Here is a 144,179-nt window from a genome sequence, read left to right as displayed (position 1 = left end):
CAAGACCTCAGCATAGATTTTTGCCTGCAATGGACAAGCCTTCTCCACAGGTTTATGTATTGTTGCCAAAATCCCTGGACTGACTGGTTTGGTGGAAGGAGCATACACATTTCCTGGCTATCAAAACCCCATCTCAAGCTGTGGACACCAGAAGACTGTCCACCTCCAGATGTAACCAGGTCAAAGCACCCACTGTCCATTCAAATCCTCTCTGTTGCCAGACTCACTTTAAAGAGAAAGGAAATTACTTGCAGTCCAGAGAAATGTATTTTCTCTCCATCAAAATGTATGTTGAGGTGATCACAAAATTGGAAACAAGGTCACAAAATAGAAAAATAATGAAGAGTATTTATAGGTTTGGCTTTTCAGAGCAGAGCTCTTCTCTTAACATCCTCTGTCTAGGTGTATAATGGAAAAGCCATGTCATCTTGGGATCAGTGTAGAGAAACTATCAAAGTATCTTCTTAAGAAACACAGTATGATGTTATATAATACAATATTATAATAGAAGAAGACTAATATAGGAACATATATGATTATAGTTTAGTTTAAACTGCCTTCCCTGACTGGTGATTGCTCTAGTGACTGGCACAACATCAAATTCTTTCAGTTTATGCCATGATATGAAAGAGAAACAAGTGTCAGCACCTCAAAATACCACGGAGCCATTGATTTTTGCACTGGTTCATGTGGATCCAGCAGGAGCACATCTGCCTGTTCTGTGTGGTGTTTGGCAGCACTCTGGTAACTGAGGTGTTAGAATTCTTGCAGGAGGGCTCCAGTTCTGCTGTACAAACACCTGGAGCTTGTCCTGGTGACCTGGGAAACTGGTGACACCCCTGCCATGGGACTTCTTCATTCCCTTTCTTGACCCCACTGACACTGACTCCATGCCAGCAGACTGGTCTACTTTGATGAGCTCCTGGGTAGAAGGATGAGTGTGGCCAGCTGGAGGAAGACAATTATTCTGTCCATTCATTTTTATCCTCTCTGTCAAAACAGAAATGTCACAGAGATATGATTGCCCCAGCTCTGTGGAGAGAGATTGATGAAGGCCTGGACAAAAACCCCAGAACTGCAAATACTGATATAATATCAGCACTCAACAGCCTTTGATACTGCACACAGAAGCATGATGTTACTGATCAATCACGATATCATGATGAGTCGTGCTATCAGTACCTCACCTCCATGTTACTCTCCATTCCAATGGCTCATGTGAGGCAAAAAACCACTGAATGCAGGGTTCATTTGATGCATCAAGAGGCCACCTAGAACAGAGGTTGGACAGTATTAAAGGAATAAAGTAGGTATTTATTAAAAAGATCTTTAGAGGATACACCTTAGACAGTACAAGAGCCCGGCAGTGGCTCCATCCAAGCTGGAGGATGGATCACATATTTTCACACTTTTATAAGTCTTGGTTCATTTACATATTGGGGTTAATTGTCCAATTACAGCTTCAGGTTATGAAGTCCCATCCTCCCAGATTGTTCTCATCAATTTGCTGTTACTTATACCTTTTGGGCCTGAAGTCGCAATGGTGTCCTTGGTTGTCAGGCTGGAAAAGAATTGTTTTGTCTAATTACTCTGTGAAGAGAACTTGCTAACACTTTCTATGAAGTTCAGAGTTATATACTGATGCAGTACAGACTGGAAAATATGAAAGCTAAAACTTAAGGCATCACACTCAAGTGGATTTTTTGGCTCACCTGCAAGGTCTTAGAGGAATCAATTGAGGGCCTAGAGGTCAGTGCCTTCACAGGGCTGAAGCAACCTTTCCATCTCAGTGAACAGTCTTCTCCTAACTCTTAGCCTGCCTAAATTTATGTTCTGGGCTTGAAATAATGTCATTGTGCATGAGAGCTTTCAGGCAGTCTGAACGATGAAATCAGCCCCCTGTTGATATATGTGTGGTGAAGGAACTCCTTGATATTTGTTCGTTCCTTCTGTGTCTCAAAGCAGACAGTTCATAATGCCCAGAGTTAAATGTAACTAGATAACTGAATGGCTTACACTGCTCTTCCAATCCCATTGCTAAGAAACATCTAGAAGCCCATCAAAGGAGGTGGCTGCCTGTCTAAGCATGGGAAGAGAGTTTCAGATTAGTAAAATCAGAACCTAGAAAGCCAAAGTGGAAAAACTGTTACAGAAGAAGAACCATTCCAGAAACCTTCCAAGTCTGGACTTGTGTCCCCTTCCTAAAGAGCTGTGGCACCTCCACTGGCAATCTCAAATGTACACCATGGCTATCTTCACATAAGTAAGATGTTGCTTCTTATTAAGGAGCTTACTTAGCTAAGTGAGCCCCTCAGGTACTGAGATCTGCATCAGTAAAAACCAGAATAGTGATCCTAGCTGAAGACTGACTGCTTAGACCCTAGCTGAAGACTGACAGCTCAATGAACACATGGTTTAAGACCCCTGCTACTCTGCACTGATTTGAACTTTCTTTGTAAATTCAAATACCATGTATTCCAAAAGTGTCAAATACATGAACAATTGTGCCATGTCAGGAAGGAAAAGTTGTATGCACTGTATTTGCCAGATACAAATGAAACCATTATTCTTGATCACAGCCACTACCTTGTGAGTTAGGTCTAGCCTAGAATTTAGCAGGGTGTTAAGGAAGCCCTAGATCTGCAGCTGAAAAAAGTTTTACCAGTTCTTCTCCCTTATCTGAGCATTTGGTTTTATGTAATTAAATATGCCAACAGAAAAAAATAGTCTTTTGTCAGATTGACAGCTAAGCTGACTTGAGACCTTAACCTCAAGTGCGTTCAAAGCTGAAAATCCAATCTGGCTGACATTTTGTCCTTTAACACATGTTGTTGTAATCCCAAATTAAAGGCTGCCCTTATACTGTACCAAACTAAATCACACATATTTCAGAAACTTTGGCATGTAAAGGAAGCACAGTGCTACATAAAGATGGTGTCAGACCAAATTTTCAGCCTTCTTTGTTGGTGTTTTGGATTTTTCTCAGACCTTCAAGGTTATATACATTTCATGGTTTAATTTCTGTTATTCCCTAAGGCACTGGTGCATATTTACCCACTAACAAAAATAATTTCTTTGAAACATAGCAATTTATAATAGGCATATTATGATCCTTTCAGCTTTACTGTGATCTAATCACCAGGCACATATTTAGGAAATATAAAATCCTTTCAAGACTTTTACCTTGAGACATACTAAGAATGCACAATGCACAAACACACATTCATAACAGTTCCCAGTTTGGTAAGATGATCCATTCTCCAAAGCCATATACATATTAAAAAAAAAGTTAACTGAACATTAACTACCTTTCAAACCTTAATTGCACAACTTGCTTAAAACAGAAGATTTTGCAAAATTTTTTTTTGTAAATTAAAGGCATGTTTAAATTGCAGACGTAGAGAGAAATGGAAAAAGTCACTTTTGGCTGGATTGTCACTTTAGTATGATTTTATCTTTATGGATTAATGTCAGAATCTAAATACAACTCAAATAATGGTGTTTTCTATCCACTGATGGCCGAACTTCAAGAGTTTTACCTCGAATTAAGAAGAATGCCCTACCACCATATCCTGTATCAAAACTCCTTTTTAGTGGTTTGGTTGTTTTTCCTGCAAGTGCGGTGAACTCTCAAGCAGCTCCCAACCCCTGTGCAGTGGAGCTGCATCAGCAGAACAAAGTCCTGGCACGCCACACCGTTTTTGCTGGCAGGAGACTTTCTCTAGTAGTGTTACTCCAGCCTGAATGTTCCCTGTTCCTGCTAAGGGATTAACAATGATAAATAACTAACTAGAGTAGGGCAAGGAGGTGACAAGAGTTGGAAAATTTGGTAAAATGATAATATATCAGTTTGATATGATGGATGGCTTTATTCAGTTATTTCACGTCATGGGATACAAACTTGATTCTTCAGTGGATGAACTTGAGCTGTGACTAGCATGAGGCAGAGAAACTTTGTGACTGCAATGAGTATACTTATAAAATGAGTATGCTAATAAAATATGTGCTCCCAACATTTCCTTAGTAAAAGAACCTCTTTCACCAACATCTCATAATTAACCAATACTCATATTTTGTCACTACCTTTTTTTCAACTTCCAATTGCAAATATCTACCAGGATGTCTGGCAGACATGTTATTTTTTGAACATAAATTTCTAATTGTAATGTCTACAAGCTAAAGCTTGAACGCATGAACACTTAAGATTATGATACCTGCAGATAAGTAAAATAAATTCAAATCTTTGCAATTTAAAAAACAGTTCTGTAATCTCTTCCTTATCATCTTAATTCAAATCCTTCTTTTAAAAGTATTCATCTCTGTAAACAGACTTACACAGTCCATTAGTTTTGTTTGATACTCACCAGACAAGAAAGCCCCTAACCTGACAGGCTACAAAGTAGGTATTTCTTATGAAACCAGACAATTCTTCTGCTGATATTGCCCTTATGTAGTGAAGGTTAAACAAGAGGGATGGGTAAAATACCAAAAAATACATCCTATCCCATAGTTTGGTTTTCTAGGTATTTATACTTTTTTTTTAAATTTAATTTAGTTTTAATTTAATAATTTGCTTTCCATTTAATCCATTTAGAATAAAATCCTGAAGCAAAATTCCATTCTGAAAATATCCCATCAATCTCACCATCCTATTACTTCCTTATGGTTTGAGCTGCCCTTGGTGGCTTCATGCCATGCTCAGCAAGGAGAGCAAAGCAGCTTAGGGAGGGACTTGATAAGTTTTGGGGCAAAACAAAAGTTTCAGAGTTCTCCAGTGCTCTTTAGGGCTGTAGTTACACTAAGTGTTGGGGGCTAGGAGGGCTGTGAGCAAAACAGGGGAAGAAGAAAAGGCAGAGAACAACAAGCCACTGAATTAGATGGAAGGAAAATTGGAGAAGGACGGACTGCTCTACAACCCTCAGCCATGGCTCCAACTCAGGTTACCTAGATTTCAGTTGTAGATATGGGTTATGGCTACCTCAGCTGTGTGTCTCCATTTTGAGCTACTTAGAGTCCTTATAAATAAACTCTAGGTAAAAGCTCTTTCTGTAGTGTTATCAGATTGTCAGCCTAAAGAAAAGAACATTACTCCTCTTGGTACCCATGAGAGTTTTTCCAATTGTTTTGTTTTTTCTGTGGGCAGTAATAGGAACCTCATTAAACTTTAATCAAAATCCATGGAAACTTAGATGGACTTCAGGTAAAAGCTTCATGACAAAAATAAATATAGATAGATAGATAGATAGATAGATATATAGATAGATAGATAGATAGATAGATATATGAATGATAGATTGACAGACAGTTATAGACAAAACAGGGTTTTTATCTGTGATTTGAACTTTCATTGTAGATGGGTACTTCCAGGTGAAACACATTCACAGACATCCACCCCTCCTTCTTCTGCTGTGCAACCCTGTGGGATAGGGCATAGCCTAACCTTACTCCAGTTTCTCTGTTTTCATCTGCTGAGGGACAGTGAACAGATCAGGAAGCCTGTTGTTCCAAATCTGAAATTCCAAGAGCATTACTTGTTCAAATTAAGCCATGTGATACTGTTTTAGTTCATTGATTTGACAACTGTGACATTTAAAACAATGTTTCTGATACAGAAACTACTTGAAAAGCAAATGAAAAATGTCCCAGAAGCAAACTGTTGTGGAAAGTAAGCACAGCTGGACCCCAATTCTTTAATAAATTGGAATGAATATTCCCAGAACAAATTTTCAGTATTTTGCTGTGTTTTTAAATTGGAAGACTTCTGAACTTGAATGACACCTGGAAAACATACCATCCTCCCTCTCTCCACAAATGAGTATTTCAGGAAATTTTCTTGCCTGTACAAGGAAAAGCCTCTAAGTTCAAGCATAATAATTTTTAGGCATAAAGTTTAAAGCTACAATACACCAAATTTCAAAACAATTTAAGCATCTAATGGTACAAATACTTGTTTACTGAGATGCTCAAAACTACCAAAGCTGCTTAAAACACCCCAAAAGTATATGGATGTGTCACTTGGGAACATAGTTTAGTAGTGAACATGGTGATGCTGGGTTAGAGATTTATCACACTGATCTTAGAGGTCTTTTCCAACCTTAGCAATTTCACTATTGTATGAAAGTGGCTTAAAAAATATTATCTGCTTGTACTCCTGCTTTCTGCCTTTCCATATCCTGTTTTCTGGTTTTGTCCCATTGTCTTCATTGCCAGCCTCTTTTCCCTTATTTTCCTCCAAATGCCAGACTAAAAATACTTCCCTCTGCTTTCTCCAGCTAGGTCTCAGCATGCTGACCATGCCTTTGCCTTGATTCCCAAGGCCATTAAAAACAGTCTGTGAGGGATATTGCTGCACAGCTTGATCATGTAAGCAACAATGCTGTGGTGTACCTATAAGATGCAAAGGCACTGTAAAAATAGAGAGGGGAGAAAAAAAAAAAGTGGTGTTCTCATTCTTCCCAAATGAAGAAAGAGGTTTTCATGGAAGCTGTTTCCACACTCTCTCCCTACCAATTTTTTGGCCAGTCTGCTCTTCCTTCCCCACTCATCTATGAAGAGTTGAAAAGGGCAGAACCAAAAGCAGCATGAAATGGGAGTGAGACTTGTAAAGACAATGAAACAAAATGAATAGACATAAGTAAAATAATCCTAAAACAATGACAGCTCTCTTTATTTTAAAAACCGAGATGATAAAATGGATAGTAAAACTTTTAATCGCCTCTTTACCGCAGTGCAAGACTGCTGCTGTCAGAGTCCTGCAGTCAAGCCGTGGTGAGACTGAGCAGGTTTTTTAGAGTTTCATTCTTCATCTGCAGATTTCAGGAATGAAAGGATTGTTCCTAAGAGAGGAAGTTAAAATTTAAATTGCCCAATTTCTTCCTTAGGCTGGCATATATCAAAGGTATCAATTGAGTTACGCTGGTTGGGAAGAGATGAAAATCTGGTCTGCAATCTTTAAAAGAAAATGCATTTCTACTGCACATTATTAGAAAATTAATTTTTGTTGCCTCTATAAGGCAGCAATAAGAAAGGAGGGGAAAATAAAAAGTACTGTACTATGTCCCATGGACTCTTTTTGGAGTACCAGTCAGTCATCCATCCCAAAATAAGGTTTTCCAAGGCACCAAGGGATTCCAGGTATGAAGGAATACAACACTTGTGGCCAGAAGCCCAGGGTCCCAACAACTGACCAGAAAAAAAGGCAGACTTCCACCACAAATCTGTCAAACTTGAAACATTTCCATGAAGCATTTCAAGTGAAACTAATCATACCTTTTTGAGTTTTGTCCTGGCTCTACTCAGGGGGCCTATAGTTGTGCCAGGTTTCTGTAAGAGAAGAACAGGAAAGCCCAAATCAAACCCATTCAATTTTAGATAAAGGTGATTTGAAAAGTTTTGTTCTGAGTCTGTCCTGAGGGGTGTTCCAGCTCTTTCTTTACAGTTTATAATTTTTCCCCTACATTTATTTTAAAACCACAGTCTTCTCTTTTAGTCTTGGACTCATTTAATGAACTGAAGGCCATCTGCCATTCCTGATGACTGACTGATGAAGTCTGCCTCTATTTCTAAAATAAAGCCAGGAGCAGACTAAAGCATGCCTGAGCCAGGCTAGGATGAGAGGGATGCTTGAATGAGCAGGATCATTGCAGTAATGAAGGGACAAGTCATTTAGGCTCTGTGTGTCTTCTTGGGCTGGTGATTTAGGACAGACCACTTTGCCCTTTACCAATAAAATAGGAACAAAACTACCACTGTCCCTGCCATTCTGCTGCTTTATGGCACGAGCAGGGGGGAAAGAGAAGAATGTATTTGTTTGGAGCATCCATCCACCATTCAGATCCTGGAACCCACAGTCCAGTGTTATGACCTGGCCACACTGCTACATCCCAGGAACAGCCCTCCTGGGAGAACAGGGCTCTCCTGGCTGCTGCTGTATGTCTGACAGGGGTGGTAGGCAAACTAAGATGGATTTGAAACTTCTCCTCCTAGAACAGGAGGGGAAAAAATTTAAACAAATGGGCAACAGGATGTCTAATGGTGCTAGTACAGTCGGTGGCAATAGCAGCTGTAATAGAGTCAGCCTTGAAGCAAGCTGCAGAGTGGTGATGTTACTTTATTCTTTGTAATGATCATTGTTAACTAATATTTGTCTGCTGAATGCCCACAGGTCTTTATCAAGGATCAGGCCCCCATTATGGCTGGCCCTGAATACAACCTAATAAAAAGCTGCCATCCTCCAGAGCTTGAAATTGAAGCACAAGTCAAAAGACAATAAGTGAATTCTGCAAAGAAACAGGTGGACCCCAGGGTAACAATGAGACAAATGTGTCATGACATGGCCTGAAAGTGGCCAAACAGTTACATGCAAGAGAATGAGAAATGCTGCTATTTCTGTTAATTTGAAGAGTCTCTCGGACAGTCTATCTAAGTTAAAGTTGCCAGGTCTTTTGATGCCTTTTCAGAGTTGAAGTCCGCCTCCTGGTAAGCAGCTGTCAGCAAGGCAGGGAAGAGGTAGCCTCTCTCTCAAGGTGACATGAAGTGAACGTGGGAGCAGCAATGTTGATACCTAAGGCTAATTCTCTGCACACAGTCCATTTGAACTGCATCTTCCAGGAGCCAAACCGGACTTCCCAGGCAGCTAATAAAAGGGATTTGTCTTCTGTACAAACTGGCTGCTTCCAAACGGCCACTGCAGAGTGAGCAGCCAGTCCTTCCCCAGGCTCACACTCTTCAGATAATAATGATGGCTTTGCTGTCTCTGCTGACCAGCTCTGTACCGAAATGGGAAAGGTTCCATACGTGTAATAGGAGCTCAGAGACCATGGTAATGAGTATGGTGTAAAAAATGATAGATACGTGGATGGACAGATACCTCTTTATCATTTTTCTGAGCCATCCAATTTCCCCAGGCACAGAGTACACCCCGGAGATTTGGGTTTAAGGCAGAGAAAGCTTTACACGATGGATTGAGTGTTGTGTAAATATGTAAATAAAGAATAGCTCTTTAATTTTTTATGAGGAGTGCATTTTAAAGCCCTGCTTTGGTCTTCTTACTCGGGAAAAATTGCCACCTAACAAAATGGCAGTCATACCTGAACAAACATAACTATGTTCTGCACATAAAACACCTATATTAAAAATTAACTAATGAAAAAATATTTGGATAATATTGAGAAAAGCAAAAGGCTTGTGCATCAGACAAAAGCTTCCTGGGGTATAAAGTGCATTTGGCTATCAAGATGCTCTCTGTAGGCCACATGCTGCTTGCTGACATGTTTGAATCCTAAATAAACAGACTTTATACAAGGCAGCTAACAGGGTTCAGGGGCAAGTGGAATGTCACAGCCACCCTACTGCCATGTGTGACGTGTCTGGAGGCAGTCTGTGCACAGCAGCATGTAGTGGTGGCACCGTACAGGACTGAGCTGTTCAGCAGCAAGACTGACACCTGAGCACCCAGAAGATGCCAGGCCCTCAATATGACTCCTGCAGGACTGTCAAGAAAGACTGCAATGGGATTTAAGCACACCAGCTCCCAAACTGGAAGCTGGCAGAGGGAAGTACAGGGCTAATCAGTGCTTCCTGGCACTGTCTGAGCTAGCTATGGGTTGCTGGGTCCCAGGCAGGCACATCTGCACTCCGTGCCTCAAACATACAGCCTGTGCCTCAGCTCAGGGGCCCATGATGTGACCCCAGTGTTTGTGGTTTCCTTTGTCCCCACACAATCCCTCTGTCGGTGCTGCAGTAAGGAGACCTGCATGGCTCAGTTCCCAGCTGTACAGAGGAACTGGCCTGCTCCTGCCTGCCTGCCTTTCCCTGTCCTGGTCTGCCCTTACACACTGAACCAGGAAGAGAGAGGAAGCCAGCCCCCAAAGCAATGCATTGCAATTGGTTTACATGGAGAATGGCTAAGGCAAAGCAATGTGTGCATCTGGGAACAGTCCTGAGCTGGTAGGAGCACAGACAGCACAGTCCAATTGCTCTATTCCCCCTCTAGGATCTTCATCAAGATGAGAAAGGCTTCAGCAATTGATCACCATCATTCAAAGGGAAAAAATAATTTTCATTGCTTTGGTTCTGCTTGCATGTAAGAAAAAAATCTTAGAACTGTTTTACTGCTAGAAGTCCAAGTGTAAATATCATCCACGAGAACAGACTCTGCCATTAAAACCATCCTTGCTTTGTTCATACCACCAAAGACACAGTGTTCTGCCTAACTAAAGGTCACAAAACAGCAGAAATTTGAATGCTTCTATCAATGCTTCTAGCAATCCAGGAGATTTCACATAAAGCCTGTAATCCATCCAGTAAACATATCTACATACATACATATATACAAACAGACATTTATATACACACACATGCACACAATGAAGGAGGAAATACTCCTTTTAATAGCATGACCTTGTTGTTTTGTACCACTGCTTAAGAAAGGGATTATTAATGAAGCCAGCAGAAGTGCAGCAGTGTTTGTTAAGGCATCAAAAACACCCATTCCTCCTTTTTTCAGCAGAACTGAAACCCTCACATACATCCAGACTCTTGCAGTGTTTAGGTGTAAATAACACCCGGTGTGTACAAAGCTCCCCCTTTCATATTCATTACTGTCATAGCTTTGAAAGGAAAAAAGCAGAGGTCATTTATTAGAGGTTACTTTTCATGCAAAACACCCTGTGGTTGCTGTCATTCAGAACTACTTAGTCTACGCCCTCAGTCATCTATTAGCAGGGCTTCAGGTCATAACCTTTAGTGGCATTTGGAATCCCAGAACCTCTGATTAGTGCAGGATTTACATATCCTTCAGTAAAAAATGCTCAGCTATAGAAATGCATGAAGTGTTGTAAATTTGTTTGGCCTTTTGTCTGGAATACATATGAACTCTGCATTCAAAGTAGGGTGCATTAAACTATATTTGTTTATCGTGTTGTAGCTCCTCTGTTAATGTGGCGTCCATTAACCCATTAAAGACAAACTGTCCTTTCAAAATGGGCTCATAATTGAGCACAAAGAGGAGGTAGACGCCAATGCAATTAATAGGTTCAGATCCCACAAGCCAAATGTTGGTGCTTCTTTAGGCCTGTTCTGTTTTTCTCAGAGAAGTAGCCATGCCTGTACGAAGTTTGATATAATGGTCTCTGCTGGGATCCGTACCATGAAATTTTACTGGAAGGTGTGAAAGTACTACCGAGTTGCTGCCTTGGCAAGGTGTAACCAATCACACATTTTTGAGTTTCAGTAGCATAGAAACATCATTCATTTGCAATATACAATCAATACATGTTGGGGCTTCTTGTTGCTAGACTTTAGAAATAGAGCCAAATTACACTGTTCCTCTAACAGAAATGCCATTAACAAGCATTAGCATGACTAATTGGCTGATTTAGCTCAGCAGAGAGGATTTGTCAAACAATACTAAAGCCAGTTTCCCAGATATTTGAATACTTGGGGTGCTCTTCAACATTCTGATGTATCTCAAAGAAGACCTTTAAGGGTATAACATTCACGGCACACGGCTGGAATCTGTCATCTGTGCATTTGAGAAGACCTCACCTGAACTGAAGTTCTCTAAGTCATACACAGTGAGAGACCATCTATCTTTTATTTAGGTTGGTTATAACTCTCTTGCCTGGATGTGAATGCTAATAGTGATAACAGAAGTGTGCAGTGGGGGCTTCTCTATACCACCACAGAGCTTCACCTGGACATTCAAGACTTTGAGTCAAATGAAATTTCTGCCAGAAGTTGATTTAGCCTGTGGTCTTCCTCCTTAGAAAGTTAATTCAGATGTCAGTGAGCACCAGTGAGAGCACAGCAACCAGAATACTTGCCAGGAGTATTTTTTATATATACATTATAAGTTTGTGTGGTTATGTGTCTCCTCTACGTAAAGCTGGAGATATTTTCACCATACATTTACCAAAATAAATATTATTTATAAGTATTATTAATACCTCCGCATATCAAATGAATATATGACCTTGCATACAGGCTGGTGGACTTCTCTGGCTCCCAGTTTTTTTCCATTTACAATCCATCTGAGAGGTGAAACAAGTCAGTCACAAAATTCTTTGTTGAAAGAGCAACCTCAGTGGCCTCTGCCAAATCCATCCTTATTTTTGTATGTCTTGGTGTCTCATACACTCAGATGTGAGAGGAACTGCCTCATGCCCTGCAAATATCAGTCTGAAGGGATGCTCCCTGCATGGATGGAATTTTGGCAGACTGATCCATGGCCAGCAAAGAGGATATCACCTTTGCATATCTATCACATGTCAACATCCAAATGACTGTCCAGTTCTGTCGCTGCTCTTTGCTTTGCCTGCAAGTCGAGAATGTCAGAATGGCCTGGCCTCTGAGTATGAAACTTGATTTTTGAGGTCACATCTGTGCATTGCTTCATTCAAAGGCTGTATTTCTGGAGGAGTGAGGTCAGGTATTTAAATGTATCTCCTGGTTTAAATTAAACTCAGTGATAAGAAGCAGAGGGACCCCACTTTTGGGTGATTTGCTTCACTGGCTTGGAAACAACCATCCTCCATGGGAGCAGAAGGACACAAGCTCACCTTGAAATTGGCAACAATGGGGAAAGACTGAACCTGTGAGCTGCATCTCAGGTGATTATAGTAAACTTGACTTTTTCAATTCACAAAAGTATTTCAGTGCATACAGGCTGAAACTGAGAGCACAGATCCAGACACAGCCCAAGAAAAAAGACCTGGCTCTTTGTCTCTTTCTTACCACAGAGAAGCAATACCTTTTCAATTATAAGAGACATCAAAAGGTCTATCTGTGACAGAAGACTAAAATACTTACCTAGAAAATGTCATTTTCCTGCAACATCAGGTTCTGGCATGGGTATCTTCACTGATCAGGCTTTCTAACTCCTCAAGGTTACCAAACTCTTCAGGGTGGAATCATGTGTGCCCAATCTTACTTTACCTTTCATATTTCCAGACAGAACGAGATGAAAGGCAAAGTGCCATTTTCCATTCTGCAGGATCAGAAAAGAGAATGACACAGAGCCTACAATTGCGTGAGCTTATGAGCAAAGCTGAGGACATTTCCTGTGGGAATGTGCGGTGGAGAATGATCAGCCCCAAGACACCCTGAAAATAATATCAAGGGCCAGCCATGTCTTCCATTCATTTTTTGGAAGCCTGAAATGCTAGCGGTTCTCCAATGTTGTAGTCAGAAGTTGTAAGAGGCAGGATACTGCCGGGGGGACATGCCATCTGATACACCTGATCCACACAGAGAGAGCCTGAAATGCACAGGAAAAGTTCTCTGCCACTCTTACCTAGATGTGTTACTGCCCCAGTGCACATTAATACCTAGAGTAAACAACACGTTAAAAAAGTTCATTGGTAGGTGTCAAGGTTGTTCTTACAGGGACACACAGAAGAAATGGTTTTCTGAGCTTTCATGGGATTTCAGAAAAAAACTCATCAGTCAGCCCCCGATGACAAAAGGAGCTTCATGCATAGGACCTTGCTCACCACCCACAGAATAAGAGCCCTGGGGGACATATCAAGGGTAAGGAAGGATTAATAACGGGAAACAATGAAAAGTAATAGAGAATGGAAAGTAAGAGGCAGTAAAAGAGGTGGAGGAATGGGATCAAAGCAGTAAAATCACTTTGAAAGCAAACTTTCTCACATGGTCAGTTGAAAAGAACAGATGGCACATGGACTTATTACAGCTGCTTGTCAGCACAAGTAAGAAGGCAAAGCTACAGATACCTCTGAGCCCAACGACTTCAGCCTGCCTGTGGCATGCGCATTTATTCCAAGTTAAAACTGTTACAGTAGCACTCTAAAACAGAGATTGTTCTGGTAACATGAAGAAAGAAAACTGAAAATCTCTGTTCCACAGTGATAGAAAAGGTAACCAGCTCCAGCAATTTTTAAGAGAATTTGCCTTCTTCTACTATTTAAGCAGTTAATTCATCAAAGCTTTTACACCAACTTTTAGGCTGTTTAACAACAGGACTCTAGCCCACCTTTGGTTAAGATGGAACACAAATGTTTTGCTAAAATGAGATGCAAGGAAACCACAGTTTTTGTAGAAGTCAGGGAATACTTTGTGGCTACCTTCAGTAAAAGAAGACTGAATTCCATATTGCATGGCTACAAATCGTGTTTTGAAAAATGAGTTTAATTTAGAAATAATTTCAATAAGATAAATACCATTTTTACTCAAAAAAATCCTCTATCCTTTGTTTTCCTCTAAATCTGGTTATAAGAAAGTACAATAGTCAGGAAAATATTTGAAATACTGCTATTGTTTAAACTGAAGATGATAAATAAATTCAAGCATCAATCTGTCCCTGCTACTGAACAGGAGGAGCTGCTGTTGAGGTCAGCATTGGGAAGAGCTGTCACCAGATCCCTGCCATGTCCCATCAGTTACTCATGCACTTTTGATGTACCAGACACCCACTGTGGTTTAGTTAAATTAAAAGGGTTTAGCTTCTGTTGGGCCTTGAATGTGAATCACATATTCTCAACTAAATAAGGAAATAAAATTAAATACAATTTTGGTCAACTCTCTACCACAGGTGAAAGTTTTGTGTTTGTATATACAGATGCTTAAATCTCCATACATGCAGACAATTTTTAGTGGATTATTCTGATTGTCTGCCTTTACAGAGGCATCACATTTGCTGTGTTTAATAACACTGTGACCTTCCCCTGCACAGGAGACTGTGACTGCAAGAGAAGACACATCCATATGTTCTCCCCTCTGCTTCTCCCTCCTCTGCTTCCATACTCCCCCACATCCTGACACTTGCTCAGACAAGAAGGTCTGATAATTTTCCCACTTCACAGGTTAACTCATTTCATTACTCCATCATTCTTCAAAATTCTCCACCGCTGCCCATGTTTGCAGTGCCTGTGCACTGCAGCACCTCCAAATATAACTCTCCTCTGTCTCAGGGGCTTGTGCACTGACCTTATCAACTTCTCTTGGAACAATAGCCATAAACAGCACTTTAAACACCAGATTTATTTAAAAGAGAAGTGATCAGGAGAGCACAGCACAACCAGAGCTCAGGGAACATGTTTTTTCCCTCTGGCTCTCCCACTGACTGGCTATTAAGACTTCAGGCAAGTTACTGAGTTCCTCTGTGCTTAAGTTCAGTGCTCAGACACGTTTCTTTCTAAACTTCATGGTCTCAGAGACAAGGCCTGTCTTTTGCTCCAGGTTTGTAAAATGGATGGCACAGTAAGGCCTTGTTAGTAGCTGAGGTCTGTGGCTATCATGGCAATACCACAGATGCTGTTAACATTTCATAACCCAGTACTGCACTGCAAGTGCATTTAGCACCCAGCAGTCAAAAAATGTAATAGGTCCCTGCCATAATCAAGGTTAGGTTTCACTTAAAACAATAACACTAAAGAAGTCATCTGAGTGTGGAAACTGCAGCAGACTTGAGATGCAGCCTCTGTGACATTTCCCTGGTTTACACAAGCATTTTCTGCCTTCCATCTGAGCTGCCAAGGCCTGACTTGTTTGCTCTTACAAGAGAAGGGGTGGTGGGCTTAGGGTCACAGTGGCCACAGGGCTTTTTGTCAGCCAAGCATGTGGGCAGCATGGGTGCTTCTGCCTGGAAAAGGTGTTGTGTCAAAATATCCTTACTCAGCAGATGCTCAGCAGAACACAAGGTGAACAAATGGAAATGGAGGGGGAAGGAAATCACCATCTCCTAAAGGACCCTGCAACACCCTGTGCCCAGCCAGGACTCTGCTGTCCCCTCCTGCAAAGAGGAGGTTGCAGTAGCTATGCAAACATCTACTGACCTCACTGAAACACGTGGCAGAGATGAAGTAGGTGACAAACAGCAAAGGCATGATTTCCTAGACAGCCATATTTATAATTTGTAGGCATACACACACACACTGTAGAGCAAAACTGGGACCTAAACAATTTGTGTGCATTGATTTTTGTACTAGACTCAAGCTGTTCAGTTCACCTCTGACATCTCTTAACAGATTTTTTTTTTTAAACTAGCATGTGACACAAAGTGAAAAATCCCTGTTGAGCTGTCTCCATCACAAGTGTCTTCACCTCACTGAACTTTGCCAGTAAAGCATCCAGGAAACACAATGATGCCACTTTTAGTCATTGTCTCATTTTCCAGCTGTTGGTAATGGACACACTGTGCCTTAGACTGTAATGACAAAACTGAAACCACACTCTGTGTTTTATAGGCCCCTGCTCTTTTGAATTTGTGACATCTATGCTAAAAGAGGTCTTTTTTGACTACAACTGGAAAAAGGCAGCAATAAGCTGAAACACATTTTATTGCAAAGAGGTGAGAAGGATTATTTTTAACAAATTTCATAAACAAAATGGTGTATTTTTTGATTTTTAAATACTAAAGATTTATAAAGAAAAACAAAATAACAGTTCTCTATGGGTTTTGTCTTTCTGTATCATAGGGAAAAATCCTTTGAAATGTTTTAGATTATGCTGCTCAACGAAATGTCTCCTAAAGTGGTTGGGTTGAGGATTTTTTGGAGAGGAGAGGTGCGAAGCCAGCAAATCCAGCCAGAACAATGTATTTATATACTGTGTGAGGAAACCACAGTGAGCTGGGACTTGAGACTGCCTGGTGAAAATGAAGGAAAAAGCTGTAGCTTGGAATAGGGAGGTTCTCTTTTTCTGTTCCTGGGAGTCTTGTGCATTGCCATAAAGGACCATCTGAAGGCTTTTCCAGAAAGACAAACAGACTGCTGAGGTAGCGGGTGGCATTTTAAAATCAGGCTGCAGCACAGTCCCAGCTTGAGGGACTCCAGCAACATGGGGCTGATGAGAGAACTCCCTGGGTGAGTGGGTCACACCTGTGACTACATTAAATTATAGCAGTAATGAACTCTCACAGTGGGCTAAGATTTGGGGGACCTCAAAAATATAATGAAGTGGCCAGTGCTGTGCAGCCCCCTGCGCCAGGCTGTGAAATGGCCCTCGGGCTGGAATTCCCCAGCCAGCCAGGATCGTTTTCAAGGTGTGCTATGCACCAGAATTACCCCCCATAAACACTGTCCTACATTTATCCCTCCTTCTTCCGCTACCCACAGGAGCAAGTGCAATGCATGCAAAGGAAAACTTCCAGCTTCTAATCAGCAGTTACCAGGAATAATATCTAGGAATTACTCCTTTTGTTTTCCCATTATTATAAAGGGGAAAACCAGGGAGAAGAGAGACCACCAGCTGTTTCCAAAACTCCCAGCTGATCTATCTGGAAGATGTTTCACACCTGGGAGGGAAATGGCTGGTGTGTGAATGGTGGTAGTTAATTAATCCCTACACCCCCGGAGAACTGGAGGAGGGCATAAAGGCTGAGGCAGTTCTGCTTGCTCCTCTTGCCAGCCCCTGTTTTAGCAGCCCAGCACCATTTCCTCCTGACCTTGCCCCTCTCTCCACTCTCTCACCCCCAGTTTAAACTGGAAACCAGTCAAATGTTTTCCTTAGGCCTGCGAGTCTGGTTCTTGGTAGGTTTGAGTTGTTGGTTTGTGTTGGAGTTTTTTTCAAATGAAAATGCCTTGTTATGTGTAACATATGGGTTTTATAAAGGTGGCTATGTATTAAAGGTAAAACAGAAGAAGAAGGAACAAAGTTTATTATTTTACACAGTGGAGTAGACACCTCGTATGGCTAATTCGTGAGTTAAATGAGTTTTCCAAGAAAATGTTTAGTCTTTCATTGAACAATTATTTTAAATACTCTGCCACCAAGAAGTAAAGCAGTGTAAGTTTTATGAACATATATTTTTTTTTCCTTTCACGGAAACATTTGCTTGACTGATCCCTTATAGTTCCAGAAACAAATACGAGTGCATTTGATTAAAATAACAAAACCACACACAATACTTAACTCATTAGGATGATTTAGCAGCGGTTCAGTATTTCTTTTGGCTGAGTGCTCTGGATGAAATCCCATGTACACAGCCTTGTATTTTACGCTAATACTTTTACTTCAGGTTATACAGTAATCTCTGTCAGGCGCTGTGCCCCAAGTACAGTATTAAAAGCTATCTTCTGGTGGAATGTCTCTGTCAAAAGGGCATGTGCAAAATAGATTCTAAAAATTAAACTTGTTTAATGCATTACACTTCATGGGTGTTAGAGCGGAGAATTAACTGAGATAGCAAACCCATACTCCCCACCACTTAAAAGATAAACACAGTCACTGAGCAAGGGATATATTTGTAACTATGAGAAAAAAAATTGCTTCAGTTCTAGAAAAACTGTCTCAAACTGTCCTCTTTCCTTTTCATGCCTGACACATGTAGAAATTAAACCTGTTAAGTTGTAAATTTAATTAAAAGAAACCTCATAAAATATATTAATACAATCTCTAGGAGCACTCCTCTGTACAAAACTTTTATTGGCTTCTCTTTTTATATGCCAGAATAATCCTTTGTGAAATTTCTCCTTAAATATATTTAATTTATGTCTCTCTGGCTGGTGACACTCATACTTAACATCCCTGCAGTATGGAGGCAGCTGGCTGTACCCTACATACTGTGTTTCGAGTGTGTGGCACAAGCTTTTCCAGCTGAAACTTGCCAAATGCTGTCCTGTGACCCCACAATCCTCTGCCTGCTGCTCGTGACCATTTAGGTACCAAAAAGTTACTTTGAGGAAGGGTGACAGAGTCTTGACTTGAAGAAGACCATGTATTTACAGGCACCACTCTGCCATCCTTCCACAGGTTTTTAATGTTTCTATTTTCCTACTGGCTTCATTAGAGCTTCAGGGGAGCTTCTAATTTTTCTCGTCACACTTTATTATCTTCTGATTACTAATCATTAGTCTTCAGCTTTCTCTAGGGCTTGGGTTTTTTGGATTTTTTTGGGGGGGTGGGGGGTCGTGCTTTAGGGTTTATTTGCTTTTTTTTTTTTTTAATGGCCAGGAATAAGATATATATTGAAAATCAATTTCCTCTTGTCAAAGTAATTGCAAGCTGGGCATGATAATTTCTTTGTTCAGAGCAGATATAGAACTATTGTCTTGGCCTCCTAAATTGGTACGCCATACCCCATGCTGTCTGCAAGCATGAGTGTGGAGCCATGCACAGTAGATGCTGAATATCCAATATAACGGTGGTGTCCCTGTCTAACAAAAACTAACTCCTTCTCCTTTTTTTTTTCCTTTTTTTTTTTAATGGAAGAGAAATAATGAGACAACCGCACAGTATTTTAGTCCACATTTCTCTATTTCCTTCTCATAAAAGGTCTCAAAGAAATGCAAAGCACCATTGAAGAGTTCAAAGACATACCTCAGAATGTGACTGCACATTCAAGGCACACTGACATATTCAAGACTGGATAGCTCTATTGGAGGGAAAAAAAAAAAAGGAAAGAAAGAGAGAGAGAGAAAAGAAAGAAAAAGGCTCAGCATACAAAACACAATACACAATATCTACTTCTACTGTGTGAAACTCACTGCATTCATTTTGCTCACTGAGCAAACTAGGTCCCAGAGTATAACACGCACAATAAATCGAGCCCTTTTTTTTCCATAGGACCTGATTTCAAGAGAAGCTAAAAATTACCCAGTGTAAATGATGCAGAGGCTGATGCAGCTGAATTTATAAATTGGGTTGAAAAGTTTGACATGCTGAATTAGATTATACCATATAATGCATCACTAAGTAATTGATATGTACATTACGTGCAAAGAAAGCCCCGCTAACTCATGTGTAACTTTCTTTTTTTTTTTCCACATTATTGTGTAACTTGGCCGTTGGCTCATTGTCAGTTGAACAAATTTTCGAAAGGAGATTTAGTCCCTTATGAGCTGAATAAAAATTTTGTTACATTCTGGTATTCTAAAAGTAGAATACAGGACAAAGATACACTTTTTAGAAAGTAGAAAATATATAGGAACGCATCAGAGCATTTAAAGCCTCTTTTGTGGCCTTTTTTCCATTTTTAGGGAAGTTTTCCTTGCATTTGCTCAAGAAATGTAAAAGTCCAGATGAAAGATGTGCTGTACCAGCACCAACTGGAGAGGTCATCAGAAATTTAAGGGAATGGGGAATATACCATTTCCTCAGCTAAACCAAACAATGTAACACAGATTTCTGCCTTCTGGGAGTACGCTAGAAATCTTTTTTTCAAATGATACCAGAAAGAAATTTCAGTTTGATACTGGCTGTTCAGTATATTTACAGTCTTCTACTGATGATCTGCATTTATTTCAAGAAGATGAGAGCATTTCCCTCTGCAATTACTAGCATATCTGCTCTGATCCAGTGCTGATTGCAGCACAGGGCCTTAAATCTCTGTAATCTGTCTGAAATGTTATTAAATATTAGATTTCACTGTGATTTGTTTTCTTATCATTTTACTTGTAACTTTACTGCCATTCACCGCCAAGAGACCTTGAACTGGAGGCTATGGCTTTAATCTCAATTTGTTATACTAAAATGCAAAATTAAAGAAGAATGAAAAAAGTTGAATATTACCAAGGAATATAATTGATAACACTGTGTCAGTTTTGAGTTTTAATATTATAAACTGAATTTTATGATACACTACCCTAATAGTGACATATTTAACATTTTAAGACTGGATATAATAATTTTATGGGACAAAATGAGTATTGTTAGAAGGTTATGCAGTAGTACTTTATCAAGTCCTTGTATATTAAATACCAAAACACTATGATAAAATAATAGTAAGTCTCACTTCTCCTTGGAGAAGAAAATCTGTTTTTAATGTCTCATCTCTGGTTCAAGACCTCCTGGAGGTCGCTGGTCAGGAAGCAGTGCAGTGAAGTACGTGCCCCCAAAGCTCTGTGCACAGAGGTGTGGACAGACAGCATTTGCAGAGTTCTGGCAGCTTTCTTTTGCAAATGCAAAGCAGGGACATTTTTATATCCTGACAAATTCTGCTTTGCTTCCAGGAACTCCTAGCTGGTAGGTGCCCAAAGGACATATACCAAAGGGAACAGGCATGAACATGCTTTCAAATAGTACAGGAGCAGCCAGGAATGGATGATTTTGCTTTTCCTCCCCTGTTTGACCACTCCCCAAAACAGAGGTTCTCTCTTCCATATCACCAGCCAGACTCAAACTTCCATACATCCAAATCCTTCTAGTGCACCTCTGGCATGCTGCTGGTTATAATGCTTGTTGATTTGCATCACATTTTCCTTCTAAACTTCTCTTCCCCTGACCTCCATCTACCTCCCTCTCAGCCCATCCTTAAACTGTGGAGAACTTGGGATATATATATATATAAAAAAGGAAACGTAGAAATCCAAATCCATGTTTCAAGTGAGCTACCTTGCCAGAATGTGGCAGGATGTCATCATTTGTAACACTGGTACAACTCTGTCATGATGAAGAAAGGCAAATTTCTGGACTGGGAAAAAGGAATAATTCTCTCTTGCCAGAAGTCTGAAATTCAGATAATATCCAAATGCCACCCCCACCCCCATCCAAATCCACCCCCCCCCCCCCCCCCCCCAAAAAAAAAAAAAAAAAATCAACAAGAAAAAGGGTAGAAATATTACATGTTAAGGCTGCAGTATGGCAGCAGCTCTGGAGATGAGGTATAATATGTGAGAGTACAGATGTACAAAGAAGGAGGATAGCACAGGACTTTCAGCCATGGAAATATCCAGATCAGGGTACTAACCCAGCAGTTCCATTCTTCTTTGTCTGTCTGAACCACCCCAGCAATGTTCCTCCTTACAGTCTATCCTTAAAGTGCATATAATAAAACGAGGCCACTGAGACTCGTACAGGGCTGGCTCTCTCCACTGACTTTAATTCACTAACTAGAAATGCTGCACAAGGTCAGTTTATGTGGAAAAATCTGTATCAGCAGAGGCTGACATTGACCATTCTTTCAGAAGAAAAGGACAGGATTTGAAACTGGGGTTTTGTACAGATTGGGAAAAGTGTCCACAGAAAAGAAGGGTGGCTGCAGTTTTATACAGACAGATACAAAGGTTTTGAAGAGCTGTGCCGTGCTTTTGTTAGTTATATAGGGCTCTTTCATGATGCACAAAGATCAAAACAATTGAAAACTGTCAAATAAAAGAGGTTTTTAGTTTATACTTTGGATATTATGAAATATTAAAAGACAATCTAGCTACATTTGATGTTCATGAATGGGTTAATATTAGAGCTGGCTGCTCTAGAAAGTTCTGTCCAACAAGCTCAGGTGTCCCTGATGTAAAGTGCCAAGCATAACACTTTATTGCTTATATTTGCCATCTCTTTCTGTGACTGCAATTTAGGGACAGATTTAGGGTGAGATTTAGGGACAGTTTTTTTTCCCCAATTCATCCCCACAAAATCCAGGTCACCAAAGGTCTTGTTAGCTGCTGTATTTTCCTGGTTTGCTTTCAAATTCACATCACGGATGAATACCCTAACCCTTGCACTGTCTTTGTCTCTCTCCTTCTTTGTGTGCATTTACACACAACATGAAACATTCTTCATTTTAGTCCATCAGAGACATGTATTATTTTCAATTTTATTTTTTAATTCTAGCATATCACAGGATTAGAAAAATGTTAAGAGTAAAATAGGGATGGTTATCTATAGCAAGAGAAAGCCTACTAACACTTTCAAAAACACAAAGGAAAACATTCACCCAAAACAGGATTCAACTAGATTCTGACTCCATCCATGGACAGTCCTGGAAAGAAAGGCCATCTTGGAAGAGGATCACAAAATAATTTCTGAGATGTGAGTTTCAAACAGACATCAATCACTCTGCCTGCAACATTATCCCAGGGCTCAACACAGAAGAGAAACATTTATTTAAACATGCCAGCTGTGTTCAAAGTGAAAGAAAAGTCCCCTAAAAATAAAAAAGTCCCCCTTTCAAAACAGAAATTAACATCAATTTTTAAAAAAAATAAATAAAAATCAGCCCATATTTACAAAACAAGAAGACCACAAGAAAAGAAATATAACCTGTCTGATCACCCTGCAGAAGTATGTGCATATTTTGTACTACAAAGAAAGGAAGTGAAGCTATAGCTGATTTTCTCTGAGTTTTGCTTCTTTTTTTCTCAGAAAAGAAAGCCACAAAAAAAGTAAATAAAAAGTGAGTTCAAAAATGCACAGGGAAAAGGAAACCTTTGTTTTTTCTAATTTCCACCTTTGGAGATGTTAGCAAACATAAAAAGCTGTGCCGGCAGCGGGACAAGTCATTAAAAATATGAGGAGCCACATTTTGCACCAGGCTGAAGTCCCAGGGGAACTGTGGCACCCAGGCAGGAGCAGCTGGCAACTCCCCCAAGGCTTTTGTGCCCGGAGCCAGGAGGGCAGAGCTGGCTCTGGAAGGGGCTGGGGCCAGCAGCGGGCTGGATTGACTGCCCCAGCATCAGGGCACTGCAGCAAAAAGAAGGGCACTCTGTGTGCTTGCACGCTGTGGGGTGCTGTTCTAAAAATGACTCTTCCTGACATATGATTGCTGGGATCTGGCTCACTGCTCTATCAGAATAAAAAAACAAAATAAGCCCCCAAAACCCAATAAATAAAGAAACAAACAAAACATTTTAAAAATTCCATCCATTTTCAAAATAAAAAAAAAAAAAAAAAAAGCCCCCAAAACCCAATAAATAAACAAACAAACCATTTTTTTTTTAATTATATCAATCTTCTAGAAAAATTCTGTTAACGTTAAACTTGGAGACAAAAGCTGAAACACCCAAGAGGCCGACCCCAGAGCCACAGCACCCCAGCAATAATTAAAGGGAACATTTTTGTTTTATGGCACAATATAGTCATGGTGTTTGGACTTGTCAAAACAAACAAACCATATTCAGGGAAATCTGTGGTACAAAAGAGCTAAACAAATTATGGGGTAGAGGCAAACATGGCCACACCATCAGCATTCAAGACCTGAAGAAAAGAGTGGAAACTTTCAAGGTCTGAATGCGGGAGTGGAAAAGCTAATTGAGCACAAATGAAAGGATCTATTACGGCTGAAAGAATAAGTGAGAGTACAGGCAGGACAATACTCTCATTTATGATTCAAATATCCATGGATAGTGCAGTACAGCTTTAAATACAATTTACAGCCTTGATTACAAATGACTATGTGCATCAACTTGGAAGCAATGCAAAGACTGTGAGTGGGAGAAAGAGCCTGCCTTGTCAGAAAGGAAGGAGAAGGGGATAAGTGACGGCAGAGCTGGGCTGGACACTCAGAAGCAATTGGAATGTGCAGAATTATGAAATAGGGCTTTTAAAAACCTGAAGATGAACTGATTAGTGGGCAAGAAGGCTCACATTTAGAATAACCGAATTGCCCAGTGATAAGATTATAAAGGGAGATTTATGTTAGATAATCACAGTGAGATCAGGGGCAAAGGAGTATCATTCTGTCCCTGTGTCTTCCAAAAGCAAAATATAAATATATGAATGTGGTAAAAATAATAAGTACTGGAAATGAAGAGCAAGGGCAGGCTCTTATTTTTATGGAAAGCAGCAGCAGCTTCTTTTCTCAGCCTGCATGAGACCCAAAACTGACCTGAAACCACCCAAGTTGTGAATTACTTTCTACCCAGAAACTGCCTGTATCCTGACTGCCTTTTTTTTTTAAGCTGTATTATATTTTATGAACCAAACATTACTTCTGTTAAATTTTCAAGAGTTGGAAAATTCTAAAAATCTAACGAAAAGCATAAAATTATTTGGGCTGTGTAGCAGCAAAATTAGCACTGGGTGGACATTGGCACCAAAGACAGTACACCCTGAGGTTCCACAGGCTGTATATTTTTCTGTATATTTCTTATACTCCACATCCATTCTGAGCTCCAGCCATGGAGTACCCCAACAGCTAACAAAAGTCAGGAAAATGCCATCAACCCTCCATAGGTCCCACTTTCCCAATTCTCTCAGAGCCTGTCTGAAACCAGAAATTCACTAAAAAGCCAATGGTGGGAGTAGACCTCAGTGACAAGGAGACAAGCACAAGCAGAGGCAAACAGCTGATGAAGGTGTGGCCTTCACACCTGCAGGAGGACATCAGTACCTGAGAAAGCCCTGCCACACTTTTCACTAGGATTGGCTAAACAACACAGATAATTACTTTGCATTTACCTCTTCCCCCGAGACCTCATTTTCTTCCAAGTGGAAATTGCTCACTCAAAGTGATCTGTGCATCCAGGAGTGTCAGTCTCTGTCACAGGCAGTGCACCACGTTCTCAGGAGTGAAACCCAAATTTAAAAAGCCTCCATGCCTCATGCAATATGCAGCAGTCCCTTGACTAAACCAAATTAAGGGCTGGCTAAATGAAATTAAGAAGAATTATACATATATCCCTGCAACATCCCTACCCATTCCCACTGAACACTTGTCAGAATCAGTTTTCAAAATTTAAAAGTAGTGAGAACAACCAAACATCAGGAATTACCCCTCCTTTCATAACCCAAAGCCACAAACTCCATAATTATGTGCATGGGAGACTGGAACTGTGTATTGAGGAGGAGGAAAATGAGAGGCTTCTGATGGCTGATTCAAGACAACAGAGCCCTCATCTCTGAGCCCAAAGAGTAATCACACAAAGGACAAACCCAAAGTCTCTTCTGTTTCCCTCATCACAACCATTCACTGCAGAGCACAATAATGCTGGGGCAACTGTGTGTTATTTTACTTCTTTTGTAAGGGGTCGGGTAGCACCTTTCTTAAGCAAGGCAGTTAGCAGGAGTAGCCCAACACAGCACCCTTTCTCCGCAGTTATTCATTTTTTAGGGACACTGTTTTTGAAACGAAAAGAGAATGAAACTACACGGCATGCACTCCCAGCCTCAGATCAGGAGTGGAAGAAAATAATGGCCACATGCTGCTGTACAATTAGGTCTGTCTTGGAAAGAAATTATACTGATGTTTTTCTAAGCAATGCCAGGTGGTTTATTCACCAAATAATGAGATACTAAATGTATCTAAAGATTCTTGGCTACTGGTAAATGCTTACCTTGGACTCCCTTTTCCTCTCTTCAAGAAATGGTTTGCTTTTCCCAAGAGTTTTCTTAAGTAGCTCCTCAGCTGTGATTAAAAGTAAATAACAGTGGTCTGAAGGTTGGTTAACTTACACTTGTTTCATGATACAGCTCAGGGAACTGCAAGTGCACCTCAAATGCCTCATTGATTTAGTAAACAGCTTCAGCCATCAGAAGACCTTGTTTTTAAAGTCCATAATTCCCTTCCAGAAACAAAAAAAATTCCAAAACTGTTGTAGTTTACTTTTCTCTACTTGATGACTGCCCAAAATCCTATTAGGAAAAAAAAAATTAAATCTTAGCTTAAATCTTAGTTTCATTATTTGCAAAAGCAACAAAAACATGGAATCTTTTAATCTTTTCCCTGACACTGTGGAAGGAGGGAACACAAGCTCTGGGAGCAGGAGGTGGCCAGCAGCAGTACAGCAAGGACTGGTGGTGTGTCCACAGCCAAGGAGGGAACACAAGCTCTGGGAGCAGGAGGTGGCCAGCAGCAGTACAGTACAGCAAGGACTGGTGGTGTCCACAGCTCAGCACAGAGGACCAAAGGAGCCAGGCTGCCTCCAGAGCAGAGCAAAGGAGGAGACCCTATGTCAACAGGCTTCTGCAGCCTCTGGGCTCCACATCTGCTGCGGAGCAAATCTGCGGACAAAGAAGGAGCTGAGTGGACCTGGCTCCAACACTTGCCCAAGTAAAGGCTGGTGGGATGGCCAAGGACCTCAGAGCCAGCATGGCAGCAACTCCCAGGGTCATCCCGTGCCCCTGGGGCCAGAGAAAAGACCAGATGAATGATCCCACTGGTCACTGGGAAACTCGATGTTCCAAAGGCTCTGTCCTGTGATACAATCCCTCCCTGTGCTGCTCCATCTTCGAGGACTAGAGAGGGCTCCAGCTCCAAACTAAACTGACCAGAGGACAGAGCCCCTCCTGTACAGGTACAAAGCAATTTAAATAAACCTGGGGCTGCTAAGGGCAGCCTTAGGTGCAGGCTAACTTTTCCCCCAGCTGCACTGGCAGGGGTGGACACAGCCTGGTGGGCTGGGGTGGACATCAAGGTCAGCAGAAGCACCAGCACCCAGCAGGTGACAGCCCTGGGATGTCACTCGGGAAAAAGGCTTTAAGGGAACAAGCCGTTTCGGAACTATCAGCAGACAGCAAATAGAGCAGCCGATGGATTTTGCTTCCCTTTCTTTTTGTCAATTTAGGGAGAGAAGCACATTATAAAAATATTAATAATGAAAAAAAATGCTGTGAATAATTCTTCGCTTATGGTTTCTCCTCCAAATATTCAGAATTAGTATTGCTTTGACCATCTTTGTCCGAAGATCGCTCCCATTTCAAAAGATGACTGTTCACAGCCAGAGATTCAGAATTTCGTTTATGTGAATACAAATTGATATTTATGAGAAATCCTACATCTAAAGTACATCTGCTAGAGTAATTTTCTAGAATATTCCACAAAACTCTAAACATACTGAACATTGCAAGGCTTCCCAAGAAGAACTAATTACAATGCCCAAATTAATATTTGAAGAAAATCTTGAAGCAATGGCTCTGTTCTCATTTAAATATGTGACTACTCTCTTTATAATGTGCAAAGCATTATAATCATTTATATATGTTCCAAGTGATATATTACTGAGTTGAACCTAGATTCCCCTTCTTTTGTTCTGGGTTCATAACCTTGCTGTATTATCTTCCATAACTCTATAGCTTGCTAATGCATAATTCAAGCCTCTCTTATTGACAAAAGGCAGCAGAAAGAAAGAATATTTCAATGCCACTTTCCCACGTAGATAGTATTGCTTTCACTTCAGCTGGTATCATTTCCATACTAAAGCCAAATCTTTTAAAGTACATTAAGTATCATTTTCATAGTTTATTCGCAATTGATTCACTGGGACAACTACATCTGTTTACCTCCATCTTCTGAGACTACTTTATTGCAAGTTTTTTGTTGGGTTTTATTGGGGTTTTTTTTTTGAAGTGGGTTTCTTGCCAAAAGAAGAAACTTTAGTTAAAATATTATGCGCTAATGCATGACATCATCTTCACACTAATCTCTTGATTTAACTAGAGCTTTGCTTTAGGACTGGTGTCACAGCTTCCCCAGATACAAGTGTGGAGCAGAACCATTTTGCCATCATCCTGCAAACCCTGTTCTAATCCCCTCCCCGTGTAAAGTAACTGTAAACAGGCAAGTATCATGTTCCTATGCATCTCTGAGTGGACGTCAAATTTGCCCTTACACTCAGCCATACATCCATGCAAAAATCCCACTGATGTTAGTGCAGTTCCTCCAAATACACAGAGGTGGGAAGGATAGTCCCATTTTTTATGCCCATTTTCAATGTGGGTGATGGATACAGAGAACTCCAGTGGTTTTCAGTCTTCTCTGAGAAACAGACTGCCTTCCAATAGTACAAAAGTGATACAGGCCCACAAATAGAGACAGAATAATTAAAAACAATTAAAGGCTCCTAGAAACAGCCAAGTTTCAACCTTTCCTCATCATTACCTGGGTGGATTAAGACTGTCATGTTCTTGTGTCTCCACAGGCACTCAATTCAATGTCCTCTCATTAGAGCATTCTTTGGAAGCCTAAAAAAGGACACATCTTCCTTTACAGATGGCTGTAGGGCAACGAGCAGCTACTCTCAGCAAAGGGATTGTCACACACCCTTCACACAGTCCCTGCTGTGTGTGGCTCAGCACACTGCACTGTGCACAGAGCTGTGCAAGGTGAGGCTCCTCTGCAGCCTTCCTCCCTACCTGTGCATTCATCTGAGCTGTGAAACCCTGCTCTCACCTCAGCTAACCTGCCCTGGGCTCAGTCTGCAGCTACACTGCCTGCACAAGCAGCATCCACCACCCAGCCATCATTATTTGTGCCATCTCCTGGCTGCAGGAAGGGCAGTTTCAGGCAGGTCGGCTGAATCCAGGAGAGCCCATCCCCACAGCAGGCAGCACTGTGCACTGCACATCACTTCTCCAAGCTGCAACTCCTTTGCCTCACAGGCAGCTTAAAGGCATTCAAGCAGGTAAGTGCAGTGGTCAGAGGGGGAATTTGCCCCCGAGGCTGGTGCAGCATCACTTCTGCATGGCTGCCCATGGCAGCTTTAGCATCAGGAAATGTCTCTTACCATACAGCACCCAGCAGAGATGGACACCTACCTAAGAAGCCCTTTATATAATGAAGGAAACTGTAATCTTACAAATCATTATGCCAAAAGTGGAATGAAAAATTATCAGAGGAGACCCTACAAGGCACCTGGACTCCCTGGAATCACATTTGCCAAACCAGCCTCAGGAATAACACCACCTAGCAAGGTTTACAGCTCTGGTGCTTCTCTCTCTGCCACCTTAGCCACTCACCTGTTTCTTGCAAATTCAGCTTCCTGAAGCATTCTGGCTACAGTCAAATTGATTTCTCTAAATTTAGGAGCTTGTTTATTTTTTTCTAAAAACTCTCAAAGACTCATTTTCTGCAGAATACTCAGAAAACACAGCTTGAGAAGCAAAATTCAGGTGGGTTTAATGGTGCCTCCAGCTGTGCCTCATTTTAAAGTCACTGTTTATTCAACAGAATCAATGCAAAGCAGAATTAACTCAAGTTACCAAATACTTTAAATGTCATGGTCTGAAAAAGTAGCAGTTTAAGAGAATAACACTGCTGCCACTTGGACTATTCCCCTTCTACTTGCCTCACCTTAAAAGCCGTGGGATTTCTCATATCATATGCTGTCAGACAAGACAAAATGAAAGTAATTTATGCAACTTTGTGGGGAATTCCGTATGTTTCTAACCCTGAAAGCACTACTGCTTTAGGGCTAGTGTAGGAAATGGTGCTGTGACATAAACCAGCAGCAAGAAAAAGGCTCATGTAATTTGTGACACTTGATCACTGCCTGTTCTTCCCCCTGGAATTTTGCTTGGGTCTGCCTGGATTTAATTCTAGCACTTGCTCAGCCTAGCTCAGGAAGTTCCAGCAGTTCTCACTGAGATGTGAGAGAGCAGAGCAGAGAGCAGAGCTTCCCCATTTGTGGCTGTGAGCTGGGAAGCAAGCAGGAAGCCCAAGAAGAGCCACGCACGTGTGGCACTGCTGGGCAAACAGCACGCACGGGTCCCCTTCACCACCCCAGTGCCAGCCCAGGCCAGTGGCAGCAGGCAGCTCTGCCCTCTCAGGGCACAGGGATGGTAAGTGGTAGGCAACCAGAGACTGAGGACCTGAGCAAATGTCCAATAATTCCACCGTCTTGTTAGCAAATTTCCAAACATCTTTGTAAAGAGCCCCTAGAATCTACCACTACACCTACAGTTTCCACAGATAAAAAATGTGCTTCATGTCACACCTTCACGTGCACTAAGCTTCCTCCTGTCCCTCTAACAGTGCAGTCCAACACTCCCTAACAAGGATACTCTCTACTCTTGTCAATATTTAAAAAAAAATCATCTTGGGAAAAGCCAGTCATTCCCATATCCGTAGCCGGCTTTTGCACATTATCAGGAGCACGACCACACAACTGATTTGTCAGGACAAGCAGATAGGAGATCCCAGCAGAGGGGACAGGACTAGGCAAGCTCCTGATGTGGACTTCTTGTAAACAGAGAACTCTGTCCCCACCACTGCTTTGGAGATGTCACCTCCTGTCTGGAGCAAGCAACCACCCACATCTGTGTGCTCTGAAGGAGGAGAGGAGCAAGAGGAAGAAAAAACTGGGAAAGCAGTAGCCAGTAAACTGAGTACCACTTTACATCCATGGTCTTCTGTGGGTGAGGTGACTTCAGTGACCTCCCACTGCTGGTTCCAAAGGGGAAGAACAGATCCAGTGTCCCTGCAGCAGCAGCATGACTCTTGTGAAAACTCATGGTAAAAGCAAGAAATGGTTTGGTTTGTGACCCACCTGCACTAAGGGAAGTCCCTCACAGAAGTACCATGTTTATTGGAGCACTGCTCCAGCACTCTGTAACAACTTGTAAACATCAGAAACCACCACTGGCTCGTGAATTGTCCCAGGCAAAGCACAACACTGCCCTGTCCCAGAAAAATAAGCTGAATTCTGGGAGTAAGATGAACTGGAGGGTCAGTGTCCCTTTCATTTTATGTCATATCATAACAATGAATATTTAGAAGATAAATAAATCATTTTTCTCTGCTTAGAAAAACCTTCTGATGTTCCTGTGGTATTTTGGGTTGATGATGATGAAAGATGACATGCACAGCTTTTCACTTACAGAAAGGGAACACGGGCAACTCACATTTTCTAAATTCCTCACAAGTAACTCACCTGATGACACGGAAACAAACAAATCAAGTACCATCTGTACCAATCTCACCTGAGCAACTTGAATTTGAGATACAAATGATTCCACAAAGGAAAGAGCCAAGTGTCTGAAGCCATTTTAGTATTGGACATTTTTTTCTTAACAGCTTTAAGCATCTTCAGCTCTTTTATCCAACATACTACAAGGCATCTTAAAACATTCTGTATTACAGAATGCTATCTGAATGTACCCTCCAGCATCCTCAAAGGATTGCTCTGGTTCAGCATCTGCTTAAAACACTGAGCCTTCTTGCCTGCCTTTTTATTTTCCCCTTCCTGCTTGGGGCTAATCAGTCTACTTGTTTCTCTAGAAGAGCAATGTGCTTCTCAGAATGCCTTAGGTACTGGAGAGACCCTTCAGTCCACCCTCAACTACTCATAATTATACTTCTACCTCTGATTCACTCATCAGTCAAGAAAGCAGAGATCAAAAAAGGCATTCCCTTATTTTCTGTCAGAACATCATTCAGCCTAAGAACATTTTTCCAGAATAAGATGATTCACTGAGATTAAATTATGTGCTTATTTTCAGAAGTTTTCAATCCATCTTCCCAGAAGCTGTCTGCACATTCCTCCTCTCTTTCATTTCAACAGAAGCCCTTTGCAATACGCACACAACTCGTCTGGTTAGGTTTGAGAGTTTCTGCTCTATCTCCAAATTCTTTTGATCTCTCAAATTGTTGACTTTGCCCTTTTTGGTAATATTTTCACTCAATGGTGATTCCCCTCTGAACATCTCACTCCACTTCTGGCCTCTCCTTGGTCCTGTTCTCAGCCTCAGCCTTCCTCAGAAACTGCTTTCCATCTACTTCAATTTCAGATAGTCAAAACTGAGCCCCTTACTGATCTTTCATGGGTTTCTTCCTCTTTCTTATGGCCCTGTGATCAACATTCCAACCCACAGAGCTGGGAACCAAATCAACCCCTGGACTGTGCCTGCTTCCTACTCACAACATACCCCTTCCTCTCTCACTAGCAAAATCATCCCTTACTTTGACCAGTAACTGGTGGTCAGTTTGGAAATACTTGCTTATAGCAAACATTCATGGATTTTTTTACCATGTACTATTCACTTTGTGACTACCAGCCTCAAACAAAAGGGTTTTTCTTTCTGGTGTTTTGGGGTGGTTATGGTTTTCTTCCTCCCAAATGCAGTACTAATAAACCCATGGAAAACAAAACAAAACAAAACCAAGCAAAAGTATCTTTGCAACAGCTCCTGTATACTTGGAGATAGCTAATGATATCATCACATGGGTACAGTCCCTCTTGAAAATGCCAGCATTCCCAGAGTCTGATGGAAAGCAACTAATAGGGGACCATGTCTATGCTTTCAATTGTCTTCAACTGCTTTACACCACTTGCTGCTCCAGAAACAATGATTTCATAATAAAAAACTAAAGTGGAAGTTTTTCTTACGTATCAACACACTCCATTTCATTTGTGTTACCCTCTGAAGAGTGGGACAGGCTGGTGTTCCTTACCTGCGAGCCCTCAGTGAATCCATCTGTACTCTGTCTCTGAACACTGGACTGCCCTGAAGTGTGGGGTCCTCAAACACAGCAGAAGAGAAAAGAGAGAGCACAGGTAGAGAAGACTCTGCAATTTGGTGCTTTGCACAGCACTGCTGGCTTGAAAATAGTGGCGTGCAGGGAGGCTGGGAAATTTGACTTGTCATAAAATGCAACCTTTCCCTCAGGAATCAAACATATTTTATGTATTTAGACTCTAATGAAGAAGTTACCTCTTGCTTTGTTCCAGGTCTTGTGACAATCGGTTTTTCAAGGACAAATTCCCACCTATGTCAATGAATTCCAGCACTCCTGCTGGAGCTGCTGAGATACACTTGAGATAGTCCAGCATGGGAATACGTCAAGGAAGAACAAAACCAAGCACAGGCCTGGTCAGAAACTCTTTAGGCATGAGAAGGAATGAACAGGAGGGATGCACTCCAACTAGAATAACAGCATTTTGTTGTTTTTGTTGGCTCTAAACATCACACACGCTCTGATGCCACCAGTAGGATAAATGAAGACACCACAAAGTTTCCCAAAGCATGAGAATGCAGCAACACAGTTCCAGGCATTACTGTGAAACCTGCAGGATATCAGTTCCTGGAAATCCTCCTAGTGAAAAATTTGTATGAACAGTCAACAGCAAACCACTTTTTGCACCTTTGCAGATGCTGTTTGCTAAAAGATAATACTCAGTTGTTTTCATTAAAGCTCAGTCTTTGATAGGACAGAGGCAGCAATTTATGCTAAGGTTTATCACTAAAGACTTTTAGGAGGCTTTAAAATACAAACCTAAAAACTCTCATGGCTTTCCAAGTGGCTTAACTTCTTGTAGAATGCACCCATTTATACTCAGCAATTCTGACAGAAGGAATTTCAACAATGCAGCATGGTGGCAATGTTGCTGATTAGCCCTGTGGAGAAAGCTTCTTCAAGTTGGACTTTTGGTCAGTGTACAACATTCAGGATACAGAAACACTCTGGTGGTGTTTCACTTCAGCCATAATAAAAGAGATCTCCTACACTTTAGCTAAAATAAACCACACACAAACCAGAGAGAGAGGGGGAGAGAGAGAGAGAGAGAGATGGCAGATACACTGAGAATCTGCAGTGTAGATAATCAAACCCTTTATTGTCTAAGTTACATTAGACTTGCAACACCATAAAAACCTGTTAAGAAGAAGAAACAGTAGATTGGTAGAGGTAGTAGAAAGTCCCTGTAACAGTCATAAAAGGGCTTTACAGGAGTGTGTCATGCCAAAAAAACTTATCACGTTGCTTAAAAGAGCTGATCAAAGCCCATTTGACTAAATAAATAAGAACACAACTCATTTTAAATACTATGGTCTAACTAAAATAACAAATCAATACAATACAATGCTAAAGAAAAAACCCAGAAATCGTGGGATTCACTTTCAAAAACAGATGGTCCTTAAGGTTGGTTTTCCCCCACCCACTCTTATTTCTTGTTTAATTAAGTGAAAATCTCACTTCTGTGCTATACACAGCATATAATTATTTAAACTGATTTCCCCTACTGTTGTTCTTCATGAAGCTAAATTATGATTGTAAACTTTGCTGATTAGTACCCTGGCAATGGCAGTGACAGCACTAGCTTCTCTGGCAAGAATTTGGGAAGAAAATTCCAGAAAGAAGATTTTGCCTCTAAAGATTAACTCAGATTTTCTAGTTCAGCTTGCCCAAAAAGTGTAATTAAAAAAGAGAAAATTTACAAATGTACACTACACTTTTGTGCCATTTTGGGTATAGAAGAGTTTTTAATAACTAAACCACAAACAAACAGGTTAAGCAACTAGCTTTTTTGCATTCCTGAACTGTCACCATAACTTTCTCTCATGAAAAATATGACTCAGAAAAGCAACAAAAGAAATAAATTTAAAAAAAAAAATCAAAAACAAAGAGAAAGCTAGTGCAAACCCAAAATGATAATCATTAAGCAACACAGCAAAATATTTAATTTTTTCTTTTCTTTTTTTTTTTCCTTTTTCTTTTTTTGGTGTACAATGGAATGTGTCTATGCAACCTCCCTCAAAATAACTTCACAGAACAGTTAATTACAGTCACCTTTAAGTACTTGCACAGACATTCCTAACTACGCCGAGACTTACAGAGAATTCTGGTTTACATCTCGTGTAATAGCACAAGGAAGATCTAGTTTAAAAAAAATGAGTAAGAAAGTTAATTTGCATTGTTGCAAGTGTTGCAAAGTAACAAAACCTGTCAAGTAATTCAAAACAAGTAACAAGTAGTATCCAGCCCAAATTACTGACTAGATTTTTTTTTTAAAAGCAACCCCCCCCCCCCGCCCGTTAGAACAGAACTGTTAGAACAGAAAGATCAAGTTTTAAGGTTTTTTTCTTCTTTTTTTTTTTTTTTAAACAAATCTTTTGTCAGAAGCCCATTTCTACAAAAACAGCACTATTCCATTACTGTATTAAGTAAACTGTGGTCTCAACCTGTATTAAAGGTTAGCATCATTTCTGTACATGTAAAATTATTGCTTTTTTGAAAAATATATTTAGCATGCTAGTTGTTTTTTAACTCCATTTCCTGCCTTTACAAAATGTTACAATTTAAAAAAAACAAACAAACTAGTAAAGCTTTTGCAAAAATTTTCACAGAACATTTTCTTTCAAGGCAGCAGTAACTTTTGATAATGCATAAAATTATATGTGCAAAATCTGAAACTTTCAGAAATATTACCATCACACATAGTGTCACAGCAATAAGAAAAGAAAATATTTATATCTGTGGAATACATTTTTAATTGCTTACACTGCATGGTTTAACAACCTGTTATGTGCCACAACCCCACCTTGAAAACTTGCAGTTAAAGAGTTACTGTAGAAGAGGTATATAAAGCTTTTTTTTTCTTTTTCTTTTTTTTTCCTAACACCACCAGTGATCACCAAGTACAAGACATGACACATTTATATGAACATTAACCTGCCACCACAAAAGAAGTTCCTCGTCTTTCCAGAACATCAGTGGGCCCAAGGAGGAGCAGCAGCTGGTCTGCTGAACCAAAGGCAGGAGCAGAGAGCACCTCATGGCCCCAGGGCTGCCTGAATCCATTCAGTGACACCTTTTCTCTTCTAAACAGACAGATCAGCGGTGTTAGACAGCTGAATGTTTTATTTTCTCCTTTTTATTTTTCATTAAGTGAAGACTTCCTTTGTGATCAGGTTGAAGAAAGTAGCCCTGTTACAAAAAAAGGTCCTGAGAGTAAAACACAGAAGCCTGTTTTTTTTTTTTCCTTAGTGTTCAACTAGCTTTTCTTTTCCAAAGCAGAACAGAAGCTTTTCTCGGGAAGTGTTTCAATTTCCATATTCACATACTATTAATGGTGCGCAGTCAAGAGCAAGAGCACTAGAAATGCAAGTGGTCCCCAAACTGTAATGAAACAAACCATTGCAGAATGACGGTCTTTCTCTTTAGTCCCTTTAATCCTTCATCAAGCATTGCTTTCTCAGCACCGAATGCCACCTTTTCCCTGCACCCCCCATTCTTCCTCTCATTGTTTTTGTTTTTTTTTTTAATTTGCTTTTCAGCTTGACAGGCAGTGGCAGTTTCATTAATTAATACTTCTCCAGCCCTCGAATCCACTGCTGTTTTTCAAATGTATCAAATAGTCATTGTGAGCATCAGGGAGGTTTTTGTTACAGTGCTTAACTTCTTCATGCTGTCCAAATCACATAAAGTTTAATTTTTCCAGTGTCTCAAACTTCTCTTGATTAATATAGATGCCTCGTGCCGCCACAGCGCTTGCCAACTCCACTGTTTATTACAAAGGAAATAAGGAACCATGGGACTGATTAGTACGTCAATTTATATATATCTCGTGTAGCATCTTCATTTATTTTAAGATGATTAACAGCGCGGAGGCACCCCCCTCCTGGCAGAGCGCTGCTCCCAGCCTCGCGCAGCAGCTCCGCGTGCGGCGGCGCCTGGCAGGGGGATGCTCTGGAGCACGGGGGGCTGCCGGGGCTCCTCCGCCCGGGATCTAGGTTCCCTTCCGGAGATGCAGCATGTGGGTGACCTCTGCGCTGCCGTGGTCTCTCCCCTGCAAGAAGGACAACAAGGGGAAAAGCTCATTCTCGCCCCTGCTCCCAGGCGCGACCCTCCAGCAAGTTCTGCCGGCATTCGTTACCCTTTATTAGCATCATGCACATTCATCTCGGCCCACCACGCGAGAACACTTCAGGGTTGTTTTTTAAGCATCTCCACCAAGAGCAAAACGTGTCAGGCCCATATAAAGTCCCATATAAAGATGGACTAGAACAAGAAGTAACAGGATGTGGCGGAGCAGCTCAGAGAAGGCTGAGAACAAGAAGGGAAAGAAGAGGCCTCCAAAAAGAGGAAATTAGGTGCTAGCTAAAAGGGATTCACAACTAGATCAGTGTTTTAAAAGGGCTGAAGTTTGAGGTCACAGAGGCAGCTAAATGAAGAAAAACTGAATTCTTGTGCAGGTCTGTCAAATGCTAAGGCAGCTTTTTTCCCCCCTTGTCATCTTCCTTTTATTTTCTTAGACAATTTTCATGAATAATTACCACTTTGAAAAAAAAAATAGCAGGGATATTCTAAAATCAAGTGAAATTAAAGATAACATCCTGAATAAGTGGGAGCCTGCAGCTCCCAAGAAAAGCTTTAAAATGACATTTAGAACATCACTGTCGGAACAATGCAGTTTACAATCCTGATCCTAAAACAACATGGCAAGATTAATCTTACATAAATGCATTATCCTTAAGCTAAAGTCTTGATGAAGTGAAACAGACCATTTTAAATTAATGCAACATAAAATACAGCACCCATGTAAAATCCAAGCAAGTTTCAAGCTGTGCCTATGGCAGCCCTCGAAATAGCTAAAGAAAGCCCAGCTCTGGTTGACATAATGTATTAAGTGCATCTCTTTTGTTAATAGATTTAGAAAATTCCTAATTAAACCTGGCCCGAGATTCATGACATTTACCAGTCAAAGTTTGGTTTTAAGTCGGAAAGATTTGCAACAAAATTAAAGAAAAAAAAAGCTGCTGTACAGACTGCAGTATATTTGAAATGTAGGAAACAGTAACTGAATGAGAGATGTGATAAAACTTCCTTAGTTGGATGCTGAATTTCCCGCAGTAAACTAAGAAAGATGCTTTACATTTTTGCGCGGCTGCATCATGCCTGAGAGACACAGCCACAATTCCAGGAGGAGGCATTCATCACTGGAACGCCTCGTATCGAACCGACTCCGCGTACACGGGGGAGCGCGGCAGAGCTTCACGGGGCTGGGGAGGAGGGAAGGAAGGGGAAGGCAGGCCCCTTGCCCCACTTTCCCTGGGCAGAAACTGGAAAAAGGGATGTAATTAGGAGCCCTCTTCTGGGATGGATGGCCTGTGAGGTGGTGAAGGCGTGCCCTGCGTGTCATGGAGCACACTGCACAAGGGATCCAGGAGAAGGCCAATCCATTCTCCCCATCCCTGCAAGAACAGCGCAGAGGGGCTGGAGATGCTGTGTGGCTGGGCCCCTCTCAGGCACAGCTGTGCTCCCAGTTTCACTGACAGAGCCTGAGCTTCACGTGTGCCAAAACCCACCCAGGGGCAAACCCGCCTGTGCTCATACCATCCCAAGGTATGGTCACATTTTGAACCAGCTGATGCAGAGTTGGATTGAGTTCTTCCTGAAATAAAAAGGTTTTCCCTTTTAAAAAGCAGGCTTTCTTTCAGTGAAAAGCAGCAGATCTTTACGTGAAACCTACAGCTTCCATGCCAAAAGCTGCTCTCATAGCAACTTCCAGGGCTTTTCCCCAGTTAACAGGAAAATCCCAGTTTGTGTGCATGTTAATGTGCTGGAGACAGATCATTGCATGACACTGAAGTAAACTGCAAGGAGCACAGATACCACTGCAGTTTGCTAGCAAGGGACAAGTGCTGGGACAAGAACCACAGCTCCAAATCCTGTCTCTAATGCTCATAAAGTAACAGACGTACAGCACATGCATATTACTCAGATGCCAGTACAGCAGCCTCCATGGTTCCTTGATTGTTTGCATTATAATCTCCATATGTATGAACGAGACAAATTAGGTTGCCATTTATTTGTTCATTATCTATTATTTTGATTAATGGAATTCTTGTTCTCAGAATAACTATTTAAAAATAACATTTGCAATAATGAGGACTGAACTATTAATCATGATCTTTGGAAGAAACTCTGCAAGGAACTGGGGCAAGACATTTCATATGAACAAATGTCATAAATAGGACTTCTAACAGACAGTACTAGAATTTTGAGTGCAATAAAACCCAAACTCAGAAACCAATAGTTTAAATAACTTTTTAATCTGGGTTATGTTTTTTTGCCTCCTTGCTTTCTCTGTGAAGTTGCTTTAGGACAAGCAGAGCCATAGTGTGGCTGGACTATAAAAACATTACAGGTAACAGATGTCCCCAGCTTTTCCCCCAGGCTCCTTTACAACACACATACAGACATGTATATAGTGTTTTCTTGATGGTTCTTTCCAATCTTTCTATCCCCCAAGTTCGGGCTATTCATATTTATGTGATTTCAAGTATTGAATGCTGCAAGAAATATTTTTAAATACTTATAGTGGAGAAAATAAAGGTTTATGGACCCCTTAATGAAGGGTCACACAGTACCCTTGTCACACAGTAGGTACAGGACCTCCTGCACACCTGTCTTTTCAGTGAATGATGCCCAAAAACTGTGGTGTCCAGAGCTGTTTCCCAAAAAAGGCTGATCACAGCCTTCTGGCATGGGGAAAGTTTCAGCCAAAGAATTCAGGATACCAACAGTTCAGGTTTTTTCCCTGGGCTGCAGCTTCTAACTGATTTTTTGTAAATAAAAGACTGTTCTTCTGGGGAGGACAAAGGCTGGAGTTTTGGGGATTTTCCTCCTTTCACTCACACAGAAGATGGAGAACTTAGTGTCTCTGCCTCCAGTGCTGCAAATATGGTTCACATACATGTACAGTCAATTAGACAGAGCTCTCTCTCATTGCTAAATGGGAAATCAGGCTTTTTGAAAACCTGTTTTGTTATCCCTTAAAATTTTTAGAGCTTATTGACTGACACTGATAGAGCATAAACTACATTCCTAAAGCAGGATGAGTTTTTATACGGCTTTAAAAACGCAGAAGGAGTCAAAACGCATGGCGTGCGCATTGGAAACTGCCCCTGCTGCTGTCACCAGGGTGAAAAAGCAGGCTCCAGACTGACTCCTGTACCGCTGGGAATTGGGCTGCTGGCTGCAGCATCAGGCAGTGCCTCTGGAATGACCCCATGCTTTAGGAGAGCCTTGCTTTGAGACACACTCACACACACACACACGGTTGCAGGGCCCCTTCTGAAGGGGAGCCAGCTTTTGTCTTGCCATGTACGTGCAATTGGAGTGCACTCCCCGAATTCATGCCTGCTAAACCGTGTCTCTGGATGTTGCTTAAGAGTATTCCAAATAAAGATACATATTCATTGTGGATAAGCAAGTTTAATTATGTATATACTGGGATATTTAGCATTTATAAAAATATTCAGAATATTCAATATGTTTAATATGGCAGCTTTTCAAGAGAATCTATGTGACTTAGCACAGATTGTATTGACTTGGGGTACGTAATGAGCATTTTTTGTCCTTTAGATAAAGAAGAGTAGGAAATATTCCAAAGTTCGTGGGAAATTAATTTTATATAAAAATGTCATTTGGTTGGGTTTTTTGTTTAAAGCATTCAGGTAGAAATAAGAAACCACAATAAATAATGTTATGAATGAACATCTTATTTCCTACATTTCATTTATATTTCATTGGTGCTGATAACAAAGCATGAAACACAGCCCAGTGCTAACAGAAACAAAACTGTGTGTGTTTGATCTTTTTTTACACACTCCTATAGGTAACCTCCTTCTCACAGATGCTGAACACCTGCACCTCCTGTTGGTGGTTCACTACTCTAAAACAGGGTTCTTATTTAGACACCTAAATATAGATTTAACTGGTTCATTTTTGAAAAAGCCTGGCTGCAGAACCTATTTTTAACATGCAGAATTAGAATTATTCTGTGATAGAACTGCTATCAATGTAGCACTGCTGTAAGCTACCATGCTGGGGGTTTTTAAAAGCCCTACCTAACACTGTTTCCTGAAGGAAACCTTTAGAGATGATCTGGCTGACTAGAGAAGGGAATGGCGGAACCGTGAAATACTAATGTTAATATTTTTACTCTTTAGCAGACTACTCAGGGGAAGCTATTTTACCTGTGAGGTGGAAACATTATGTAAAGTGAATCATTTCCACTTGACATCAAAAACTCCCCCCTTCCCTCCTCAAACTACCATATAGGTAACTATTGTTTCTTGCTCAGAGCATGTGCATGGCACTTCTGTAACTTGAACTGACTTTACACCCTAAACTCTCATGAACAGATCTGTCCCCAATTAAGAAATGAAATGAAGACATGGAGTGACAACGTCTGAAGTGGGAAATGGTAATGTTAATGGAATGCTGCAGGCACCGTTCTCACTGAGAGCTCATTTCTGCGCTTCTAAAGGCCCCTACAGCTGCCTGTGGAAATGAGAGCATTCCCTCTGTAACGCCCAGGGACTGTGCAGGTGGAGTCTGCTGGGGCAGCACAATGCCTGCCTGCAACAAGAACCAGCGAAACAGCAGACAACTGAAAAATTCCCCCCACGCAGACTCAGACAAATTGAGACAAAGGTTGGTACTGAGGAGCAAACAAGACAAAAGAAAGGGAACGATCTCCTGCAGGAGTGATCACACCTCATCTTCTGAGGAAGAAACACTGGCTGGCACGAGATGAAGCCATTGAGGAAGCTAATCCCTACTTGATGTTCTGCTGTACTGAAAGATGCTGTAATTTCATCAAATGCTTCAAAGGCAGACTGGCAGATAGAAAGAGCAAGCTACCTTCGCCATGGAAGAAGTTAGTCAATAAATTCTGGCATGAAAATAGTTTACAAAAACACAAGTATGAGTCAATTTATTGTGCGGTAATACAACCGGTAATTGTGCGGTAATCCAGATGTGGTCCAAGCTGCCACATTTCTTTTTGGATATATATGGCCATTCCAGAATTTTCTGGAAATGTATTTCCAACTTTGACCTTATATTGTCTTCTAGAAGAAAGCCCAGGTGCCTTCAGAATGTGACCTCAACTAAACATGGGAGAAAACCATGAGCATGAAAAGATGAAAGAGCGTTTTTACAAGATGCTTAGGTTTACTGAATGTATGTTACTAAACTGATGAGAACCAAAGACTAGCTGAGCAAGTTGGCAGAGCTGCCATGTTTTTTCACTGTTACATTGACTGAATGTGTGTCTCTGTTACTCAGAGATGTGTCCTTGCACAGTTTTATCAGATAAGCATCATAAGGCGGACACTGCAACCTAACTTTACAGCTACCGTCCCACAAAAGCATAGCAAACATTGCCCAAAACAACTCAAGTGCAATGCCATCTTGAAAACTTTATGAGAATTGTTGGCCACTCCTCTGGCTCGGTGTCAATTCAGATGCTCCTGTGACAGAGGTTGGGTTCTCCACGCAGCCTTTGGGCCAGAAAGATGCAAGGGCACAGAGAAAGTGCCAAGGGTCTTCATGAAGGGTGCACCAGATGAACTAGGCAATGCAGTAGTGCCCAGGGAGAATGTTTATTGAGCAAGTAGAAACCAATTCCTAAACTTCATCATGTTGGGGGTAGCATGGAGATGCATTCTCTGATCATGGCTAAAAACCTCTGCAACAGTTTAGTAAGAGACAGTAGGACAGGGGCTACTGCAGTGAAAATTACACTAAGAATGAGGATGAAAGGAAAAGTGAGTGATGCTGGAGGCAGTTTCACAATGGAAGAGAAGTGCCCATGAGAAGGTGTGCTCTGAAACAAACCTGCCAAGCTGCCAATTGAATGGGAAGGTCCAGGCTATGACACTATTCTCCAACGATGTAAGATACACAAAACAAATTCAGTTTAATGATTTTCTATGTAATGGCTTTGCCATGTATAATTCAGAGCTCTGAGAAGTGTTTGTTAAGACAGGAAACTGTATACTAGAAACAGGAAAGCACACTAATAGAGTCCATGGAAACTGTGGATGAGAGCTTTTCAAAGTCAGATACTGGGTATCAGGGTGCAAATACTCTTCAGAAAAATATAGACTAAATGTTAGTTGTCTTGTTGCAGCAGAAAACATGTTAACTGTAAAAGCAAATTTCCAGGAATTCTTTATGTACTATCTCACTATTACACGTCAGTGCACATTACAGAGTTACCCATCCCACCCAGTTCCCAAGTAAGACGGTAACATGTTTATTTAAACACTAACTACCTGCTTTAAAATTAACTGACTCTCTACATATCAGATTCTGATAAAATGCTTTAAAAATTTAAGAGCTAAAAATTAAGCAATACTATTATTATTTATACATGTTATAAAACAGTCAGTGCTTTAGTGATGAGTATCACTGTGCAATTTTTTCCCAGCTACCACATTAAAATCCAAACACCCAATTAATTGTAAAACATACTTGTTTTGGGGCATCTGCGGAGGTGGTGTGAACTTCAGTACCTCGGAGTCCATTAGACTCAAATACCACTGTGGGAACAAGGGGGCTTGTTAACAGATGAACATTCAAGCTTCGTTAGTGTGTGTACATTATTTGAGACCATTACAGATTAACCACGTTCAAAAAAAGACACCAGCTACTAGCCTGTGGCCGGAAAATACCAATTTACCATAACACTTACTGTAAGAGAGTGTGCTAATGGCAGCCTAGGGCCACTGCCCTTTTTAATTCAGACTTCAGCGCTGAAGAAAGCAATCACTGACAACATTAATTATCAGTGTACGCGTAAAGGGACCCTCTTCTTGCATTACTTACCATTTGGCTTCTGTCATTTTGCATCAGACTGGCTTATGTATGCATCATTCACACTTTTGAGGAGGAACCTGCTACTCTCACTGTCTCATGCAATGCTCAGGAGGGCTCACGCCACTGGTGGCTTCAGCATCCTCCAGCCTCAACCACAGACCGTGTCAAGGTAAAAAAGGCTGGTAGGGATTTCCCATTTTAGGGCTGACCAGTCTGAGGGAAAATCTCGTTTCCCACAAAAATGTTCCTGTCAACAGCAACGATGAGGCAAAACAAAGCCTTATGTTGTGCTGAAAGGGGTACTTTGATTTCAATTTGTGCTGGTGGCAACAGAATTCATTAGCATATTCATTTCTGAGTATCCTACTCTCTAATTAAAATAAAACATTTGCAAACAGACTTATCTTAAATGCATTGCAATTTTATGGAGTTCGGGCAGGGATCAGGTAAGCAATATTTGGAGAACAAGAGCAATAGTCATAAAAATAAAAAACATGTCTATTAGATTTAGGTACCAGAATTACTTAGGTTAACATGGTACATGAAATGTAATTCTTGGCATTTTGTTAGCTGAATCTGAAAGCAGTCAAGTGGGAAAGGGAGAAAGCAATAGCGAGCATGAAAAGATACCTGTGTGGGACCTCTGATGGGTCCTGAGGTGGCTGGGTTGGGTAAAGCATTTTCCACATTCTCTGCAGACACAGTCTCCTTGGCGTGTTTGTGTCCTGAGCATCCCTGTAGTCAGGAGAGAGGAAAGGAGAGGGGGGGGGAGGGGGGGGGGAGAGGAGAGAGGAAAGTTGAGAAGAAAACATTATGCCAGAAGAAAACATCATTAGTATGTCTAATGTGTCATTATATGAGGCTACCTTCAGGCCCTGGATGACAACTGTCAGCCTTCATCTAGGCACTGGCTGACAGGCCAGGCACACACAGGACTGCAAGAATGCATAAATTACATTGAATTAAAAAATGCTCCCCATGATGTGCCCGCACCAGGACTGGCATGTCAGGTGTGCGCTTTTCAGAGCAGCTGGATCCACTTCTCAGCCATCACCCAGCTTTGTCAAGCAGTACATCAGGCAAATCAAAGTGACTCCAGCGTGGCGGAGACAAGTCACATGGATAATAGGAAGTGAGTAGGACCAGAGCCCGACTGTCCCCCCCAGGCGGCAATACCTCAGAGACAAATGCAGAGCGAGCGGAGCCATCGCAGACTGATCAAACCTTTCGCCCCTGCCTACCTGCCTGCCGGTGCTGCTCTGACCCCGGACCTCTGAGGCACAGACGAAAGACATCTGTGAATGAAAGTGTCATTCCGGACATTTTGAGCTGGTAGCAGCACAGCAGCCTTCCCCCAGCCCTGGGTAAACATGTTTTCTAGGCCATTAGCATTTGTGGAAAACCGCTCAAACCTCTCCTTTTTCTCCAAAGGTCAGTTTACAGCATCTGACTTAAAGGGCTGGTCTTTGTCTTTTTGCTGCTGATCAAAAAAGACACATTTGACTTTTATTGGGCTTTTTTATTATTTAAAAAAATGTTTGAACATCATCTTTTCTATTTTGGTAAAACACCCTCTTTGGAAGAAAAGAGATGATGTTTCCATTTGGCACTGGAATACTTTGGCTTTTAAAGAAATTCTGAGAGGGATGTCAACAGAAGTGAAGTTTCAGCTTTTCTTTCATACTCCCCCCACTTACAGCATTTAAGAATAAAAAAACTGTGACCAAAAAAGTGGCAACAAAAAACCTCCACACAACTGAAAAATCAACAGCAGGATGCCACAAGATTAATCCAAAATATGGATGCTGCTTCTGAAAATGAATGGAGAAGAAGACAGCTAGCTGTCATTTACTCTGCTGCTATGACACCAAGCATCCTGGGATGCTTTTCACCAGACCATATACTGCAAAGAAATGTCTTGCTGCAAAAAAAACTCCAAACAAACACCCCACTCACAGATTGTTATCTCCTTTTATAATAGCACCTCCTGCAGATGGCAGTAAAGTCTGCATAATGTACCTGAATACTCACTCACGAAATTAAGTTTCTGACCGTCAAATACAAGATCATGATTTGGGGGAAAATCCAGATCAGGTACACACACACAAAAAACCCCCAAACAAACAAACAAACAAACAAAAACTCGGGGAAAAAAAAACCTACCAAAAAAGAAATTTTAAAATCACGTTAAGTATTCTAAACATCAATGAGAACCTTACTGAACTGTAATGGGGTGGGTTTGCATTGTAAGGAAGGCAGGATTAAAGCAGGATTTCTGAGCTGTTACGAGCATTTCTCCCCTCACCGCCCAGAACTGTAGCTGCAAGCTGGAAAGCAAAGCTGAGGGAAGTGTGTGGAAGAACCAGCTGTGGCCTTTGCAGGAGTGCCATGCTGACTGCTGGACAGGCAGGGACTGGCAGAGCAGCTTTGTTAGGCCCAGGAGAGCTGGGTTCCTCAGGTCCTGGTTCTGACACCTCTGGAAAGATATTTAATCCCTCTGTAACCCACATTTCCTTCTGCTGAAGGGGAATACACTTATCTCAGCAATCTGATCCAGCAGCCTTCAAAAGGAAGCACCTCTCCTACCCATGAGGGAAGGTTAAGCATGCTGTTTGTAAACCAATGTATAAACACCAAGGATGAGTGGGTTAAGACTTCCACCTAACGCCTCCCTAGCACTCACTTTATGGGAGTTATTCAAGTGGAATAAATGGATTGCTTCCAGGTCTATTTGCCATTGTTGCATTTCCCAGGGAGCACCAGAAGGCTTTTGAGCTCAGAGCTCAGCTCAGCTGAGCTGAGCTCAGCTTTTGACTTCAGAGCTTTGAGCCATGGGCGTGGCTGCCACAAGGCAATACCCCTGCGAGTCATCACTCAGGTTATCCTCTAGGTGAGCAAAAAGGGGTGGATGACAACAGGTGTTCCATAATTCAGGTAAAGGAACACCACTGTGTGAATGGGAGCTCCTGTGAAATCCATGCTCAAAGCTGGTCTCAAAGGAGCCCTGAAGAAAGAGTGCATCTGCTGCCATAGCCCACCCTTTCCTAATATATAAATGGCATGAATAAAATAAATAACCTCTAATAAATGTAACAGTAAGATTCTCTCCACAGGCATTTCAGAAGATTAGGAAGTGTGAAACAAACCTAACCTAGCACAGCAAGCTTCATGTTTGCAGCTGTATCACAGCAGTACACACAACAACTCTCTTCCAAGGACACACTGGAACAAACACAAACATCAAAGAAAGGATCCCAAAAACAAATGCAGCCACTCAAAAGGAAGTTGAACACTGTACTACCACACACTAAAATAATCTAGTATGATCCAAGATGACATCATATACCAAAAACCCCAAGGAAAGTCTACTGGGAATATTCAACTGAGGGAAAAAAAACCATGACAAACAGTATACATAAAATCCAGATTTTTGGATGTCCTTTATGTCATAATTGCCATATTCACATTACAGTATTAAAGCTAAATAGGATGATGCATACTGACTCAGAGGACTCAGCCTATCTAGAGCCATATGTTATTTCAGATGAAGTTCAATTACCCTCCTCTGTCTGCAGTTGGTAGGATCTTGCTCCTTTTGCCTGAAGCAGCTTTTTATTTGAGTGCTATGAAAAACAGCCGTCATGCCAATTGGTTTGGAGAAACATCAGCAACCTGGAAGTTGTATATAAAACGAAGACAAGCTACATTAAAAAAAAAGGAGGTTTCAAATTCTGAAAACTTGATTGCTGTAAAACACTTGGAATGAAAGAAGAGGTTTCAAAGCAGAGATGGGCACTAAATAACTTCCAGTTAAAGCGTCTCTAGAAATCACTGCCCAGCAAAAACATTTTGGCAATAAAATCCCTCTTTTAAAAGGCAGGTAAACAGAGACCTCTTAAGAAACCCTGCCCCTATTTTACTCTGTTCCAAAAGTCATCATGAATTTTCTGGTCCCTGACTTCACTTAGTCATCCTCTATTTCCTAGCTTTTACTGTTTTTCTCTTATCCCTCCTAACGTGGCTGGGAGCTCACTGGATCAGTAAGATTTCTCTGAGCAGGCTGACACAATGTACTATTAAATAACATCAAGGAGGGCACCCACGCAAAGGTACCCCAAGTTGGGGGTGGTACAATTAACTGGTACTTAGAGCGGGAAGTGGGCAGGGATAAACTTCAGACAAACAATCCACTGGGACGGCAAAAACAAAGCCAACTGGACAAAAATCCCTAAGGAACACTGAAGCTGTAGTTTCAGACACTAAGCATGTCTTCCTCTGCTTCCCTAACAAAACCAACATGATGTTGGTTGCAATCATCATGTGGGCCCTAAGCTCCTGAGAAATTATCTCAATAAATAACAGGCCCCTCCGCAGCACCACCTTTGAAGGGACTGAGCAGAACTGACAATGGAGGTGGCTGAAGGGTGCAACTCACTCATGGACTGTGTCAAGACAGAGTCCACCCTCCTGTCTCTTCCAAAACTCCTCCAAAAGGCCCTTCCACCAAGACCTGACTTAACACTCTGGGCTCCTTCCTTGCCTCAACTTGCACACACCTTCTGGGCACTAGACCACAGTCCCAAGACTTAAGACTACCAGCTTCCAAGGGTCCTGGATTTTGTACCACTTGCAAAAGCTCCATTTCACAGGGGCTTTTGACAAAACAGAGTGTATTATGTCAAGTGAGGACACTGGAACACCGGCTCGGAATGTGTGCTCTTTTCATGTGGAGTAGATTTGCACGACTTCTACCAAGAAAGAAGGGTATAAAAAATAGCAGAGTTTACAAGTGGTAAGAGGTGAGACTACGACTCCGATTCTCCTCTCCTACAGACACATGCACATCTCATGGGTAAACAATCAGGGTGATTTTCAGTTTCCACTGAGACAAACCAATTCTGGCAGATCATCAGAAAAGTATGGTTTCAAATGCAAATATGTAGGTGTATTTTTATTTATATGGCCGTTGAACTTTTTTAGTCCGCAAACTTTTAAACTGGCTATTTGCACAACTGATTTTTCTGCTTATGTGAATTAGCAGGCACATGTTCAGCTCTACCTCTTTTTAATTATAAGCATAAAAACAGATCAAAATACTCATTTGGAAAATACCCAGTAGCCTTTGATATGGACAAGGAAGATCTTAAGACTTTTGTCAAGAAAGACAAAGGACACTGACAAGCGATTATCCCTCTGTGTTGTTGGAAGACTTGTTTGCAGACAAAATTGAACAAAACCTCCAAAATAACATCACAGATAAGCCCCAGAGGATGTTTATTTTGCCTGAAGCAAAAAGATGATGATGTCTGCCAGCACCAGCATATCAGGGGGATCTTCGTGTGACAGCACATCTGTGTAAATCTAGCCTGCTTTAAGCAAGAGGACAAAAGAACAGCAGTACTCCAGGTGGAACCAGATACATTTAACCTGCGACAGAAATGTCACACAGTGCATGAGGGGGGATGCTGCAATGTTAACAGAGCAGTAAACAAACCTATTCAAGCCTATCCAGCAATGATAAAAACAGTGAACTTGTAATCCTAAGTGTTAAAGGCAGAGAAGGAAAAAACTGGGAAACAGCATGTCATGGATCTAAACAAAGATGGAACAAACAATCAATGTTTGCATGTCCTCGTCAATGGAAGGGCTTGTTAAAATCTTACCTGTGTGATCTAGGACAGGGCTGTTGGCACCACAGGTTTGGTACAGTGAAGCAAGGTCCTTTGGAATGTATGTTTTAAAGATATTTAAAATGTCCAAATGTTTCTCATGCCCATCTGATCCCAGATCCTGTTTGCTGGAGTGTAAAGCCGGAGGAACTCCCACGGCACCAGGCTGAGGCTGCAGCACTGGACTGGCTCGTGCTACCGCTGTGCAGTTTGCCAATGTCCTCATCTCATTTCCAGCCTTCACGTGAGGCTCCCTCTGAGGCACCGACGGCTCTTCATGTTTAGGGTACTGCTCACTCTTACACAGAGGATGGTACTGCAGCGGGGGGGTGTATTTGGCCTTCACGGAGTCGGCTGCACAGTGCTTACCTGGAGAGGCAAAACCAGTACTTCCTTGGGGAGCCACATACTTTTCCACTTGCTTACTGTTGCTGGGCTGCGTGCTAGGCCTGGATATGACTGTTTGAGTAGGTGTGATGCTTCTGCCGTAGGTTCCCATTTGTGGAAGTTTGGAATTTGCTTCGTATTTGCTTTTTTGTTGTGCTGCTACGCTGTACTGCTCCTGGGAATGGTTTAGTTTGGGCTGTCTGTACCCATCCAGACCTGACACACGTGAACCACAGTGGCCGAGCGTGTGACTGTCCTTTGACGGATGCGTACTCCCGGACTTTGCAGCCATCCCGGCAGAAAGGGAGCTGGGTTTGGAACCTGGCAACGCACTTGGCACTTGAGTACGTGTAAATCTGGCAATGGGCAAAGGCTGGCATTCCTTACCACCGAGAACAGGAGGGGGGCCAGTGCGCCCACTCCTCGCCAGAAAAACCAGGTTGGTTTTAATACTCTTGAATCCGTTTTGTTGAACCCACGGGGGTACCATCGAGTTACAGCTGATTTTGTGCAAAATTCTTTTGTGCATCCACAGAACTTCAGGGTAGTAAGTCTTGTGACTGCAGAAAGGACATGGGTAGACAATTAAAGTAGCCTGCAAGGATGTATTTAGATATTTATTGCATGAATTATCCCTTGTTGATTTTTCACTCAAATCGAGTGGAGCTACCTCTAGAGCTTCAGCACCTTTTTCTATCAGAGGATGCTCCCTGTGCAAGTCTAGCAAATTTTCTCTAGCACGACTAGCCTGCACTTCAAGTGACGTTTTCAAGTCCATGACCATGTCTAAAGATGTCTGGCCCATACCCGAAGCAAAGCTAGAAATGTGACTGGAGCAAGGAAGCCCTTGGCTTTGATGAAATACTGGCATCTTTATGTCTGCAGAACCTTGGTATTTTGAAAAGGGTTCCTTTATGACACTCTGCAGTGCTGGCACCAGAGCAGGAATCTCTGGTTTAGATTCCCTGGACTCATTCCCTCTGGTGTTGCGGCCTCCCAGCTTTGAGAGTTCATCCAACTGAGATGTTATCATTGGGGTCTCCTCTTCGGGGAAGTTGCAGTGGTATGGCTTTCCATCTGAATGGGAGAAACAAAACAAAAAAACAACATTGTCATTTTACACAGAAAGAAACCCAAAAGACAAAGAATTCAAGATTAGAAGAGGACAAACTTTGGTATTACTATGGTAATGATGTGCTACAGACCAAATGTACTGTATGAGCAAGAAAATCTTGAAATAAGACACAACAGTTCAATTTACTTTTAAATATGACTGCGTAGTCTGGATAAACTCTCTAGTACTGTGTGTTCATGACATTTTGAAGAAAAAACAATTCAATAACATACCCATGTTAAAATTCTGGGACTGCGAGAAAAATAAACAAATCTGCAACCATTTAATGCTTTAACAAAAGCAAAGATAATGGAGCCAGATAAAACTGACCTAGTTAAAGGTCTGTCAGTGCTTCCATTACAAGCCCCTATTTTCAAAGGGTTTATAACTCAGCAATAAAAATTGGCTCCACACGGAAACCAACCGTATAAGCAGGTACAGCATACAGAATAAATTGTCCACTTAAGGGGGACTTTTGCAGTGGCTAAGTATAAAAGATGAGTTATAGAGGGTGTAAATTTTGAATTTTCTTTCCTTTAGTTTGAAGCAGATATTTTTCTTCTGGTTTCTTTAGTTTGGTTTTTTTTTTCTTTATAACATACATTTATGTTTGAATCAAACTTTAGGAAAACTTTGTGACTGCTCAATCCACAGGAAGATAAGAATCCAACATTTCAGCCATTTAGATTACAGAATTCAAAACACACTTTTAATTTTCCTCATTTTCTTTTTCACTTCTCAGCTCTCCAGAGTAAATTTATCCACCTAACATATGTCCTGGAAAGGGAGCATACTGGCCAGTAATTAAAACAGTTTAGGGTGAAAGAGAAGAGTAGGAATTGTTTTGCTGGGAGCGTGGCTACATCTGCCTGTTCTCCCGATGCTGACCTCTCAGAGCCACTGATGAAGCCAATGAATCCCTTTAAATCAGTTCACAGATCAATTCCAGAGAGATTTTCATCACAGCAGTAATGCTTACTGCATTGAATCCATTTAGCATGTAACTGAATTGAATCATCTGACAAACTTTCAGTTTCAATTAACACGCAGTTAATGAGCCACTGCCAGGCAAGTGTAAGGAGACCATGCTCCATCTAAAATGTCACCAGTGCGAAGTGATCACCGCATCCATAGGAGGGGTGAGAAGGGGAAAGGAGTGAACTGCTCTAGAGCTGCATATCCTCTCACATCAGCTCAGAAAAGCCAGCTCTCCAGAGAAGCGAGCGCCGTTCGTTAGCGCAGGGCACTGCCACGGGCATTATTCTGCCATGGAAGAGCCACCACGCTGTTGGCTGGAGCTGCTCTGCACATACTTAGCCTCACCTTCAATTCAAGCAAAAACATTCCTAAGCTTTTGTTTAATTCGAGGTAATTAGGTTAAAAATAACCCATAGGTTTGCAGCCTCGCAGGGCTGAATGCTCACTCTGCTAAGATCATTTTCCTTTCAAACTCTCCAAGGGGGAAAAAATCCCCACGACCCAGAAACTTGTTTTTCCCGTGTTGCAGGCAACAAGGTTTTGGGAAAGCACATGCCCAGCACTACTAGCCAAATTTACAGTTTGAAACAAAGACACTGCATGCAGCAGTGAAATCTGACACTGCACATCTGTGTTGTTTTCAAAGCGTATCTGTCAAAGCCCAAAATACTTGTGCTCTTAAATAAAATTTTAAGGCTTCTCTTTAGGATCACAAGGAGTGGCTGCTTTGATCACTGTAGTGAATAATAAAGCAAAGTAAAAACAAATCCTTTGGTTGCAGCAGTACTCAGTGGAGAGAGAACCGACCTTCTGGCTGTACTGGGCTGTACTGGGAGGTGGGAGACCACTGCCAGCCCCATTCCAGGGACTACACAGCTGGGAGGCTTCTTGGTCCACCTCTGCAGCTGTGATGAAGTGGGGCATCAGCAGTATGGTATCTGCAATTCCCAGGTTGCTCTGAGTACCACAGACATTCCTGCATACTTTCATGCTTGGCAAAATCTATGTACCACACTGTTTCAGCAAGGAGGACAAGGTCAGACGGTGGGAAGTGGCACATCTCAGATCTGGGCTTGGTCTTTACTCTGGACTGTTCATTTTAGGTCTGTACCAGGGGAGGGGAGGAGGAGGAGAAAGCAGAGAGACAGCCCACAGTCCCATGTGCCCCCCACAAAGCCTGGGACTGCAAATTTTGAGGTGGATGTAGGCCTTTTTGCCCTATTTCCTAGTGCATCCATCTATGAAAAAGGGATTTTTTCAGGTGGAAAATGTAACACAGCAGGAAAATGATGAAGACATTTCTGAGGTATATCGGCCTGCAGTTGCCCCAATGCTGTCAGTGGATTACATGAAAATTTGTAAGGCTATTACAAAACAACCATAAGCTTCTAAAACCTTTTCATAGTGTCTTGCTAGATTCAATTCCTCCGATGCCTCACAAGAACAGTAATGAACATACCAGGAATAATTTTAAAGCTCAAATCAGGAGGCTCAATAGCAGTACTTGTGCTAACTGCTTTTTTTGAGCTGTACTTAAAGAAATACAAACAAAATGAAGAAATAAACAAAAACCCAAACAAATAAAAAAAACTCACATCCATACCCTACTTCCCAAGATTTGGACAGAAAAAATTTTCACCTGCAGGCCAGCTCAGAATTCCTTCTCAATACAAAGCACAGCCTATGCTCTTGCCTAGTCCTATCCTGCCCTCCACCAGGGATTCAACACTATGGATCTCAACACCCAGACTCCCTTGTGCCATCCTTCCCATCATGGCAGGTGGTCCAGGCTGGGCAGTGAGCAGGTAACAAAAGCCAGGTGGAAGAGGGGATGCAGGCAAGAGCATGAGAAGATGGTAAGCATACTCAAAAATATAGGTAAGGTCTTTTTAGAAAAATTACATTTATTTCTGCCTGTTCCCAGCTACTTGCCCCAGCTGAACAGGGGTACTAATAATCCTTTTAAATCACTGGTGTAAAATATTGTTCTAACCAGCCCAGTGCAGGCATTACTGTCACCAGAAACTTTTGAAATTTTATTATGGCCAGGTCAAAGCAAAAAGCCATGAATGAGATGCCTTCTGCTTGATCTCCAGGGACGATAACTCACACTCCCCATTGAAAGAGTTCTTGGCTAAGCATGCTCTCACTTTTATCATGTAGTCTCCATCATCTCCTAATATTTGTCTCAATTCCTTTGTTTCTTACCCCAAACAGCTGTTGTATCTATTGTACTTTAGAGTGAGAAAGGTCCTTTTACTACAGGAGAAGTGTTACAGTTTTTCTGTATCACAGATACCTGGACAACAGCTAAAGCAGAGGAATTTTCCCAGGTGTCTAGCTAGGAGGTGGCTGCTGATGCCACCACCAGTTTCGCTGCAGCTTCAAGTATCAACAGCATCACAGGCCACAGGGAAAGCAGAGCAGGAGAGGGCAAAACACTTAACTATATGAAAACCACCGTCTAGAAACACAAGAACATTCAGGGATTTGAGCAGTTCCTCAGAAATACACCTAAAGCCCTCACCCAGTTGCTCTCACACACAGATAAAAGGAACTCCCCTTCTGCCCACACACATATATATCCCTCTTCTCTCTTTCTCCCCCTCACATGCATAAACTCCACTTGTTTTCTTCCCAGCACTGTTTCTCCACAAAACAGAATTTCAGAATGGGCTGCACAGCTGTTTTAATTCATGAGGCTTCCTATAAAGTAAAACAGGCTACAAGGCTGAGGACAATGAAATCGTGATTTCTATTCAGAAGAGCAGAACTGGCTAGAAATTGGCCCCTTTTCTGGCTAGTGTTACAGCACCAGGAGTCTAAGGAAAAGGAGCAGATGTGGTGTGTTTGATTTTCAGTAAACATTTGACAGTGATTTGCACTTTGAGATGAATACTGTGGCTTGATTTGAAAACCGACTGCAAATAAATCATGATAAAAGCAATGGATAACAAGGGAAGAAGGTGCAATATTGCAAAGACCTGTATTAGGTCCTATTTCACTTGGTATTTTCTTTAATGTTCCAGAAGAGATTCTAGACAGCATGCTAACTTAAATCTCCAGGAAATATCACATTTGGAGGAGCTGCAAAAATAATGGGGACAAGGAAATAATGCACAGGGACTCAGAGAGAATAGAAATGCGGTCTGAAAATAATCAAATGAGATTCATTCTTGGGAAGAAAAGCAGGCTAAGACAAGTGAAGGGAAATGATCCAAAAAAATCCATGCAGTGGGAAGGCAAAATCTGGAAAGAAGCAATGCTGAAAATAACTGATGTTACAATAGACAGCAAGTTAAATATGAGTGCACTAGATGAAGTTCTTCAGCTTAGCTTTCAGAGATAAAAGCACACATTATAGAAACAAAAATAAAACTGTCCCTCTGAAGAAGACACAATGGCCATGCTGGTCACACTGGGTTTTGAATACAGAAAATATATGAAAAACATATATTAAAAAAATTCGATATAAATATATACACACCATAATAATGGGCACTATGCAAAAACCCGCAGTAAGCATAATGCAACGGGACCCAGCAGGGGAGAGAAAGGCAAAAAGCAGTTTTGCCACAGAAAATTCAGGTCTTTTATTATCTTAAAGGAAGGTTCAACAACAACAGTCCATGCCCCTAGAATACCTGTGTAGTTCTGCAAATACAGGTAAGTCAGAAGAAGTTCAGAGAACTGCCACAGAAAAGTAACACACACACATACACCCCCCAGAAAATAAAGACAATATGTTTCCCCACATAGCTGAGGGAAGACAGAAGGGTGACAGGCCAACATCTACAGCATCCCCAGGAGTTCAAGCTCCAGAAGAATTATGTCATCCTGAGCACTGGAGTCTATCAACAACAATCAGATACACTTGCACACAGAAAAAATCATGATTAACAGAAATAATAAAAAGTATTTTCAGCTTGAGGAATAAATATCAAGGGAAGAGGCAAAACACCACTTGGACTGTAAAACCTGCATGCACAAAAACATGGACTATCAACACATAAAAATCCATCTTTTTCACAGGGAGGCAGAAAGCATGAGTTACTCCTCCCCTTTGCTCTCTCAGCACAGCAAAGCAAAATGCTGCATTAGCCAGTATCCACACACTGTTAATGCTTCACAGCCACATGCCAAAATACTAGCCTGCCTTTCAGATCAATTCCAGACACACTTAGCTTAAGAAAGGACTCTTGGAGCATTCAACAGTGAGCCCATGACACTCCTGAGTAGCAGGTTTATCCCCTGAGCCTAGTTCATCTGTTCAAAGAGACCTAGTGTCTGTTTTTCAGAGGAGGATTTGTCTTAGCTGAGCCATGCCCCTTGTTCTAGCTGCCCGTGGGTCAAGTTTTCCCCATGCTGCCCACCACTTTCCCAGTTTTGCCACTCAGAGGATCCCACGTGGCGGCAGCGTGGGCATGAGGTGAGAGACAACTCCTACAAACCCTCTTAGGTTTCCTTACAGCACAGGGCCACAATGAGACACTGGGAAGATAAAGTCATGCTGTTTTGATAGGAGATACAGCTGCTCAGCTGCAAAGCTCCTCTTGCTTTACATGTTAGATGTTTTGAGGGGCTCCTACATGAGCTCCTCAACAATTCAGAGAAAGATCAAGGACTAGACTGGGTGGGGTAGGTGATACTGAGGGCAGAAAGCACACAATCAGCTAATATCCCTGCTTTCTCGCCAACGAATTTTAGAATTGACGGTGAGTGGTTTTGGCTGAGGTTTGAGGTTTTTAGCAGGGCACAAACCCAGCATAGCTCTTGATGCTGGCTGACACAGATGGTTTGTCAGTCAGACAGCACACCCTGTCCCACTGAGGTTTCCCTTCAGCTAGACAAGGGGGGAAAGAGAGTAATGCTGTCCCACACCACAGCCCAGGAGCACATGGAAAGCAAGTCCCAGGTGCCCTGAGAAAGTCCTGCCTTCATCTGGTCACAAGCAAGATGCTTCTGGTTTATACCACACTGCTTTTCCCTTATTATTTTAGAGTATTTTTTCCTATTGTTTTTGTTGTGGCTATTTGTTGGGGAGTTAGTTTTATAGTTCCACAAAATCAGCTGTACATTTCTAGCAACCCTATACACCCTTAGCACACAAACCCAGGCCAGGGGCTTACCAACCAGAAGTAGCAGCCCTTTGGTACAGTTTGCACTGTCTCCCCATTTAAATTTTAATAGCCCCTAAAATTATTTCCCACTGACTTTTTAAACTCAAAGCCAGTAATTTCAAGCAAAGCATCCTGATGGGAACTCTACTTTCTATCAAGCATTTATTGGGGAAGGACAATGACCATGAAAACCCCATGATGTCACAAGTAGAGAGATAAGAACTGCTGCTTTGTTCTGGTTCTCTTGGGGGGGCAGGGCAATGGGCACAGAGTGGAAAAACAATTATCTGACAAAAAGAAATTTAACTTTATTTAGGCACTGTCCTGGTTTTGGCCAGGACAGGGTTAATTTTTTTTGCAAAAATTGTGAGGGGGCGTGGCCAGGACCCTAATGTTATTTGATACCACCTCAGGTCATTGCTGGGTGGAGGGGAAAGGGACACTCACTGCTTAGGAGAGGGGAGAAACCTAGAAACCAGACAAGTGCTGTATTTGTTTGTAGCTCTTATACCTCTTATTACTAATATTGTTTCTGTTTCTTTTGGTTTTTTTAATCTCAGTTCTGTTTCCAGTAAATTGCCCATCTCAATCTGCGAGTTTTTGCTTTTTGTGCTTCCAGTATGAGGGAGAGGAGGAAGTGACCACCAGCAGCATGATGTTAGTGGGAGCTCCAAATTGAAGTTAATATTCATAAAGTACAACAAGCACCCTAGAGTAACAAAATTTAAGATTTTTTTCACCATTTACTTCCCAACCAAACAGTACTACTGCTGTTGCCACAATGGTTATATGATTAACGGTTGGTGTCTTCCATGTTTTTATGGCCATGCTATTTTTCAGCTAATTTTCCCCCCCCTTTTTTTTTTTTTTTTAGTTTGTTTTGGTTTTGAGTGTGTTTTTTGTTTGTTTTTGTTTGGGGTTTTTTTGTTTTGGGGGTTTTTTTGTTTTGTTTTGTTTTCTGGTTTTTTTAGGCTTCCCTTTATTCCTGCAACATCAACGTACTGATTTATTTCTAAGTCCCTTCTCCTTAATTTCACTAACTTTACCCTCTGCAATTTCTCACTTCAGCTGCGAGTTACTTTTTACCCTTGCTATCAAATGCATCATCCTTCCCAAACCAGAGAGTGCAAACAGCTGAAGGGCCCCGTTGCACTGTTCATTTCCTTCCCCCTGAATAACTGGCGGACACTGCAGGGGACAAAAGCAGGACAGGCCAGCCAAGTCCACCACTTCCAACGCTTCCCAGTCTCCATTTGACTAATCTCTCCAGCACTGTCCAGTAGGACACCTCCTGCTTATGAAAACAAAACCCACAGAGCTCTTATAATCCAGACAGCAAAAAACGTGAACAGGTGAACATCAAACTTAATAAAGTTCTGGACTTGCACATGTTGAGATTTCTGAATTATTTTAGATTATTAGTGTTATTAACATCAGAGATACTGCACTGGTTTTGCATTTCAGAAAGAATCTGAAATGTCACCAAAGTGAGTGGAAAAAAAGTACAAAAATTTTAGTTGATTACATTTGAAACTTAACCTTTTAAGATGAGTGAAATCTGAGTCTGAGAACAGTAACAGTACAGCAAACAAAAGACCCCTCTCTACAAGCTAGGTATTCCCTAGCTCAGTAAAATTACAAATTCCTCCACACAGCAGAAATGCTTCAGAGTTATGTCACGCTTCAAGATCACTTTTTTTTCCGAAAAGAAAAGGGAGGTATAAAACATCTGCACAGCTACAGATGCAAATGCCAGCAAGGTTATTGGAATTTCAAGCATAATCAAGAGAATAGGCATCAACAAAGTAACTAAGAAACTAGGCTGGAAAGGGTATCAGGTCCAAAATCTCTCAGACTGAGGCGCACATTGTTAGGTACTGGAAAAACAAGCCTGAAAGTTCACAGTGAACTTTTTTTTCTCCAGCTACAATGTTTTCTTTAAAACTATTTGGCTTTGTTGTTATCTAGGGGACTGATGCTACAAGGCTCCCGAACATCAACTGGTTGAAGCAGCAGCTCTATGTGCAAATTATTCCAATATCCTCTTCCACAGTACCTTTTCATCACCCTCAGCTTCGCACCACTGCACATCAGGTACAAAAAGCTTTGTAGTGAACCCCAAACACAAACCCCTCTTCTAGGGCAGATGCTTTGGGATCTGTCTCCCAGGTATCAGTCCTTCCAAATGCAACCCAAGCTTACGGAAGGAAAGCATCCACAGCAGGGCACTTAATGAAGTGGAAGTGCAAATGTGGGCAAAATGGCTGCTGCTGGCAGCATTTCACTCTTCATCACATTTCTCTGTACCTCTTCAGTGACATTTTTTTGTTAAATCATTCTATACATGGTATACAGGAATTCCATGCAGTGGCAGAGCTACTTGTGACCTATTAGTCCTTTCACCCACGTATTTCTCAGGGGTGAAAGGACTGTGAGGTCTGTGGGCATATTCTCTGCCCAGCAGCAGGCAAAAAGCCCCACAAAACGCTATGTACTTATCTGCAGGTGAAGCTGTAGCTCCTGTTATCACAGCCTTTCTAAGCGCCTTTCTCACCCTCCATCCATGTTACATTAACCCAAGGGTAGTGAAGACTTCACTGGGGCTTTTACTATTTGAGAATGAAGTCTGTCTTTTATCTAGAGCTGAGGGCAAGTGACACTGGTGTGACCAGTTCTAGAAAGTAAGGCTGCAACTAATGCATCTGATCCCCATCCTGATGCCACACCCTGCTCTCATCCCCAGCACAGCCCCTTCTGGGACTTGGGATTGGACTTGCCGCCCATGGTCCACAGCCCCTCTTTGCCCTTGCAGCTTCAAGAGTATCCTGACGTCTTCCATCTCACAGAGAGAGCTGTTTCAGCTACAGTCTGGATCCTGGAAAAAGGTGAAGGAATGGTAAGTACTTACCTAAAAATTGTGGGTAAAATAAAGGGCCAGAGGAATACATATACAAAACCAATACAAACACATTTGAAGGCACTGCTCGCCAAAACGAAACTGTACAATTTGGCATTGCCTTAAACGTTGCTGCTCATAATATACTTAAAGAAAATTATGGGATATAAAACCCCTGGAATGCTCTGCAAAATTAGGAAGCGATTAGGCCAGATGATACCAATTTGACTCTTAACTCAGCTTTGTCGTAATTTCAGAGTTAACAGCAATACAGAGGAACTGTTGCAAAACCTAGGCAGAATATCTCCAGTATGCTCTGTAGCTGCTGCACATTTCTCTGTGTGTGGCCCTGCCTGTGAAGTTTGGTTCAGGTAGATGGGGGAAAAAGAAAGGGTCTAAGACCATTAACACAGCAGGATATATAATTAAATTTGAGAGAGTTGGATTTGGGCAAGGGCTGTTGTGGGTTTTGTGGGTATTGCTTCTTTTCTTTTAATTTAAGGCATAGGAAGAGAAGCACAATTGGCTTTGATGCGTCAAAAATACTTGCAGAGGAGATGGAAAATCATGACTCAGATTTTTTTAAGCAAGTGGCAGCTTGCCTGTACAATCCCTCCAAACATAGATCCAAACAGTTGTAAATCTTCCTGGAGATTTTTCCTTTCATTCCAACAGTCAGATTTGCCACAATGTCTGCTCCACAGCATCTTCTTGACCACCACCTGTTCATCTTCCTTCAAGTGCATTGAGGAGGAAAGCTTTCCAGGCCAGGACTGTGGACTGGCAGCCGTCCCATGCAGCTTAACATTCCTCATCCAATATTTCATTTCTCCCATCATTTGTTAAGCATGGGTAGCGTACTGCCATACATCATAAAGCCCTTTACTACAGCTACTCAATCTAAAAACAGAGGGTACAGCTGTGCTGTCAGCCAGCATTCTGCAGAAATACCTCAGCTACAGCCGGCAAGCCCAGCGTGGTAACAGAGGCAGCAGTCACAGAAATAAGGAGCTCTGCATGACCTAATTTACCTTGTTTCTCCTGCTGAAGGCCACGCTACCATAGCTGGTGACTCTGCTAACAGACTTAAAGCAGTTGAGAATCTCTACTGTGCATGTTCATCACAAAAATTACAGGAGGCACATGACAGAAAGGGGAACTTAGATTTTAAGTATTTCACAGGTTTAAAGATCTGGTTGTTATACAGTGCTTGGACAGAAAATAAGCTTTTTTAGGACTTACTGCTTTTCTGGCTTTCAGAGGAAAGAGGACTTTGAAAAGAGAATGGAATTAAATAGGGTTGGAATAGGGAAAGAAGTACATACTATCAAACCCAAGACACAGGATGGACAGAACTATGATCCTTTGACCACCACTGGAAAATGGATGGAAACTGGATGCCCTTGGTGAGGTGTTATCTTGCTGGATCATAATTAGCACCATTATGTGGTGCTGCAAGCACATGGCAGGGGAGATGAAGGACCAAGCCCTGCAAAGTTTCCTCAAGGTAGAAGAAGGACCTATGCTACTGAAAGATCAGAAGTTGATTTGAAAAGCTCTGCTCTGGATGGACCAAAGGGAACCAAGGCTCCCAAGAAGGATGTGACTGTAGGCACAAGGGCAGCCTTTGGCTACTCAGCCAAAGCCACTCAGCAGCCACTGCAGCTGAATTGCACCAAAGGCACTGCCCAGTGACACAAGCTGCAGCCCAGAGCCAAAGGCCTCAAGAGAAGAGGCTGGAGGGGCCAGACCCAGCTCGCCTGCAGCTGCCTCTGGCTTGGCATTGGCAGTGTTTGCCCCTTCTGACTGCACAGGACAGGGGTATTTGCAGGATGGTTAATTGCTACAAAAGTACCTTCCCTTTCCCCTTCCCCTTCCTTCCACCACCCTCCCTTGGGACAGCAAGGACAATGGAAGGCACTTCCTGAACAGTAAATGGTCTTTCAGACCTGGCCTGGAACGACTCGTGACAGCCTTATGCAGAGCACTGAAGACATCGGCCATTTACTGGCAACTTCCATAATCCCCTTGAAGGGCTGACAGACAAAGCAGGCTGGAACCCAGCACCACCAGCACAGAGCAGAAAGGGCAGCTGTCTGCAGGCAAAATTCACTCTGAAAGGGATTTGGAGCTTTAGCATTTTTCCTGACTCCATTCCTTTTATACTGAGGGGTAAATTTGAGAGCTCACGAGAACACCAGGGCTCTGGGTTCGCTTACATTCTTGCATTTAAATTCTTACTATTTTGAAAAAAAATGAGTAAAGGGAAAAAATAACTTTCAGGGTGTCATTTAAAAGACAAAACAAATAAATAACAACGTCTATTACACTCTGGTGGAAGAGACAGAGGAAGTCCTCTGTTTGGGAATGAAGTCAGATGAGAATCATCCCAGGGTGCATCATGTAACACAAAAAGGTCAGGAGACAAGGGTCTCAAAGATGTCTTGAAAAAAAGAAGAACCAGCTGTAAACTTGTTTTAAAGAATCTTTCAAATAATAGAAACTTTGTTATGCTAAAGGATGATGGGGAAGACAAAGCAAATCCATTTGAAAAGTGGCAATAGAAACACATCACTTAAAATAAGCTTCAGAGACTAGGAAACAGTAATTCCGCACCTGTGAGCCATGATTATTTATATCACCGCCTCATTTTAATAACAGCTGTGTGAAAATGCTAAAACATTATTAAATATGAAACTAACTACTGCATGAAGCACATAGGAAGCTTCTCTACTTTCCAATTAGCACCAAGGCTTAAGCGTTAAAAGCAGCAGAAGCAAAAGAAATGCTGAAAAACACTGCCACAGGCTGGCTTAAATTGGAATTTCTCCTTTTCAAAAGGATTAAAACCAGAAAACCGAACAACCAAATACACACATCCAGAAGGGCAGGAAAGTACTTCAGATTTATTTCCCTCCCCCAGCCCTCATTTTATTGCATTCCTTACAAGCGAGCAGGTAAGTGTATTTAAGGGTAACTTAAAAACTTGGTTTGATAAAAAAGAATTTCTGCACATCTACCTGCAGCACTGTGCAGCACCACTCTGGGTGAGAGGCTCTGTTAACCTCGCTGGCATCTCTTACCTCCACATTGAGAGCAAACCCCAGGAAAGATCCCTGAGCCTGCCATGGGATTAACAGGGGAAGACTTTAAAATGTCAATGATCAGTTATTTATGAGGTGTCCTTAAACAGAAAGATGTCTGACGTTTCAGTGCAAAGCCTGTCTGCTCAGACATGCAGCACTGGCAGGATGGAAGAGCATCTCACTGGGAACAAGGAATAAGCTGCACCAGCTCTTGGGCAAGGGCTTGGTGTATTTTTGTAGGAAGCAGTACTGGCACCTCTCCTCTTGAGGAGTTTAAGTGTTAATTATTCCCCGGTGTTAAGGACTTAGAGGAACCTGATTTTTTGGAAGCTCAGGAAGGCCATCTGCTTTCCCAGCAGCACACAATACGTGAGAACAACTCTGCTGGGGAGTGGATGCACTGGGGAGGGATGAGGGGAACTAAGGTAATCAAACCACCCTCACCCCACTGCCCCAGACCTGTATCAATTGCAGAGTCTGTTTTTATGTGCAGAACACTCCATGGGGAAAAAAAGAAAAAGAAAGATTAAGTTACTAATAAAGAAAGAGTTCCTCGGATCTCCAATATGACTTCCTTATCATTTACTCATAGCCTTCTGTTACAAATGGCAGGACACCACCCATCCCAACCACAGTTGGCCCCCTACGACTGCTTCTAAACAGAAATGAAACTTTTCTACAGAAAAATGGGCTTAAGAAATTAATCTGGTTAATTCAGATTCTTAAGTAGTAAGAAACCATACTGAAAAACAGATGTTTGCCCAGATATTGACTGAGAGTGTGTGTGTGTGTCTCCACCACATAAAGAAGCAGTTAGTACCACAACTGCTCTGACAAAGATGCAGATTAAGCCAAGAAAAGTAAAAATGTTTTGAAAATCCTTCTCAAAGTCACAGTAATTTTAAATCCATTCACTAAGAGGCATTTAATCCGCAACTTAATCCACCCGCACACCTGACCACACACAAGAACCTCCAGGTGATAACTAGTCCTTATGCACAGACATTGGTCACATCGAGCCAATTTCAGCTTTAGTTCCTGCATCAAATGGAACACACAGCCTCTGAAGGGACTTCAGGCCATTGTGAGGGAGGTTCCCTAGCAAAGGGAGCAGCCATCCCCAGAGCTCAGCCACGCTCTCTGGGCACTGTGGAGCTCACCCTGGCACCTTCACCTGTGCACAGGTAATGTGCTCACCTGAAATCCCAATACAGGGACTTACTGCCATGTGCAGCACGTTCAGCCTTCTCCTGCCACCAAAGCCCCCACCGCAGCTCCCCAAGAGCCCAGGGACACCCACTCGTACAGGACATCGCCTTGCAAGACAGCTCCGGTATTTTCACTGTCACCAAGGGCGCTGCCACTTCTCCTGCACGCCGATGTCAGTCCCTGGCTCGGCAGCAAGCAGGCACCGGGCAGCTGCGGGCTGCTGAGCGGGAGAGCAGGCCGGGCAAGAGAAGGAGGAAAAGGAGGAGGAGGAGGAGGGGGAGGAAGCGAAGGGGGGTGCTGGGGCCGGCCGTGGCCGCCAGGTGGCGCCGCCGCCCAATGGATGATGCCAGCGCCGCTTCCCAAAGGCAGCGCCGCCGCCCCCGCGGTCCCCAGCTGGGACACGGCTCCAAACCCTCCCCACGGCCCAACAACCCCCGCACAAATAAAACAAACAAACAAGAACAGCAAAAGAGGAAAAAAAAAAAAAAAAAAGAACAAAAATCCCCACCAAAAATCCCCTGCCGTCCATAACCAAATTCCTACATGTCATTCCACCTCTGTGCATTGGGGACACAAAGAACAAAAATCCCCACCAAAAATCCCCTGCCGTCCATAACCACATTCCCACGTCATTCCACCTCTGTGCATTGGGGACACGAGTGCAGGGCTCCTGTCAGAGCTGTGGGGCAAAGTGAGGCTCCATCAAGTGGCAAACGCTCCCTGCAGGACTGAGGTGTGCTGATGTGGTTGATGACGACACCCAAATCACCCCAAGTCAAAGTGTCTGCCACTATCAAGAAAATATAGTTGCGGTGAGTCCAGTAACTTGGGGGGTAATTACAGAAAGACCAAAGGTTTTCTAAATAATGAATTGTATTAGATAGTTTTTCTCTTTTTTTTTATCCAAAATTCTCATTATTTAAGTAGTTCCTAACAGGTTAATATACATTAATTCACAAGGAAGCATCATGTTTGCAGATGGTGGAAAGGCATCCATTTTAAAGGAGACAAAACCTCTAGCAGAGATGTTCTGACTTTTGTTCACTGCCCTTACTATGTAAAAAAATCCCGATCAAACCAGGCCAAAGTTTGGGTGGTCAGCAGTAGGACGAGGCAATGCCAACCTCTATCCCTCTTTACAGAGTGTCCTCCTCGATGCTTGGTAATCAGTTAGCCCACATGTTCCTTTCCACAGGAAAGGATGGCTTGAACTTTCCTTGCAAAGCCACTGGGGAAAATACAGAAACAGGGGAGAAGAGAATACAAAGACCTCACAAATGCAAAAACCTCTGCCTGCCAAGTGCTAATTGAGAGAACATTCCTGCCAATTAAAAAAGTTCTCTGCTAGTGGGAGAAGCTTCACTTAGAGCTAATAGGAAAGTAAATAATAAGCAATAACTTGCACAAGAAAACAGGTATCTGTGGAGATGGCAGCCGACATTTGCAGCCAGGTCAGTTTTAAACCACTCCAGACTGCTGGTTTGTGGTTGCAGGAGGGCAAATTAAGATGTTGCAACAACACATTATTAAATTCAAAATGTTTGGAGAGTACGCATGAACAAAGACTTCAAATTTTACCAAACGTAGCAAGGAAGAAGTACAATATTGTGTTCTGAAGTCAAGATAAAGACCAGGAGAGGAAAAGGATAAATGGAGCCAACTCTATTCTCAAAAAAATCCCCAAACAATTATTTAGAGGAAGGAGTCTTGAAATTAAGGCCTAGGTTTTTTGAAGTAATGGAAGATTTTGGGTACTCCTATTTTATGGAGTATACTTTATATGCTTCCATTCACAAGGCATGGCTTCCAGAAGACAAGAACATTTCATCACGCTCTGCAGAATGTGCAAACTCTCTGCCACTGGGCACCCAAGTGCACTTGGTTCTCTGGCATTTGTTTTCACTTCCAGATTATGAAACAATTAGAGCAAACCACTGACTCTTTCCTGATGCCTCACCTGATGCCTCACTTTTCTATTTGAGTATCTGGGAATGGAAAACAACAGCAGCCAAGTCAGAACATGCAGTTTAAGGATGTTTTGCAAAGTTTTATAAAAAGCAGCACTTCCCAAGTAAATTCTCAAATAAAATTGACTTGGTTTAAAGATTTAGAGTTAATTCACATAATTCCTTCATTATTTCAGAATCAAAGTTCCCTGAAAAATATAAGAGTATAAATGAGCACTGAGTTTACCAGGGACTTTCCAAGGCTCTGTCATTATTTTGTGCATTTGTTGATGAAATTCTGGCTTTCCCAAGCTCATTGCTGACAATTCCTTCTTCTCCTTGTCTTTTGTTTTTGCTTCTTAAAGAGCCTTTAAAGTTTTCTTCTGTTTATAATTAAGAAATTTTGCACTATGAGGTATCTCCTTTCATCTTCTTTGGGCTGTGCAAGAAGGCTTTCTGTGAGAATGGAATTCTTGGCTAGAACCTAGATAAGCCAGGTCTGTATTTAGGGTCACAGGTGTGAAAGCCACCCTTTTCAGCAGCATGCAGAGTCCAGCAGCAAGCACTTTCTGCCAACTATGAAGCTGAGTCAACTTTTAATCTCCTCCACTAAAGGACTTTACCCCAAGAGTTTTCTCCTTTGCCCTTCCTGTCTAAATCTTTACGACTGTTTTTCTGTATTTTTTAGCCTCTGGAAAAGCTCATTGCTTTGGTATAATGCCTTTTACCTTTATCACAACTACAAAGATGTCTTCTGGACCGCTTCTCGCCACACCCTACCAGTATATTCTGAACACAACCTTCTTGCTAGTCATTTATACTATTTCTCTGTCCTTTTATCTTGCTCCATTCTCTGCTTCACAAGAAAAAAAACTGAGAGGGTGGATGGTTTTGTAGTTAAAGACAACGAAAGACATTCCAAGCTACAGCTTTTGGGTTTACTACATACTTTAGTCCCATAAACAACCATGAGAAAGTTGTTCAATCCCTCTGAGATTAAAGTTCTATATCCTCTGGAGGAGGAGCACTATTGCTCAGAAGTGAGAGTGTCTCTTAGCTCCAACTAACTGAGAAGATTTGTCCTCTACTTGACTCAGCTCTGCACACAGAAGTCTCTGTATTAATTTCAGTTGTGGTTCCTTCATCACCTGCCCTGGCCAGGACAGAGAACTTAATAAGCTGGTACACTTACAGTTTTGAAGATGTAATACACTGAAAACAGCCTTGCTGATCCTAACTCCTCACCACATCTAGTCTTCATAATTTACTACAATTGAGTATTTACATCACAGTTGTAAACTCTTATTCCTTCTTTTGGTTATTCCTTCTTTTGTTTATTCCTTCTTTTGTTTATTCCTTCTTTTGAATCTAGTTAACCAGTTGCAGTGAAGCTCAGAGTAACTATGTAAGGCAAGAAAAGTCACAGTCATTATGAAAAAGGTACATTAAAAATAAAAACCTCAGCCCTTTATATTGTCCTTGTCTTTTTCCTTGTCCCAACATTTCTGAACCCCACTCTTTAGTTCTTCTCAGTTTTCTTTATACTTACAATGCACTGTATTTGTACTCAGGCAAAGTTGAAAAACTTCCTTTAGGCAGAAACTCTTGCTCAAGAAATTCATGCTCCCTTAACCTAAACATAAAATTCAGACTTCAATTAAACTACTGTAGATGTCTTACAGCTGAGTATCTACTGGCACTTGCACTATGCTAAATGTTTTCTTGCTGCTTAGTAGCTGGACTTCAAAGTGACGTACAGTTTTACCCTGGAAATCCTCTCAACAGACAAAACATGAAACTTTTAAGACTGTGGAGTACTTTTAATATTGTGGTAAAGTACAATCCTCATTTTCAAACAAATGAAGAGTGTAAGTGCCACAGCAGCTCTTCTAAAAATCTCTTCATTTGGTTTACCTAGAAAATGTTATTGTACTGTCATACTCCAGCAATTATAATTTATAACGAGAAGTACCTTTAAAATGGAGCTGAATTTTTTATGCATATCCTATTTTGGTTAAAAATTGATCTACTAAGTAAATTTAAGCTGTAATGTTAAGAACATAAACCTATATTTTTAATAGAAATTGTTTCTATGTAACCTAATTATCCAGGTTACTATCTGAGTCATCTTGTTACTAGGCTGAAAAAAAAAAAACCCAGAAAAACAAAGCAATACTTTGTCTAACATTACTGAATCACAAGAAATTAATTATTTTCCGTGGAGAGCAGTGGTTTTAGTATTATAGTATCACATTGCTACAAACAATACTTTCAAAATATACATATTTAGATCTCAGACTAATTTTAAGTAGCTTTCATTAATTTTTTCTAACCTTCACTTTAAAATAAAATATGATAAATTTAATGAATGAGCTCAGTTAAAGTTGCCTCCAAATTCTGGGCTGACGGGTTCTATAATCCAAGTTGAAAGGCACAAGGAGGGGTAGTGAGGGGTTTCTGCCAGTCTTATCAAACTCAAATCCTTGCCAATTTGGTCTTCCATTCCACAGACTCTGTGCAAGAAGATGGCTGCAGCCTGAGAATGGAGAGTCACCACTGAACAAGTCTCACCTTTTCTTTGAAACTCCCTCTGAGGAGGTTTTCCATTCCCCCAAAGCTGGAAACAGCAAACAGTCCCTTTTTTACCATGGCTGTCTTGTTGCAGGTGGGTGCCGTCCTACCTCTTCTAACCAAGCTCCTTCCTCCATCTAAGAGGATCTAAAAAATCCCTCACTTGATGTGGCCTGTCCTCTAAGACATGAAGACTCGGGGTGATAATGGGTCAGTACAGTCTAAAGATAGATCAGCTTGCTCTAACAGCTTAATAGCTCGTTACAGGCAGCTGTAGCACTTAATGAGGCAAAGAACAACAAACTCTGCTCCTTCGAGGTTCTGCTCCCAACTGCTGGGAGTGGCATTTGCCAACTTGGCCAAAAAAATTAAAACTACAAAACAAAAACAAAATCAAAACAAAACAAAACAAAACAAAAAAAACAAACAAACAAAAAAAACCAAACAACCCCACACAAAAACAAACAAAAAAAACCCCCAAAAAACCCCCAAAAAACAAAAAAAAACCACCAGACAGAAAGCGAGAAAGAGAAAAATCATAATTTTACTACTCATCACTAAGTTAATCTCAGAGCTGCTGACAGTATCTGCATATCCCAGATGCAAAGCCTGTGTCTATGAGTGATACTGGCCAGAGATAGCGTAAATCAACTCTGCCTACTCACTCACTGGACTGGTATCAGGACAGGCTCTCCAGCAAACTGCTGGAAATGGATGCCACCTCCACCACATGTGATGATCAGTTTAAAGGGAAAACAGGAAAGCTGTTGGACTGGCAGCTCTTTTCCTTTTCCTTTGCTGAACTCCAGCACCAGATTAGCAGCCTGGCAGACGGTTACAGGTCTTCACCCATTCTCAACCTACGTGTTCTATCAAGCACTGCCAAGAAGGAGCCCTGACACTACACTGCAGCCTCGGGATACATGGTTTGGAAGAACACAGAAGCTCGACCTTCTTAATTAGTTAATTCCCCAGAAGGAGTTCATTCCACGAACATCTGCTCTTCCAGGGAATGTCAAGCTTTGCTGGAAGAAGCAAAACCAGTAACAGATCCACAGTATTCTTAGGGCTGACATTTTAAAATAAAACTTGCATGGCAGCTACTTTAAGGGCCTTTTTCTTTAAACAACCTTGTCACGACTCATCAGTTTGGGACTCCAGAGGAGAACCACCTACATTGCTGAGACATCAGTACTTTTGATACACGCCACTTTCAGATTTGAAAAACCTGCAGGTTTGTATTTTGCAGGGAAGAAGTAGTACAGAAGAGGCTACTGCACACATATCGAAGAAAGGAAAAAAGAAAAATGCTAATACTGCTGGATCTTTGCAGTCTCTGAGTTCAAACATCTTTCCGTGTTGAAAAGTATGATGGTATTTTGGACCTGACAGGAAATCACCAGAATTTCTTCAGTGCTTCCCCTGTGAGCCAAACAAGTCAGGAACAGAAATGTATGAGCCAGTGCCCCAAGTGCTCCAACAGTACTCTGAGGCTCATCAGACTGTGATGAGCAGTGAAGCATCCCTGAAGCACTATAAAACTTCAGTTAGAACTTGCAATTCAGAAATCTCCCAGTGACCCCATTATCAGCGTAGCATAGAGAAAACAGGGCTGGTCTTGGTATATGAAGGCAATGACTATTCAGGGAGCTTTAATCAGAAGGAATTTAACTGAACAAACAGCCGTGGCTCCCAGAGAAAGGCCGAGTACTTTTAAAAATTGAAAGTAGCTGAGCGTATGCTCTAGAACAATAAGATAGAATTATTATACTAAAACCCTTTAATTAATGCATGCGACAGAAGCTGTGATTTTTAAACCCTAATCTCCTTGTCATTTCAGTTTTTAAGAAATAGTAAGAAGCACCCATCTGCTCAAGCTGCCACACGAGGCCCAAAGTTCTGTTCTCACACCAGTTTCATGCCGGATGTCTCAATAAATTTACTGCTTATTTACATCAGCCAAAATGGAGAAGAAAGCTGCTAATCTCCTAAGTTTGGCCTTGTGCTGAAACAAAATATATTTTGCTGCTCCATACAGCATTCTTCCCCCTAAAAGCAGGGGTTTGTCTCCCCCTCCCCCCAAAAAAAGAAAACCCATAGGGCATTTCTAAAACCCTGACAGATGTTTAATTACAGAGGCACTAGCAGGCATTATTTTGAGAAGCTCAAGCACAGAACGACTGTATCTGACAACCAAATGGCTAAAGTGTCTGCTGTACCACTAGCGAAGCAAAAAAACTCTGCTAATCAACGTTTTGCTAATTCAAACACCTAATAATTCACATGCAAGCAAAAAGCTGCTGGTAGAGTAACACATCTGAATAACTATTTAATAGGAGGAATCTATGGTGCAATCTCATGTTACCAGGGGTGTAGTAGGAAATACAGCAAACAGCAGTCAGAGCTATGTTGCGAAATATCAAACCCTACTCTTACTCTCAGCATCTAAGAACAAAGTACCTTTTGTAATGCAGGTTTCACCCCCATTCTGCATTTATTAATTCATTAACTTCATTCATTTAAATAGGTCCTTTAGTCACTGATGTAAATGAACAGGGAACTACACTACGCCTGTGGGCTGTGTGGCAGGAAGAGAATAGAGACAGCACTGCCTTCTCCACTGTTATTTCCAGCTGTTTCTTACAAATTTCTCACTGATTCCCTGGAAGTTCTCACACTAGGTTCCAATTAATAACCTTTGCTTTATTCACACAGAAAATCCTAGTTATGACCATTAAAAAAATAAGCAAAACCCAAAAATCCAGTCACACAGACCTTTGACTAAAATTTCTTGGCTATGCCTCTGAATGGAGTGGAACCTGCACCTTCTTTGCTGAGTCAAATTCAGCAGTGAATAATCTTGATCCTTTATCCACCCTCCGAGCTGAGTGAGGCATACGCGCCTTGCTGTGCTGTAGAATTGTGTACTGAGCACGCAGCAACATGAAATATTGTCCTAACAGATTTAAGCATGCCTCAAAGCACATTGTTCTGACAGCGCCTGGGTCTCCGTCATCACTCTCGTAACTATCAATGATTCTGGTTAATTTTACAATCACAAGAGGTACAAGCCTCCATCTGGTTAGTCTACATATTGCTGCGGAGTTGGAATCACACTGATCAACAAAATATGTTGGCTAGTAAAGCTCTGTTAAGGTGGACTGGTGAGTGGAGAACAGTCCTGCTTTCAGCTACACTGAAGACCCACAGCAAATACAAGGGACTGGTGCTCCCTGGGGAAAGGTGCCTGAGACTCTAGGGCTGCTGGGGGAGGCCAGACAGATGGATCATGATTCAGGTGTGCCAGCAGGTCTGCTTGGTAACCTAACACACCACGTACAGTCTCCTGAGTGCCTGCAATGCATAAAGCAACAGCCTGCCACAGCTCTTTCCCTGGAATGAAGCTGAAGAGAGTTCCTGGTTTAATGCCTGTGACTGAAGCAAACTTGTGAGCACAAGTGGCAGGGTTTCTAAGCACCTCTTGTTCCCCCCCTTGCTCAAACCCCAAGTATAAGAGCACCCTCACCTGTAAGGGAATCGTGGTGTAGCAGTCACTACAAAGCAAGTCACCACCCTCACCATCATCCCTCACTAGGAAGCCCTGGCTCACAGATCTTAGGGGGTGTCAGTGCATGGATCCTCACACCAAGAGTAACAAGGTTACATCTGTGCCAGCAGCCAAAACCAAACATCCACCATGGATGGAGACGCCATCCATGGCAAGACTGCTATTTGTGTTGTTATAGCCCTTCCTCTACACAAAAGCCAGCTGCAAGTGTCACTTGGCTGCATTGTTGCATCTGCATCTGGGGTCCCCTTTCACCAGCCCTACAGGACTCAGGGGTAACGCTGCTCTAAGCCTAACACATCTAACACAGACAACTGCTGGCAGAACCTGAAACACAGAGTGCATCTACGTCTCCTGTGAAACAGGTATTTCTTGCTTATCTTCCATTTCTGGGTTACTTTTGGATGTTGTCACAAACTAGGACTCCCCTCCATCCCCTTCTGTCTTCCAGCATAGGAGCCAGTGTTGATTTCTCCCAAGTCTCACTCAACTGTGTTCTTACCTTATAATCAGGCCCTTTCTCTGAACTCCTGGTAAACAGCAAGTTTAAACGCAGATCTGTTTTTACAGATCTCTACCTACAGCACTTCTCAAACAAATTTGCAAAAACACAAATTACTGTGCTAATATGAAATGTACTCCATAAGCAAAAGAAATTACAAATTCAGGAGCCTTTCCTCATTCTGGACTTCAGAAAACACTTCTCCAGTAAGACCTTGAGTAAACTGATTTAAATGCTCTTAAAACTTCAGCTTATTCTCAACACTAAATTTGCATCCGAGGCTCTTCACAGCAGAGTATGTGTAATGTAGGATTATACAATGAAACTCCCTTATGCAGCAGTTAAGAAGCAAAACACCTCAAACCCTTATATTGTTTTGACCTTCTTTTTGCATTAACCTACAAGGCAAACAGAAGCAGTCCACGAGCAAAGGGCAAGCAACACTTTTTTCTCTGCTTTTGCTGAGAACTCCCCTTCCCATAGCTCTACTCACTTCTGCTCACCATCAGGTACAGCACAGAATCCCCCAACCATGTTTTATTTCATTCATCTAATACTATTTTAAATATGTACAAGAAGCCTACTGTGATCCCACTGAAATCCTCAATGATACAACTAGTAACCTCAAAAGAAAGATAACTAGTCCAAAGAACATTAACATAAAACCAGTATATTCAGAGCCTCTTCTAGCTCTGGACAGCTGGAGTTTTTAAAAACACAGTAGCTCCATAGCTTAAGCAATGAAAAACAGGTTAGAGAACTCAGCAACAGGAATTAATAAAAATGACCAAGGGTCATCTGTAGCCTATCAATCACTGTATCGTTTACAGTTCATATTACAGTAGAAAGGTATGAATGTTGTCAGTGTTATACACTGGCTACTCAGATCTATCATGAATAATTGATAGAGGTCATCCATCTGAGTCCCTGCCTATTAGTCAAAACTCTAAACCTGCTGTTCACCAACAGTAGAGCACTGCAGATGAAGGATAGAGGGGCACTTACAGGGAACTATTTTCAATGATGAAAGCAGTTATAAGGGAATGCAGATGATCTGAAAACAAAAGCAGATTTTTTCTGAGACCTAAGACACTACTTTTTGTGAATCAACAAAACAGCATTTCATATGTATATATATATATATATATATACCTATTTTGTACAATTTATTGCCAAAAATAAAATCCATAAGGCAAATCTGAACTTGAAGTTTCAGTTTTAAATCTCTTAAAAGGTTGAGAAGCTTTAAGAGTGTTTGAGTTGAAGGCTGGGAAGTGCATTTGCCTCATACTCCCTTAGATACTTTGCACTGAGCATCCACTCTGTCTCATCCTGACAAAATGACCTTGAACTAAAAACAAGGAATAAAAAACCTTTGCATAGCAGACCAAAGTTTTGATGTTACTTTTAAAATGAGTAAATAATAAACCAGGAACAGCCATATTTCTGAATACACTGGGTGTTTGAGGAACTAAGACTTGCAACATGACCTACACTGTATTAACCCTGACACAGACATTACCCGAGTAACTTACTCCATGACCATAATAATTCTAATGGCAGCAAATGGCAGCACACCTTGGAAATCTGGAGCAAGGTTAATACACCAAATAAGCAAGTACTAACTACAAACAGTCCTACTAACTAGTGCCTTGTTTGTTTACTTATAATTCACCATGACTGAACTGAAGAATCACCATCCTGACTCTCTCAGTCCATCCTGCAGGGTGCAGAACAGATCATAATTTCATTTTAGCTTTAAGGTCAAGCTCACTGAGCTGCCTTTGTATGGTTTGTAAGGGCAGAATAATCCTTTACAATAATGATGCCTGAGACATGGACTAGCATTGTCTACAAACAGCAGCCCCACTTTTTAATCTTTACAACAGCAGTTCAGCAGTGCCATTTGAAACAGCCATGATACAGTTACATCCTGACAAGCAACACGTGAAATGCCTTCCCTGGCTTTGCACATCCTAGGAATCAACAAAAAATTTAACATTATTTCCAACAAATTGAGAGGGAAGTAGCCAAAGTACAGTTTTCTCTGCATATTTACAGATATCAGAGCCTACTCTTAATTCCCTTTGCTGAAATACAAGGCTCTGTCTAGACACCAGCCTTAAGGCACTCTCTTTGCATATAAGGCAGGTCAGGGTATACTGGAAGCATAAGGATTGTCAAAAAACCTGTTTGGGCTTTGGCAAAGTAATAGTACATATTCTGTAGACAGCACAGTTCTTAGGCTTCTGTCTGACAGAAGCAAAAAGATGCTACAGTATTTTTGACAAACTAAAGCTTTCCTTGCCAAAAGCCATCCTCTGCCCAACTCAGCCTGTTAGGAAACCAGCCTGAAGAAGGCAAACTTCCACCTTTTCTTACCCAGAGATAAGTTTTGTTTATTTTGACTGACTCTTGGAGGCTGCATACTTCGGACTTGCAGACTCCAAGATCAGTAATACTGGTTTCATACAGGACTTTTTACAACCTTCCAAACTTACAATATTTTCCACCAACTCAGAGGGAGCCAAATTTCGACCAGAAACTAATTAAGATCCTTGCCTGAACACACCAGGAGAGCCTCTTCTCTCATGCTTCCTGTAAACAGCAATACCCAATCCCACTCCCATCTTCACTTGAAAATATTTTTCTCACACCAAGTTCAACAGCTTGTGTGTAGTGGTCAGGCTGTAGACACCTTTCACATATACAGTCAGTGGTTGCTTTTGATGGGTCAGACTCTCAGCTATTCCACTCCCAAGGCTTATGAATACATACTTCCAAGTCTGGAATTTGCTTTGAAACACTGGTTTGGAGACAGGGCAGTTGAAGAGACTGCATAGTTTCCACTAAGAAATTTACAGCTGAATTGGCTGAGCGGTTGGTATGGTGGCAGAGTGAGCTGAAAACAAGACAGAGGGAAACAGATTTGACAGCAAACAAGTAATTTGTCACTCACTTAACTGTGTTGCCTCCATGTAATTTCTCAGCTAGTTAAAATGCCCACGCTATACTTGACATAGACAGGCAAACACAAACAGCAGCATTTAGCAAATCAGTTATTAAGATTAGTTTTGCCTTACAACAGCTGAGCAAAATACAAGATATTAAGCTCAAACAAAGTTCATAATGTAGGAAAATAACTAACTGCACTTTAAAGAAAGCCTAGTAAAATTACCACACCATCAGAAGGGAGTAATTTATTAATTATGTGATGATCATGTATTTCTGTTCTTTTTAGCTAGGCCTGGAGATGAAATATGAGCCTTATATGGAAAGAAGCTTTGATGACAGTCATTTATTTGGGCAAGCTTTTCCAGCTTTTTGTTTCACACAAATGATTTGTATGTTTAAAGTATTGAAATAGTTTCGTATCTAGGTATTAATAAAGAGATGTTGTCTTTTCCATCTTTTATATTTTATTAAGCTCTTAGTGAAAATGTGGCTGCTGGCTTATAAGCAATTCAAAAATAATATATATACAAGCAGGCAGCCATTTTCACAGTCTGGCAAGTAGCAGATTTCCATAAATAACAAAGAATACAGGGTCATGATATCAGCTGTTCAGAAATTTTAAAAAGTCAGATTGCTTCTATTTTTGCAGTAACTATTTGCTGGATTATTTTTATTTATGGCTTGAAACAGCATCTAGAAATGTTTTCCCTGAACTTTAGACACTGTGCTCCTGACTGACTGGCTTTCTCTCTGCTCTTTTTTCACTTGACTTCCATGTATCTGTGTCCAGTGTGAGGGCAGGGAATGGCACTGGCTCAGAAGCTGGGCCTGCAAAGGTCTGTGAATATCTGAATATGTTCCTCGTGTATTTATATGCCCAGATTGCACAGACATTGGTTATTTGTTCCCATAGATGGTCAGCTGCCCTGTTACCTGGTGCTTCAGATCAGCATTAATTGCACTGTACATCAGTTTTAGGTAATTAGACACAGCTGTATGCTTGAAAATGCTAATACGCAGTGGGAAATCCTTCTGGAAGATTTTGGTCATTAACACTTTCACAGTTCTCATATATACCATTATCTACTCCTTAATTCTCTGTTTTGATCTCTGTTTAAAGTTCCCTTACTTTTCCCTTGGGGATTTTGCCAAGCTTTCCACTTGGAAATGATTCTGTGACATTGTGACTCTGCCTCTTTCTAATAGAAAAAAACCCCATATATATTATTCTGAGAAAATGGAAGTCGTGTCCTTAAAAGATACAGCAAAAAATAAAATTTAAAAAAAAGTATTTTTGACCAACAGAAGTTAATTAACAAGATGAGGTTGCTGTGGTTTTTTTGTTTTAAATAACATACAAAATAATGTATTTCACATACTTCTTCCTCCCCAGAAAAGCTGAATTTTTCTAGAAAGAGACAGGAAGCTCCTCTTCTGGGAAAAAAACCCTAAAAACAATAAACACCAAAACTGTCTCGGATCTGCTCAATTAATTTTCTTCCCCAAACATAGGTTACAAGCCATGTTAGTTTAGAACCAGATTTGATTTTGACAATCGCATTAAATCATGATTCAGGTAACTAGAAAAAAAAAAAAATCTATGCTACAGTTATTAATCAAAATTATGAGACTATTCTTGTCATTGCTTATCTGATAATATAAAGAAGTTGGGTCTCAGACTTCTTGAAAAAATGGCTTGTTTCATTTGCTGTATTGGGGGGGTGCAAATAAAGAGGGAAGAGATTACACTGGTGATTGTGAAAGCATGAAAACTCAACGGGAAAAAAGGCATATACAAAAATAAATACAGCACAAATAAATACAGCTGAATAAAATTAAACAGGTTCATCCAGTCTGACTGCATATCTGGCATCCCAGAACCAGAGTACAGTATTAGTTAAAGAAAATGATCAAGCAATTTCTTCTTGGTTTTTAGGAGGCCAGAGAGAAGAAGACTGTAATAAGAGCAGTGAAAATATGGCAACCCCAGAAATTAGAGAAGTGTATATTGCTTTAATTTTGATTCATGAGCAAGGATTTCTTTTCTTCCTTTTTTTTCCCCTAACTGCCACTAACTGTATTTCTGGTGTTCTGCTTCAAGGGAGCACCAAGCTACTGGGGGATTTCCTAAGTGGGATTACCCGTGCTTCTTCAGTTCCTGCTGGCTGCTTGCAGTTGCACCTGTGACAACTTAACCGAGTTGGCTGTCAACGACCTGCAACCAAATGTGAAGATTTAAGCTCTCTCAGAAACCAAGCACATGGATGAAATCTAACCTCAGGGTGGGATTTCTTCCTTTGGCTAAAATCAGTAAGGACTTCTAAGTCCTAAGAAGGAACGGAAAATCTAAGCTCGCCTAAAAACTTCCGCCTTTTTGTCAGGAGTCTTGTTTCTCCATTCAGCTTTTGCTGAGGTGTAGTCACAGTGCAGAATATAATTAACTCTCGAGTAAGAGAGGAATGGGAAAACGGTTTCCCTTCTCTTCTCAGGAAAAGCCTTTTGGGGTGGGAGGGTGGGCGTCAAAGCAGAACAGCGCCAAAGGTTAAAGTAAAGAGAGGCACAATTAAGCTTTCATACAACATCTGTATCACATTTACACATGCACTCACTTCCAGGGAAGCGACAGACATCAAAACTAATGGAGAACATCCCAACTCTCCAAATGCAGGAAGAACGCTGCAGCTTTCCCAGCTGTGCTCTTGGGACTGTAAAACATGAGACTGGCAAAGGAGCCTATTTTTTATTGCTTTTACTATTGGTTTTGGCCAGGTAGTGTAACAAAGTTCTTAAACAGAGTTATCCTACTGCAGTACAAGAATTACGTACACCAGGACTACTGGAAAACAATAGCTGCAAATAAGCCTCATCATCCTCTGGATGTTATGTATAGTAATTGGTTCCAGGGTCAACACTGTGATGCTACAACAAAGGGCTGTAGCTTAAGGGTAAAGAATAAACAGCAGGAGTTAATGGAAGTTCTGTTAATATATAAATGCCCCCAAAATTAAAGAAAGACAGAAAATAAAATATTCTGTATAAATAAAACTGATTATGGATCCAACATGCAACCTTAGCTCTCAACAAGCTGTTAATTTCATTAAAGAAACAAAGCAAGTATTTCAAGTCACTGTAACAAGAAAGCAACACATTAAGATTTTGAAGCTAGTTTGACAAACACTGTGCTTGCCATGGGTGCCAATTTATTTATGTATAAAATACAGACAAAGAAAGGTGTCTGAAATTACAGTATTATTCACAAAATACCATTATTAGGGTATAGGCAACTTTGTTCAAAACACCATGTGCGACTGCTCCACTGAATCTAAACATCTGGGGCAAGTTATCCCTCTGGCTTTAGTGCCTTTGAAATAACATGCTACATTTAAGCTAAGAGGTCCAGTCACACCAGTTTTAAGTAATCATGTTTTCATAGTCCAGCACTTCATCATTTTGAATCTTTCATTCAATAACACTTTTGATAAAAATACTTTTAATCCTTTTCCCCACACAGCAGGAAAGTGAAACAGATACAAAGGTACAAATGTTTTCTTTCTAAGTATTTCTCCAAATATAACAATTATCTCCTGCCACTCATGCACTCAGATGAAAAGGTACAAAGGAACATCATTATCCTTGTGATCTGCCAGGTGAAACACTAAGATACATATCAAAATGGAATCCCTCATTAGTATGTTTCCCTATCACTTCTCCTTCCCTTTCCTATTTCCACTGTTATCAGGACCTGAAAGAAACTTTTACCTTCTTTTCTTTCACCTGCTCTGCAGCTGTGCACAGCTTCAGATGCTGGGAATGCTCATGCAGGGCTGTAGCAGGAGCACTGTGTGTCCTCCTTCTTCAATTCACTCCCACCTACTAACATAAGCAGGATGACACTGCGTTACAGCACCTTCGTCTTTGGTGCTCCACTTTTTCTCTGTGGTCACTCATTTCCTTCCTTTCAACAATACTCTGTTCCCAAATGCCAGCTGTGGCCACATAGGATGAGTTCCCACAGCATGCCAACCTCCCTGACATGTGCTGCTCCAGGCCTTGGCTATCCTTATGGACCTCCTCCCATAAGTAAGCCAACACTGTGACACCACTGATGCAAACACAGCATGCTTTTACCTCCAGCTTACTTCCTTGAGCCATTGATTCAGCTCTTTTCCAAGGCTGCTCCTAAGGTTCCCCACTCCTACACAAACCACCTATGGTTTGCAGCTGACAAGAGCCTGAAATCCAGACCCTTCAAGACAAACTCTTCTATCACTTCCTTCAACTCACAAACACATCGGAGGAAAATACAAAGGAAAATATCCCCAACCAGGTCCCATCCATCATCCAGCTCTCAGCAGCACCAGCCTGAGTGCCTGGCTTGCCCACAACAACACCGGGATACATCATAAAATGGCACTTTAGCTCACTCCCAGTTGGGACCCTCAACAAAAGAAATATGGATTGGTAATCCTACAGTGTATATGCCGTGAGATAACCTTGATATCATGCATCAGATTAAACACGTGCATGTCAGAAAGCAAATTCACCAACAGGGCAGTTACCACATTTCTGGCTTGTGCTTTAGCGTGGCTCTCACTCCCCACTACAACAGGGATCTCTGGAGGGCTGTCAACAACAGAGATCTGCTTGGAACTGTCAATGAGCTTCCAGAAGAAGCTGTTTACATCATCTGGATGCACCTCTAATAGTAACACATCATTCCCTTTACCATGTAGATTTATTTATCTATACTTGTTACATAAACTCATACACTTTCTGAATTTTTGTCTTTCTCAACAAACCTTTTTCTGCTTGATGGACTTTTTAATTACATTATGGTTTTGGCCCTTTCCAACCTTCCTTTCTTCCCTAGGTATCAGGTTTCTTTCCTTTTGGCTTCTAAAGGCCTCAAAGAAAGTTGCAAAACTGGAATTTGAGTAAATACTTTATGAAGAGTACTTTCCATGATGCCTTGGTTGAGTGAAGTCAGTATTTCAACTTACTGAATATATGCTAAGATACTTTTTTTTTAAAAAAAAAAAACACAATCTTGCTCTAATATAACTGACCAAGAAATGTCAGTATAGCAGAAAATCTTACTTGGCACATAAAAACTTCATTAGGAATTAATAGCATTTCATTTCCATTATGAGCTTTAGTATTGGACATTTGCGAGCTGATAACACATAAGATTAAATAATCCTAATAACTTGCAAAATTATATTATTATGTTTTAATTGCAATTTATGTGTCATGTCTGTGTATATTAAACTAAAAAAAGCGTAACACTCTCTACTTCCACAAAACTAACAGCACTGAGGCTTCCTGGTCAAATATATTTAGCATTACAGTAGCAAGTAAGAGATCCTCACTTATGTGCACCCATTTTGTTGTCCCAGAACAATCTAAGGAACGATTAATTTTTTCCTGTTACAACTTTACTTGTCATTCTGTGTTTGAGTATTTTTAAGGCTTCCCCAGGCTTCAACAGTACTTAAGGTTAAGACATTTCTGGGAAATTTCTGTGCATGTGGATACAGATGTGCAAGGACAAGAAACTTCTGCAAAGTATTATAAGGGGTTTAGGATTAATATGTTCCATGTGCATTGTAAGCTGTACTTCCTGAATTCTCTTTTAAGGGAAGAGACAGATCTGTTTGCTTCATTATCTAGCAAAAAAAGGCTTTACTACCTACTGAATAAAGGCTAAATCACAGAAAACTGATTATACCCTTGGTTCAGTAGTGCTACACACCTACCAAAACATGCAAAAGCCAGCAGGGAAACACAGCATCTGCTCCACTACCTTGGGGCACAGCAGCCATAGGAAGAGACGAAGTCTTTTATATCCCATTATCATTCTGAGTTGTTGCATTTAGTCCTTCACCATCATGACACTGGTGAAAGACCTCTACTGTCAAAACACCCAGAAAATGTTTCACAGGAGGAAAGAGGTGAGAGGGAAAAAAAAAAAAAAAAAAAAGCCCTTTAGACCTGAGGTTCACATTTCCCAAAGAGCCCATATATTTCCCTTGTAGTTATGCTTTTTTCTCCCCCCCAAATATTTAGGTTTTGCTGACAACAGCTTGCCTCAAATGCTATTTAAGCAGTAAGACATCACAAGACATATGCTATCCTAAGATAACACACACCTCTGAAGTGCTGTTAGGTGTAGCTGATGCCTTCAACTGCCTGATGAATTTGTTATCTCAAAGAAACACAAGGTTTGGGAGTGCCTTATATTACAAACTAACCCTAAATTTAGTCTTTAAATAAATAAATAAAATCTGTGGTTTTGCATCCTGTAATAAAAAAAAAATATATATATAAAATATTTAAAAAAATCTGAGTTGGAGTAAATCCTAAATTCTGGCTCCCAAATCTAGCTAAACTTTTTAGCTTTATACCTGCGATATGACAGAAACAATCACTTTAATGGCTATTTATTTTTCTGTTATTTGAAGTAACAGAGATAATGAAGTAATAACTCAGGTTTGAGATTACCAACCTGGAAAACAAAGTTCTGAAAGCAGGAGGGCAAATCTTTCCCCATAGGTCCTGTACAAGGATGAGTATCTTATGCTCTAAATCCATGTTGAGTAAGAACCCGTATCAAAGTTACAATAATCATCAACTGAGCGAGTACTTTTGCCTTTCACGTGGACACTTTCTCAATAGAGATTCTGCACTTTAAAAGGATGAAAGGTTGGAATTTTGCCCTCACCACTGCTAAAGCCTAACCAAAGCCATCAAAAGCATATCCACAAAAGACAATTCTGAGACTTGCTCCTCCCCTAGTCTTATCCCCTGTAAAGTTTACATGCTACTGTGCATTTCAGGATATGCAATTTACACTGGCATTGATTAGAGAAAAGAAAGATTTCCCTATTCTTCTGTAACCTCAGGCCATTAGGTGCCAAGTGGTTCAACAAAGCAGTTAACAATGATCCCAATCTTACTGCTCATATGCTTAAAATCAAGCCAGCAGTTATAGCTATTGCTGTATCAGGGCCAAAGTATTCTGCAATTTTCCAGTCCAAACCCATGCTGTCTATAAACAAGAAAAACAAATTCACCATGAATGTAAGTTCCCTACACATTTACAAATCCATTCAGGGGATTGAAAATAATGTCAATCTGTCAGTTACAAAATATGGGACAGTAGCAATCACACTGTACACCAAGTACAAGGATCCAAAAGTCTCCTTCAAAGCCTAAGGCAGTGAAAATCATAATGCAAAATTCAAAGTCTTCCTCCACAGTTTCAATAAAATTCACTATATGCTTTTCATGTCCCTAAAAAACACAGGCTTGCTGACAATAAATCTTGTAGGCAATCAAAACAAAACTGAGAATAGGAAAAGCTATTGATACTCCCATCACAAAGGGTTCCCTTACTGCAGCAAAGTTGCTCTTGACTTTTACTGGTACAACTGGTACCACAGTCAGGCTCTTTTACAGCACAGTGATCCAGAGCCTGAATGAGACTACTGGGTTAAAAAGTAATAAAGTGAAGTCAAGTGAAACCTAGTAAAACTTGTATTTGTAAAACACACCTGCAGAAAACAAATTATCCACTAAGGCTAGGCCCAACCACACATTGCTTTTATATACTGTGCAGCCCTGGAACTCCCCTACATTTCACATCCCAGAATTCAGCCCATCCCATCCACTGAGTGTATCTACTGCCAAACCTAATGCAGTAAAAAAGAAAATTTGACTTCTGATCAAGGGCAAACTATGAACCATAATGTTAAGAACCGCAAAAAGATTTAACATTAAAGACATTTATACAAGCCCCTCGTTAGCTGTCATTTACAGATCAGCAGAATCCCACTAAGCACAGTCATGGAGCTACCAAAGTATTTGGGAATCAGAATAAAACACTACCATCACAATTTTCATCGTCTGAATCTAATCTCTAGCTGGGGGAGGCAGTCCTCACTCACGGATCAGAAACTGCTTGAAAATAAAAGCACTACACAATGTGATCTTTTGACTGTAAATGTCACAAAGCAGTATTTCACACGCTACAGTCTGATGTAATAGAAACATCCAGTACAAAAAAATTACCAGAGATGCTAAACTGACGTTTACAAGGCAACAAGGTCAGAGCAGGTGTCAAGAAGTGAGGGATTTGTTAAAACTGAGGTTCTATGCAGGACAATTTCCAAGTGCACATTCCTATAGGCAGACATTTATTGTATTTACTGAGGAAGAGCTAAAAGCCCAGTATCAACACTGGAATCCCTGTGCAACTGACTTAAATATAAAGGGATATTTTTGAATGCACAAACTGAAACCAAGATGGCCAATACCTTTCCACACCCTTGGAAATATATCTTTTTTTTTAATGCCAGTGTATGGTAAGTGTGGAATGATGACTGACAGCTCAGGAAGGAATAAATGAAGACATAAGCAATCCTTTGAAGGAGCTCTTGGGACAACATTTCCAAAAACTGTGAAAGTAGTAGTATGAAGAAATAATCTTGGGCATTTTATATACGCTTCAGGGCAAAGCTTATCCTACTATGACCTACCTTTAAGAAACCACACTTCCTTACATCCTAAGAGATAAAATAAAGGCTGGGTAAACCTATCACTCTCTTAGCATCTTGTACCATTTTTCTTCCAAGCTGAGCTGTGTTTTTGCTTATATCACAAAAGCACAGCTACAATAATCTGCCTAAATAATACTTCTATCTCACTGTGTCACTTGTAATTGTATATGGTAACCTGCAAAAAAGGAACACTAACATTTAAAGCTAAATAAGCAGAAATATCTTTGACATGCACTAAGTTCTTCTGCACTTAACACCCTCACTGAAATGTTTACAAGGAATAAAAGTAGTACTACAGTTGGTCTAATAACTTCAAAATGCTGCTTAAGAAATTCTCTCTGAGCAGCAATAAAGGCAATCTGTCACGACAAGCCATTAATCTACTGAAGTATCCCAAGCTCAGCCAGCAATCCTTAGCTCTGACTTGAGCTGACTGTGTGTTATCTGCTCCTCATCACCATGCCTCAATTCAAGAGGAACTTGAATTGCTGTTTAACACTCTTGCTGGCCACCCACATTACATGGGACTGAGTAAAACAGGCCTTGGTAATGCAGAGCAAAGTGTGGTAATCAGGAGGAACACAGTAGAATTTACCTAAGATTCCTACAGGGCAATTGTTGCATGTTCCTTAGTCAGTATGATGTCAGGTTAATGGATAGCATTAAAGGGTACAGACTGCTTTATGCCAAAGCATTGCTGCCCTGCTCCAATCAAACACTTCCTGCACGGATTTGCTGAAGCATAGCTCCCTCCCACCATCAGCCTAAAATACAGAAGGGGCAAGCAACTTCATGTGTGTGAGGTGCCACCTGGCAAGGGAGGTTTTAACCACTTTTTAGTGGTGTAAGTCCCACGGCTTTTCTCTCCCTCTCCTCTCAGTACACACTGCATTGATCCTGGCTGCCAGAATTCTTCTTGCTATCCATTTTCTTGGGACAGTCAGCATAATTTACATTTTGTTCTGTTTCCTCAGTAGGTATTCCCATTAAGATCAACCCACAGTTAAAGACAAATAGAATCAAAAAATACTGCTGAGGGCAACACCACAGGAATGTGCATACTCACGTAGAAGATACCATCTGCAGTCCTGAGGAGAGTCCAAAGAGGGAGGAAAGAGTGCAAAGGAGAGGAAAAAGTAACAAGTGGCTACTGTGGAGATAGATACACACAGGCCTGTACTGGTCAAAAATGATGGTTCAACCTGCAGTGTTTTGCAGAGAAACCTCAGATCATGAGAAAGTACCACACTGCATACAACTTTGCTAACATGCATCATCACTGGACTGTCATTACAGTCCATTACACTGGACTTGCATTGCAGCAAGGCAGATAGGAAAGAGAAATTTCTAAATGCTATTAGATGTGTTCAAACTAGGTAACAAAGTAGGTAACGGATCTAGTCCAAATCTGCTTTAAGGAACAGCTAAACTCTGCTAAGCCCCAACCAACATCTAATGGATCTCTATACTGCTAGCACAGGGTCTTTGCCTCTGCTCAACTTCCCCTATGATTTGAAGCATCAATTTGCCTGTAATTCCAAGTCCCAGAGTTTCATTGATCTCACTGGAGTTAAGAATCCAAACAATGAGTTTGAGTTATAAAGCTGAAAGGGTTTATATTCCAACAACCCCCCCACAGCAATGCCCAAATTAACTGGTGAACGTGTGAACAGATAACACTCTTATCTTCACAGTTCTGAGACACTGTTCCTTCTTGAAACAGCCTTATTTCTTGGAAGCCTGGGGCAATAGTTACCAATTGTCCAGCACTGAAACATTCTCCAGTTTGTTATATGCTCCTTCAGCAAACTAAATAAGCTAAATAACTTAAACATACTTAAGACTGTACATATAGAACAAGATATCATTTGGTGTAAAATGCCCCAAGAGCACTGCCCTTAGCAGCACGATACTGTGGGATTTACACTAAGTGAGAGTCTGGCATGAGAAGCATCTGAAGTAAAATTAATCAAGACATGTAATAAAAATGTTTGACTTTTACATAGTGGAGAGACCTCCCTTTGCCGACAGAGAAACACTTTTTCATGTAAGAACAATGAAGTCCTGGTACTGGATACTGGCAGCTGTTCCATACACTCATGCTAGCAACAGAAAACATTTACTAGAACTAACTCTGTTCTCTGGAATTACTATACATTTTTATTTTCCTAATTTCATTTGCTTAGCTGTTTCATTCCTATTGTTGCTTTCCTCCCAAAAATTACAGCCTTGCTGCTTTACTAAAATATTAAAGCAATTCTAAACCACTTTTACTTTTGAATTATTTTACATCAAAAGACTTCCGAAAATATGCACTTTTCAATAAAGTTCCAGTTCCTGGACTTATTATAATTCATATCTAAGCAAAACAAAGTCCAAATGTATGCTTCATGAATCTCCCCTACTCTTTTTCCTCAGAGCTTGCTAACGTTATGTTTCTATTCAAGCATTCCAGTTCATATATAGGATTTCCATGTAACAGGCCTGGGAAAAATGGTATGTGTTACATCCCCAAGACTGTATAACCTGTAAGCAATTCACAGGCAGCTGTCTCTTCTTCAGTTTACTAAAAAAAGGATACTGAATCAGTCTCTGGCCATGCTCTTCTAAAGAGTTTTTGAAATGTAACAAACATAAAGAGGTCCAGACCTTCTGGATTTCACATGGAAATCTTCTTGGGAGTGACCCACCTCAGCATAGCACATGATGAGCCTTTACAGCTTCAGTGCAAGCCACAAGTGCTGGCACTGCTTTGGAGGGTCTGAACTCCAATGCCACAGCACACCCCTCTTCAGCCCCCCATCCTCCCTGAAACCTCATCATGGGGCCCAGCTCCCTTCACCAAGGTCCCTCTGCCTTCCCCCATTCTCCTTTCTCTCCACCCTGCACCTTACTCCCATCTCATCCCACTCCTTCATGGTGCTCATGTTCTAAGCAGGTCCCACCATAGCGCCAGTGATTCCTGAGGTAAACCAAGCACAGCCACACACCACTGTTTTGTATTCACTGTTTTGAGGGTTTTTTTATATTCTGCAGTCTTGTGTCCACCTCAGCCAGGTCACCAGCTTCTTGTGCTGAAAGCAGTATTGGTACAGGGCCCAGCACAACAGCCCTCACTCGCAGTCAGCCCAGTGCAGTACAAACGTGTCTGCAATACAGGTGAATCAGTCTCTCCTTAAAGCATTTCAAAAAATCAGAGGAGTCCAAGAGAAGGGAAAAAAAAGGCAAAGAGAAGGGACAGCAGTGGCAGGAGATAAAGGAAATAGAATACACAAGTTGGCTTTCACTGGAAGCAGCATTCCAAGGCAATACATCCTCTCCTCTCCTTGATGTCCTTCCTTGATACGGCCATGTTAGAAGCAGCATTCCTCTCCATTATTCCTATATAACAGTCCTTTTCCTTTCTTTTTTCCTTTATTTTCTTTGTTTTCCCTTCCTAGATTAACTTTAACATTTACTTCTAGACCAGACTGACACATACATGCAAGAGGAAGTACCACCTGGATGGCACTTCCTCACTGGCTGGGCTATCTCAGGTCTGTGCTTTTACTCCATGCTTGCCAAGAACCAAGAGGTAATTAAATTCTTTTCACTTCCTCATCTTTCCACCTGCCAACAGCAGTCACAGCCTCAAAAATTGTTCTTTCTTCATTTCAGGACTGACATATAGCCTAATGTAACAAACCCAAACACCTTCACTGATAAAACCACCATGGCAATGAAGGGGCTCATGCCTTAAAAATACTAACCAGCAAATTACTTTCATATCTCTAAAACTACATTAGGTGAGAAGACAAAAGATTATAAAAACAGTGTTTTCCTTTCACTTTTATCAACACATATATAATCCCTCACTATTCTCTCAGTCCTATCTCTGGGGTTCTTCTCAAGGAAAAACAAAAGTAATTTAAAAAACCCAGCCAAAAACCTCAGTTTGAGGAAGAGGTAAGCAACAATCTACAAATGGTTCACACAGCTTTGGATGCAACTCGGTGAACATTCAGGTACAGTTTTGCAAGAGGCTTGAATGATAAATAAAAATGAAGAATCATCTGGGGCAGGAATACCTCAAAAACATTCAAAGTCTGGTCTCAGGGAAGCAAAAGTGCTCTGAGCCACCTCTTCCCACACAGCTGTCACACAAAGCACAAATACTTCATGAGTGATCTCTGCATGACAGGTATCACACAGTACACTATGTGTAGCTCTACAAAACTCATATTTACCCTCCCTCCAACCAGACGAAGCACACTTTGTAGTCAGCCCAGCAGCTGATAAACTGGGTTTGCAGCACTACACCCCAGTGCCTGAGATGTTACTGACAAAGGCAGTAGGGGCAAATTCCTGTTTAAAGGAGTGCCTGCCATAGAGCCTCTCAACCCCAATTCTTGCTCTTCTCCCAGTGAGTCCTGTCAATAATCCCTGTTCCAGCCCCTACACCTGCTGGCCCTAAGTGACCACAGAGGTGTCCTGCCAGCTTCCCTGCTGCAAGACCCCATGCGTCAACAGCACTCCTCAGATTATTAAGAATTAAATTCACAAAGGAATACTTTCAGCTGAGTCAAGGACAGAGCCTTCAATACTTGGCAGTCTCAAGGCCCTTCTATGACACAGGATAACATAGCAATGCATGGAAGGGAGAAACAGAATAAATATAGGAAAGTAAAAAAAAAAAATAAACAACCCACCCAGCAGATATTGTATAACCTTTTGAGTAGCACAAGATTTTCCTGATTACGGCCTGAGTGAAAATAATGATGTAGAAATAATTTCAGGAACAGGAACTGAGAGCCCTGCTTGTCTGCCTCCACTGGGGATGAAGTCTATCCATGGGGCTGGTGCTCTATTCTTGATGGAAAATCTTCACCTGGAAAAGTAACTAAAAAAAGCTGCAGCAAAGGATAGCAAACTACAGCAGTTCTAGGACAAAATGTGCTTCAAGGCCACACCAGAACACCTCATTTTTGCAGGCACATACATGAGGGCAAATATGGCCTATATTCCATATTTGGAATTTCCAACAATACCTTAAGTTATTGTTCATAGGGGAGGGAAAAAAAACCCCTCTTGAATTACAGCAGAATCTGGAAAAGAATAAAATTAATATTACAGCTTGCTGGACAGAAGGACTCCAGTTCCTTAGAACACAATACCAGGGCAGTGCCAATAAACCTCCATACCAAAAAGATACAACTGGGAAACTTTAGTCCTGAACATTTACCTATGAGAACACCTTTTATACATAACAAAACAAATAAGCAAAAAAACCTTAAACTTTCTTTCAAATTAAAAAACTCTATAATTTGTAAAAAATGTTCCCTTTGTTGAGATAGTGATTTGAGTTAAATAACCTCTAGTAATAGGCAACATTTCTCTTGCACTGAAACATTTCTCATTAGCCAATTAAATACTTCATTAGCTCTTCAGCTGTGATGTTAGCAAATATAAAATGCAGCAGCCACCCTCCCAGCCCATCAATGCAAATATATCCCTTTTCCAAAACATGCCTTTATTCAGGCCCATCAGTTTGCTGCTTCTTTACAGTTAAAGCAAACAAGGATCAATTTGGTACCCAAAGAAGTGCGTTTCCAGTTGCTGGCATCAGTTAAGCCAGTAACTTTAATTCCTATTAAAGAGCAAAGTGCTGTGTGACTAACTCTCCCCTTTCGGTCCTGCAGCAAGAGCTCAAAGCCGGAGTTGAGGCAAGAACCAGAACAGGCAAAGATATGAGACAACTCTTCCTGTTAGAAATAAAATATGGAGAGCATATAACAGTTTTCCTATTTGGACATCATACGAAGAAGTGTTGCAGTGTTTTTAGCCCATGTCCAGAGAGATGGTTTGCCATCACAGCAGTTCTGATTGCAGCACTGTACATTACACTGGTGAAACATGGCAGCCCCATTTAACTCTAGACAAATCTGCAGTTTTATCACCACACCTTGTGTCAGCTGTACCAAAGTATTTCAGGTGGCAGCTACTGGAACTTGCACACAAAGTAGGCAGGTGCCCAAAAAGAAATTTAATTGTTCAAGAATCCAAGAGCATGTGGGAAAGCCAAATTCTGAGTCTTTTAAACATGCAAGTAATCACACCGCAAATATTTAAGAATCTGTAGGAATCTAGCTTGTCACTAGACTTTCTGGAGTTGTTTTTTTACGAAAAGGTGAAAAAGCAAAAAAAAAAAAAAAATTGGTGTTCATGGATTAATTTGAATACATCCACCACTGCTTCAAAAGTTTATGAAAAACACAGTAATTCACATTTCTGGAAAATGTTGCTTTGTTGCTGTGTAGTGTGAAGCCAGGAGAAAAGGCAACATTATATAATATCTGAGAGAGCAAGGTAATTGAATAAACCCACTCTCTTCCACAATGGTGCAGATTACTTCATCCACGATGGTCTTGAAAATGAGTTTAACTCTATAGATAACTATGTTCTTTGTGACAAAAGGAATGAAAATGAGAGGAAACCGTTTTTGTTCACCAAACAGAAAACAAACAAAAACCAGCAGAAGGGCTAGTAAGGAAAGAATGGTTAATCTCACAGTTCTAAAAGGGTATTATAAACAAAGCATGGTGAACAACAAAAATAAAGGATTAAAAAAAAAAGATATGAAAGTGCTTAATGGTGTTCTTTTAAATATTTACTTTGCTGCTATTTGGAGAATAATTTGTTCCATTTAGTAGCATTGGGCTCAAAGGACTGTTTTAATCCAGAGAGATTAATTATAGCCTTTGGAGTTATAAACACAATTTGGGAAGTGAAGCGGAGAAGAGGAGAGAGACTCCTCTCACGCTGGTGTTTTAACAAGTTTATGTGCTTTGGGGCTACGCTACACAGGCTACACTTGTACACTGCAGGCAGAACACTGCACAGCACACCCATGAATTGTGGAGAAACAGCCCCCGAGACATCCACGGGGCTACCCTGAATATCCTACAGTGTTGCTATAGGCAACTAAAATACTTCTCAAGTGCCCTTCACCAAAATATAAGTTCACCGGCACATTACAAAAATGTCATCTCGCTTTTATTACCTGCCCCAGAAAGGAGCTGCCACACTGAGACAAGCAGTAGACACGGGGTCTCTAACACCTCTCACTCACACGCTTTCACGTATTTCTCCCTCTGGTCATCCCTATGTCCCAGACCAGGAGACACGGGGACCAGCAACAATTACTAGGGCAAAGCTGGGACAGATCTTACCTAGCAAGGGATGGGCTGCTCCCTCCTCCGAGCTTTCCTCAGCCCCCTCCTCTCCCAAGCCAGAGGTGGCCGAGTCCTCCGGGGCGGATGCAGAGCCAGGAGTGCTGGGCCCGCTGACGGACCCTGAGTCCCCTTCCTCACTGCTGGAGCCGTAGCGGTCCGGCTGGGCGGCTGTCCCGCCCTCGCTGCAGCTCCTGCGCTCCTTGCGGTGCACCCGCGAGTGCAGCACCATTTGGTGGTAGGTGCGGAAGATCTTCCCGCACTCGAAGCACTCCGTGGACTTGTTCTGGGTGGCCCGCCGGCTCTGCCGCGAGGCAGGGCGATAGTCCAGATCCCCGGGGCCAAGCGGGCAGCTCTCCCCCGCCGGGACACTGCCGGTTTTCTCCAGGCGCCCACTGGTGCAGCTCTTCTTCTTGGGGTTGCTGGGTGAGTCCTGGTCTCGCTTGCGCTTCTCCTGGTTGACAAGGATATACTCCCTCTTATCCTTGTCGTAAGTCACGTCTGCATCTGCCAGGGCCTCATCCCATCCCACATACTTCACATACTCTGAGGGCTCCACTACTTTTCCTTTGGTGGCCAGCTGCCAAGCTTGGTAGCTACTGACCGGATCCAGCTCAGCTACTCTTTTCCCAGACTGTCCTCTCGTAACTCTATCCAGCCCTACAGATGGCCGTAGATTGAGACACTGCAAGAAAAACTGCTTGGTTACCGAGGAGCTCAGGCTCCCATCAGTCAAGCCCTCAGCTTTATCCCCGGTGCTGCCCGGCTGCACACGGTAGTGAACAGCATTATGCACTTTCAGGCTTTCCATATTTGTAAACAGATTTCCACACTTGGTGCAAACTTCATACAGAGATAGGCCAGTCACAATTGTCTCCTCTTGTATCACGTCATTGATAGTGGCAATCAGCTCCAAATCATTTTTTGGTTTGTTTTTGCTGCCAGACCTGGGGCCATGCGACTTCATGTGGTTTTTGAGAAACCAGGGCTCCTTGAATCTCCTGCCACAAATATGGCACCCATGATCAAATGACCCCCTGTGCTTTTTCATGTGAGCTTTCAGGAACCAGGTTTGACTAAAGGTCTGACCACAGACTTCGCAAGGGAACTCGCCCACATTCAGCTCACTCTTGCAGTTCTCGGTGTAGGTCTCCCCATTGGGGACCTGAGCTGTTATATGGTCTTTCTCTATGTGGTTTAACAGCGTCTCCTCCCTCAGGGTCATGTAGCTGCACAACCTGCACTTGAACGGTTTGTGGACCTGGTGCAGGTGCTGCTCCAGGTCCTTCTTCCTTTCGAATTTGTTTTTGCAGAAGGTGCACTGGTAAGAGGTCAGCTTGTCATCCTCCTCAGCTGGTGCCGTCTCTGTGACCTCCTTCTTGCTGCTTCTCAACAAGATCTTGCTGCTATCAACCGGAGTGGCACCGTTCAAGATCTTGTTGCAAGCAGACGTGCTTTTAGTGGGGCTGGTGCACCCGCCAAGGCCCTCTGAAACGCCCATCTCCCCCAGCTGTGCCTCTCCCATCTCTGCCTCGTGCCCCTGACTTAAAGTGCCTGTCCTGTGACTGCGGATGTGAATCTTCAGGTTGCCCTTTTGGGAAGCTCTGTGATCACAGTAAGGGCATTTGTAGGGCTTCTCACCTGTGTGCTTCCTCATGTGCTGTGACAGGGAGCTCTGAAAAGGGAAACTTTTACCGCAGATGCAACAGCTGTGGCACATGGTCTTGTCGGCATCCACGTCGTTCTTGCTTAGCTTGCCAGGGCTGGAGGATCTCCGTAACTCCATTTCTGCCTCTCTGCTACGATCCATCTGTGTTACTGCAACAGGAGGTAAGCGGGGCAGGAGGACAAAAGCATGTCGGGCAGCAGAGGAGGGCTGGACCGCGTTCTCAATCATACGGTTCTGCAGGGAGGTGTTCTATTGCTTCATTCTCAGGGTAACGTTTCTTTCAGCCGCTCCACAGAGCCCACAGCACCAATTTATTCCTGTGTGCTTTGTAAGCAGAAGGCATAGATCACCTGAAACAAGAACAAAATCATACAAATGTACAGATTCTTAAATATATTCAAACCTGTTCATGTTTTGAATTCCACAGCTTCCATCACTCACTCCGCACTCAGAAGCACACCATATGACAATCTATTGCACCAAAAGGCAGTAGTTCCTCTTTTTGTTGGTATTCTACACTTCAATGACAAGCATAATTACTAAATAAGTAAAATCCATAAAAGAGCAAATACTCATTTCCATACACTGACATCAGTGTCTTGAACGAAGTGTAAACTTTAAAAATATTTTTTGTTTTAAAACCAGGCAGAAGTGGCTAAAAATACACCTTAAATGAGGAAAACATTTCTTGTGGGGGTTATTACACTTTAAATCTGTGGCTTTACCATCATGTGTAATTTCATGTAAAATACTTACTTGCCAAAGATAAAAGGCTTTCCTAGAGACTTTAGTAAGTATCATATTGCTGCTGGCAACTGCCTTACTTTGTGTCTCAGACAGCTCGGCTGTGCTTGAAGTGGCAGGCACAGAAAGGCGCAAAGGCTGAGGACGCGCAGTACTTTGATTACAGAGCAAACAAGAATGCAGAGCCTGACAACACACTCAAGAAAACTAGAAGTTATTTCCTGCTGGACAGTGAACTAAAAAGACCCTCCAAGTATAAATTTTAGTCTCAAACTAACAAAGCAAAGTGATAATGTAGCGATCAAATTACCTCAAATGTGAGTGATTTATGTCAACATGACACACAGGAAATGACACCACCACCCACCTCAATGAAACAGAATTTCAACCATAAACAAACAAACAAACCAAGAAAAAACTCTGATTAACAGAGCAGACTAATAAAAGTTTAAATATTTTTTTATCTCTTCATGAATAAATGCAAGGGCCAGTATCTTAGTGCAAGATGAAACACACCAGCACCTTGTATACAGCAAAAAACAACAGTCATAATGCACATAGGCTGTTTCTTTTCCAATTACTACACTGTAAAACAAAATCTTCCCCTCCTCATATCCTCATTAAGGACTACAAACACCACATGACTAAGATCAAAGGACACAGCATTCTCTAATGAAGAGAACTGATCTATTGCCACATTAAGAAAACATCAGCTTCTTAAAATGTAGCTAAAAATATGCAGCGCACTAATGAGACCATGTATTCCCACATCCATCACTTGACATCTATGACTCAACAAAGAGCTACAGATCTACAGCTGAAAATTTTAAGATTTCTCACTATTCACCTCTTCAACAGTAAATAAGCAGTCTAACCACATCACCAGCAGGAGCTAAACAAAAAGCAAGACTGTCGCAATGCTCATCTCAGTTACAGGCTACAGAAGAATTTCATTACATTTAATTTAATCTAGCCCTCTTATTTGCTACAAGACATTAATTTCTGGGCTGGATTTTCTGCATATCTAGTATCCATTTAGCATGTTAGGGAGTTCTCAAACAGCATCAAACTCAAACTACCTTTCCCTCAGAGAACTGACAATAACATTTAAGGGATGAGTTACAAAAGCAATTTCATTTCTTGAATGAAGCAGTTTTTAATTATTAAAAAAAAATAGGTATCTAAAATTCCGAAGTCCATATAAGCAGGAAGTTTACAAACTACAGAATCTGAACTAATCTTCGAAATTAGTAATTTAAAATCAAACAAAGACAGCCTCAGAAGAAACTTCCTGGGTGAATAAAGGATGTCAGCCACACCAGAAGGTACAAACACACCACACAGAAAGTGCAAGTTTATATTGCCCATCAGTGGAAGAAACAACTTAGAGTAACATCTTATTTATCTGACACACAACCTAAAATTGCCAAGTAACAACCCATACTGTCTTATAATCAAAGATTTTACCTAGAAATCATTAAATCATAAAAAGAAACACCAGGTTGAACTATTCTATGCTAAATGCAAGCAACAGCTTCTTCTGAAATGTTCCACACCTTTCCAAAAAAAAAAAAATAAAGCTTTGGGAACAAATTTTTTTCCATTTATTTAATACATTGTTTTCAACATTCTTAACTTTCTACAGCTTATACCAGTAAGGATATTGCTTCTATTGGCAGGATGATTTTTAGACTAACAACTTTTTTTTTATTATTTTAAAATGTAGGGCCCATTTTAACTTAACTTTCTGCAGTGTTTCCTGTTTGAAAGTTCAAAAGAGCTTTAAGAGCCAAGCTTAGACAAGAATGCTGGACACAGCAGTCCAAGCACATGTAGATCCAAAGCTTCAGAGTCCCTTTGTTTACTTGGCCACAGATTCCCTGGGCTTAGTTTTGACATATTTCACTTTAATTATTTATAGCATTTTCATTAATGAAACTTAGTTATGAAAATGAGGCTATGAAGAAAGCATTACTTATAAGAAGGGTATTAGCCACTCACAGGAGATCCCCGTAGTCCTGTATTAAATTAGGCCTGAGGGGGGAAAATGTCAGACTTAAAAACTACTGGATAATTTTATACATCTAAAATACTTCATGGAAGTGTTACTGTCTTCACAAAAATAATCTGAGAATTTTTTTCATCTTTATTAGTTAATCTTGCTCAGTGCACTGCAATCTGTGACTTAGAAGTTGGAATAAAGCATTCCTAGACTTGAATTATTCTAATTCATGCACACGTACGACTCACAAAATTTCAGGTCTGATATTCCACAGACAAACTTCTAGGGGGATGAAGGGTGTTCACCCAATCTGAGCTTGCCTTACACAGTACATGGAGGTCAATTTTTGGCTTTGAGTAAAATATACAAACAGCTCACTTCTCCCTCCTCATATCATTTGAGTGGCTACTTAGAAGTAATTCTTCCAGAGGGGTCTCTCTGCAGAACAGCAAAGCTGGTTCATTGAAAAGTAGTAAATAAAATTAAAACTTTGGAAAAAAGCTTCAATTTAGAAGTCTGAACATACAAAATACAGGAAAAAACACCTCTAAAGAATCCTAACAATAGAAAATAACATTCTGTCTTAATAATTCTTACCTTGGGATTAAATACTAAACATTAAAGATGGCATAATGGATGTAAGACAAGGAGTAAATCAAACAACACGAGTTACTCTTTTGTGAGAAGTAAAATTTTGCCATAGTTATCTTTGTTTCTTTCAGCTGTGATGCTAAAAAAGGTTGTATTTTGAAATAATTTCAAATTTTAAAGTATTCTGAAATAATTCTCTATCAGCACACCTCCAGCTACCCTCAGGCTACTGAAAGTGTTTCAGGTGACAACCAGCATCCCTTCACTGCTTTGGTTCAAACTCACCCCACAGTTCCATAGCACTGGCTCATCACACAGAATCCATAGCAGAGTCACACCCAGCCTGCAGATTCCTCCCAGACTGTCACAGCACAGAAACCCCCACATGCCTCAGAGAGGCAAGCCATAAGAAAACACAAGTGAACGTGAACCATAACTCAATACATGGTCTTTAAAAATATTGTATATGTCTCAATGGTACTGCAGTCTATGCCAAATGCCATCCAGCTACTTGGGGGAGCTGTGATGCACTAAGGGGCATAGGAATTAGATTCAGTTAATTTTGTTGAACTAGGTTCATGTAAGAAGCAGCTGGCCGGTATCCATGAGGCATTTTCAGCCCCTCTAAAATACACTTATCATCACTGTTTACACATGAGTTTGGTATATAAAGCAAGATGGAAGAGAAAAATGAACAAAGACCCAAAACCAGGAGGAGTGGTGTGCTGAGAAATAAATGCCTTTGCACAGCCAAATATTTTAGTTATAAGGTTTCTCCCCACACCATTGCCTCACTAGATTCTTTGACTTGACCCACTTGGGAACAAATAAAAACAAATTTTGTTTTATTCCCTGGTGCCCCCAAAGGGAAAACAAGCTTTCCTACACACTTAAAGCAAGTACTTGTCAGAATCTACTCTATTTCAAACATTTAGGCATCAAAACTCCTTTGGTTTTTAAAACTAACTTGGACTGAGTAGTTTCCTTTCAGAGAAAGCACATTTGACCAAAGTGACTTCTCTCACCACACAGCCCCAGCATCTTTTCCATCACCATCCATGGCTTTCCCAGTGAGGCTGTGGTAGCCTGTCCCTGCTGATAGCTCAGCAGGTACCCTGCTGCACTGTCTTCTGCAAGAAGGTGAGAAGGTACCCTGCTCACCACATCTGCAAGACCCTCATTTAGCCTTGCAATGAAGCATGCCCAGAAGTGCAGGGAAGGACCACTTTGTGTAACATAGGAGCACTCTGAAATATATATTACTCTTCTCTTCATCCCACCCTCATACGCTGGAAGAGGACCAGGTATTGAGGACTGCCCACAGGTCCTCAAAGGGAAGACACAGCCTCCTAAGAACCTTTTGTGCCTCTTGGAAAACAATTAATAAAAAGAGAAATTGCAAATAAACAACACAGGAAAAATTGGGGGGGAGAATAAATTAAGACAAAAAGAATTCAAAAGATACCACACTGGAAAAGTAATTGCAAATTCCCTTCTTACATACAAATATGCTGTGCAGTGTAGACAGAGAAAAACATAGAAAATTATTCCTGTTTCAATACAGAACAAGCAAAATATGTATTTCTTTTCAATTTCTCCTCAATTAAATATTACTTAAAAAATCATACTGCATGATCTATAGTGGCAAGAAGGGAAAACTCTTCAGCAATAAAGAAGAAGATACAATTTGGGAAGCTACACATAACTATTCAAACACCATGCTGTATATTTTAAAGCAAACTTTTTTCAGTCTGGGTGTATTTTAAGTCGCATCTGAAAGATAAATGTACTGGAGAAATAATCACTCTTCTAATCTCCAAGAGGTCTGAACATACACTGCAATCAGTCCACCATGTTCCTCTGCCAAGAGCAACAAGGACTTTAAACAAAAAGAAAAAAAAAAAAAGAAACCTATGGGAGGCATGATCATGTTGAAAAATAATCTCAATCAGTCCACCATGTTCCTCTGCCAAGAGCAACAAGGACTTTAAACAAAAAAAAAATAAAAAAACAAAAACAAAACACCCAACCACCCCCCCAAAAAAACCCAAAAAAATAAACCCATGGGAGGCATGATCACGTTGAAAAATAATCTTACTGAAAAATTCCTTCTAGATGATGAAATGATAGGACATAGCATGTAAGTATCTAGTTGAATTTGAGGAAATTGTGTTTTTGAAGAACAGCAGCGTGGAGAGAGGCTCTCTGCTGATTTGAGAAGGCTCAGGTCACCTCAGAGCCAAACAGACTCTGCCACTTAGGGCAAAGATGCCAGACAAGAGCAAAGTGCAGGAAGAGAGGGGACAAAAGACAGAAAGTGGTACAGCTGCCCCACCAGCCCTGGAGCTCACTGAGCCACAGAGACCTTTCTCCCCATCCTTGTCTTCTCCCTAGGCTACAGACTCCGTCCTCCAACACACCAGCCTTGCTCTACCTGCACGCCCTCCTCCTCCTCACTTTGTGAGGGGACATGGCTTCCTCTGAACAGCCACATCCCACGGGGCTCATCAGTCCATCACTCTGAATAAAGGCTCAATCCTGCCATCCCTATCTACACACCAGCCCTACCCAAATGCCTCTCATACCCATATCACCAGACTATGGACTACAGACTACACCAGAGCGCAGAAGAATGAGCTTATCTTTAAACAGTAAGCCTGTAGCTGAATTTGCAGGAAATTCTGGCATTTTGCAGCCTACAAAGGTAAAGGCAGCATAGTTCTAAGTGGATTTTTTGAGAGGAACCCAAACTAACCCAGTAAAAACCTACCCAAAAATCCCAAGCCAGTTGCAGAAGACTGGCAAAGTTTCCAAATGTATTCAGTTATCAGAAGTAGCAATCTGGACAACAGACCTCCTGAAGTCTGTTAAAGCCTGCCAAAATTGACACTGAACTGAAAAATGAAAAGCTTCTGGAAAAACAAACAAGAAATTTCTATTAATCTATTTCCACTCAGGCTTTTAAAATCCTTTAAAACATTTTTTGCAAAACGTTTTTTGTTTAATTATTTTCAACCACCCTTCCCCTGCAGCTGGTGAAGCTCTTCCCATTTGCAAAGTTTGCTGTCTGAACCCTGAGATATTATTTTGAGCTTCTCCAAATACATCATGTGTTTTTGTGTCTTTCTCCCTCCATGAGCTAATGACATTTTGCAGCAGGCTTCCGAGCAGCAGCCAGGAAAGCAGAGACAGGCCTTTCCCAACTGGTGCCGCACCCTTAGCAAAGGAAGGAATCCATGAAATAAAGGTAAAAACACTAATGCTGAAAAAGCTGGAGGTACAAGTTTGCAACGAGGTGATCGCTTTCAAAATGAAGTCAGCAAAACCTCTGTAACCCAGATTTTTGTGTGGGTCCTCAGGAATCAGTTCAGGAGCCAAGCTGGGGGTGGGGGGGAAGTTTGTTTTCACACTGCTACAGGGTATGTTGAGAAACACAGAGCTGTCACCCACTCAGTACATACTTTGTGTTTTAGTGTACTGTGCGTGTTTGTCTTCTGAGAGACAAAGAAATGTACTTTACTAGTTACACTGTAGTATTCTAAGCAATGAATTGAAATGTATCATTAACATCCAGGACAAGCTTTATCTTGCTACCAAAACAAAGGGACCATTCTTTGAACAAATTGAGGGGGAAAATCCCATAATGACAATGAAGAGTTCCTCTCCCTAAAAACTGTGCTGCACAAGAGTAACAATTACGGGCTTATATTCTACAGACGGAGGTTGCGAATGGCTGCATGAAGCGATGCATTCACTATTGGGAGAGTAAGTACCATTGATGACAAGGCCTTGGGGCTTCTGCTGTTCGCAGACCAATCAATAATCCATTATGAACAAACTACATTTCCCCCTAATATGAAGAAATGAATAAAAGGGAACCACTAACACTAGTACTTTCATGGAAAAAAAGCCCAACAATGCAGAAATCACAAAATGCCATCACAAGACTTAAAACTATTGGTGATGTCTAACACTGACAGAACTATCCACAATAATCCTTTATCTTACAGCAGTTGCTGGAGACCATTACATTATATTAAAAAAAAAAATTAAAAAAGCTTATTTTAACAGCAAGATTTTTTTCAAGGCTACTTATTCTGGCTACAGGACAAAACATAAAGCAACATTAATCTTTCAAGGCAAGGAGGAGAAAATGAACTAACTTCACACAAACATCTACCAGCTTGCTTCAAACTATTTTCTAATGCAACGTAAATAAGAACTTCTAATTAGAAATAACTGTCCAAATGTGACTGGTCAACCATAACAAGACTTTATTGCAGCAGCTGCGCTACCATCCAGACACGAGGCCCTGAAACTGTTGTTCTCCCATTGTCATTGTCAGATGCTACAATACAATCAAGAGAGGATCCATTTAAATAGCACAACCACAGCAAACCTTAGCATCCTGAGCCCAGTTTCTACCCAGACCTCTCAATACAGCACCAGAAGGCAGAAGATAAAAGCTCTCCTGAAAAATTACAGATAAATAAATTTAAAAAAAACCAAAAAGTTACTGATTTTTTTTTTGATGGGTAACAGTAAATTAGACCCAAAAGAAACACTGAGACTGATACTAGTAATGCAAAAGGCAGCCTATGTCCTTTTTTGAAATGTAAAGACTTAGTAGTTAAAGTTGACCCTGCAGGGTGGGGGGCTAGTGGGAATGAATGCACAATGTGATTATTGATCAGCCCTAGAAAAGCCAAGAACTGCACCAGTGCAGATGTGATTTTTCTTTTCCTAGGGTCATTACTGATATATATTGGCAAGTCAAAAGCTCTTATTTTGACATGCTGTAACAGTATCATTAATTCTGGAAATAAGCATAAACTTAGGTAACAAAAAAACCAAAAAAAAAAAAACCACCCACACCTTAAAACCCCAATGACAACAACAAAAAAACCCTCAATTTTACTTCAGCGTAACAGTAATGCTATTTGGCCACACCCACCAAGGGAGTTACTTTAGTGACTTCTTATTCCCAAAACCTAACATTTAAAAGTTCAAGAAACATTTACAGTTCTGACAGTTTCAAATAAAAAAGTAAGTCAGTTACAAGCAAAGTCACCTCAATCCTGTGTATTACCTCCTTATTCAAATCGATGGCATTGATGCTGTCTATTCATGCATGTCTATGGAGATGCATATATACATGGGCAGCACAGTATTTTCCCAGCATCCAACAGTGCTTTTATATTTAATGATCTTGTTAGAGTTTCCACTGCAGACCAATTTACACAGAGTTGTAACATGGCCATTTTAATCTTCAGTGTGGGGGCTGATCTCAAACTGTATGGGCGGGGTATTTTTCTGTTAATATGCTCTGTTCCAGGCTCAGCTTCTATCTTACAACACCAAAAAATTTTAAAAGTACCTATTTTTATTTGCAGTGTCATGACAAGGACATCGTTAGGTTTTTTGCAATTTTTACATTATCTGTATAGAAGAACAGGGACTGGATCATCAGCTGGCAGAAAACTGAGGAGTGCAGTACATGGCACACACAGACACACACCCACTCCTTCTTGCTGCCTCTTTCGTTTGCCCCATCAATGCAAGCTACACACAAACCACATCCTCAGCTGCTGTAAGTGCACACAATGCCATGAAATCAATTTGTATCAATTCAGAATCTGCACCACTAACTAAAACTGGAATGCCTTTGTGCAGTGTACATCAAGATCTGAATGCAAGAAAAACATGACCATAACTGAAGGTAAATATTTTGAATTGTTGATTTCCTACCCAGCAAAAGTTACACGATGCAACCTTGCCCTAAGTGCCCACCCAAATTCCACTGTCATAATTAACAACTGCACCAGTAAGGAACAAACTTCAGCGCTTTAGTAGATTCATGCAGCGCTCTAACCTGTCCATAGCAGACCTCAAATGCAAAAAGCTGTATCCTTAATACCAAACAAGTTTACTAGCTACAGACATGTGTTCACCAGATCAGTGGAAGGCAAATATTATTTCAATGGGCCATTGCTGCAAGATAAGCTGTGTGAAGAATTAAGAAATTCAAGGTAATAAATTAATTTCACTTATACCTAATATATCCTACTGCTCAAACTGCAACAGTAAAATCATTACCTTATAAATAGAAGCGTTGCCAAGCGTTAACCTCTTAACAGACTAAGAATTGCAGCACTGTGCTTTGATTAACTACTAATGTCTTACTGTAACAAAAATTATTTCTGAAGTAACACCACCAAATTGTTTGCTTACTTCTTCCCCCTCCACAGTATTATAAAGGAATTATAAAGCAGTGAAAAAAAGCAAAAAGAGTGCATTGAAAAAAAAATTTGGGGGGAGGGGAGAAGGAGTGGGGCAGAAAGGGCAGAGGGGAAAGGGAGAGGAACTGTACCCTGAAATACAATAATGAATAATCATATGCAATAAACCATAAAAGCAGTCTGTTAAACATTACCTTCTGAGATAGCACAGAGAAACAACACAAAATTCACAAAACACACAGCTGGCAAAACCTCATTTGCAGATATTGGGCTACTTTTATTTTTTCTTTGTGTGTGTAGAGATATGTATGGGTATGTGTGTGTATATATAAAGTATTTCACTGTAAGCTCTTGTAAAGCACAAACAGCATGGACAAGCGCTATTTTAGGAAGCTCTTTTAAACTTCTTAAGAACTTAAGCAGGTAATTCATTAAGACTTTCAATCATAGTTTTTCCATTCTCTGCAACATTTCTGAATGTCAAGCATGCAGACTATGCCCAGGCCCAGATGAAGACACTGCACTTCCGAGACCCTCACCACCCAAGCTGAAGGTTGCCCTACAGCAGCTGAGACTCTGGACCTACTGTGCTGCTTAAATCACACACACCTTTGGCTCCATGACACCACCAGTCCCAAACCGGCAGAGGACAGCTTGTGGACAGCCAGTGCCTTAGAAACACCTTCATTTCACTTTCTTTACACTGAAGTACACAGTACCCCTGAAGATCAGTCCATCTACAAGTGCAATTTGTGATGATGAGTTTATCTTACACATAAGACGGATGACCGCTAGCAGTTTAAAAGAAGGACCAAAAGCTCCTCAGTTTGCCAGTAGTTTTAAAGATGAGATGTCAGCTATTGCTTCATTACTCCAACAGTTCATTTTAGAGTTTTCTGCAGTTATCATCATTAAAAGCCATTTCCATTTATCCATTTATCACACATGTAGTAAATTCAACTTCGAAATACACTGAATCTTATACTGGCCTGTTCCTGCCAGCACAGAAAAGCAAACATGCATAGCCAGTACAATAGAAGTGTCATAGCCATAAAACATGAGTTAATTTGCACAGTGAAGTAACTACTTTTCTCCTCTTTTCATTGATTTACTTTTTAAACACAAAGGGAAGAAAAGAATAGTCTGGTATCTCAAATTAATACAAAGCACAAGATAACTTTTTCTGGATTTCAAACCTTCCAGTCAGGAGAAAAAAAACTAAACATGAAATCACATCTTTCAGCTGTCTGTTGATCTGGCTTATTTTGGTATGAAGTGCTGAACTATCTCTGTGGAACATCGCTGCAGTGTATCACCTAAAAGAGACAAACATCCCATCCACTCCTTATAAATACAATTTCAAAACATATTTTACCAGCCCTGACAACTTTGCTCTTATAACAGCACAATGAAAAGCACGCTTCAGGATTTGGCAGGTCAGGACATTGTGAAATCACAAGATGAACCCCGATAACTCTGTTCAGAACTGCTCCGTACATGTACTTCTCCTCTCCTTGCAATTTAATCAAAGACTTGGAACCTTTGGGTCAGTCCTTCACCTGCAACGTACAAGGCACTTTCCCAGAACTCCAAAGATAGACAGAAATTTACCCAAATGCAGAAAATGATTCTGTGTTAGATCATCTGTGAAAAAGAAAGGCCTGGGTGGACATCTCCAAAACCATTCCTGAGCTCACTGCTCACCTTTAGTACAGGAGAGTTAAGGGCATTAAAAAAGCAAAGGAACAAACCCCACCCTTACTTAGATACTCTGGTGACAGCCTCAACATGCAAATGCTGAGCAACTACTTCAAAACAAATGAAAACCTCTGAAATTATCACTCACAGGATAGCAAGCAAGCAAGCCTGCAAGGAAGAAAGGTCTGATGGCACAGGCTGTTGCTGGTTTATTTATTTTTCCATACGCCACAACTATAACTTGCAAGACAAATCTATCAACCGGTAAGAAAAACATGAATTACATACACCAAGAACACCAACCTGTTTGCATCACAAAGTATTAGTTAGACTTTATTACTGCTTTCAAAAAATGAGTGTATGCATACCACATGCACAGACCAGCATCGTCTCCTCTCACCACTCTTCACAACAGAGACCTCAACATGCGAACATCGCCACGTGTGTCACTGCTCTTTCCACCACAGCCCAGGTCCCTGCCCATCCCACACCACTTCTGTGGCACTGCTGCCCTCTGACCTGGCTCCACCCCACCACTGTCACCACCATGCCTCCTACCCCCAGCTATCACACACCCTGCCTGCCTGTCACATTCCTCCTGGACCACCTGAGGTCAGCTGCCAGGCTCACACTCCCTTCCTGGCCACCGCCATCCCGCAGATGTACTTTAAAAGCCAAGTCTTTTCCCCACTCTTCTCCATCTGTCTGCCTGCCCTCCAGCCCTTTCTCAGCTGTCCCCAACACTTCTGCTTTTTCCAGGAGCACTTTCACTTCCTTGTGTCTCCCAAACCTGTTTGAGCCCTTCATGACTAATTCTTCCATTTGGGCTCTCCCTCATTAGTACAGCCTCAGTCTCTGCTCACTGGCTTGTTTGCCAGGACATTCCAGCACACTCTCACATGGCTCCTCCTTGCCCCTTCTGTCCTCTTCCCCAGAAGATGCCCACTCTTCAGGCTTTTATATCCTCAGTTACAACAGAGGTATCTCCAGCCTGCAAGCCTGTAACTTGTCCCACTCTGTTCAGTAACTGCTGCTGTCCCAAAAATCAAAGGATGCCAACACCCAAATGCCTTGTGTGTGAGGTTCAAGCACCATTCTTCTTCTTCAAGGACCTACAAAGTTCCACCCTACTCTCTTTTGTGTGGGCAGTGACTCACCCTCCCTAATACAGCTTTTATATCTGTTTCCCACTTACGACCTTGTGTTCTGACACTGCATTTAGAACTGGTTTTTCATTATATTTTCATTCATTCTTAAATTATATTTTCCACAAATGACTCAAAATCATTTTCTAAAATTAAATCCATCACTCTGTTTTGTATGGCTTTTTCCCCCTAATGCATAATACGTGTACTACATATTGCTATGTTCTAATTGGTATGTATATTCCTCAAGGCAGGAATTTGAGATCTTTTGTATGTGCTCTTTTATGTACTTTTAAACAGTGCCAAATGTTCCAACTTCAAATAATTTCTAAGAGCAAATTATCATTATAAAGTCAAGATTCACCTTTTCAAAGAGTCAAAGTCCCTCTTTTCATCAGAGGTACAGAGAGAAGTTGAGAAATAGCTTCTCTCCCATGAGCTCCAAAAGTAAACTAACCCTTCTTCTGCCTACCCAGAGTTCATCTCCTAAGTTAACCAAAAGGACCATCAAATAAATGGTAAAGGTAAGCTAGTAAAGAAGCTAACAAGGCATACATCACATCACTGACCTCTACCCTGTCTGCCTATTTGAAACATACACTTCCAGCCAATGTATTTACATTTAATAACAAACACAAAGCATAATGACAAATAGAATTCAAGTGCTGCACTTCTCTCTCAATTTCTTCATAAGCAACTGGAGAAAAAGTAGGCTATGCAGAACAGCAAATTAAAGGGTTAGATCCTTAGGGGTGATGCTCACTTCAGTGACATATTCTTCTTACAGGAGTTAGTCTCTTTCTACACATGGGACTTTAAGTATGATTTGAAAGCTTTTCAAACTCACTTTCCTCCAGCATGAGCATGCTGCTTTATATCACACATTTTCCCATTCTGCAAATAGAAATATACTCCTCCACCCCTCAGGGCAATGCTGAAGCAAGTAGATTTTCCACCAGAGAAGCACAACATCACTGTGACTCTAACTCCAAGAGCAGAATCTGAGCCACACTGCTAAATCCTTAAACCTGTTACACAACAAATAAGCATGGATTACAGCATGGCTGGTTCATTATGGGATGTTTTGTGATGCTATTCCTAACACATAAACGCCATTTGTCTTGGCCACATACATAAAGACCATTCTCCTATTTTAGGTTATCCATCTTTACCATCGCTTTCACTGCTCTGCATCTCACCCATTTATTACTAATTTACTTCCTATTTAATACATTTCTACACTGTAGACAGTGTTAAATAATCATGATGTAACAGCACAGTATTATATTTGCTCTATATATAAATAACTGCTACAATACACTTACCTGACATTTCTTACTACCAAAACAAACCATTTATAACTATATATTACCTTTAGTACTCCATGGCTACTCTACTTGCAGCACTAAACAAAGCACAGAAATAAAAAGAAGCAATCTACACCAGGGAGGTTTATATTTCAGTAGAAACAGCAAGCATAAGTTGCAGAAATGCCTGACTAAAAGCACATTTTTAGGCAGGTGTAATCTAATTTTGGCAGGTTTACAAGAGTCAGCTACAATATTTGCTAATACTTTAGAGGATTTGGGATTTTATTTTTTTAACAGTTTCAGATAAGCACACCTGTATTCACTTCCTTTAGTAATGGATACATTTACCAAAGCTACTGTTTATAATCTGAAGACATGATTTTCTCACAAGTAAAAACTTGCCATATATGTAAGAAACAAACAGCCTCAATTTGACCAACAGTAAAAAACCACAATCTTGAAAGAAAAACACACACGTTATTACTACTGTGTATGGGGTCAAAAGTACACCACCTTATCTATAAGCAAGTATTTTGTAAAAATAAGGAAACTTTTTCCTTAAACCCTTGTATCAGGTTTGTATTCAAACAGGACAACTCTTTTCAAGATCACAACTCTAAAAATATAGGTTTACAACTAAAAGTATTGTCCTTCCTTCTGTTACACTTCTTTTTTCACAGGCTTTCAAGTATCCCTTGAACTTGATTAATTCAAGCATGATTCATTCAACTATCATTTAAAATCAAGGTGTTAATTAAATACAATATCCAAAACCAGGCATGGATAAAACTTGCAAAGAAAGCACAATAAAAACAGGTATTATAGTACTGCCAACTCAGAGCACTAAACCTCATGGGTCAAGTGCTCAAATATCATGGTACATCTATCAGCCTTGGTGAGGTTTTTGACCAAAGCTTGGCTGTGGATTCTCTTATTTGTCTTTTAAGCTTTTATAGTACACTCCATCATATCTCAAGCTTCTTCCAATAACCATGAAGTCAAGGAACTTTCTGTTCCCAAAGGCTTACATCTTCTCTTTTGGAACCACTGCAGAAAAAGGGGCTTTGGGCTGCCTTCTCCACTGACAAAACTCTAAGTGGGAAAACCATAACTGAAGCAAACAGATGTGGTATTCTTTTGCTCTGCTGCTTCAATCATAAAATACTCCTCAGAAGGTTAAAACAGCTTACCTACAAACATCTAATACAGGGGGCCAGAACAATCCCATTTGCATTCAGTGGATGGATGGTCAAATGCACAGAGCATACATAGCCTCCACTTACTCGATGGGATTTAGAGGTAAGCAAAAAATTAAGGCAAAGAAAGATCTTCTGCCAGAATGTTTTCAGTATTACCCTGAATATAAGTAGAATACATGGTGACAACACCACTGTAAGACAAGACAGCTCTGAAGGAGTTGACAAACCCCACTGTGTCTCACTGGGTTGGTCATTTGAAAAACTGTGTCTGTCTTGGGTACAGCTAAAGGCAGTTACAGCATCTGCTAACACTGAAACCAGTAAGAGCCAAATTTTAGGTATCCCGTAAAGGCGAAGTCAACAGACCAACCCTCTGAGACATAGCAATAATGCTGGAAAATGAAGTCCAGAATAGCCTCTGTTTCATCACTTATTCTCTAGCGTATTATCAACTTGGAACTTGTGAAAACAATGTTCCTTCATGTGCTTCAGGTAATAAACCAGAAGTGCAAAGGGTGGTCTCATGCTGCTACCTAGATGACTGGACCAAGAGAAGCTGGTCCAGCCTCTGAAGTGGTGTTTGGCCATCTATTGGCCCCATCTGGTCAACATGGTACCTCTTGCACGAGGCAACTGCTCTTTGGGAACCCCATTATGACAGCTGGATACAGCTCATTTCATCAAAAAGTTTCTCTCCTCTCGGGGCTTGCAGAAAGACTGCCACCAAACAAGAGCTTACACCCACTCAAGACTTTGGTTACAAACTGAGGGTCAAATTCTAACCTGAATCAGATAAGTGTCCCTCCTGATGTACTGCAACGACTTTACCACTCACTGCACACTTATATCCATCCAAAAAAGGAGACACCAGCCCTTCAGTTTTTGTTTTGAAGTCCAAGGCTGACATTTACCTTCGTTATACATTTAGAATTACTTCCTTTTGCACTGGAATTCTTTTTAAACCTTGCCTGAGCCTATGAGATGCACATCAGCTGGAAACCAAGATACCAAAAATTTAAGTTCCCAGTTTGCTTAGCACACCTCACCACTATCTAATCAATTCACATAAGGCTTAATACTTGCAAATGGACAAACTAGAAAAGCCCATCCAGACTAAGAAACCAAAAATACTCATATATGACCTCTAGCTTAGTCACTGAACTGCAAACTGGTCAAACTGGGAAAGTACCCCAAGAGGCTTCTGATGCTCCAAGCACTGTCAGAGGAAAGATAAGGGAAGGAGCACAAGAATCTTCAGCCTGCCCCAGTTCAGACCCTCTTACGTTCCCATGACTATTAGTAACAAATCCAAAGGCATCTGCTGCTGTATAAAAAAGGGTGAAAGCCTGTCCACACTGTGATCTTACAGCCTAGCCACCTCCAGTCCAAGGTGGGGAGTCACTTTAATGTGGCCACAGAATTTCAGGGCTAGGCTTATCTTTCACAGCAAGCTGCAAAACAGCTGGCACTTCAGCCACCCAGAGCACAGCCACCACCTCTGGCACAGCAGCAGGAATACTCCTTGGCAAGGTAAAGAGGACTCCCTTCCCTGCCTTTTTATGAACATATGCAGGAGGTCAACAGTGTCCAAAAGAGCTGACAACACAACTTTCAAACCGGGAAGCCAAATAGTGCTGATTCCCTGGAACAAAAAAAAACAAACAACAAAGCTCTGAAAACATGCACATTTCCCTCTGCTACCTATTCTGTTTGTGTGTCACTACTTCCATCTGCACAGGCTGTCAGGAACACAGACACCTCCCTTACTGCAAACCAGACACTGCCACAGCTGCCTACAAGAGGCTTCGGAGACATCCTCCTTGTGCCTCCAACAAATGAACCTGAGTGACCAACTCACAGCAATTATCTTGCAGCCAAAGGGAAGGAACAAAAATCAAGTTAATAAACATTGGTAACTAATGACAGGGATTTTTTAAATCTTAAACAATGATATTTTTAAAATGTCAGCAAGATTTAAAGGGCATTCAGTACACAGATTTTTTGAGTAAAGGGCATGCAACTATGAAGGGAGGATGTTATCAGTGTATTTGCACATACACCAAACTTCACAGCTCTCACTGCAAAACCACTAGTTTCTCTGTTTGAAACAGTGAAACTCATCTGTAGAATTTCTGCAGCTAACAAGCATTAGATTTCACTTTCCAGCAACAATACGGCCATCATATTACAAACACCATCAAATAAAATTTTAATTATTTTCTAAGAGTCAGTTGGTAGCTATTAATAAAGACAAACTGGTAGGGAAAGCCAGCCAAAAGGAAGTAAAGACCAAATGTGTACCAGTATAGCAAGGTCTAACTTTACTGAATAACAACTTTAAAACAATAAAAATATTTGGACTCACCTATTATCAACCTTCATCCCAACATTTATTTTAAAGTATTTCTCCTAACCCAGAATCTATATAAGCTCTTGACCAAAGTAGTTTAGAAATCATGAAATATATGTTAGTATCTAAATAAGAGAAAGAGCAGTAATTTTACAGGCTTTCACATTTACATCTCAAATTCTTTTGAGTAACTTCCATTAATCTCTCTTTACAGCTTTTTCAGAGTTCATAATGCTTCCTGCAGCTTGAAATAAAACAAACTGCAGAGATGTCAGAAAGCTATAGATGCACGCTTTAATTACCCTATATTAATAATGTTTGTCATCTACATCAACATTGTAAATGAAAACAACACATGCAGATCCAGAGATGTGCTTGCGAGAGTTTGTACCCTGGGCCACCACGCCTGTGCGGCAGCAGCTAATTACGGGGGTGAGCTATGCCAATATGGAGCTCGCGCTTGTGTTGCAAAAAAGAGCAATTCCTAGCCCAGCTTAGGTTTAACTGCACAGCGTGGGGCTTGGGGAAAAGAGCCACATTTTGTACTGATATTATTAGAGTGGTATTTTGCACAAAACTGAGAAGTATGTTTCCGTATACATGAAATAAACCAAAAGCGCAACTGAAACGACACCTCATGCTGCATTTCCTTATCAAGGGATCTGCAACCCAAAATATTTAAACTACTCTGATAACCCTCTGACAGGAACATACTAAACTCCAAGGCATAAAAACACAACGTATCTTAGCCCAGCACAGAAATATCAAATTTAAAAGCTATTTCATTTGTAAATGCATCATTATTAGAAGAATGCTTATTGCTTCACTGGTTCATATTCCCAAGTCTCTGGCCTGTTGAGCAAGTACGTGAAACAACATCTATGCATTTTATAATTAAGTTATCTCCACATTATTGTTCTTGTTCTGCACTGATGAAAGCACTAAAGGAAGAAATGCAGCTGCTGAGCACCAAAGGTGCTCCTCATTTAAAGTACCTTGCAAAACAAAGGCTGAAGTCAAAAGTTGGTCACATTCATTCAGCACAATAAAACCTTTCCAGGGACAGTTGCCACAATCAGCAACAATCAGTCATAAAATGTGCAACAAAATCAGTTTTTCACTCTTCAATTCCAGCATTCACAGGTAGATTTTCTGCTAGTGTTACAGTTACTTTTATCTATAATTATTTGAATCAATTATCTAAAGAAACACAACCAACAGCTGAAAAACTACATGTACGGTTTTAATTACTCTCTTTATGTCTTACCATGCAGTTTGCTCTAACATTTTTCCAGCTGGCCAAGAAAAGGAAACATGTGTCAAGGTCAGAGAGAAATAGCTGGTTCTTGCTTCATTTGAATTCCAGTTCTGGGCAACAACAACAACAAAAAAAAAATCTAGCAATTTAAGCAGGAAACTGGCTTAATAGTTCTGATTTCATCTTTTCCATGAATGGAGAAGCAACATACAGCAAGCCTGTCTGCTTCTGCTTGTTTCATCAATAAGGGAATTAAAAAAAAAAATTAAAGCCTCAGATTTGGTCTTGCTGAAGCAGATCTGGAAGCAGTGGCTGATTTAATAAAGCTAATCTTCAGTGAAGCACATGATACGTAAATTGCAGACCACAGTAGTGTGTAGCTTTCCTAAAACTACAGTGTTGGTTTCCACCATGAATTGGAACCTCTTGTACAAAACTTCTGAGGACCATCAAGTGCAAGTGCTGTCCTGTTACCGTTCCTTGTCATAAAATTTAGTGTAATTTCAGAGACATTGCAAGCACTCTGTGGCTCTACTATGGCTGACTTCGAGCTTAACTGCTGCAATGTTGGTTGGTTTGTTTTTTTTAATCATTTTTATGGTAATAAATTCCCCTTTCTGACAGACACTGTTCATATCTGGCATCAAAATAACAGAGCATGCATAATCATGAGGACATTTTCTTAAAATCTGAGACACTACAGCAGTGATTCAGATGAAAAAAATACTTTTTCTAAAACCAGAGCTGTCCTTCATCTTAAGAAAAGCAGTAAGAGATGAGGCCAGCACCCCAACTTCAGAGGGCACAAATGATTTAGAAGTAGGCAAGAGCATCCTTCTTTGAAAATGTGTCTTCTTGACCTCATGCTTTGAGTAGCCCTCTTATGCCAGAAGTCATATGTCATAACCTCTCCATTAGTTAGCCTGAGCTGTAATGTTTTACTCTGATAATATCTTGGTACAGTGAGTTCCACAGGTCAAATGTCTTTGAGAGGTCACTTCATTCTGGCACCCAACCACTTGAAGAAGTTTCTTTTCAATCAAGCCTCACCCCAACTCCACAGACTGTGATCAGGAAATACTGGGTTTGAACAGAAGTTCAATGTAGAATATTGGTGAAATAACCTGAACCTAAAGCAATTTTCCTCAATGACTACATTTAATTTGAAACAGATATTTAGCCAGTTTTACCATACAGTACATTTTGCACGTGCACAGATGCACAATACAGGCAGAGAGTGGAAAAGGCACAAACTGAAATTTTCAAAGCAGCTGAAGAGTCTTAGAAATGGTGTTAGAAGTTGAAAACTTCAGCTATGCTTTTTTAAGTCTCCTCACTTGGCTTTTTTATGCAAGAGTTAATCAGATAACTCAGTGGTAAGTACTCAAGAATGCACAGCTAGAAAGGAAAAAAAGTCTCTAGCACAGAGAAGGAAGTGGGGAAAAACAGAGGGAGGGAGGTTATAGTGTGTGTTTTTGAGGGAAGTTATTTTTTGGTCTACCCTTTAGTGCATAGGAGTTCAGCAGGCTTTAACTACTACTTTGAAAATACCCCAATTTGTCTGCAAACTAAAAGGTGTCTGAAACCATTAAACTTCCAGAACAACTACATAAAAGGACACAGCGAATCCTGCTTAAAATTTAATAACAAGAAGTATTTTATATTGTCTGAGGAAATCTAGGATGTCCTAAGCTTCACAGCATGTCCATACAGCATGGAACTATTTCAGGATGTATTTAGAACTGCTCATTCAGGAATACAATTTCCTAAAATATGTAGTCTTATAATCTCCATGCTTCATTGTATATTACTAGAACAAAATTATCTGTTGCACATTATTCACAGTGTCCTAAAAAGGCCTGCATTTGAGAAAGCCTCACCCGTCCTCTCATTCCATATAAAACCATTGAACTGCTCCAAATGGTAAAGTCATCATTTTGTAATTATAACTCTAAATTAAGGCTTTTGTGTTGTTAATTCTCCAGGAAAACTTGCACCTATGTTTTACAATGAAAGGAAAAATATCAAAATACATCTTACTGAAGGTTTATGAATGAATCCATTGTATCACTGACAAAACATACATACAGCCAAAATCTGTTCTAGTTCCACATCAGTTTTTTCCTTCTACATGAACAGAAGTTGACCTAAAATTATTTTCCTTTCTGAAACCAAATGCAGAGAGTGAGCTGTGCTGTAAATACAGGTATTTCAGGTATCTTAAAAATAAAGTTATTAAGAATGGAAGAAATTTAAGCCATTAACTGAAACTTTACAGAACCCCCAGTTCTGGAAACACTTATATAACTGAGTAACTTCAAACACATAAATAATCATTTAAGTCCAGTGAGGCTAGTATTATTTTCAAAACCACTCATACCTTCTGAATATGAGCAGAATCGTGACACAGTATATTTAATAAAAAACAAAATCAGAGATTTCACTGTGAAACTTGAAAATTTCTTCCCAAAAAGACTTTACTTAAAATACATAATCAAATTCTACTCATCTGCTCCAAGCAAAAACACCTGCAAGATTCAGAATTATTTAAAATTAAACCTGAAATTTCACAAATGATGTGCAAACATTTTTCAAACACTTCATTGGCTCTGGAGATACTAACTAGGTTACTAATTTAGGTAAAGAATTTTCATGTCTCGGGTATCTCTACAAACCATCATGTTTAAGTGCTTAACAAGGAAAGCCTGCTTTTCAAAGTGCTTATTATAGCATTTCCCGTTGACTGCAATGGGATTTCCAAGTACTGAGCTCTTCTGAGTTAGGGAATACTTAATAACAGGACACAGGAGTGCAAATTAAGAAATCTATAATTAGGTCATCCAGATTTTACAGTTTTTACCTGAATAACTAATTTGTACATTGTACTAGAGATGAGAAACTATCACACACACAAAAACAAGGAAAAAAAAATCAAACAAAAACAAACCCCTAGAAATTGTGACACAGTAAAATACAAAGCACACGCCCTTGCTATGAGAGAACGCCAATAAAAGACTGGAGCTTTGATCTTATTTTCAACAGTCACTCATATAATGGCAGAAATATCCTTAATCCTCCAAAATATATTCAGCCAAGACTACAAGATGCCACTGCTTTCTCCATAAGCATTAAACAGAGGATGACTTCACCTGAGAAGTCCTTTAATCCTTCCCATATTACTTTGTTGTCTAAGCACACAGCAAAAAACCCTCCTGTTGTACCTCTCCTTGGATCCGTGGAGAACATTCTCTGTAACTTGGATGCAATAAACTGCAGTTCATTTTTCAAGTGTGGAATCAATATCGTTAAGTGGGAATCTGGGTGGGTTTTCCTTCCCCTGTATGAATGCTTGTAACCATTATTGAATCATTTCTCATCTGCTATCTTGCATAATGCCAGCATTTGCTCTTTCACCTTTGTTTCTGCTGCATCTCCACTTTCAGAACCTGCTTCCAGACTCATTTTGGAGGCACAGAGAGTCACAGCAGGGTTGGTGAGATCATTTCTTTGGGATGCTCACTTCCTGCTATGTTAAACAAACAAACAAAAGCACAACAAACAAACAAACAAAAAAAGTCACTTCCTGATACTTTCATTGGTTTTTCTCCTCCTAAACTTTAGGGCATTAGTGACTCAGCTCCCAAATGAAACTGATGCTGGAAAGCTGTCAGGAAACTACATTTATTTGGCAAGTTATTAGGTGTTGCAAATGTTTATGTTGTAATTTAGAGAAATTATCTGTTACCAATACTTCAACCATCTCAATCACTGATTTCCTAACATTACACACCCATAACCGAAAGACGGATCAATACGCATCTGATGATCACCAAACATGAACTGCCCCTTTACAGTATTGATCAGCAGCTTCTTCTGCACGTGCAGCAGTTCGAGGGAATAACAGGCACTTGGCAGTATCAACACTGCGCTGACAGAAAGAGAAACTGGCTGGCACTCGTGCAACATCGTGTCAGTAGATACCACGTCCATCAAACGCTGACAGTTTGGCAGATCAGACGCTCTCTGCCATAATGTCATAATGACTTCAATTTACTTCTCCGCAGCACCCAAAGGCTGCGATTTTATGAGCTATCCAAGTCTCTTCTCTTCAAGAAAGATACTCTCTTGTTTTTGCAGGCTTGACAGCTTCATATATTTCCTTAAAGTTTCCTAGCAGGCATAACCAGAACAGTAAGAAACACAAAGCTGTTAACTGATTCCCTCATTATTTATACAAATAACTAAAGTTTTATTTAGAAATTAGAATTTCACTCTCAAAATTCAAACAGTGGCATTTTTCAATTACTGAAAAACAAACAGAAGCAGAAGGAAACCCCATAAAACCCTAAACCCTAGGATAGTGACTTTCTCAAGCCCAAGGTCAACAGGGCTGCCTTCACTCCTAACTGAAGAGTAAGATGCCAGCATTCAAGCTTCCATGCACCAAGAGGAGGCAATAACCAATTCAATCAAGAATAGGCAGCAGCACAGGGACAAAGCCAAGTGCCCGCTCCTGTCCACTGTGGATGGAAGAAAGCCTTGGCAGCAATGCGTGTACAGGCACCAGTGGGAGAAAACACACATCAGTGCATGAGGTCATGCAGACACCACCAGCAACCAGGAGATACTCAGGTATTTCCTCACAGTTACTCAGATGCTGCAACAGGGGCAATGATTGTGTCAGTCAACAGTTGAACTGAAACTGCTGTTTAAGTTTTGGCAGAAAAATGCTACACGTTCCTTAATCTGCACTAGCGCTCCTAATTGAACAGGCACTTTTGTTTTCTCTGCCTTTTTGCCTCCCAGCTCCCACAGGTCTTTTCTGCTGGCCAAGACAATGACTTAAATATTTTAAATGGTCTTGAAAAGCACAATTTGAATCTTTTCCTTTAAAACTTAATCAAGTCAAACAAAAAAATGCAGCGAAACCATTATTTTGTAAGAACAGAGGGACTCAGAATTGAGAAATCAAACCTGGGTTTCTGCATGCAATTTCTGTTTGCCACAGGAAACATTTTGTTCTTGTAAAGCACAGGCAGCTAAACCTACAGTTCTGGTAAACTGTAGGTAGAAAACCTACCCACCTGAAAGAGGAGGCAGGGGCGAGGAGGCAGGCTTTCCACCAGAAGACTTCAAAGCACTCCTCTACTCAAACAAAAATGTCTCAACGATTGCATGGAGGTGAGCCAACACCTCCAGGCCATATCCCTGCCCTCCTGTCTCCACCTCTTCCACCCCTACCCCTCCACCAGGGCTCTGCCCTCCACTGCACAGCCACTATCACAAAGATAGACACCATGACACAAGAGACAAGAGCTTTCTTATGGGATTCAGCTGCTCAAGAAGTCCAGCCCATTGGCCTTGAAAGAAGAGACCCACACAGCACAAGGCAGAACTTCCACATTGTTGAATCTACATAAAGCAACAACACCTTTGTTGCAATTTGCAGCACTGTAGTGGTATCATCCTACGTACGGGGGAAAAAATAGCTTGATATTACCTTCAACTTTTATTTAAAAGAAAAACGAACCAACTTTTCATTCACAGTACCAAAAACAATCCTAAAGACAAGTTTATATAAGCTACCTCACTTACACCACAAGTGATTGTTGTATAAATACAGAGTAATTGCATCTTAAACCCTCTGCTTTAAGAGACAGATCTCATTAATCTGAAGTAGGATGCAAACTCTTTTTGTTATGCTGTGCAATCACCCCAGATTATTAGATCTGTAAGATCAGGTATGACCTAGCTCAAACATGCAGATGCCTGCTACACTGCAGGATGCCTCACCTGTCAGTAACTACAGGAAGAGTAACTAAGCACAGGACAATCAAATCTGACTGCACCCTGGTGACTGCATCCAGTTGGTCTTACCACACTTCAGCATACTTGCCAATTGCTACATCCCAACCAAATCCCTTCCTCCTCACCCTAGCAAAGTTACACAGGACATCTAGTGCGTTACTGATGTTTCTCAGCAGACCTGGTTTTCACCTATGTCAGTGTCAAAACCACCAAAACAAACATACACACAAAAAAAAAGCACATGGATGAATTTCAGAAAGAAACCTAAAGAACCACACCCCTCAATACTGAATCAGCCACTCCATAGCAAACCTTTCCTCTGAAGAAAGGGGTAAGGGTTACAGCAGGCTAAGGAACCCACTCAGGCCAGTATCTCTTGTTAAAGTCACCTCTCCACAAACAGTAACAATGAAGGGTCATCTCTGTCCCCAGGTGCATATACTGATGTGCTTAAAATAATTACAAAATTAAAACCATTCTGGTTTATCTAAAACCTTTTATAATTGCCAATTGTTCTTCATCGGGATTGTTCTAAACCCAATGTTTCATATCAAAACTAACCATGTCCTCTCAGATATATTGAATGTCGACATACATTTTTGTTAAATTCATGCAATTTCAATGAGGAAGGGTTAGGGTTCGGTTTTTTTCAGGGAAGATTGAGTTATTCTCGCTAACTTCTTTGCCTTGCAACCTTTCAACCACACACAAGAGAAGAGTTGTCTTTGCACTGACACCTGCAGTGACTCCCTCTAAGCACATATGCAAGCAGGCAGTGTCAAAACATGCTTCCTAGAGTGATGCCTGAGAGAAGTTTTTGGCCAGAAGACATCCATATAGGAGTGGCAACATGAAAACTTGCAGAGGGGAGCGGATACGTGTTACCCTGCTCAACTGCCCCAGCTGTCACAACAGGGCATGTGGAGCAACCAGGCAACAAGATCTCACCTATGCTATGTCAGCACTGCATTATTAAGCTGTTTCCCATTTATGCAAGTTGGTATTTTAGCCTTCCTAAACCTTCTTTCGCATTCTCCTCACTGCTTAGAGAAAAATCCACAGGAACAGCCATTCCTGCCTGCTCCTTCTGTTTCTGAGTTTGCACCTGCAGCTCTGCCGTCCTTCAGGTACCTGGGCAGAAGCATCAGCTGGGGCCAGAGCCCTCGACCTGCAGCAGGGCTATCCTGCACACTGATATTGCATCATATGCCCAACGAGGCTTTTTAATCATCCTGATGATGACAGCTTCCCTTAGGGTAACTTCAATGGGCTGCCTCAGTCCTCTCTGACTGAGCATAAATCACAGCTGACTTGGGAAGAGTACTAAGCTCCTCAACGTCTTGAAAAACACAGCCAGTGGGGAGCTGTAAGGATGAAGACACTTTATAGATCTGAAAACTACATGTGAGCATCAAATGCTAAATCTAGTGCTCAGGGGCACTGTGGATCTATGACATTTCCAGGAGGACTGAATGCATAAACCTGTGGATGGATTACATGCATTACACTGATACACACAGTGGAAATGCAGCTGACAAACTGTTTCTCCTGCCATTTAACATAAACTACCGGCCTTTACACCCTCGTTAGGAACACTTCAAAAAGAAGCACTGACAGCACAGCAATTATTTGAGCTCCAAAATTAGGCAATCGTGAATCATTGTCTCTGAAACCAAACCCCACAATGTACAGAATGACCCACATGATCAAATCTTTGCAGTCAATTCAACACACTTCCAAATGGCCACCAGCATCCACCTACAGGGATCAACTTGCCAGACCAAGGAGGAGTGTTAAATTACAAGCTTTGTACTCATGGCAAGCATGTTGATTAAATAAGTAAATAAATAAAAATTAATTTTATTAATGGCAGCATGGCAGCCCCATGCAAAAACTTCAAAACCTCTTTTCATTTGAGCTCACTCTAATATTAGTTTAAAAAATATCAAATCATCAGCATGTTTTAATGTTTACCCAAAAAGCTACACTCGTCCCTGGTTAAACTCTGCCACACTGGAAAAGAACCAGAGATTAATTTAATTGAATGAATTTGGCTTTTAACCTAGACAATAAAATTTACTAGTATAAAAGCTTAAATCCCAACTGGCAATGTAAGGATGCCTTAGGGTACACTCTGCTTCTTGCCAATACCACATATCCACCTTTAAAGTTTTAAAATAAATCTCTGACTTTTGTTTCCACATGTATAGGCATATACTACGTTGATACTACAAAAAATCAACATTGACTTGCAAGCATTAATATGATGCTTGCTAATATATAACCTCAAAACTATAGCAAACTACAGATAACCTACTTCTGCAAAACTGGAAGTAGGAGAAGGAAAAAAAAAATCTGCTGTTTACCAAGACAAAAGAAGCAGAAATACTGAATGACAACAGCATTCTGAAGTCACTCTATTGAACTGCATTGTTATCTCTGGCATTAAGTTCATCATACACTTACTATTATTCTAGCGAGCACCGTTTTTAACAATACTTAGCTATGTGTCTTCTGTCATACTTGAGGAACTACAAGAAACAATCTCTAAAGCCATCATCGTGACAATATTGCCTTCATTTTCCCACTACCCAGCAAGGCATGTACCATTTTCTGTTAACAGCTGACCTGTTATTTAAACAAATACATTCAGAGCATGCAGGTCCATGTCCTATATAAACAGAGAACCAAATCAGCCCGGCCTACACCCCTGAACTCTCCACATCAGTGGGTGGAGATGGCAAAGAGTTGAGGACAATCCAGTCCACAGTGTCACGAAGGAGGCAGGAGGACAGAAGCACATCACGTTGCACTGCCATAAACACAAAATTTTCCACATCATTACGAGCAGCCAAGGAGGCACTTGTACCTACAGTGCTGAAGGTAATTCTGTTTGCTTGACTTTAAACATCAACAACACACACAAAAACAACAATTCCTTTTTCTTTTTTCAAATCCTGGCCAGGTAACACCAACACCTTTTTCCTTTTTTTTTTCTTTTTTTGGGTTTTTCTTTGCATGTGTGTATATGCCTAGGCAACGCCAAACTTAGGGTAACTGAGTCATGCCATCACCCTCTGGGGCCAGGCTGGGCCACCATTGCTAACACTGGCAAACTCCTACTCACAAGAAAGTGCCTCTCAAGACAGCGAGGCTCCTCAGATGAGTAAGAAGTGCTCACTGATGTCAGTGAAGATTACCCAGTGAGGACTTTGAAGTTGCTATTTTGTAGTGGGGAGGGTGCATGTGCACATGCACAGGAGCAGACATGACTCCCTAAAAGCCGTGAATTCATCATCAGCCTATGAGGCAGTATGGCTTACAGTCAGAAAGTGAGATAATGACCCTATGCCATGACCTCAAGGTAGAAATAAACTGGGTGTAGGCGGTACCTACCGATACCAGGATTAACATGACTCAGGGAATACAGGGCTGAAATAAAGTATTCAATAGGCACAAAACAGATGCCATAAGCACATCTCCTTCTGCCAGCCCAGTTCCTTGTCATCCTGTTCTTTCTACACCACAGCACATATTCAGCACACCTAATACCAAGCTCTAGTCTAACATAGGCTGACGTAAATTTAAACTAACATGATCAAAATAACTAGACAAACACTACCAAAATGGACAGTAACTGAGCAAGGTTTTGCCTCTGGGGTCAACTAGATGGAATGTCCTAAAGTGATGGAATATGTATCATTTTCTGACCACTGTCTAGAAGAAATTACAATGCCATGTACATGTGCAGGGGATGTAGCACCACTTCACTTCTAGTTGCTCTGCTCAGGAAATACATAGAAGTAAGCTTCCTATCTGTGCATATTTACTATGCTACACAGCTTACCAATAGGCTGAATTACCAAAACTAGAAAGTTGCTGCTGCTTGCAAAAGGAAAGTATCTTTGCAATGAAAGAGAATTCCATACATGATACTTTTCCTCAGGGAAGAGAGCTGTACTCACATGAGTATACCCATGCTAAACCTTTATATAACCTATACGGCATGCTAAACCTTTTCCTCCTTGGTCACTGATCTCTTATGTGACTTTTCCCTACTACCCCTCTGTAATGGACACAAAGAAAGAGGGCTAACGAACCATCCTAATATTTTTCAGGTAGCTGACAGGTTAATTTCTGGAATGACCCAGGGACACTGGCATTGACCACATTTCTAGGCACCTATGGTGTGATACAGAACCAGAGCCCCACGGTGCAGTTTTCCTGCAAGCCTGCGGCACGACCAGTTTCTGCACAGAAACCAGCTGAGTCTAGAGGAGAGCAGAGAACACTCCGACCCCATCTCCACACAGGCAGCCTTCAGTACCAGGAAGACTGTGGCCAAATTTTTGCCTTGCATTACACACACATTCAAATGCCAGATGAGGATCAAGCACCAAAGTTGGCTTCCCCCCACTGTAGTAAAATGCACAGTAAATTCAATTCTAATAACTTATTATTGTGAAGAGGACTGTGATAATTAACAGACATTTATTAGCATTTAATTTGACAGCAGATATGCTCTGGAGAACTTTTAATGACCCCTTAATGGATCCATACAACCACATGTACACAGAAGAGATACAATCAAGTCCTGGAACTTATTCTTACTGTGTGTTTGTACACATCCCAGAACAGCAGCAACAGATCATCATTTCTACTGGGTGCCACCATATGACAACAGCTTATAATTATACTCTCTTGATAAATCATAATCTTCTGTAAGCCTAAACCGCTGACTCTGTGTCAGATAAAAACAGATGCCTGCTGTGTTCCCATGCACCTTTACCTGACCATCATGTTGTGGTTTGATGTAGAGGATGACTGTTACCATAAGGAACTGATCAGAGCTACAGAAGCCTAGAAAAGGGAACTGTTTCAAGTCCTCATTTTATCTCCCCTATAATGCTAAAAATATAAATCTACTACTTCTTTTTAAGAGAGCAGAAACATTATACCCAGCACATTCTTTGCAAAAGTCATCAGAGTTAAGGCTGTAGCAGTAAAAGTCACATCTAGAAAATGCGCTTTCAGGACAGATTCATAACAGTATTCACAGAAAAGACAGAGGATGAACAACAGACTTCCCAAATGTTTTTTCTTTTCATGACTCTTTTTGCTGACATGCATCTCTCACAAACCCAGCTAGTCCTAACAAATTCTATTCGTTAACAGCAATTTCTTTTTTAAGGTAGTTTGCTACCAGTGCTAAAAATTACTCAGTCTTAGGTGGCTGTTTGCATTGCGCCTGACACCCTCCCAACCCTTGTGTGCCAACAGCCTGGTTCCTCAGCATAGCTCAATCCTTCTCACAGGCCCCTTGCAACACCTGGATCACTCCTGTTTTCATTCTGAACACAAACCTGCTCCACTTCATATTCCTCCTCCAAAAACTCTCATGCTCAGCATGCCACATCCACCCACTCATCCCAAGTCTCTGCCACCTTCACGTTTTGAGTGCTGACACCAGCTCAAGTTCAGAAGGGCGCAACAGCCAGGAAAAAGGGACTGCAGAGCAAAGTATGCCTGGGGGACAAGACACAGGAAAGGAGTCTACAATAATCAGTGATTTCTTGAAGTCCCTCCAAGAAACTATACAGAAGAAAAATTCAGTTCCCTCACACACATGCAAACACGTGCTCAGCCAACCTCCTCTTCTTCTGTTTAACATCTCTCTACAACCACCCCTACTCTAATTTCTCCTAGGGCTCCTTGTGGTGAAGCAGGACTGCACAAGCTAGGCACCAGACAGAACACCAGGCATCGTCCATATCCTGCTCCTGCACAGCTCTGCACGCACTCCATCTCATTCTGGTGCTGCTGCAGGATGGCAGAGACCACCCAGCAGACCAGTGCCACAGGAAATAAAACAAATCTCAGTCAGACCCCATTAACGCATCCCAGACAGCAACATCCAGCAACACTGTACAAGGACATGCTGACCAGGGGAGCTCCAGCCACCCACCTCAGCCTCACCACTCATGAAGAAAAGCATCACCAAAGATCAATGATTCTTTTACTACCTTAATGCAGATAACCAGAGATTCCTGCCATGGTGATTTCTGATGTAAGACAGACACCCAGCTACAGAAACTCAGCATTCCTAGGTACAGGGGAAAGTAGTTCTCCACCTTCAACAATCTTCCTGGACACCCACAGCTCCTCCAAACACTCATTTCCCCCTCCTTTTTTCTGTATGAGCTTGATTTTTTTTTTCCTTTAAGGCTACATTCAGCTCAACATACCCTATTTTCCTCTTCTCCAGCTTTTGCTGTGCCTGCTGCTTGCACCAGCTCTTCATCACTTCTGAGCAAAGAGACCGACACTGATGCCAGACATGAAACGGCTGAGAGACCTTTACAAGTGCACCAGCTCATACTGGCACAGCTCTGCTAATGCCCAACATAAGTTGTAATTACCACACTTGTGGGTGGAATTACACAAGGAGTAATTCTGGTTACCTGGTCTTCAATAAACTTCACAGAGCTGCTGTAAGTTTCCACAAGAATTGAGTTATGATAACAAAATCCATTAGACCTAACAGCATGGGAGGAAAACAGGGAGGACTATGTGAAGAGTTTTTTTATTATTCTTCTGCAAAATTATCTTCCTACATTCACATACTGCTACACCTGCATAGATATTTTCTTTTTAAAATAAGATTCAAATTCAAAACTTGCATTATTAGAATGAGAAACTGAGACTTTAGCCCTTCAAATACTGTTATCTTCTTCAAAGTGTAAAATACAATGAATAAAGCAGAATAAACTGTATGCTTAAGAAAACAAAAATCTGTCTCATGTCTAGCATCTTCTTAGCTGACAGACTCTCAACTCTCATCATCTTGTCCTTTTTCTTACATGTTGAAGAGTTTAGTTTAAGAAAGTGTTCTTCTTCCGTGGAGATCACAGATGACAGACTGTAGCAAGTGAGGTTTTTTTTCCTGTTCAGAGGAAGTACCAACTCAGAGGGCAGCATTCCCAATTCCACTGAGCCAGCAGGACAGCTTTAGGCTCCCCGCACACTTCAGAGTAACCTGCACCAGTGCACAAACTGAACTGCAGGAGAAAATACTTAAGCCAAAATTCAGACAAATTCCTTGACCTTGTCACTGGTCTGGGTTGATCATCCTTCATCAGGTCTATTATGCTCTCTGTCCCAACCTCCAGGAGCACAAAATTCACAGGAGTGCCACATTAAGCAGGTAACTATATGTCTTCCTCTCCAGTCTGGTGATACAAGTCTTGATCCTCAGATATCAGTCTTAGAACCTGCAGGAAACTTGGACAAGCTTTCTGCAAGGACAGAAGAAAACCTAGTTTTTAGAAGGGTAAGGAATTAGCTTAATCTCTTACATCTCAAGGTCCCCATTTCCCTTCCTTTTGCTGGCCTGCCAAATCAGGCAGTCCCAGAGGATCCTTTTAAACTTGTATGTTCCACTCCTCTAACAAACCAAGTCAGCATTTCTCTTCTTGAACTTCTTGTTCTCTCTCTTATCTTCTGTCAGAGCCAAGGACACAAAAACAATTACGGGTCTCTCCACCAATCTTGTGCAGTGCTCCACATCTAGCTAAAAAGTTGCAGAAATGTTCACTTGTTATTTCACTGCATTTGATTTAGCAAGTATTGAAAAGCCAAATAAATGTCACTATATTATCTCAAGCTGTACATCAGGACAAGGTAACAAGGAGTGTTAAAGTCACAGCATCTCCTGAACTAGATAGCAGAAGATAAGAGTAATATCTAAAGGGTTCCATCATGGGTGCCATCTTTTTATCCCTCAGAGGGGATGCCCTGGTTTGCAACTCTATGCCCAGCTTAGAGACATATGTGTGATCTGCAATAAACAAGTGGCAGTTAAAGGATTTTCTTATGCAGAAGTACATGCAGTCTGTCTGCAAGTTAGAACAGGACACACAAAAGCCACCACTGCACAGACTGCACGTCATAAACATTGTTGTGAGTAAGAAAAGCCCTGGGTTCTGCACTGAAACAGGGAACACAACAGCAGGCAATTCAGCAGCAGGCATTTAAAATTTTCATAGTGGCCAGCATGAATTTCACAGATTACTGTTCTGTAACATTTTGCAGACTTTTAATGAGACAAACCACCCCTTTACAATACCCAGGCTCCTTAGACACTTACTTCAGAATATAAAAATCTGAGGGGAAAGGATGCCCGCAACCTAGAAACCACTTTTGAGCTCCAGACACCCTCCTTCTAAGTGCACAAAACTTTGAAGCAAAATATTAGCAATCCTCTCTTTTTGCACTGCTTACTTTTGTGATGGCAACCTATAATCCCTAATCAACCTAGAAAATAAATGACCGATAAACCAATCTGCTTGTAACCCCATTAACAGATCCTGGCTTCAGTATCAACAGGGTAATTTGCTCGGACTATTTTTAATCCCAACTGCTAAACCATTAATCCCACAATTTCCACATAGTATTTCCACCACGCCCCAAAATTTACTCAAGGTTACCAACAATTTTGCAACTCATTAAAAAGCAGATAAATAAATAACTAAATAAAGAAATAAATAAATAACATTTGCAAATATACACCTCCTGGCACGGGAGAACTGACAGACTCCGATTACTTGGTTGATCCCGTTAAAGCCATTACTTTCTAATTGGAAAGAGTCATTCAGAAGCAAAGCTGTGTGTCTGGCATGTCACTTGACACCTGGTATGTACCGCTCACGATAAGATGAACTCTCCAATATGCTTGCCACAACGAAAAGAAGTGGCTTATTTCATCATACCACTGATAGTCACAGCTCTCTACTAAAATCTGTTCTAATTTAATGGGAACATCAACATAAATTGTCATGTTTTCTCAAACTGGCATTAAAATATTCTCCAACTATCATTATTAATGTCAATATAAATTATGCATTGAAGATCACAGCATTCATTACTGAGGTAAAATTTATCTGGAGGGAAAGAAAAAAAGAGACAAACAGAGCAAATCTAATTAAAGTAAGTATTTATAGATTTCATACAGCTTTTCCCTTTAGTGATGAAAACACTCCTTTAAAAAGATCTTAAAATAAGGATACACAGAGCCATCAAAAACAGTACCAAGAAAGCATTGTGTTAATCAGCTAAAGGTACAGTTATACACAGGATGTTGCAAAGGGACTGATGTGATAATACACGAGCCTGGTTTTTTATCCAAAGATGTATCGACGTGCTAGCAAAACAATCTGGAAGACAGACCCTTGGTTTCACGTTAGCAGTTACACACAGGAGGAAAAGCTGTATTTAGTGTTGGAAGGGTGCTGTTTAATGCTCATTTCAACTTCTATGAATTACACTGCCAGCCATTCCTAATTGGTATACATTAGTATTCAAACACCACGTTGAAATTAGAAGCTTAGCAGTTTTTCAGCACACTTACAGACTCTTCACACAAACACATGAATAACCTTGTTGAAATATTTTTGAGTCCCAAGGTTAAAAGAAATTACTTTAAGAGACAGATGGTGAGCAACTGGTACCTCAGTGAGGAGTGCCACCGACTTTTGAAAGTTCTCACGCAACGCACCGTATGGGGCTAACTCCTATTTACTGCACACTTTGGGACTTTGCAGTAGAGCCTCAGCTCCTGAAACCCCAAAGACGTGCATAGGCAGGACGGCACAGCGGAAAGAAAGCCTAAAAATACAACTCCCAGGGAAATCCAAATCCAAAGGGAAAAGAAGATATCGTATTTCCCTAACTGCACAGTTTAAGCCAGTCCTTAAGTTGCCTAATTCATAGTTTTATCATACTTGTGGCTGCCAATGCTGCTACCAGCTCACCAATGCAGGTGCCTCACAGTCTACCACAAAGGAAGCCAGAATGCATCCATTAAAATAGACAACTAAGCAACCCCTATGTAAAGACTGGTCAACGAGGGGGAGGGAGAGAAAGACTTTGCAAGCACGTACTCGGCCATCAAAAGAGGAGCTCTAGTTTCAGCCAGCAGAGACTGTAACACCTCGCCCCGCAATCCTGTACAACACACCGTGTCACCAGCTATTGTTCATAACTCTTCCCGCAAACCATTTCAACATTCAGAGAATGACTATTTCTTAAGGAAATTATTTCAGAAGGGAGAAATACTGCTTACTCATGAACCTGGTATCATTTTAGCAATGAGGCAAAACAGCTACAGACAATTACATTGCACAATCCTAAATGCATCTTTTATTGTACTAGATTTCAGAAAAAGAACATTCTGAAACACTGAAATAAATCAGAGAATAAATGTGACTTGTTGTCAGCTAATACAATATGGGTTAAATGCTATCATATGGTGAGTGCGCACACGTTACCCTTTTAAAAACAAAGAACATGGCTAATTTCATTCCCAAACCTATTTTTAAATAAGTAAACGTGACCATTTTAAAATTAGGCTATAATTGTGACTAGAACACCTCAATTTCCACCAGCTTCTCTCCCCTCTTTCTTTACTAAAAACTAACACCACTTCCCTGCTCACCATCTTTTTAAAAAAGACAAGGAAATATTACTATTCAGTCAGCTTTATCCCCATAATAAGCCAACACAAGCATTTCTATGCAGTGTAAAAATAGTGACGAGCCAACTCACCATTCTTCCTCTATTAGACCTGCCGGAAAAGCAAAGCATGCATGCCTGTGTGTCTCTGTGTGTGTGTGTGTGCCGTACATTGAAACTCACTGACACACGATCCGGTGCTCAGCAAACACTCACAACAGGACCTGCCCGACAGACAGAGCTCTCGTTTTCTCTGCACCCCCCAGCATGTACTGAGACACACAGACATACAGTTGCAGTACAATCCCAGCCAAAAAAAAAAAAAAAATAGAAAGAACCAAAGGAAACACATATGAAACACACACAGGGTAGCTGAAGTGGATGCTGTTGGTTTGAAAATTGTCTGTTTAGCTGCTGTGCTATTTGTTTTTATCATTATTCATTTATAAATGAAACATGTCAGGAGTCTAAAAATAGCTACAAACTGTAATTACATATTCTTTGTAGTTTTTTTTTACTTTGAAAAGAAGATTAAAAGCTAGATCATTTTAGAAACTGGCCTTAAATATTTAGGGAGCCACAAAATTCTTCTACTTTGCAATTTGAAGTACACTGCTGGAAAGCATTTCCTTTGGGACATAAATATGACAGCCCCAACATGGAGAAGCAAGCTCCCAACACCACACAGTGAAATGGCAAGAAAGAAAAAGGAGAAGAATAGACAAAGGAAAAAGTAATTTCTTAGAGATTCTAAGAGTGCCCTGATTAGGGATGTAATACTATAAGCTTTAATTAGGTGCTAAGTGCTGTGTGCTAAATTCATCCCCACATCCAGTACCGTAAATTCAGAGCCACCCTACTAAAGTTACCTTGGGTTTACCACAACAGTGGAACAGTAATGCCAGGCCTACAGCTTCTGCAGCAGCCCACAATGAAATGTGGATTTTGTTGAACAAGAGTTAAGCAACACAATATCCCGATGATAAAAATTTAATTCTTTTCCATAAGCAATCACTGAAATGAAAGGTTCGTAGAAATGAATTTTAAGTAGTCCTCAGAAGGTAAAATCTTGAATCCACAGAAAAAAGCCTCTGTTCTTCCATGACTTGAAACAGTTTATAGACCAGTCTTCAGCAGCCCCTGTCCCAGTGTCCCTACCAGGGACACCATGAGCAGTGTTAGCTCACAACTTGGGAGTGGCAAATAAACAACTTATCTTACAGCAGATGCGTGCTACTGCTATGAGACCTGCTAGAACTCATTAGGCAATGAACAGTTTGGTTGCAACTTGAGATGCAAGTTCTGTCCGTCCACGTATGAATTTAATCTCGGAACACACGCTTAATGCCCCACATTCCCTTGCACAAGCGCTGCTGCCATAATGCAGCTTCAAGAATGCAAGGAGAAACTGCTAACACCAAGTGTGCCACAACGCCGATGGGCCTCTGCAGATAACCAAGATGTAAACAACATCAAAAAATGAACAACCAGTATTGAGTAATTATCACACCAAAAAAAAAAAGAGAGCTCACTGGCTTCAAATGGCAAAGCAGGTTCAGCAGATCAAGAGACTAAACATTTGCTGACTAACAGTGAGGTAATGAAAGTAAACATTTGTAATGAAGTCATCATCCTAATGAAAGCCTAAGTGGCAGCATTAACTACCTGGACCATAATCCACTCGCAAGTTTTAACGTGGGCTCCCTAACATAATATTTACTAGAATCGTTCCTGCTGGAAAAGGAAGGAAGTTCCACTTACTTTTAACACAGAAGTGACAACCAAGAAATATTGCTATCTGTTAAGTCATTCTAACTCGCAAGTAATGTACAGTTTCTGTGCAGTTACAGTGGGTAACTGAAAAACAGAATTTTGCCTTCAGTGTCTGAGTCAGAACAGCTTTATCCTAGCACTGAAGTGTATAAATATTTGCAGCATGTAAGATGTCTGCTTTGAAAAAGCAACATTGCTCCAAGTTTCAAATATTTATATTGCAGATATCTAATCAAATAAATGGGATTTTTTGTTGGTGTGGGTTTTTTGGGTTGTTTTTTTTTTGGCCACGCTGTGATTAGGTATCTGGACTAAGCTTATGGCTAGAGGAAAAAAAATGACCAAAATAAGTTTTAGTCTATTAACTGCCAATATAATTAAGGATTTCAGATACCCATATAGAAACTGTAATTCCACCCAGAATCATCCTCATGCAACTCCCAGTAGTCAATGGGAATGGAAAGGGTGCTTATTATGGGTTAGCAGTGGATTCACAAGCAACAAGTCAATTTTTAGGATGATTGTACATGCTCTTATTCAACTAAAGAACATCACATGGTTGTGAAAAACAGTAGTAAGTCCATTTCTCCTTTCTGTGCAGAAATCCAATGCCCATTCAGACTTAAAAGATATGTATCTACGAATTCATACTTGTGTCTCAAAAACTTAAACAGGCACTTTTCTTGTGAAATTTGCAAGCTTGGACACGTTGCTTCCTGCAAAATGCAATCACTCTGCATTTCAGCTTTCTATTTTGATGACTTTATGAAACAGCATAGTCAAACCCAGATTTCCAGTTTAAGCACACATATACAGACTTCATCACTGGTCTCAACGAAAGCTTATGCACTGGATCATTCTGCATACTGCATGTAATCCCAGAGAAGTCCTGGAAGTTCTGGGCACGAACTGAAATCTTCACAGAAGTTAGACCTTTCAAAGCTGACAGGGTTTGGATCTTACTAAATATAGGTACTTTTCATTAGATGGGCCTCAGAATAAAACTTATCAGATCTCAATCACAGAGAAGTACATCTAAGTAACTATAGATAACTATAAATATAGGTAACTATAGACAGATAATACTTATCGGTAATTATAAATAAATAAATAAATAAATACGTAAGACAATAGTTATAGGTAACTAAAGGTAACTGTTGAAGTCACCTGCACACAAAGACCTTAGCAAAAAAATCCAAATAAACAGACTGCCCAAAGTTCTCTCAAGCTGGTGAGTACACCATCATTTCTATGAGGATACTATTCCAGGCTGCCCCCTCTGGTGTAAGCACCCACAGCAGGGTGCATTTTAAAAGTTACACATTTTTCAGTCAACTGAAGCCAACAGCCCAGCTTCTGAAGGTGATCTGTAAGATGTTAAGACATAGACATCCTCCCTTGCTAAAACGATGATCAATTCAACAGGCAGAGATTCAGAACAACGGCACCATCGTTTCCAACCCCTTCAATGAACACTTCTGTACTGATAATTGCTATTATTAAATCTTGGTGACAGCATGATACTATGACCAGTTATAAAATCATACAATTAACCTATTTTTTAAGGTAAATACATTAATCATTGCCACAGGAAAACTTTAATCTACAAAATGTTGCTCCATTCCAGGCAGAAGGAGTTACTGAGGACACTTGAAAGTAACAGTAGGTAGATTTCACCCTAGTGATGTAAAAACTGTTCTGTGAGGCACAGAAAAATAGTCATTCACATTCATGGAGGGACTAAAACATAGTTTGTCCGGTACAGGAGTTTAGAAGGTCGTGCTACGTGCTGTGCTAACAAAGATCACTCCTCTCTTTAAACATGTTTTAGATCATTCCTTAGGACAATGTTGTTCTCACTGATGCTTTCTTTTTTCTCTCCTTTCTGTAAAGCATTATCTTTGCATATTAATCTAGAGGGACAGCCATAATGCCCTATTGTTCACACAGACTCCACAGTACTTATCACTAACTAGGTGTCACTTCAACACCACTCAGCTTTATAGGAACTAAAGGCTTGAAAACAAACCCCAGGCAAGAATTTCTAGAGATAGCTAAAAACCACTTTACACCAGGAGCTATTAAAGGTGTGCTTGTGCCAGTAACACAGAGCCCCACGCAAATGACTTTATTATACAGAGTTCACTCAAGATGGTATGGCAGCTCCTCTTGTGAAACTGAGGATGTCTCCTGGAATATCTGCACCTTGATAATAATTACACCACAAGTGCTCCCATGCAACTTCAGCTTCCAGTTTCAACAGAGGAAAGCTCCAAAAACCACCGTGCCCACCCTGGTGGGAGAAAGCTGGGGTGCACAGAGTAGCAGATGACCAGGCTGATGATGGTGGGTCTGCTGTGACAGAACTGAAGGACACTTTGGCAGAGAAACAAAGCAACAACATTCACTGACAGACAACTCATCCCAGCCAGCTGCCACGGACAGAACTACTGGAGCAAAACTACCAAAATACTCCCGGCCAAGATGAAACTTCTGCTCTCACCACCAACACCCCTCCCTGGCTCTGCTCCCCTCCTAAAACAGCCAACACCTCTCACAATGCTGTTCCTCTCGGCCCACTGGCAGCAGCCAGCCTGGGGGGTAAGCACATGGGGGCCTCACTAGAGAAGCCCAGCCTGCACTACCTCCCACACCTGCCCACGGGACCCAGCCACAAACACGGGGACACGAGCACACACACGCACCTGCACCAATGCAGCGTTCCCCCACCCCACAGCCATGTGAGCCTCATTCTGCCGTGCATGCACATCTCCAGCAGGACCTACAGGCACACACATCTGGCTCCCATGCAGCAGTGCAACATACCCCATCCCTGCCCTGCATCTGTACACACACCTGCCACAACACCCCTCCCGGCCCTGCATGCACCCACCCCTGCATGCACCTGCCTGGCATGCTGCTGGCATGCAGCTCCCCAGCATGTACACCTACACACTTCCCCCAGGAAGGACACTTTGGCAGAGAAACAAAGCAACAACATTCACTGACAAACAACTCATCCCGGCCAGCTGCCACGGACAAAACTACTGGAGCAAAACTACCAACATACTCCCAGCTGAGATGAAACTTCTGCTCTCATCACCAACACCCCTCCCTGGCTCTGCTCCCCCCTAAAACAGCCAACACCTCTCACAATGCTGTTCCTCTCGGCCCACTGGCAGCAGCCAGCCTGGGGGGTAAGCACATGGGGGCCTCACTAGAGAAGCCCAGCCTGCACTACCTCCCACACCTGCCCACGGGACCCAGCCACAAACACGGGGACACGAGCACACACACGCACCTGCACCAATGCAGCGTTCCCCCACCCCACAGCCATGTGAGCCTCATTCTGCCGTGCATGCACATCTCCAGCAGGACCTACAGGCACACACATCTGGCTCCCATGCAGCAGTGCAACATACCCCATCCCTGCCCTGCATCTGTACACACACCTGCCACAACACCCCTCCCAGCCCTGCATGCACCTGCCTGGCATGCAGCACCCAGCTCCCCAGCATGCACACCTACACACTCCCCCCATCCACACATCCCTCACAGGGCTGAGGGGGTCACTGCCCTGCCCTGCCACAGGGTCAGCATCCTCCTGCTTGGTCCGGGACACACAGGGCCTCAAAACACCATTGGAAAGCAATGGTCAAAAATCAGGACATCTCACAAAGTAAAACTCTCAGCTATCATCCCACTCACACACCATGCCCAGGGATGGGGGCACAAGGGAAATGTGACAGAAGATTTTGAAAAGGACTTCCCCTCCCAAATCAAAATCAACCCATGTTATGCCACTCAGCTTTTGCTTAGAATTATGCTTTTTTTTTGGGTGGGGGGGGAAGTTGGTGGGGGGAGAAGCCTACGAAATACACGGTTGCCAAGTCGAGTTAATGAAAAACCCTGTGGCTGTTAACTCATTTAGCACAGCAAGCATGAAATAAAGCCCGTGGCACGGGGCCAAAGCGCAGCGGCCCTTAGCCGGGCGGGCTCCTGGGACCTCTCCCCGGCCGCCCAGGAGCCGGCCCTCAGCACGGCGCCCAGCCACCAGCTTTGGGGAGACACTCTCCAGAAACCGCCTCAGAATAATACAAATATTAAAATAAACCCCACCAAAAAAAAAAAAATCAAAATATCGATGGCCCCGCCAGGCCCGAGCTGTTTCATAAAGGCACTTTTGCACCCACTTCCAAAAAAAAAGCCGGATGGTCGCAGCGCTGCGGGGGGAACGGCGAGGGGACAGCAGGAGCGAGGCCGGGCCGGGGGTGCGCTTAGGGCAGGGCAGGGCAGGGCAGGGCAGGGGAAAGGCCGCGGCACAGCAGCTCCCCGTCCCACCTCGCCGCGCCCCGACACCCCGGGGCCGAGCGGGGCCGGGCCGGGCCGGGCGGTGGCGGGGGGCGGGCCCGCGGCATAGGGCCGCCCCGGCGAGGCGGGGCCGCCGGCGGGCGGGGGCTCGGCTCGGCGTCCGTCCGGCCCCATTCCCCAACCCCCCCAACCGCGGCACCCCCGCGTCCCTCCCCGCCGAGGAAACTTCTCCGCTGGCTGGGAGAGTTGGGCTCCCCAGCCCGGGGAGACGCTGGGTGCGAGCGGGGAAGCACCGGGGAGCGCCCGGCGATGGGAGCGAGGGGAGGAGGAAGAGGAGGAGGAGGCGGCGAGAGAGTTGCGCCTCTCCCCAAAAAGGGACTTTGACCCCGCACCGCTCTCCGGCGGACAGCGAATTACATATTTTTGTCACAGGTCGGATCCTAACGCACGTCGACACAGCGTCTAATTTATGAACTCATCAGACTAATTTCATTATTTAATCATGCGCCCAGCAATCGTGTTTCCTTAAGAAAGGACTGACCTATTTTTGGCTGGAGATAAACGATCATGTTAACAGATGTTAATCTTGTAATCTGTTTTTCCTGTAAGCACTTCGCATACTCGCGTTTCAGACATTAAAAAAAAAAATTAAAAATCTTGCCCAAACGACTTGACGTCACGATTCAGTTCTTATTAAAAAAAAAAAAATCTCGCAGTGGTTTCAAAGACATTAAATCTTTTTCACTTTATAAATGCTGATTTGTTCTGCCTCAACTCCCACAGGCTTTTATTTGCATTTCAAATTCCACAGGTTACACCAGTCGCCTTTTCAGAAAATGTACACCCAACAATAAGGCAGCAAATGGGGGGGGGGGGGGGGGGGGGAGGGGAACCCTGCATCTGGATTAAATAAAGAACAGAATTAATGTTTCGAAAATAGTCCGAGCAAAATGATATTTGCACGTCCAGTGCCCGAGCGCCTCCGCATCTATAGGGGTAATGGATAAGCTGTGGGCACACACAATGCGCATTCCCCAGAAGATCCCTGTCTGCTGATGGGAGCTTATTAACGCTCCTAATAAATGGTGCTGACTCCAAACCGACACTTTTCGGCTTAAAACGCAGGGTTCGCCTCCAGCAGCTAATTGCAGAGGTTAGCTGGTTTGAGGGGAAAAACAACGGCCGGCTGTCATGCTCCGCACGCCTCCCCACACGTACTGCCAGTTTTAGCACCCCACCTTCTTCCCTCATAGCAAAGTTTACCCATCCAAACTTTCCTCAACTTGCCCAAGTGCTTAATTCGCATTAAGATCGCGACTCGGCGCTATGCTAATGATCACCGAAGATAGTAATGGGGGGAGGGAGGGAGGGACGAGGAGGAGGAAAGCTTTTATAGCACAAAATGTCTGGAACTGCATTATTTCTATTCTTCTTTTCTCTCCCTCCCTATCTCTCTCCCCTTCCTTCCCTCCTCTCGACCCCCTCCCCTTTTTTTTTTAACATGTACATTAAACTCCCCGTCTCCCTCCCCCCACCCCACCCGCATCAAACAGGCTATTTTTCCTCTTCTGGAAATAATCGCTACGGAGACATTGTCCTCCGAGTCCTCCTCGCTGTCTATATGTGAATAATTGTTTTCTCTGCCCGCCCACCCCCAACTTCCTTTGATAAACTGTGTACTTCTCTAACGGGGATCACGCAGCGACCGGCTCGCCACGGAACCGAGAGCGACTCGCAAACAAGGGGGGGACACGCACGGGCACAGCCCCACTCCGGGCATTCCACGCACACGCTGGATCAATATTCGCGGGGGTGGGGGGAGAAAGGGGGGGAACAACCCGCTGTTAATAATTGAAGTGGCTACTCGGGGCTCGACGACCCATCACCCACCTCCTTCAGCCGAAGCTTTTTACTTTAAAGTGCGGCAATTTGTTCTTTGTCTCTTAATGGATTAATATCGCAGTCCGCCTCCCCTCAACGCCCCTGACGGAGCGTACAAAGCCAAAAGGCTGCCGGAGCCCGCAGGGCTCCCCCACCCCCCGGCACCACCACTGCAGCAAACCCGACCTCCTCGCGGAACAGCGCAAAGTTACCATTTTGGAGCTGCTCCGATGACCGGGGGGGACAGTCCCCGTACCCCGGGGGAGGCGCGAAGTTGAGGGGTTTTTTCCCCCCAGGGGCACAGTCCGCGGACCCCCGCCCCCCGGGCCATTCCCCCGCCCCGCCGCCCCTCACCTCCTGCGCGGCCGGCGGCGGCAGCGTTCGGGGAAGGGCGCGCCGAGCCGCTCTGAAGGTGAAACCACGCGCCGCATGCGAGCGGCGCCGCGCTGCACATGATCCGCCGAGCGGCTCCACTGGCGCGGNCGGCCGCGCTGCTGCGGCCGGTGCCGAGCCCGCACGCACACGCCGGGGACCATTGTCTGCGCGGGGCAAAGTTGGGGCGCGGGTGCCGCCGCCCGCGGGAGCGCCGGGGGCAGGAAGGCGGGCGCCGCGTTGTGCGGGCGCGGAGTGGCGCTTGTGCCCACCGCCGCCCCGGTTCCCACGTACCTCCTCCGCTGCGAAAGGTGCGGGATGGAGTTGCCCCAGATGCATTTCTATGAGAAACTTTATTTTTTTTTCGCTGCTGCGGCCGGTGCCGAGCCCGCACGCACACGCCGGGGACCATTGTCTGCGCGGGGCAAAGTTGGGGCGCGGGTGCCGCCGCCCGCGGGAGCGCCGGGGGCAGGAAGGCGGGCGCCGCGTTGTGCGGGCGCGGAGTGGCGCTTGTGCCCACCGCCGCCCCGGTTCCCACGTACCTCCTCCGCTGCGAAAGGTGCGGGATGGAGTTGCCCCAGATGCATTTCTATGAGAAACTTTATTTTTTTTTCTTTTTATTCTTTTTTTTTTTTCTTGGGCGAATTCCACTGGTAAAATATTTATGGATCTATTGAAATGCGCAGAAACAACAACATTAAAGTCCTCAATCAAGATCAAAGAGGAATACTGTTCAACAGCCACGCTGGGGAAGTTGAAAGACCTCCGAACAAATCAATCTGCCATATGGCTTTAGAAAGAAAAAAAAAAAATCAGCAACCAAAAAACCCCCCTGGTCCCCCCCCTTCCCATGGCTGAAAAGTTCAATTCTTGTTTTCCTGCCTGTTTGCGAAGCCCGGTTTAATCACGCCAAATCTGTGTGTGCCACAGGCGAGGGGAGTGTGTTTAGTCTATGGCTGGGAAGCCTAATTTAACGCTCGCTACTAGACATCAAGGGTGTGGATGGAGCCTTTTTTTTCTTTCTTTCTTTGTCTCATAATGTGCGATGACGTACAATTGACACGGAGCGCTTCTGACGGAGGGACGGTGTTATCTTGACGCCCCAGGCCGGCAGAGCCCCACGGCCCCCGGGCACCCCGGCTCCGCGCTCCCCTTCCCGGAGTCGCCCCCCGCCCCCGGGCCGGCCCTTCCCGGGCGCACTGGCCCCGCGCCGCCCTCCCTCCGTCTTGCACTTGGGACGCGAACTGCTCCGGCAGCGAGAAGAAAACAAAATTGGAGCGGGGGGAGGCTTTAAATCCTGCCCTTTCCAGTGCTTATTACAAGAGCCCTCGGAATAAAGGGAAGGGGTGGGGGTAGGGGGCAGCGAGCGAGAGGGGAAAGTTGGTAATGAAGGATACACGAATCATAAAATGTAAGCTATGTGTGATTAATGATCTGCACTAATTTGTATAGCAGGCGTGTTAAAGGTCATTGACAATTGTTGCTGCTTTCAGCACGAATGCCTGAGTGGGATGTATTTGGGACAATCAAATTTAATTATATTTACAGAAAAAAAAACCAAAAAAACTAGATGTGCCTAGCAGCTGGTCAAAATATAGAGAGGACGCACTTTAAAAAATGCATGTTGCCTTTTCTTCAAAAGCAGCTTCATTACATTAATGTGGTGTCTTTAAGTGCCTCAATAGTAAATAACGCATCTGAAATGTCTGGATTTTGTCCTTTATGCATCAGCATCTTTCCTGCACACTTTTTCAATTGCTGGCCAAATTGGGTTCCCAGTTACTCCAGAAGTGCAGCATTTTGTGGGGATTCCGAGTTCACTGGTGCCAGATTTACCTGTGAGTGGACCAGGGCAGATGTCACGTCTCCGAGCCTGAAGAATCCACCCCAGGCACACGCCTATAACACAAGTGTGTAGATTCTCTAATCACAGTTTATATAGTACTTTAGCATTTCTTTACACAAAGAGTAAGAAATCCATTATAAATCAGCATTCCTGGGCAGTATTTAGAACTACAGTATTAAGCTAACAATTTCCATATGGCGAAAATTGACAAGTCAGAGCAATGAAAGGTGCATGAGACTTCTCAACCCCTCTACCTAAAAATGTGATTTTTATGATCTACTCCTTTTCTCTCGGAGTCTGTACAGATTCTTTTCCTTAGACAGTAAAACATGAGAATACAGAACACAGTGCTTACTCTATTACTTGACAGAGTAATGCTTAAAATGCTTAATACTTTCCATATTTGCTTCCATAGGGCCCAGTCCTACACTCCTTGTTCCCGTAAGAAAATAGGAGAGCTACAGGAGTGAAAGGACTGGAGAACCCATCTCTAGCTTAGTAGCGAGGGGTATTCCACTTTAATGGAAAGGCAATTAAAAATTCAGAAGATGCAGAGACCTTAAAAACAATCAAGCGGTATATTAATTTCACGGAAAGTCACCAGCAGAGTTTCTCTGTCCATGTAATTTTAAATAGGGGATTTTCTCACATTTCTTCTGCTGAGCCCAGCACTTCTGGGTTTTAAAAGCAAAACTGAAACAGTGTAAGGATTTATAGACTCAAAAGATATGCAGGATATATTTGCATAATATCATCAATGTCATTAGAAATTTCAGGTAGAGATGATGTTCTTAATTTTCAATTCGTTAGTAGTGTACCATTTCCATGGGTGACGAATTTGTTTGCAGACAGTTTACTCATTTTATCTTTGCCAGAAATCTTCCAGGGAGATGTCCTCCAGTTTCAAATTCTTTAAATTACAGTATTTTGTATGAGAATGTCAGCAGTATTAATGGCTCAATACGTGTTTTACTATTTATAGACTTGCATGTATAATAATTCTGGCTAATGAAATATTTGGAGCAGGAAAGCATTTATTTACTTTTGCTATGGTCTAATAAATTATTTGTTCAGCGTTTGGGACCAGGCTTTCTCAAGTTAGGGAAAATGGCAGTTTGATGAAATTCTGTGCGATGACTTGTCTGCATAACTTAGCCTTAGGAGTGATTGGTGGAAGTTTAGATAAGAAAAGGTTCCCGAGAAACACTGTGGTAGAGTACTGAGGAAAAAGGCCATCTCTGTAAAAGCAAGGCTGAAAGCATAGATAAATACTTCAAGACAGGCAAACAAGCCAAGTTTGGATAACGTTTCATATATATGTGTGTGCATATGTGTGTGTGTACATGTCACATACACAAATACAGTCTGTGAAATGTAATCTAGGGAAGTCAGTCTCTTTTTCTGTGTGCTTGCTCAGAGTTACTCAGGTTTCGTGCCAATTAATATTTTCAGTTATTACAAATCTGCCTGAAATTCTGTTTAAATGTAAGACAGAGATTGTGCTCTCAAACTATGCTTGGTCAGAAAAAAAGAGCGCACAAACTGATGACAAATCATCTTGTATTACTCTTTACATTCTAAACCAGACTTTTTCTTGGTGTATTTGGAGGTACAAAACACACATGTAGCAGTTGCAATCTGGAAGGCACGGGCAGCTCTAATACCCATCTATGTCTGCAGATCACCACACAGAAGCATTTCCACTAATACTTTTAAAAAAGAAACTCACATTTCTGACTCCAGTGAAAATGGACCATTCTAACACTGGTGTGCTTCCAGAGTTTCTGTGGGTGGCACAAGTTCCACCCCGAAACAAAATGGTTTCTATTAATAACAAGCTTATATGCTTGTATTAAATACATTGACTTCCGATGAGCACCACAACAATCTTTCTTTCCTCTCTCATCATGCCTCAGTAGCTGTGCTGTGTCAGGCTGCTTCCAGAGTTTGTACTATGAAAACACACCCCCACCCACCAAAGTTTTGCACACCAGTGTACCCTGGGGTTGCCTGGATTGAGGTCAAGCTCTTGCACCCTGTTAATTTAGTCAGACATAAATCTAGTGAAAGGATTTGAAAATATTTTTCCATTTGGAGAGGTGCACATATTTCATGATCTGACATGTCTATTAATGTGTAACAGCAATAAGCAACTTGGTCATATCTGTTGACAAATTGAATCAGGTGTCAGGATGTGGTCATAACCTCTTTACTTTCTACTCATACAAGTTGTCCCCTTGCTATCAATGTAATTGCATCAATGATAAAAGATGACTGGTGTTTGCTTCCATCATCTCATGTATGGCATGTAATGAGCTTTTCCTCATGGCAGAAATAATCTGGAGACCTTTCTTGAAGAATCAACAATTTTAACTCTAATGTCTTTCATATTTACCCCTACCGCCAACACAGTTACTAGGATATAGCCTGATTTTGATTTTTTGTGCTTTGATCCTCTCAAACCCACATTTTTTTAAACTGATTTTTCCAATATTGCTTTTACAATGACACTAAGGAAGAGAGCAGAAAAACTTAATATTGCAAATAACTACAGCTTCAGAATACACGGCTATTTTAGGTTCATGCTAAATGTACCAACTTTTCCAGCCCTGGCAGTCAGATTTTCTCACCCATATGTAATTTTATAAACTATATCACGGCTTCACAGCAGGTAGGGAGCCCACAAACCTGTTCTTAATTTCAGCTTAAGTGAAAGAATCTAGCAGCAGCTGGTTTCAGAATAGTTGATCAGACTTCCACAGATGTGGCCCATAATAGGTTCAGAAATAAAAAAGAACTAGGCCACAAAGTAGAATTAATTTCAAGGAAGACAAATTCAATAAGGATGCGACTTTTAAGATTTTTTTTTTTTCCTTTGAGACAGAGATCATTGGGAGGGCATATTTCTGTGGCTTGGGTTTTTCCATTCTGTCTACTGATAGTAATACTGCAGGACACTGATTTTCTGCCAGGCTGGACCTGGCTGTTAGTGGGCTGTGCTCTCCCAAAGCAGAAAAATGGGGTATTTCTGAGTTTGTGTTGCCTCCTCCCCCCTCCCCCTCACCCTTCTTATGTTCCTCCAAGCATAACTGATGGTACTGGAGTGCTTGTGCGTTTTTCTGACTGGACCAGACAAAGACATACAATAGCTAAAAATGACCTGTGATGTTGCAGCAAATGTGCCGCTTGGTAAAACTGGGGAAATTGGTTGCCGGCTCAAAACAATGTGTTATCCGGGGCTGTTGCACAAATTTTAAATAAAGGACCACAGAAAAAAAATAGTTTCACAAATGTTCATTTCTGGAGTTTAGCAAGAAGAGTTTAATTGGTTTATGGAACGGCATGGTAAATACATCATTGTACTATCTTCTGCTGAGTGAAAAATACCTCAAAAGTAAAAGTAGAACAAAACAGTCACTTGTCCTCGCTAACAAAATTTCCCTTGACATTCTGTGCAGTGGTCTAAAGTGGTTGAATAATTTCAGTGCATATGGTCTTTCAGCTCAGGCATGCGAGGAAAAAGGAACTTCAGAAAGAGAATATTTTACCTGATGTGTACTATTTTAAGGCTTCAGTAATTAGAGAACTGCAAAGGTCAAAACAGCCATCAATATCACAAGCAACAGAGTAGAAGTAACATGTTTGAGAGGAAGTTAGCTGGTTGGCTGTAACATAATATGCCATAAGCACTCGGATGTGGATCTGCAATGACGAGCAGCAGAAGGAACAGTAAAAGTTAACCAGCATCAGATATTTACTTGGCTGAAAGCACACAGGAACTTGCAGATGAGAAATAGAGATGCTTTAGAGTCTAAATCCCAGAGTTTATTGCCTCACTGCAGAGATGCTGCAACTTACACCAAAGTCTATCCACACAGGTCCATTCACAGGCTGGAGTAAAAGTTTGCCAGAGCTTTCGAACCTTTCAGTGAGCCAGACAAAACCTCAGCATTCAGAAGCTCCCAAACCTTTTTTCTACCTTCTGGATCTCATTCAGATCAGAAATGTATGTCATTAGCCTAGTTTTAGCATACTACTGCCCACATCCTAAAGTAAAATCAGGAAATACTAGATTGGGGTGGGTAGCTAAGATGTTGCTGTGTGTCTGCTACTCCTGAAACTGCGTGCGCCAGCCTGTATTTCTGAACTGGCATAAATTAAAAATTAGTAAAAGTACAATGATTACATCTGAAGCTGCAGTAGTTTACAACAGTATAAGTCATAATAAATATGCAGAATTTTGGGGAAAATTATTTTAAGAACAGGAACTCTTCCAAAAGCTTTCCACTGTTTCTTTCATTGCTGATAGACCATTTTTCTTCTCTGCACAATTTTATGCCAAATTGGCTACTTTTCTAATTTCCCCATAAATCACACAAAATTCTTGATTCCTTTTTTCACATTTGGATCCACAAATCAACCAACAGAATTTGTTCTAGAGAGACAAAAAGGCTGAAACAAACACTCTGGATCATTAGCATAAAATTATCAGCATAAAATTATCCTGATTTATAACAACAAGTTGCAGGCAGTGTCTCATTTGTTGTTTTCACAGGGTTTGAAAGACAGAAGTGAGTTAGGGAACTTGGTCCACTACAGATTTTGTGAGGCATTTGCCTTTTTTCCCTCGTTAAACTCCAAAGCTAATAAACCCGGAGCATTCAGTAACAAGCAAGGCACTCATGTCGACAAAGACCTTACTTAGAGACGGCAAGGTTTTGAGAAACTTCTGTAGCGAGGATTTGAAGATATTTTAGTCATATGCAGTGCACTTTTGCTTCTCTGTTTCCTACAGTATAATCCCCCTTGCTTTCCCCCCTCTGTGTTTTAAAACGAGCACAGAAAAGGCTGAGTGTTCAACTACACTATTCAATTGTCTGGTAAGTACACAAATTCTGTTCAAATCAGAACAAACTTTCAAGTAGACAGAAAGGGGTATTTGGATTTCTATTTGGATTTCTGTTTTATCCTGGAAACCCTGCTGAACACCAGTGTGATGGGGAATATAGCCATATCAGACCAACAAAAGGCTCCTAATGTAGTGAAGACCTCCTCCCCCCTCCTCTCCAAGGAAGCCGGCTGGCAGAGCTTTTGCTATCGGAATTGTTTGCAGAATAACCAAACTAAAGCAGCTCCCTATGTGGGTGCCTCATTCAGGAATAAGCAGCACTTTTATTCTAAAACACTTATCTAGCTTCCTGAAGAGAAAAAGGCTATTTGGAAGATACTTCTTTGTTTTGAATGTTCTTGTGGAGCAACATCTTATCTGGGGGTTTTTTTCCCCCTTCTATTTACATTTTCATTTGCTTCTCTGACAAAAGCAGAGATGTACTCACTCAATAAGCAGTTATCACATACGCCAGCAACTCTTAGATTCCTTCTGCTGTTCAAAAGATTCCAAAGAACTGTTTTTATTGCAAAGGATCCCATTAATATCAGTGCTACAAACATCCCGTTTGCTCCTAGGGGCTTTATAAAAGGGTTATGCTTTATAAAGTCAAATGCAATAGAGCTGCATTTCACATCACTAGTATGACAATGTTCTCGCAATGCAAGATATACCACCAGTCATACTTTCATTGCTATGAAGTATGCTGCTGTGTAATACTCCACATATTTTTCCCTAAGATATAAGAACATTTCATGCCAAATCCCTCTATCATCTAAGGAGTCCAGGACCCTTTTTATTTTGATGGAAGATGGGGTAATAAAAATAATAGATTGCAAAATAACTGTGGCAACAACTCTGCCAAAAATGCTCGCAGAATGATGCTGTTAGTATTGTCCAAGCCAATGTTTTCTCCAGAGAAGAAGGATCCATGTGAGTGTGTGCTGTCAACTCCATTTGGTGTTACTAAGGCTAAAGTGTGTGTTGGTTTGTTTGTTTACTTGTGTTACAGAATTGGAGAGAGTTGGGTTCACCATTTGGTGCTTAACTCCCTGAAGGTAGAAGCATCTATGTCTGTAGTCCACAGGAGAGA

General features: G+C 41.5%; 1 protein-coding gene across 5 annotated transcripts; it reads right to left on the bottom strand.

The window, feature by feature from the left end:
* Positions 1–33,926: 33,926 nt before the first annotated feature.
* On the bottom strand, positions 33,927–136,465 carry ZNF516 (zinc finger protein 516). 5 transcript variants are annotated; one of them, XM_039711108.1, is made up of 7 exons: positions 136,335–136,465; positions 91,494–93,512; positions 49,390–50,859; positions 44,357–44,461; positions 43,382–43,449; positions 38,447–38,504; positions 33,927–36,899 (listed from the first exon to the last, which is right to left on the bottom strand). In XM_039711108.1, exons 2-7 carry the CDS (start codon positions 93,388–93,390, stop codon positions 36,652–36,654), a joined length of 3,846 nt encoding a protein of 1,281 aa, XP_039567042.1. In that variant the 5' UTR covers positions 93,391–93,512; positions 136,335–136,465; the 3' UTR covers positions 33,927–36,651. The 5 variants fall into 5 exon arrangements, with proteins under 5 accessions (XP_039567042.1, XP_039567038.1, XP_039567039.1 ...); XM_039711104.1 differs by lacking the exon at positions 38,447–38,504; XM_039711105.1 differs by lacking the exons at positions 38,447–38,504; positions 136,335–136,465 and adding an exon at positions 136,193–136,312.
* Between the last annotated feature and the right edge of the window lie 7,714 nt (positions 136,466–144,179).

The sequence above is a fragment of the Passer montanus genome, unplaced genomic scaffold, assembly GCF_014805655.1.
Source record: "Passer montanus isolate IOZ18808 unplaced genomic scaffold, ASM1480565v1 scaffold24, whole genome shotgun sequence".
Lineage (NCBI taxonomy): Eukaryota > Metazoa > Chordata > Aves > Passeriformes > Passeridae > Passer > Passer montanus.
The sequence above is the reverse complement of the archived record's forward strand: the minus strand, read 5'-3'. Positions and strand labels throughout refer to the sequence as shown.

Bases quoted from the DNA above. Each gene is read 5' to 3' on its own strand.
- ZNF516 (XM_039711108.1), bottom strand. From the start codon at position 93,390: ATGATTGAGAACGCGGTCCAGCCCTCCTCTGCTGCCCGACATGCTTTT. The intron at 44,462-49,389 runs GTAAGATTTTAA...TCCTGACTACAG, and splicing joins CCCTGTCCTAGATCACACAG to GGATGCTCAGGACACAAACA. The intron at 36,900-38,446 runs GTATGAGCACAG...TCCTTCTTGCAG, and splicing joins TGTGACCATACCTTGGGATG to GGGAGAGACCACGGCAGCGC.